Source organism: Macrobrachium nipponense, chromosome 4 (assembly GCF_015104395.2).
Source record: "Macrobrachium nipponense isolate FS-2020 chromosome 4, ASM1510439v2, whole genome shotgun sequence".
In the NCBI taxonomy this organism is placed as follows: domain Eukaryota; kingdom Metazoa; phylum Arthropoda; class Malacostraca; order Decapoda; family Palaemonidae; genus Macrobrachium; species Macrobrachium nipponense.
In genome coordinates, this window is record NC_061100.1 from 94,915,375 (window position 1) to 95,059,553 (window position 144,179).

General features: G+C 36.0%; 1 protein-coding gene across 1 annotated transcript; it reads right to left on the minus strand.

The window, feature by feature from the left end:
* Nucleotides 1-38,211: 38,211 nt before the first annotated feature.
* Nucleotides 38,212-105,220, minus strand: LOC135211445 (uncharacterized G-patch domain protein DDB_G0278987-like). The gene is made up of 3 exons (XM_064244753.1): nucleotides 105,112-105,220; nucleotides 73,111-73,347; nucleotides 38,212-38,354 (listed from the first exon to the last, which is right to left on the minus strand). Exons 1-3 carry the CDS (start codon nucleotides 105,218-105,220, stop codon nucleotides 38,212-38,214), a joined length of 489 nt encoding a protein of 162 aa, XP_064100823.1.
* Nucleotides 105,221-144,179: the final 38,959 nt, after the last annotated feature.

Here is a 144,179-nt window from a genome sequence, read left to right on the forward strand (position 1 = left end):
GCTTGCTGAAGAAAGCAAGATGCAATATCAATATATTGTGGCTAAATTTAGATTCGAAATGCCGATACGTAAGCTCAAACTCCAGAAACAATGCAGCGCGGTTAGATGTTAACCATACTATCACATGAAGTAGTCGGTGAGCGACACGAAATTCATCAAGAATCTTTTGAAAATATAAAAATAACCAGCGATTCAGTTATTGCAAAGCATCATTGAGAAGGCAATCTGGATGACTGCTAAATTCACACACAAATCATAAATCAGATCACCAACCAGTCAGGCGCACTGAAAACTATATAAACAAATGAAAACAGCGAAACAGACTATGCAATAAGAGAACTGGCAAACAATTAGCCAAAATGACCAGACTATGTAAAAATAGGCATTGTAATTATGCTTTGTGTCTTCCTGGAATGAATCCTTACAGCACTGAGACCCGATGTTTCCAGGTAATTTCTCCTATTAAGAGATATTAGTCCCTGCATTTCTCAGCGACCCTTTGTGTCCTGCTGCGTCATTGCGCCTAATCCTTCTTCTTCTTCTTGGGATTGTTGACGAACGGAAGCGAGTCAGTCATTGATGGATAACTTCTCTCGTTAATAAGGCGATTTCTTAAAAATTACTGACAACCTCCACGATCGCTTCGTACTTAGTCGAATGAGAAAAGTGAGATGTTGTTGACTACTTTGAAGAGAGAGAGAGAGAGAGAGAGAGAGAGATCGTCATATTGTCCACAAGAATGGTGATTTATTCTACTTTTAAATTCTAGTGTTCTAGTATCAATATATTAATAATAATAATAATAATAATAATAATAATAATAATAATAATAATATTAATTATTATTATTATTATTATTATTATTATTATTATTATTATTAATTGTAAATATATTTTCCACATCAAAACAATTTATCAGGAAAATTGCGACAAGACAAACAATCAGAATATTTCAGCAATGAATGACTTTCCACGTAGATAAACAAGGTATCAGCTCTTTCAAACACTTATTCTATTTTTCTTTAGGTTACGGAGGACAGACTAAAACCCATCACCCAGTTAGTAAAGCTGTAATCAGTAGTCGGTGGCAAGTGAGGGAGACAGAGACACATTTGCCAAAATTTCACTGTAGCTCGTGGACTTTCTATTCTAATAATGTGTTTTTTTTTTTTAACTCCTACTTCCAGTTTAAGGACATACCTTGTACAAAAGATCAAGCAAGAACTGATCGTATCTGATTATACTATTGAAGGTGGAATTTTGATTTCTGTTCTGAAAAAGATAAAAATGGAGTGGTTGAGTTTTCCACTAGATTAAAATGGTACGGAAATCGCTATGCACTTTTGCTCTTGCCGCAAACGTAGTTTATGGGTTGCCAACTCAGTTCACTTCACGAAACGAAAGCAAAAAGCGCAGCAGATAACATACTTACTAATAACTTTTCTCAAAGTTTTCTAGGAGGAATGAAACAGGTATGAACTCTACGACAAGCGAGAAACTTTACATTATTCGTGTAATACAGGTATGTGATTTCATCAAGTTGCCGCGACTATAATTAATAACGAAATTTGGTCAAAAACATATCCATCCCTCACTATGAAGTTTCAACAAACCTTTTTATCACCTTCACTACGATGCTGTATTCATATGACCATATATATATATATATATATATATATATATATATATATATATATATATATATATGTGGAAGCTCTGCGTATCTAATAATCAAATGCATGCTATGATCCACTTCAGATGTAGTGTTCCGATCTTAGAATAAGAGAGAGACAAGGTTTTGCTGAAATAAGGGAGAAAGAGAAGTCTCCCAGTGACAAGTTCATATTAAATTAGGATATTAAACCCATCCACATATTTGCATAATGGCCACAGAAGTTCCAATAATGACGTCCAAAGGAATATTATATAACTTATGTTAAAGTAATTGTTTCAAAAGAGGACAGGATGATATACGAAGCCATAGAATAAAATCGTGAATTTCGAGATAATGTAGAAGTATAATTCCCACAATTTCAAATGATGTGCTCTGAAGAAAGCACGGATTTTATCATCCCATTATTCATTGACCTATATATCTGAAGGATCTTTGAAGTTATATGCAACACTGGTTCACAAAAATGAGCTCCACGAGAAAAATGGAATGTCGTCAGCTTAGTTTCAACGTAGGAGCTCCAAAGAATCTATGGAATGACGTGAGTTCTTCAGGTATGTGAAACTTGAGTCTGGAGAGACGGTACAATAAAATCTAAGATGTATACTTTTCTGTTAGATACATTTTTCAGGAAAGAGTAGGCAGAGTCTTACACATGAGTTTTTTAACTGACACAGTACTACTTAGGGGTTTGTTTAGCTTAAATGTGTTATGACAATCTACCCCTTTTGTCAAAAGGCATAACGCATTTCCTTAATTATGATCCCTGATTATGATCCATTTGTCTAATTACGTCGTCTTCATCTCAAGTGATGCTAAATCCTCACAAAATTCGCGACACATCTTTTTCTAGTGCAGCTTCCATGTTAACACAGTTGTCATAATTATGAGCTCACTGAATATTGTACTCAACCAGGTTTGCTTTTGTATACAAAGCCCCTTTTAGTTTTCTGTAAAACAAAATATTGAGATGGCTTTGCCCTTGCTGTCCGTCCGCGCCTTTTCTGTCTGCCCTCAGACCTTAAAAACTACTTAGGCTAGAGGGCTGCAAATTCGTATGCTGATCATCCACCCTCAAATCATCAAACGTGCCAAATTGCATCCCTCTAACCTCAGTAGTTTTGAGTTCATTTAATGTTAAAGTTAGTCATGATCGTACGTCTGGCACTGCTATAGGCGCCAACGACACAGGCCACCACCAGGTCATGGCTGGAAGTTTCATTGCCCGTAGCTGAGAGTTTCATTGGCCGTGGCTGAGAGTTTCGTGGGTCGTGGCTGAGAGTTTCATACATCATTAAACGCTGTACAGAAAACTCGATTGCCCCTAAGAAACTTCGCTGCTTTTCTTGTTTTTTTCTGATAAATCGAGTTGGGGGCGTCCGCTATCAAAGACCATTTTGGAAACCTTCGATAAGATGAAAATAACTTTATCTTTTATTTCATTCTCCCTAAAATACCGATAAGAAATCAGTGAAGATTCAATCCCTAAGGAAATGGCTGATTTGTATGTTCGTAGGCATAAGCTTTTTCACTTGTATTTTTGGTGTTCACAAAAAAGAAAAAAAATGCAGCTTTTAAAAAATGGAAGGCTAACTTTATTGTAACATTTTGTCAATGTTCTTAATTAAATGTGACTGGCATAAAAGCAAAATCTTCAAAAATGTTGTGCAATGGATGGAGCACTCCTGATGAAATAAATTAATCTAAGAAATTTCCGCCTTTGGCAGATGGTGAGTCATCAATCTTACCTGCAGTTCATATAGCTCTTCATATACATACTTGAACTTTTAAGATTGTCGCCATGTTGATGCAATGGAGAATGTAAGAGGAACCATAAACTTGACCCCAAAACACTATCTAACTAAATATAATGAAAAAATTCTCGACCCATTGCCTTACGAAGTTATGACTTAACGAAGTTCTACCTGTTTATCGATTCAACAGAAAAATCCTCTTCCAAGTATCGCGTTCTAAATCTGGTATGATCGTTATTAGTATCAGGAGAAATATTTCCACTATGGACGCTGAGCACTCGCAAAACTGTCAAAGTTCAGTGGTGCGTAGCTCTTAGCTACTTACCCTGCTCTTATGTAGCTACTCAGGCTACTCTTGTTTAGCTACTCAAACTGTTCTTATTTATCTATGTAAGTTATTAGATTTTCATCGAGTGCATCCCATATTCTATTTATTGATCTAATACTATTTAATATTCAACAAATTCCGTCCTGTCACCGACGGAATCCAATTTAAAGTCTGTGCGTCGAGATTCGCAGAGCACTCTGAAGGGGAAATGCCTTACTTGATGAAGAGGTCGTGTCCCTTCCTCCAACGGCATAACTCACCATTTTGTTCCTGGTTCCAATATACTCCTTTCTGTAAGTATCTGGATATGTAAACCATTAGGTATTCTGCCCCTTCAGCCTTTTCATAAGAAACTCAAATAGAATTATTCAATCTTTACGGACAATGGCTTTTACTGGAGTAAGCTATTCCACACACGTCCGTTGCGTCCTCGACGTTTGCTGAAACTTCCAAACTTCACTGTTTTTTCTCTCTTTTTTTACCTGGCATTACAGACTCCCGTACTGCCATATTCCGGATACAATTATGGGCTGTGATGTGTCCTTGGAAATATTTAATTGGGTTTATGCAGTTTTCATGATCACGAGAAACAAGAATTTCACTGTATCCTTTCGTAAAAAGAGAGAACCAGTCTTGCCCAGCCTGACTACAACATTGTGAGTGTGACGAACATTTCAACGCTTTGTTAATTTTGCATGATGATTATGAAGCGGGATCAATGCTTCAGAATTTAGAATTTAACAGGTATGAAAAAGGCCAAAACTTTCAAATGACCGATCAATTTTGGCAAACACTTAAATAGTTGAATAACGTGGAAATTTCTTTCGCTCTCTTATTAGGCAAAGGATCTAATGTATATCAAATTGCCAATTAAGTATCTCATTTACCTTGGAAAATTATTCGCAGTACAAATCTGGACTTAATCATATCAAATGACTTACAAGGAATATGGTCAATTGCCAAGGGAAGAGCTTCCATAAACGAAGACAAAAACGTCACTCTCTCTCTCTCTCTCTCTCTCTCTCTCTCTCTCTCTCTCTCTCTCTCTCTCTCTCTCTCAGGGGTTTCATAGTGCAGGAAAGAAAAACCCTGTTCTCCCCAATCTCTCTCTCTCTCTCTCTCTCTCTCTCTCTCTCTCTCTCTCTCTCCAAAAGATAAGTAAGAAGAATCGCTCCATTCACCCAGTCACTTCGGCAGCCTCTTACGCGCCAGTCTCATCTTTCAAGCTGTCATGTATTCATTCATTCATTCACGTTCCTAGATCTTCCAGTCATTGATACAAAGAATACTTTTAGAGTTTCTGTCTTTTTATGAGCTTCGATCATTACTTCGCAGGGTTTTATACCGACTGAGGTAACCTATGCAGAATATTTGGTTTGAAAATATTAAAAATATCATTTGATTTACAAGATTTTGCTGTTGACGATGGGACTGTCAGTAAGGAGTTTTATGTTAATATGTTCAGACCCCATCTTCACATCGGAAAGCAAATGCAGATATATATATATATTATATATATATCTATATATATATATATATATATATATATATATATATATCATATATATATATATATATATATATATAATATATATATATATATATATATATATATATATATATATATAAACAGTTTAGTATGTATAGTTTTTAACTCTGTAGATAAAAAAGAAGGAACGAATTTTTACCACTTTCTCTTTTTAAATAATGATGTCAGTACTTAACGCAAGAAGTTCGAAAACCTTGTTCAGCCACCATCCAAAGCACCTACTATACTCAAGAATAATGCAAAATTGTGCTTGCGAATCTTACAGTTGCCTTCGACATCGCTTTAGCTTTGGCCAAGGAACTTACAACTCTGTGCCCTAAGTGGATAGGCTCCCGATATTAAGAAAAAGGAAAGAAAGAAAGAAAGAAAAAGAATAACAATTACTATCATGACGGAGGGACCCAAAGCATTTCGTATAAGAGGGAAGGTTATAGGCATCAAGGACCTCGTAAGTAGGTAGACGATCCTATATGGTGGCTGTGTATAGATTTACTCTACACACTAACTGGGATTCTGGGCTCCTACGATGATCACAGGGAGTTCGCTTTATTTGCCAGAAACTGCTATATAGCTTTTGACTAAATCTGACGTGTAAGATTGCCTAAGCAGATCCATATAAGAATCAATCAAGGGAAGAATAACGCCTTTGGGACTTCTTCAAGTAAAGTAAAGATTACGTAAACGCAGACGCTTCACTTAATTAACTATAATGAAATAAAACAAATAGATCAGAAGAAATGGAATTACTGGATCATACACAGAATAAATATTCTACGCTGATGGAGTCTTCACAAAAGGAACATCGCAGAGGGATAGAAGGGGGTGGCATTAGGCCACTGTACATGTGATAGGGCCGAAGAGGATGTTCCACAGCCACGGTCGATCTGCAACGATTTGCAAGACAGCTACTTGCAAGAAACACTAACGCCAGCAAAGGAAACTGAGAAAGTACATAGAACACGCCGAGGCAACTCAGTTCTACAGCATATAATTACACAATTACGTTAACACTCAATGATTCAATACAAATTCACTGTGGGTATTCGCACAATGGAAATGAAAATGAATCAGGCAGAGGAGTAACAGGATCGTGACTGACTAAAAGGAAATTTATTCCGGTATACGGCACAGATAAGGTCTTCATAATAAAAAAAATACTTGTTATATAAAATCAAAAGCTAAGAAAAAAGTAGAGAACATTTGACAACAATATTAATGTGTTTTAGTTGTCTGTAACTGAAATCTACTGAGATGGGTATTTGCCTCTCCGTCCGCACTTTTCTGTTCGCCCTCAGACATTCCAAGCTACTGAGGCCAGAGGGCTGCAAAATGGCACGTTGATCATCCACCCTCCAATCATCAAACATACTAAATTGCAGCCCTTTAGCCTCAGTACTTTTTATTTGATTTAAGATTAAAGTTAGTCATGATCGTGAGTCTGGCAACACATGCAACCACCGAGGAAATTTCAGCCCATTTTTTATTCATTCAATTTTTTTGTGAACAGCCTTAAACAGCCAGCGCATGGAAGATCCCTGTGCAAGAAGCTTCCACTACATCTGGCGTCACATATACCCTCAAATGAGGCTCCATCTTGGTTATTAATAGCTTTTACAAATAGTGGACACATATAACCGGAAAATAAAGTTTGGAAATAATGCATATGGGAGGGACGCCATTAGAATATTGACGACAGTGATATTTCACTTATTCTTTTCCATTTTGATGTGTTATGAATATATGGACATCGCTTCAAACGTGAATGAAACTGAACTTGCTAGCTAGTCCTCCAATGGCCACATGGCTGTCTGTCCGCTGGTTCTGTTCCTGGCTTCGGGCTCTTTCGGTACTCAAGCTCTGTACTTTACTTTTCCTGGCAACTGGCTCACTTCTGCCTCACGTAGGGAGCGGTTGGAGCCAAATCTCGAATTAAATGTTGAATGTTCATTTTTGCCATTTAAATCCCATCATTCAGAAGTTTGATATTCAATGATATTTCAGTAAAGCGACAGTGATATAGATATATTAATGTGGATTGATATCATCAGAGAGTTCGCGTAATCTGAGTGATTCATCAGGTATCTGATGATCAGTAACACGGTTTTCCCGTCAAAACATGGTTGAATTTAATGCGACATTGCTCTAATCATCTGAGTGGCATTGGCAAATCTATCCGTCTATCTATCTCTCTACTTATGTATCTGGTTTTCGTAATGTGGGTTGGAAAAGCTTCCTTTAAACGATCAGTATTCTCTGGGTCTGTCTGCCTGTCTCTCCTCTCACTCTCTAGTCTCTTGGCGCTCTGGAAGGCTCATGCTACTCGCAAAATGAAGGACCCGCGTTCGATCCTCGAACTGGATAAGGAGGGTCGAATGGGTGCGTTCTCCAAGCTCCATTATGCCTCAGCTGACCAAGTAATAAATTATGTAGCGTATTAGTCGAGTGCTGTAGACCACAGCAAGAGCAGACAGAGATGGAAATGACTGTGGTGAGTGGTTATTGCTCCGTCAAAATGTATTCCATTAAATCGGGAGGTCTCGACGAAGCAGCCCTAATCTCAGTGAGGGGAAACTGTCTTTAGAAATTCATAAGACAGATTCTGGCATACTGTCCTTTCTCCTTTCTTTCTTTTTCTCTCCCCCTCATTCCTTCCTTCCATTCTTCCTTCATTTATCAATAAGATGACTTTTTTATTCTAATGATATTGCTCTTGCTCTTTACACTCTTGGGTGTAACAGTGATGGAAAACAAAGAAGCTGTACTGATTTTCTTGTGCTAAAATTACGAAACTCTGACTTTTGTAACGAGACTTTGGTTCTCACAATAAAGGCCCCAACCTCTCTCTCTCTCTCTCTCTCTCTCTCTCTCTCTCTCTCTCTCTCTCTCTCTCTCTCACCGTAAAAGCTATGCAGACGAAGCTAAAGTAGCATTTCATGTTTCCGCAACTTCCATTTCCTGGAAGTAGCAAAAGACTGTAAATCTTTGCTGTCGATGATGTTATAAACAGGCGAGGGAGAGCCACAGACCTAGATTAAGGAAAAACTTGATGGAGCACATTACCTGTAGCCTCTACTTCTCTTCCGTTCAGAGACTGTCTTTTACCTTGGATCCCAATGGGGGTGTTCGAGTGTTCTTGGAGAATGACGGAAATTGCTAGATTAATTTCAGGCTTAGAGAAGAGGACCTGCAAAAAAGATATGAAATTTTATGCTATTGAAAAAGTACCGGCAGTATTAATTTATTTCTTAACAAGAATACTGTATTTAGTGCCAGCCACGCAAGACCAGCATATAAGACTGAATTTGTCATGGTGTGCAGTCATTCACTCTCAGCCGTCATTTTTTTATATCCTTCAAAACGCCCAATTAACCTTACAACGATTCCTGTTATGATTATGCTATGAAAGATCAGCTTCTTCTCCCTAGACATATTATATGGTTTGAACGAACCACCGCCTGATCATTAGTCTTTAGCTCTCAAATCTTTCTCCACTTAACTGGCTCAACAGCCCTTTTATTCTTCCTTTGCCCTTTTAGTCAACATGAACAGCACTCTTCTCCCCTTCCCTTCAAATTCTTGTTATGGCGACAATTTACGAAAGAAAACAATCGGTCGATCAATCCTGTCGAGCTCAGCGCTGTTGGTAATGCGATCCTCCAGTCCCACTTCTACTTCAGCAGTCAATCCACTCCCAACCGCCGTTCCAAGAGGCTTTGGTGTCTAATAGTAGATTGTTCCCTTCGCTGGCTATGTCTTGCAGGTCATGGAAAGTCTTATTCCTCTTGAAAGTTTCAAGTACCTTCTCTAACCCTGAACTGGAATCCTTTCACATTACTATATCTTCTGTAGAGCCTTTGCGTCATTTGTCCTGTCATGATTAATCAAACGAGTCTGGTGGTAACCTGGAAAGTCAGTCTGAACTGGACAAACTAAAAAACTGATTAACTAAAAACATCAAGTAGTAAATAAAATCTAATGGATTCATATTGTTATCAACTTTCATTTCTCGCTTCCTCTAGCCCTCCTTACCTTTCCACAATGGAAGGGAGCTGGGGCTTCTCCCAATCCCTTTCCTTCTGATATCTGTCTCACTCCATTAGCCTTCGGTTGTCTTTTTGTGCCAAGTTTCTCATCTGCAGGTCTGGGCTTATAACCATGAAACGAACAAAAGCAATTCCTGAAGTAACAAAGTCACATTTGAATTTGATTAAAAATGGAAAGTTTAATGGCAGAGTCAGAGAGAGAAAATATCACAGCTGAACTGCCTTTGATCAATTTGATTAGAATGTGTTAGAACACTTTCTTTGGAGCTTTTCCAGAGCATGTTTTGGAACTCCAAGAGAAGGGCCAGATCTAGCAATGTTACTTTGATACATAACAGCTTTTTCTCTCGACTGAAATCCGCCGCGTCCCGAATACGAATCATGAAGAAAGCTGGCGGCAGCGGTGATGGTCCATCCTCTTATGTCTGATGAATTTGTGCAAGGTCTAGAGAATATAAGGTCTTGTCACGCGCAGCTTAAACTGGGGTTAAGGATTAAACGGCTAGGTGCGTGACATCACAATAACCACAGTCAGGCCCCTTAACCTATAGCAATCCTGCCTTTACTTTCTCTTTTTTTTTATTTTTCTAAATACTCTAAGCTATTCGATAATTAAATTAATAGTCAGATGAAGGTTCTCCATTCTACGATGTTAAAAAGAATAATCATAAGAGAGATCATTAGAACATTTTCGCCAAATAACATTGAAATTATAGATAACCTACCTTTGCTTTCTTCTTTTTTTCCCGTTATTAAAAAATATCTGTTTCTGAAGGAAACTAATAGTCAGAATAAAAACTATATTTTAATATATGAGATAATCATGAGCGAGTTCTAAAGAACATTCTAAACAATAATACAAATATACTTCTAAATTATGCACATTTAACAGATCTCCATAAAATCACATTTCGCACATATATAGCTATGTCGCTAACTTTTTCAATCTATTCACCGCTTTTCTGGAACTGCTAATGAGTCTGTTCAAATCTCGTATTCTAAAAACTACGGCATGGAACAAAATATTTCGACTTCTGAAGTTATTTGCATGTGACTACTAATTAGTATATCCGCTAATTTAATTATCGTTCCTTTTAAGGCTGTTAAAACATTTTTCCCCCTTGGTGAAAATGAAACATCTTATCCATACATTTCAAATAATCAAGAAACACTATGTTTCATTAGTTTGCCCTCACTGAAGCTTATGACACCAATCTTCGTGTCGTCTTTCTTTGTTACCTTTGCTCCTAAATGTTCCAGTTGTGGAAACTTGCGAACAATGAACCCGCCAACATATCGGAAACCCTATTCTTCTTCTTCTTCTTCTTCTTCTTCTTCTTCTTCTTCTTCTTCTTCTTCTTCTTCTTCTTCTTCAATGGCATCCTCCCATGTTTATTCTTCAACTTCCTGTTCTTTGAAGTCATCAATTTTATCATCCTTATTAAATTCTGGCAAGCAAAATAAAATTGCTAATAAAGAGGGACGTCGTGGGAAAATGAGGAGGATGTTACATTTCCACTGTTGCAGTTTTCAATGTTGCTCTTTGAGCTTCCAAGTGTGCTATCTTTTCCTAAAAGGTGGGCTCTGAGACGATGTTTAAATTCAACTGGTGATGGGTTCTGATCGTACGCTCCCATTGGACTTTTGCAAACAAAAAAGTGCCCCAACCTAACCTGATTTAGTCTGGAATTAAGAGTATACGTCATGCTAAGCTTTTATTTTGCCACTTTCAGCACGTTAGACAAAGGATAGAGCACTGTACTTTTCATCACTTTCATTTCTCTAGCGGTTCTATTCTTGTCTTGAAAGGTTTTGTCTTGCATTTACAGGTTTAGTCACGTAAGCATTTCTTGATGATTTTCTATCTGTTGGCAGTCGAGAATAAAACGGATCAAACTATCTATCAACAAGCCGAATGAAATGGCTTGTAATTTTCCAGCCCTCCTTTTCAAATATCCTTGGTTGCCGAAGTGATCAAAAGATTTATTAGTACTACTTTTGGACAGCAGTTGCACGGCAAGTTTAACTTTCATTCGTTGCATACCTACACTAACGTTGATATGTTTTTCGTAAAGTTTATAAGTTGTCCGAAGATAATTTTATTCCTCTTTATTAGCTCTCTAACTGGACCATTGTGAGCTTACGTACTAAGAACAGTTGCCTTAGAGTGTTCCTTTACCCATTCCCTTATGTTTCACGAAAATGGTCTGGTAACACCGCAATCAAGCCTGCTTGTCTTGTAACGACAAACGTGGATGGTCGAGCTATTGATGCAAATGCTCATATTTTCTAATCACCTACTGTAGACAATGTGTTAATGATATCATATCTAAGTCCTGAATTTATCGGTGTGCAACCATATCTATCACTGATATAAAGACCATCAAGGTCGTTAAGGTGTGTTGTTACTCGGATGACTCGAGAAATTTTCATCTACGGTAGGCAACTCGGGTGAGAAGTGGCTAGAATAAAAAAGATATGAATGATACATTGGATATATTGGTTCCTTTATACATGTGGTTATCAGTAAATTTTTCCCCAAAGCCTTCCGTCTCATAGCCTGTCAATGGCTATCACAATTGCCTTTATGAAATTATATTTATTGGTCTTGAAATTTGCAGTTTATAATCTCATTACTTTATAAATAGACGGACTGGGTAAATCCAAAGCGTATTTCTATTCAAATAACGTTCTGCAATTGGTACTAAATAATGATCTACCATGAACAAAAGTAGGACCGCAGCAAACGCCTACAGCAGCCACACCTGAAGGAACAAAGGTTGACGATTATGGTTAATAAGGACTGAATATGATTTTTACCATTGCTATTTTTATTGCTCTTTTACTATACTATTTTTCTGTTTGTTTAACAGGGACTCATTTCACTGGTAATGTGAACTATTATTTGTATATCATTAACACATTGTCTACAGTAGTGATTAGAAAATATGAACATTGGCATCAATAGCTCGAAGATTCACATCCGTCGTTACAAGGCAAACAGGCTTCACGCTACCAGACCATTATCATGAAACAGAAGGGGACGGGGAAAAGGAACACTTTGAGGCAACTGTACCATCCGGCAATATGAATCCATGGTCAAGATAATTATTTCTAAAAAGCTTAACTAGATGTAGAGCATCCACAAACACGTATATTTCTGCTGTTGTCCATTGGATTAATAAAGGACCCTCCTAGCGGTAGCCTAAGGCGAGGTTGAGTTGACGTCACGCTCTCGACCTGCTCAGAAGCTTATTTTGGGTCAGCGCTGACAAGACCTATACTTTTTGGACCTTGTATTTGTGTATACTTTTGAGTCTGCTATTCGACAGTCTTGGGAAATTCTTTCATTTTTGTTTTATCATATGATTTGTATTGAAACTGCCACATCAACGGATGATTGAATGGAACTTGAATTCGAAAAAAAATGCATAACTGGTTCCCCAGACCCCAGGTAGCGTCCCTGGCCGAAAGACGCTCCCTACCCCTTCCGAGAACCCTTAAAAGTAAGATTTTGTTGAGCTCTTTTTTTGATTCATTAGGTTAGTGTTCAAAATTCATTAGACTGCGTTTGCTGAAGCTGTTGATCAGTCATTATTTACTTAGTGTACCGTTCCCCGACTCGTGTCGTTCATTTCAGTCACTTTTTTTTATGTGATTTATAGCTAATTGAGGTAGCCGGACCACTGAACCATAAGGACCACGTGGTCGTCGACTTGGCGATAGCGCAGCCCTTAAGAATCAGTGAAATGGATATTTGATTAATTTTTTAACAGCAGTCATGGGATGTTCATTTCTGTAATGAAATTGTATAAAATTTTGGCCCCATCTCCATTGTCCTGTGAGCAGGGACCGAAGTCTGTGCTATAGGCTAGGCCATCCTGCCAACTCCATCAGTAAAAACCCAGTTGAAAGGGTATATTCCGCAACACACACACACAGAGAGAGAGAGAGAGAGAGAGAGAGAGAGAGAGAGAGAGAGAGAGAGGCAAAATCTAAATGAGTTTCATAATGATGCAAATATGGATTTGATTCGGAAACTGACCTAGCCCCAAATCAGTTTGCTCCAGCACACGCATTCGCCGAAGACAATCTATTTCAAGTTAATTTCAGACACTGATAGGAAGTACGTTGCTGATAATTTCATACAAACGTTCTGTAAAAGATATATTTTTTTTTACTCAAAGGGATTCTGGCATTGCCTCATTTAGGCGACAGAATTTTTGGAAATCTAATAAATTTAGTTGGTATAGCTGTATTCGTTAGATTCTGGGAATGAACCTCCATTTTTCATTTGCAAGCATTCATTAGAGTGAAAAACAATGCGTTTGATAGAAGTCGATTTTTGTAATAATTTCGTTTAATGCCTCTTGTATTTTTCAAACAATGTTCCCTTCCTCTTAATGTCTTATCCTGATGTATTAAGAGTCCTTCTGCAGGAAAACGAGAAAAATTGAGACTCAACATATATTTTTTTTTACTCAAAGGGATTCTGGCATTGCCTCATTTAGGCGACAGAATTTTTGGAAATCTAATAAATTTAGCTGGTATAGCTGTATTCGTTAGATTCTGGGAATGAACCTCCATTTTTCATTTGCAAGCATTCATTAGAGTGAAAAACAATGCGTTTGATAGAAGTCGATTTTTGTAATAATTTCGTTTAATGCCTCTTGTATTTTTCAAACAATGTTCCCTTCCTCTTAATGTCTTATCCTGATGTATTAAGAGTCCTTCTGCAGGAAAACGAGAAAAATTGAGACTCAACAATGTGGATTATTCTTTTTCTGTTTTTTTATATAGTCTTTCTTTTGACATAGATTTAGTTAGTGAAGTTGTATTAGATTTATTTAGGGAATTAAAATTGAGTGGTTTATTCTAACTGAAGAAAAATAACGCCTATGTGTTTCGAAGTGAGCCTATCTTTTCTCTAACCCTTTGATCTAACACGATTCCTTGCATTTTTCAAATAATGTTCCTTTAGTCTCAAAGTCTTCTCTTCGTGTATCAAGACTCCCTCTCCCGGGAGAAAAGAAGAAATAAAATGCAACAATAACGATGATTTTCCTGTTTTTATTTTATTCTGTTTTTCTTATGACTTGAGCGACTTGAAAATCTGAGACTTATCATCAACCCTGAAATTCAAAAGATACTTTCCGTATTTTGAACCATTGTTGTAATAAAAAAGATATGAAAGTTTATCCACGATTTTAGAGTGATCTTATTATCCTTGGAATCCTCAACGAAAGCCCATTGATACGAAGATCATGAACTAATTATTTTTTGCTCATTATCAGACACTCTTCCAAGGTCAGCCTCGACGGAGGGTCGAGTGCACTAATTATCTCCACGATCCAGCTGCCTGTTATAAAACTCACCTGCATATTTAAAAAAAAAAAGAAGATAAAAGAAAACAGTACTAAAAATTCAATTTTCTGTTAATTAAAAATCCCTTTACAAGTGAAAAATCGCGCCTTTATTCATCGAGTCAGGCATTTCACTCTACTCATTGTGGTTCAATTTCACTCCATCGCGCTGTCTATGAACTGATGCTGAAATCTCTTGCAAGTCTTTGTATTCGCTCTTTAAAGGAGGTTCAGTAATAAGACAGATTTTCTTGGAATAGATAAGGATTACTATGTATATACATACATTATATATACACACTACATATATGTATGTATATACATTATATATATATTATATATATATATATATATTATATATATATATATATATCTATCTATATATATATTATATATCTATATATATAAAATATATATATATATCTATATATATATATACATATATATATATATATATATATATATATATATATATATATGTGTGTGTGTGTGTGTATATATAAGAGAAGCATTCGAGAACTCAAGAGAGTAATGTGTTTCATATGATGACTTACGTATCTGGGTTAAAATCTACCATTAAATTCTCTTCTCTCTCTCTCTCTCTCTCTCTCTCTCTACACGCGTACACACGCACACAAACACACAAACACGCGCACACACACACATATACATGCATTCATGCACACACACAATATATATATATATATATATACATATATATATATATATATATATATATATATATATATATATATATATATATATTATTATACAAATAGGAGGACGAATAGGAGGTGATGCATATTTCATCTTTATTTCCAGCCAACGTTTCAAAGCATGATTTCATCATCCGAGCTAAAATAATCAATTTAAATTTTTGTTATTTTTGTAACTTAGCCTGATGATGAAGCCATGATTTGAAACGTTGGTTGGAAATAAAGTTGAAATATGCATCACCTCCTTTTCGTTCTCCTATTTGTACTAAACTCACACACACACACACACACACACATATATATACATAAATATATAATCTATATATATAGATATACACAATATGATTCAAGTGCGGTATGCCATCCAAAACTGGCAACAGATAAGTGAACTTTTTACTCATAAGATCTTAATATAGCAATACTTCACCAGTGAATCATTCAGTATTATAGTGAAAACTTCTGGGATTTACCATTGAGCGTAATTATTTGCCTACAAATAACTAATATTAAGCCATTTAATGCTGCTGAGGTGAACGTCATGACAAGTTGGTGAATTTGAGATGATTGCTGGTTTGTTATCACGTGACCTGTAAGAAGTTATTTGAATCTATATCCTTCAATTTAAGAAATTATTTCCTATTTCCTGGTTTGATTAATTGTACATACCTCATATTGACTGAATAGATAAGATTAAAATCGTTTTTGTGTTGCAAAGGAAGTATTCAGTACGGGAGTCAGAAGTATCCACATGTTTAAAAGATTCTCTCTCTCTCTCTCTCTCTCTCCTCTCTCTCTCTCTCTCTCTCTCTCACTGATGTTAAAGAAATCACAGTGTTAATGCGTTTTTTTCCTCTCGCTTTCTCATATCAGGTCGCAAAAAAGAAAAATAGAGTAAAAGGTCTAAATGAAACCTGGCTGAACTTCGCCGCCGTATTTTCTCCTCTGACCTATTTCCTTCGCACTGCATCAAAACCAAACCTTTCACCTGTCTTACGGCCGTAAGGATGAGAAGCAACACCAAAACACGCGATCAGCGGAGGAACCGATCCATTAAAAGGCCGAATCAAGGATCATAAAGACTACTGAAAGGTTTTCCTTTTATAGAGAATCGTTGGCTTTCAAAGCGAAGTGAGTCTTGCATTATTTCCGAGCAGCTTAATGTTTTCGTGTCGAAAAGCGAGATACTAAGAAGGAGAAATAAGTGACTGGAAAAGTATGTTTATGTAAGGCTAATAAATAAATTTACGAGGAAATAACTTATTTTGGTTAACTGAATGACAAGTAAGCGCCATGGAAAATAAACATGAATTATTTGAAAAGCAATATCTTCGAGTGAGATATACAATACTGACAGAGAAGCAATGTGATAGATGACTTATAATTTTGACCGACTTTAAGAAGTGACACAAAAAGTAATATAATCAATGGAAAATGAATACGTAATGAAGTCCTTCTTACGTCGCGAAAAAATTCCATTCAAAAGGGAATCTATAGAACTCGGGCTCTTCTTTTCAGTGCGCCTTTTTCTCCAAGAACTTCAGATGTTGAAATATGGGTCTTTTGGAGTAGAAGGAAAGTGGAACACTTCCTGTCAGCGGAAAACGATAATATTATGCTTTCTTGATTCTGCTGCACCTAAAATGTGGAAGAGTTCTGCTGCTGCTGTTATGGGATCTCTGATCTTTCAATATTTAAGCGAGGAGAAACTCATTCCTGTTCTCTGATAACGTCCTCACATTTTTTTTCCATTTATCACCTTTTCTAGAACTTTCCTCTCTCTGTCTCTGTCTCTGTTTCTCCCTCTGTCTCTCTATCCCTCCCTCCCTCTCTCTCTCTCTCTCTCTCTCTCTCTCTCTCTCTCTCTCTCTCTCTCTCTCTCTCTCTCTCTCCCTCTCTCCCTCCCCTCGCTCTCTCTCTCTCTCTCTCTCTCTCTCTCTCTCTCTCTCTCTCTCTCTCTCTCTCTCTCTCCCTCTGCAGGCTGATTTCCTTTTGGATCCCACTTGGGTTTAGGATTTGTTGGCTTTTTCCAAAAGGTTTCCAGCTGAAGATTGAAAGAGGGAAGGAAAACTGTACCTGATGTTTAAGTTCCTATGTGATTTATTGACTCGTAATACACCAGGAATAAAAGACAATATTACTACAAAGAACAGATTAACTTTTGATCTTGAAAGACCTTGAAATTTGAAATTTTACTCTATGAATATGATGTCCGTTCCGTGCTCTTAGTAATTTCTGCAACAAATAGATCTCATTGCCTCGCCAGATAATGAAAGATCCAAAGCAGGTACACTCTTCAGAAATAGAGTATTCCCTTAAAGATTCCCATATTCTGGCCGAAACCCTGGTCGGGATTTCTCATTGTTCTGCGGTTTATCAGACTTTTACCAGGCTTATCTTCTCCATTTGACTGCATTGTCTGAAACTTGACTTAAGTTTAGTTGCGTAGATGTTGAGATTCATCTGCCATTCTCTTGATGACGATGTATATATATATATATATATATATATATATATATATATATATATATATATATATATAATACCACTTCTCACACACCCTCCTCCCCCCATCCCCCCCGCCCCATTGGGGCTGGACGTGAATTCAAATGGTATCGGAAGTGTCACTTTTCATCTCAGCGACCTCAAAAACTATGGATTAGACACTAATATCTGTTGTTTTCGGTTATTTTTATAAGTCACCGCCTTCCCAACCCCAGCCTCTTTGGTACCAGTGAACGTTTACACCCACAGTATTCTTTTCCAGATAGTAAATTATATGTATACCGAAATAAGGTATGGTAAACCCATTGGGTTTATCTAGTTGCTACATCTATGGCAGAACCATCCCCGTTTCAGGAAAGCCTTTCCCACACCCACCCCGTTTTGTGCCCTTTGTTACTGATGCTGTCTTATCCCCACAGTAGTCTTTCCTAGATAGTAAGTCATCTGTCTACCAAGTTTGGTTAAAATTGCTCAGTGCATTTGAGAGTTATGCTATAACATACACACACATACACACACACATGCATAAGTACATACAAACATACAACTATATATATATATATATATATATATATATATACATATATATATATATGTGCGTGTGTGTATGTTATGCTATAACATACACACACTCTCACACATTCATATGTACATACAAACATATATTATATATATTATATATATATATATATATATATATATATATATATATATATATAGATGTATGTTTGTATGTACTTATGCATGTGTGTGTGTGTATGTTATAGCATAACTCTCAAATGCACTGAGCAATTTTAACCAAACTAGGTAGACAGATGACTTACTATCTAGGAAAGACTACAGTGGGTATAAGACAGCATCTTTACCAAAGGGCACAAAACGGGGTGGGTGTGGGAAAGGCTTTCCTGAAACAGGGAATGGTTCTGCCATAGATGTAGCAACTAGATAAACCCAATGGGTTTACCATACCTTATTTCGGTATACATATAATTTACTATCTGGAAAAGAATACTGTGGGTGTAAACGTTCACTGGTACCAAAGAGGCTTGGGTTGGGAAGGCAGTGACTTATAAAAATAACCGAAAACAACAGATATTAGTGTCTAATCCATAGTTTTTGAGGTCGCTGAGATGAAAAGTGACACTTCCGATACCATTTACATTCACGTCCAGCCCCAATGGGGGGGAGGGGAGGTCGCGTGAGAAGGTGTGAAAAAAAATAATGTAAAAAATGGTAGATATTAGTGTGTCCAACATATATTGTAATGATATGCACTGTATATCATTACAATAATATATATTGTTTTGCTTAATTTCTAACACATTGAAATCACTTTATCAGCATGAAATATTTCATATTTCAATCAACAAAGAACCTAATATACCTTTTCTGATTAAAATTACGGAGGGAAATATGTATTCTTTTAAATATTTTAGAGAGATATATCGGGTTTATTAATGAAACAGAAAAGCATCATATTCGAAAGGGATTATTCATAGTAATTTAAGAATATAATTTCCACTCTCAATAGAATGTATAGTGGCCATCTCCGTTCATGTGATCATTCCACACTTCCAGCTGAAAAAGGCATAATAACAAAAGAAAATGCCACCTTCTGCCGTCTCACTGAAATATCCTCAAACTTTTCTGGCTTCGTCCACTTTCATTTCCTCTCAGCAGCAAAAAAGCTGTAATGCTCTGTTGTACTTTATGTCATAAGACACGGGGAAAGAAATGTGAAAACTATGAAGAAGTCCGCAGGTTCTGATGGATTAATGTGATGGAGCACTTTGCCTAGAACGTGTTCTTCTTTTTTTTCCCGTTCAGAGATTAAGGGCCTTTTGTCTTAGATCACAAAGGTGTTTGAGGAAACACATGGAAAGGTCAGGTTCAGTTTTAAATTTTTCTCGCGTTAACCATTCGATGAGTTTTTTTTTTTTTTTTTTTTTTTTTTTTTTTTGGGGGGGGGGGGGGGTGGGGGGGGGGGGGCGTGGGGCGGCGGTTTTGTATTCGTTCATTGGTCCCCCAAAACCGTCATAAAAAGATACACTCCTGACTGAGCGTTTTAAACCTCTATTGAAACGACAAATATAGTTCGTCTTGCTCCGATAAAACTGATCTCTTATAAGGATGTGTCGTTCTGAATATGCCACATTTTCTGCTGCAAAAGATTTCATTTGATAATGTCATAGAAACTTTACAGTAATTTTCCAGCTATATCTCAGAAGAGTTCATTGTCTCTAACTGTGTTCATCCACCTCTTCTATCTTATAAAGCTTTCCTTCTTTTTCAGGACTGCTCTGAAATATTAAATAAGGTGCGGAAGCTGTCTCGTCAAAGGCGCTCTATCAAAAGCATTTTTGAAGATGTTGGGTTTCAAAGATACCAAAATGACCAGTATCAGAGTCTCATTTCATCAATTATTGAGCAACTGGGCAGGTTAGGATGCCGTAGACTCAGGCTTTCAAGGAAGCTTCCACGGCACTTTATTTAAAGGACCTTCTCTGACTTTCCCTGCATTGTTTCTCAAACAGTGCTCCAGAGACTGTATTTATCCGTTTGTTGGTTTCCTTCAACAGTTACAGTTAGAATGATGATGTTGGTTATGATAACTATACTCGGTTTTTTTTCCTTGTGTCCATCCGCCTGTAGTGGTCGCACATGGTAACACTGCGTCCCGGTCATTAAATAGTTACACTATGAGTAAGTTTTAGGTAAATAATAGGATATCTTGGTGTACATTTTCAACTGAGAAGTGTTTTAATAATTTACTGTATGCGAATTACACCGTTAATATTCGAAATAGGATGTCATTTAAAGCCTGCGACGCAGTGTTACCATGCGCTAACACCACAGGCGGATGGACAGATGGAAAAAAACAGAGTATAGCCACCTCTTCTCTAACTTTTTTTCGCATAAACACATACTGAGAAATCTTATCATATAAAATAATGACATTGTAATTTTGTTAAGTATGTGTCATTAAACATAATAATAATAATAATAATTCACGTATAATAAACAGGCAATATCGCCAGGAAACAGAAAATGTGAATCGCTGACCAACGAGACAGTAGGCCATTACTACAATCATTCAGCCACGTCACGATGAAGACTCCGACATTCATCGTCGTCGTAAATGTTCGTTCATGCGACACATCTTAGTCGTTCCCTTTCCTAGTGGCCACGATCTTTTCCTTATTTCCATCCATCCTTTTTCCTGTTCTCCTTCAATTTTAATCTTTCGTGATCAAGTCTTAAGTCATTTACCTCTGGCAACGTCCCCCTCCAATCTGCAGCCTTTACCAAAACGTCGTCACCAGTTGCCTCTCTTCAATCGCGCCTCCTCTGTTCAGTTAGTCTGTTGTGCGACAATTTACTTCAGGTGCCTCTACGTCTGTAACGTCGTTTTTTCTTCGGCGATTCATAATAGGAAGTCATAGTTCGTCATATTCCCATCCAAAGATTAATCTCTAAACCTCAGATGAAAAATCCGTTTAATAATTGTCCTCTTTCGTCAATTCGGAAGTCTTCTGTCTCGAATGTGCACATCTGCAATACAGTTCATGCAGCTATTTGCTCTGCTCGGTTCTTACAAGAAAATATAGCGTATTTCCCGCTTGCTAGCGCCATTTTCTTTTCTGGTTAGGGTTGTGGTTGCATTGTCATACGTTTTCATCATTTCCTTTTCATTATCGTAATTACTCTCTGAGGCTGATCTGCCAAAACTTAGCTTCTTAACAGACTGACTCACATCTTTCACTTGACCCTGTGCCAAATGGCATTCCTTATTCTATTTGACGTTTACAGAAAGGAAAACAATATTACGAAATTATTTTTCCACAAGCAGGCTCAGTCATGTAACTTAGTTACAACTAATTCATTTAGAAGATACACACTCAACTCCTAATCCTTGAAGAGCTGCCATTGTCTGGTTCTTATTTAATAAACTTGTTCTCAAAGCATTAACAAAAGATAAATTTTTTCTTTCGTGGAAGGATTTATCTTCAGCCTTCTAATACTAGATCCTTAAAGGCTGGTAATTAGGTATTAGTGAACTGCTGATCAGATTTTTTTTTTATCCTTCCTCGTGGTCTAATTAGCTACACTTTTATTCTCTAAGAAAATAAAGTAACTCTTCTATAGATGTACTAAATCATGATTCAGCTTCTGATAACCATACGCATTACTAATGAAGGCAATTATGAACCCCCAGTTTGTTAGATAAAAGGGAATTTTCTTTAACGCTATCTCTGTTTCTTCTTTTCTTTCTTTCTCTAAATCTTAATCTGAAAACCTTTTTAAACAGTCAAAAGACTATAAACCCAAGAGGGTTCAGAGTGGAAATCAGGCTGCAGAGAGAGAGAGAGAGAGAGAGAGAGAGAGAGAGAGAGAGAGAGAGGTGATGAATAGATAATCAAGGAATGGAAAATAAAGAGTTAACACCTGAATTCAGAAGACTTCACCAGAAAGCTAGCGTGAACTTGCACATCCATCTGGAGGGGAAGTACTAAGTTTTCCATTAGCCCTGAGTAGACTCATTGTTTGGTTGTCGAAAAGGCAAAAGCAAAACAATAAGAAGTAATAAGAAAAGAAGTACGATAAGATCGATGAATGAAACTTGAAGGGATACTTTTGAGGTAGCTGATGGGAGAGACATAAGTTTTAATACACAACTAAACTGAACAGATAAAATTGTTAACGATAGACATCAGAACTGGAATGATTATGAAAGTACCAATATATATATATATATATATTATATATATATATATATATATATATATATATATTATATATATATAAATATATATATTTGATAAAACAGGTGTATTAAATAAATTTTTCATTTTGTTTAAATGTTTTTCGCAGTTCAAAGTACTACAATTCCAAGTTCTTTTGGCGTGAAAACAAGAGGGTCTAAAGAGAGAGAGAGAGAGAGAGAGAGAGAGAGAGAGAGAGAGAGAGAGAGAGAGAGAGGGAGGGAATGAATTATTTGGCAATCATATTTTGTAAGTTTTTTTTTTTGCATGTGATGGTGTCCCTATATTTCAGCCTATCAAACTGGGGTTTCATAATTACAAAAAATAACGGGATTCTAAAAATAACGGATTTCGATAATTGGTATAAATTCAACAAATCAGCCAATATGGTGGGTTGATTGCATATAACATAGGGGATTAACTTACCTTTCATCTTTTTTATTTTCATTTAAATATTTTGTACAAAGGGGTTGGAATCAAATATTCGTCCATTCAGATGTTTGCCCGAGCTAAACTCATTTTCATTCAACGATGGCTCTACATTTGGTTTATTTCTGTCTCCGGGTATCCAAGAGTCCTCACTATCTTATCATTTACCACAACAGGCAATGACATACATTTTACAGTGAATATGATACCCACAGTGGCAAGTTTACTTTGATATGAATCATGTTGTAACAGTCAGTTATTTTGATGAGAAATTCTATTTATACAGTGTTATTAAAATATCTAACTGATTTACGGACTTGGTTACATTCTCCAGTGTTGTTAATGTGACAAGGATCATCATGAATGTAGTAATATACTATCAATTTATCTATTTTTAGTTTATAAAAGAAAAAGAACTTGATTCTTTTTAGGTTTTCCAAACTCTTAATGCTGTGATCGTTGATTTCTTCTCTATTGATCATTAGTAAGTATACGGATCGAGATCCGATGCTGGAACTGGTTTTCTGTAAGAACTCTAACCAGTTTTACTTTCCATGTCAGCATATCTACTGAAACAAGAAGTTTAGTCGAATTAGTAACAGTATTGACGTTTCTAGAGAGAGAGAGAGAGAGAGAGAGAGAGAGAGAGAGAATCAAATATTTTCTCATGAGAAAATATCACTCAGCGTTTGATTGCGCTATAAGTCAAAATGTACTACAAAGGTCATGAAGGAGACCTCCAAAGGAAAGACCTTCTCTCCAGCATCCCTGTGATTGAAAATTCAACTGGTTCTTTCAATAGTGGGATTGCTCCTGTTAATCCAGAGGATAATACGTAGATGAGAGAAGTGTGTTATTTTACAAGATCACACTGCAGTAAATACTCTAATTACTCATATATATATATATATATATTAATATATATAGTATACATATATATATATATATATATATATATTATATATATATATATATCTATATTCTATATATATATATATATCATATATATATATATATCTATATATATATATATATATATAGATATATATATATATCTATATATATATATAATATATATCTATATATATATACTATATATATATCATATATATATATATAAAATATATATCATATATTTATATTAAAATATATATTATATATATTATATATTTAAATAATATATAAATAATATATATATATAATAATATTATATTTATATAATAATATAATATATATATATATATATATATATTATATATATATATTATATCTATATATATATATATATATATATATATACACGTACATTATAATATATATATATATATATATATATATATATAGACAGATAGATAGATAGATAGATAGGCTCAGTAGGGTTATTGAAATTCAAAAGATCAATAAGTATTTATTAAGAAACGTTTCGTGCTATCCTGTCACATCATCAGTCTGTAATATAAAAATATTTCACATTTGTAAAATAGAAAATAAAAATTTCCCTGCTAATTCAAAAAAGGAATATACAAAAAACTAAAGTTACTCATAAAAACTAGTTATTAAGTACTAAAAAACTAAAATTATTTACAAGCTGACATTAAAATTGACGAAAGTTAAGATTAAGCTGGAATATTAACCTTTACAAGGTGAAGGCAAATGCGAACTATTTTTATACCACAGACTGATGATGTGTCCGGATGGCACGAAACGTTTCTTAATAAACTCTTATTGATCTTCTGAGTTTCCTAACCCTACTGCTGACTATATATTCGCACCTTTTGGTATAGAAGATAGATAGATATATATCTACCTATATATCTATATACTTAGATAAATATATAGCTATAGTATATGGATAGCTATATTCGCTCTGCCTCGGAATTAATATATTTTCATAAATGTTAACTGAAAGGGAATTTTTTAGTTGATAAGAAATTCGTCGGCTCATGGACTCGAACCACGGAACCCACGAATTCAGGACGTACAGTGATGGTCCCGTGGACTATAAAGCGTCATTGTTCGTCCTGAATTCTTGGTTTCCGTGATTCGAGTCCATGAGCAGACGAATTTCGTATCAACTAAAAAATTTCCCTTCGGTAAAACATATATGAAAATATATGAATTCCGAGGTAGAGCGAACAGGTATCTTTTTGAGCTGAGCTTTCTGAAATTTGAGTGCAATTGAACTTGAAGAAACAGCAATTTAGTCCACAATGGGTTTCTCAGTCTCTTGTCTTCCCTCTCATTCTTCAGGATGACTGGCTCTATTCTGTTCTACTTAGGCTGTTATTTGTATTCGGCCTTCTATTCTTGAATACTAAATGTTAGTTTCATCCGAAAGAAGCATTTTTCCCCTTGAGTATTGTTAACCGATAACCCACCTACAAGGACGCCAAGGAAATGTATTACATGCTTTATCTGGACTGATGTCATCAGAGTTAAGCACAGGTTCGGTATTATACTTGGTTTCTGATTACATAAATACGTACATTCCAGTATGCTGAGGCATTTTTCCGCTGAAATTTTGGATAATTCTGGCATGTTTCTGCTTTAATCAGCGGGAGGGCAGTGGAATCTCTCTCTCTCTCTCTCTCTCTCTCTCTCTCTCTCTCTCTCTCTCTTTCTCGTGAGCATAATCTTCTATTTTCTACAAACTTTTACCACTCCTGCAGCTTCCATATACTTGCAGCAGTTAAAGGCTGCTAACCTTTATTACAGATGACGTCATAAACCAAAGGAGAGTTATGTGACACGCTAAAGAAAGCCGCAGAATCTGACGAACTAATAACATGATGGAGCCCATTAGCTGGGTCATCGTCTTCTTCCTCCTTTCGTTCGGATTTCAAAGCTTTTGGCTTTGGACGCGATTTGGTGTTACCAGAGTTCTGAGAAGAGCAATGGAAAGGGCTACGTTCGGTCTAGATTTTTCTTGTGGTCTGTAACATATGTTGGCTGTTACAACGGTAGAGACTTTGCTTGTGGTAAAAGATGTCGGCTGTAACAAAGGTCTAGATTTTTCTCGTGGTCTGTAACAGATGTTGGCTGTTACAGTTTATGTTCGAAGAAAAGTCATGTTGATCTCGTATGAAGTGGGATACTGCCGATTAAAATAAACCTTTTCCCCAGGGAAGAGGAATGTACTTAACCAAAGATCAATAATACTTGTGTTTAAGACTGATCTTGATGTGATGTGTCGCTCTCTATTTCGCGGAAGAACGGCCTTAATATCTTCTGAGGTATAAGGCGCCCTCATATAACTTCCAGCCAGTTCGGGATTTGAAAGAGATTTGGAGGAATCGCCTTTTTTCAAGGCAATGATTTATTATTTTTATTGACTTGCGATTGCACAACAGACCACCGGATTTCTGAGGAAATGACAATGGTTTTTCGATTCGCTGATTCATGTCCCAAGTGTTGCTTATCGGTATTCATATCTGTCTGCTTGCTGATTTGTTCTTTTCTTGAGACTATTGAACTCTTCTCCTTTTTAATCTTTTTCCCTCTTTTTCATGTCATAATAATAATAATAATAATAATAATAATAATAATAATAATAATAATAATAATAATAATAATAATAATTCAAGTAATGTTAAGTATAAAAGTCTGAGTAATGATAATAATAATAATATAATGATAATAATAATAATATATAACAATCTCGTAAATGTTTGAGTCGCTAAAATGACCAAAAAATCCTTTCAATCGAATAGATTCTCGAAAGCTCTTGCTCTACCGCGTTGTCTATATATATATATATATATATATATATATATATATATATATAGAACAACGTAGAGCAAGAGCTTTCGAGAACTTGTTCGATTCGAACAGATTCTCGAAAGCTCTTGTTCGTTTCTTCTACGTTATTCTAATATATATATATATATATATATATATATATATATATATATATATATAGAACAACGTAGAGCAGAGCTTTCGAGAACCTGTTCGATTTGAACAGATTTCTCGAAAGCGTCTTGCTCTACGTTGTTCTGATATATATATATATTATATATATATTATATATATATATATAATATTATACATATATATATATATATATTATATATATATACATTATTATATATACATATATATATACTATATTACAATATATATACATATATATATGGTATATATATATATATATATATATATATATATATATATATATATATATATATACACTAGAACAACGTAGAGCAAGAGCTTTCGAGAATCTGTTCGAATCGAACAGGTTCTCGAAAGCTCTTGCTCTACGTTGTTCTATATATATATATATATATATATATATATATATATATATATATATATATATATATATATATAGAACAACGTAGAGCAAGAGCTTTCGAGAATCTATTCGATTGAAAGGACTTTTTTGTCATTTATAGTGCTGCGTTCTGCTCTGTTCATAGTCCAACCAACCCACTTTGTTTTTACAGATCACCCAAACGCCATACCCTGTGCCTTTGCAATGGGAGACCATATTTTTTTTCCTTCAATGATTAGTTCTTGCAAGTCACAGAGAGTCTTTCTTCGCAAGTGCCAGAAAGTCCCATTTCCCGTCAAAGTCTCGAGCGTCTTCTTCTGTGATGCGAGACAGAAACTCCTGATTACATCGGAAGATTATTCTGCAGGAGGTCTTTTCTTGTTCATTCTTTCCCAACTGTTTGAGTTATTTCATTACTTTTTTTTTCACGTTTTGTTTGCCTTTTAACATCATGCAGTGCATTCGTTACTACTTGTCACTCTATGACAGATCTGAAAACCATCAATCCTTTTACATATGTCTGTTGGCAAGCAATAATTCTTATCCCAATACAAGGTTGTCCTCTATTATATATATATATATATATATATATATATATATATATTTACATATGTATATATATATATATATAATATATATATATATATATATATATATATATGTATATATATATTATATATATATATATATATATATATATATATATATATATAATATATATTTAAAGAGAAATCTGTACTGAAGCTTCCGGGAATCTGTTCGATTCCCCTGTTCAATCGAACAGTTTCCCGAAAGATTTCTGTACAGATGTATCTTTAAATATATGTACTACATATACATAATAGTGGATTTTTTTTGCCCCATTTAGGAACTGTTAATGAAAAGCATCAAAATGTCACGAATTTACGTTTGTCTCCGAACATTTCTCCCATTCGATTCAACTCTATATTTCATAAAAGAAATCCGTAACGTGTCTAAGCGAAAACGTTACCAACCAGCCCATCATCTAAAACAGATTTCCCTCGCCACCGCTCAAGACGTACTACGTCGTCTCACCTTATGTTTTGGGACGTAAAGGTGAGAAGCAACACGAGAACACGCGATCAGCGGCGCAAACGTTCCATTAAAACCAGAATCAAGGATCATAAAGACGACTGAAGAGTTTCCTTCCAATAAGGAGGAGAGCTCTTGAAAAGGAGATCTGGCGTTCCATTGTTCCGGTCAGACCTGTTTGGGTGCATAGAAGCCAGAAACTGTAAAGCAGGACAGCATAATTGCTTAGTAAATCACTGACGTAAAAGAATAAATGTTAAATGGGAGTCAATGGTATAAAGCAATTAGCAGGTAGATGGGCTATGTTGAAACCTATTTAAACCTACACACAAGAGAGCAAAATAATCGAGGTTTATTTTCTAATCGACAGATAAATGAGGACACTGGATATTCAAGTAAACATACAATGAATGAATAGGAAATATAAGAAATGAGACATGAAAATGATAACTCGAGATTTTTAATAAATTCTTCAAATAGATAACAAAAGTGATACAGACAATGATGAAATTAGAGACAAAATTATATTTCAGTGAAACAACAAGCAAGGAAGTGTGGAATAAAAAAAAAAACGATAAAAGTCCGGCGGACTTTCATGTCCGAAGCTAAAAAGTCACATCTCGTTCAAAGAAATCTATCGAATTATTTTCACCTTTTCCTTTCCATGCCTATTTTTACTTTCGGTTTCAAGAATTTTATGGGTAAAAACACGGACCCCATGTCAAAAGAAGAAGAAAAAAAAAGATTTTCGTATTGATTTATGTATGTAACCTTGTATCGATACTCAGTTGGAGAGTTACCGTGTTAAAAAAATAAAGTTTATAAAAAGGTTTTCCATATTTTGAAATAAGTTGCTCAAACTTAGCTAACTTGCAATATGGCGTACATTTTACAACAGGGACAAAATCATATTCTAGTCTGGAAGTACCATTCGACTACGATTCATTTTGTTTAAAACACTTTTGTTCTGCGGGTGGGTGATCTTATATCTACGGAAATGCGAGGTCTAAAATGGTCGTTGTTATATACACAATTTTCGTCTCGTCAGATAACGTCTAGATTTCTATGTATGATTTTCAACACGAGGTCGTTGGCCCGTGTTACGCGGGCTGGAACTCGGCGCTGCAATCTCCCCTACCTATCCCGCTCCACCCGGGGCCGACAAACAGGTTTGCAGGAGTAGGGTGTATGTCTCCCCTACACTTCCGTTCCCCTACCTACCCCGTCCCACCCAGGGCTGACAAACCGGTTTGCAGGGGGAGGGTGGCTGTCTCCCCTTATTGTCACCCGGGGGAGGACAAGCAAATCAGATCCACTCAGATTTTATCATAAAAGGTTACAGTTTGCATAATATATGCTCTTGCTACCAGTTTGAAAATGTTAGTTCGTTTACTAGTCAGACTTGAAAGACTTCATTATTGGTTAACAGCTATATGTATATTTCATCAGTTCAACCTTACGCTAAACTTTACCGGCTTTTTTTTGTTTTTGTTTTTAGATTTACCAGCCTCATATCTTCTTGATCTATCTCTTATAACGTTAGTTTTCTGTTGGCCATCTTTTCTTTTGGCGATCTTTCTATAGAGATTTTGTTGTCTGTTTATGCTCACTTCTCAAAGTGCACAATTTCATGGATTTTGATAAGGGCTTCAATTTCAATTTTTCAATGTGTTACATTCTCAATTTTGATCCGTCCATGTCACATAATTTCTTTTTCTGGAACTGGGAATACCTTAGATTTCATTTTTGCTTCACCTTCTTCTTACATTCTATTTTCCTTGATAGTTACTTCTGGCGACAGAGAACACTTCATGTTTTCTGTCCGCTTGTCTGTCAGTCAATTAAAGACTGTTATTCAGTTATTAACTCTTGACAATCATACTTACTCTTTGCATTGTTGAGCAGCTCGAGCACAATATTTAGCATATGCTAAGAAATATTCTCCCTCTATGTTATTAGGTGACGCCCCTCATTGGTAGCTTGGCGTCTGTGTCGAATAAGAAAACCAGTGGAATACTAGTCATGCTTCGCGTGAAGAACTGTATTATAGAGAATGGTGTTCAACATTATATCTTTACTTGGGGAATAAGGAAATCATGAGACGACAGTAAAAACTTTTGGAGTTAACACTCCAGCTGAAGCAAAAGCTCCTTAAAAGTTGAGAAAGTCTGTTAAATGACTCCCCTCTAGTTTCGCTGTTTCATTTCCCCTTTCCCGGTGACTTTTATTCTTCCTCCTTAAAGACATGAAGTCATTTTCGTTTGCATTTTACACAAACGCTGCTTTCTATACATAAGATTCTTCAAGATGTTGATAAATAGATGACAATAAACGCTCTGTAAGGTCTGTGGATGGGTATATATATGTATATACACACAGACTATATATAATTAATATATATATATATATGATATATATATATATATATATTATATACATATATATATATATATATTATATATATATATATATATATATATATATAATATATATATATATATCCTTTACGTGAAAAACGAAAATGAAAACCAGGTGTAATGAAATGTGTAATTATTGAATAACTGCGTTCGCGCCCAAGTACAGGTATATTATTATCGAGAAAAATTCCTTCGGTTAAGCATATATGAAAATATAATTCCGAGGTAGAGCGAATTAGATATTAAAGGACATGGTTAGCTCGATATATGTATATGAATCACGGTAAATGTGATATGACTTATATATATATTAATATATATATAATATATATATATATATATATATATATATATATATATATATATATATATATATATATATATAATCTTTACGTGAAAACGAAATGAAAACCAGGTGTAATGAAATGTGTAATTATTGAATAACTGTTGTACTGAGATGAAAGAGTCCTATAGGAACAAATAATTCAATACAGAAACGTTTGAAATCATGATATCACCAGCTCGCACGACAAGAGTGCATTTGAAAAAAAAATCCAAGTCATGTCTTTCATCAGTCAGCAAAAAAGAAAGAAAAAAAACATCCATAGGACTACGAAAATCTAATGCCACCTTCTAGTCTATGCCTATAGGCGGGCTTTTACCCCATCTTAAGACGTGATATTTTTCTTATTTTCAGTTAGGCCTACCATGCTCATCGATAATCTTTCTTATTAAGGCCCCAAGTTACCATTCGAAGATTAACAGCCTTTCTTAACTTCATAAAAAAAAATATTCCCGAAAATTAGGTGGAGTTCTGTAGCCAGATTGAAATGAAATATATTAAGGAAATATATACTTTTGTTGGCACAACTGAATATTAGTTTCATAGCTGTGAAAAATATTGACCGCAATAGAATTACACATAGTTTTTTTCTCATATGAATGTTTTTCTATATACGCTATTTGCATACCAATTTAATTTTCTAGTAGAGTGATTCCACACTAAGTTAGCCAAGGAAAAACAGCAAAATACAAGAAACCTCTCTCTCTCTCTCTCTCTCTCTCTCTCTCTCTCTCTCTCTCTCTCTCGAACACCCTCTTCCTTGAAGTAAAAGACTACATGTATCATACATAAGTCACATTCTATAACAGAAGCGAAATCGAAAACCTTAGTTAAATGATTTTTCTCATAATGTGTAGCCGACGGGAGTAGCACAGAAAAACACCACTTATTCTACGAACTGTGCTCGAGGAACTCTGCGCTAATAAATTAGGGCAAGTAAGCCCGCTAGCATATATACGTATAGCTGGTGGCCAAGGAAGCCCAGCTTTCTATAAGCGATCACTCTTGATGGAGCACATTCGACCTTCAACAGGAACAAATGGGCAAGATATTTGTTTTAGTTCTCTTCCTCCCAAATATTCTTTCAGCCATAGGGTTTCTTGACTAGTGAATATATGTAGGTCGAGAGACTATAGTTTTTGTGAAGGATATTTCTGTCTTTCAATAACCCAAACGAAAATATGTTTGGAGTGGTTGAGCCCTCCTGGTCTCGCAATGAAAACGGAAACTTTCTATGGACTGGGGAGGTTCTGTCAGAGGTCTCATTTTGTTACTGGTGATGGTTTGTGAAATTGCTCACCGATATGAAGAATTCTTTTTTAGATATTCCGTACTTATTATGAGGGAAATAACGGAGTAAACCTACAACCTAATGGAATTATGCACATAAAAGACTTAAACTATAAGAATAACTTCATTCTTCGCAAAAAAAAAATGATTGTAAATATCGATCATTATTGCTACTTTATTTAAATGGCGGAAAAAATAGTCAATTTTGAAGTTATATGAAAGATATTTCGAATCCTAATTTCTTACATTTCACCTGGAAATGTAATCCTTTGGAAATGAAATGAAAAACTTAATGCCACGTCGATCAAAGTTACAAGGACAAAGGAAATGAGATAGTTCTTCGAAGTTGAAAACACAGCTCCAGTTTGTTCGGGGACGAAAATCACAAAGCACCGCCATTTTCGCTGCATCGTTCTCGTGAGTAAAATCTTTCAGTTCCAGCAAAGGTCAATAATTCTGTTGATTTTAATTTATCTAAGTTCTTGTGCACCTGCGTCAGTACGCAGTTTTATGTCTAACACTAGAATTATTATGAATAATTCACTTGTAATAAAAAAAAAAACTTCACATCCGTCAAAGGACTATGAGAAAGGCTTTAATATATTAAAAACGAGCTTGGTCGCTCGCGCTATACTGCACTGGAACCCGGCGTTGCCCGTCATATCTCCCCTACCCTCCTGATCCCATACCTATCCCGCCCCCAACCCGGTTTGGACAAACAGGTTTGCAGGATGAGGGTGGATGTGTCATGTCTCCCTTACCTTCCTGATCCGGTACTAACTCCGCCCCCACCCGGGGTGGACAAACAAAAACCACTCCATTTTAATTAGTAGACAAAGATAAGTACGATATTTAATTTTTGATATGAAAGTTTACTGATACCTCTGCAGTGGAGATACCCCTAATCAAACGACAGTATCGTTACTCATTGGATGTTTCAAACTTCAGAGGAAGCACTAATTTAATGGATCAGTCACATAACTGTCTCTTCAAACTGTACAGTGCATTAAAGTATTACTATATACTTTTTTTAGATATCTGCATTTGAGATCTACTGAATTTTTGCTGTTTGAAAATCATTATTGAAATGATTGATTATTTTCCTTTTTCTTTTTCTTAATATGTCGGTGATATGTAAAGAAGGAGAGCATTTATTCAGCTCCCAATGCATTTCTCAAAGTGTTCTCAAGAACAGAAATTATAACTCGATAAAAGGAGGAGTAATTTTCCTCATAATGATAAGAATTTGATTTTTGAATTTCCTTTTTATTTCTGTTTCCGTTTACATAATACAAAGGAGCAGAAACTAGCAATGGTTTGAGAGACGAAAACAAACGAAAAAGTAAGAAAAAAAATCAACGATGAAGATCAGGAGGACCCAGAAGAGAGCATACAAACTATTCTGGGCCCTGTAAGAGAGAGGAGGGACGAGGCAGAGAACAATAAAGACAGGTTTTATGCTGAGAAACATCACTTCGATCAGCAAGGGTGACTATTCCTGACGCTGAAAAGCCGGAGGATAAGTCGACGACAGGAGGGCGGGTAGATGTTGAAAGCCTTCTTTCTCACATCTTATTTACGGCCTCCTTATTTTTTGGCTTCGGCAGGCATGTTGGGTAGGCCAAGACTGCTGCTATGTCCAGAAAGCAATGTTTAAATGACCGTAAACACTGTTATATTTTTTCCTAAAATGAGATGTCGCTTACAAAGTACCGCTTCTGGGTGGAAGAATGGAAGAATCCGAGGGAGTATTCTCTGCTTCTCTTAATTAGTTATCTAATCCCAGGTATTTCTGAGCCTGTCATATGGTTCTTTTCTATCATTACTAAGCTAACATTATATGGATAGAAGGGCTGCAAGCTGGAATTTACATGGTTACAAACTACGAAAATCGCCTAATTCATACAAAGCGAAACCAAATCTTAATTCAAGTATCAGAGGAGAATGAGGCAGTGACCCTCCATCCTCTTGCTGTATCTTTAGTGAGAGATGCTCAGCTGATTAACTTATTATGTAAATGCACAGCATATTGAAAATGATATTTACAAGGTGCCCCTCAATTCTGTGATATATTTGAGCAATCCCGCTTACGTCACACAATGCTATAGCTAATGCTGCTGATACAAACTTTTTCTAATGCTGCTTTAAGCAGCTGAAAGCGCTGCTGTGCTATGGAATCTAGTACTAAAGGAGCTGAAAATGATGCTAAAGCAAGTGCTGCTGACGCGGATAAACCTCGAACCGGGATTTCTCTAGAAAATTCTTCCGCTGGCCACAGCAAGGAGCATTGCACGACTTCTGGTATCCGATGAAAGCAGCTGCTTAGCTGTTGCTGCTTGTTGGGCTGCATTTGCTAATGATGTCAATGGCTACTAAGGCTGATGCACCAAAATTGGGCTGCTGCTGATGGCACAAATGCTGATGCCGGTGCTCATACAGCATTTGCAGCTGATTGTACTGCTAATAATACTATTTCTCTGCTAAATCCTAATGCTAAAGATGCTGATACATATGTTGCTTCTGGTGGTGCTAATATTAATGATGGCACATATAGTGCTGCAGTGCTGCTTCTAATTCTGTTACTGTTCTAGTTAGTAGTGATGCTTCTGATAACACTACTAATTCTGCTGCTGCAACCGCTAATAATAATTAATGCTGCTGCTAGATGTAATTTTTCTCTCCTAACGCTGCTAAATCTGTTGTAATTAGCCTACTACTGACACTCATGATGCTCGTACCACCACTTTAATCCCGTTATTACTGCTGGTACTGGTAATACTGCTTGCCCTGGCTTCTTGTTGCTAAAGCTAATGCTGCTACTGGTAGATCTGGCTCCTTTTCCTGGTGGTCTTGCTTATCTCCTGATCAAGTTGCTGCTGTAAAGATGATAGCCTCTAAGTTAAAGATGATGCTTTCAATGTTGTTGCTGCTGCAAATGTTGTGGTGACATACAAAGCTCCTGCTCATGTTCGTTGTTTATATTGCTGTTGCCTCTGCTTCTTATTAGGGCTTCTGCTTATGCGGTGCTGATGTTGCTCATATTGTTGTTAATGCTCTTCTAAGCTATTAAAAGCTCTAATGTAGTTTCAGTTTCGCATTTCTCTTTCAATATATTTTTAGCATGGAAAAGGATTTTACTCTAAAGACATCAGAATTCATGCAAAGACCCTTAATCTTCTCAGTTTCCTTTAGGAAGGGACAGATCGTCATCATTTTAGAATGTCTGTGATTGAAAACACAGCTGGATATCTCCTCCATTTTTAGAGTCACTTCAGAAGTCGCGATACGAATCCTCCCTTTCACTTGATCTCCGCGCATCGTTCATTATTCTGAAACCTCAGCTCTCCCACTTTCATTTCATCTCCTGAATATTCAGCTCCATTTTACCCACTGCATATTCAGCAGGGCACATACATGCGATAAGAAAGCCATGAGAATTCTAACCTCGAAATTCATCACTGATACAGATTACTTCTCCCAGGACTTCCTGTCCGTGGGATTCCCTGCAGAGCAAATAGCAATTTTGTTCGGGGAACTTTGGTCACAAGGAGATCATTCAGGAGCTGGCAATATCTCTGGAGCCAGAGAGGAAAAATAGGACGACTCCGATGATCATTTCAGCTCTTTTATAAGCCAAGAGTTGTTAGTTGACGCTGAGATGTCACTTAACGCTTTTCTTGTTCTTTTTTCTTTGTTTATTGTATTAATAACGGAATATACTTTATTCGATTTGCCACTGTTTCTACTGTAAATACTGCTGCTGCTTAAGCTGCTAATGATTTAATTTTGCTGCTAATGCTCCTACTGAAAATGATGCCAATGCTGTTTGTGGCTCTGCTATATGCTGCTGCTGCTAATGAAGATGCAGCTGCTTCTAATGTTGAATATGCTATTATTACTATTATTATTATTATTATTATTATTATTATTATTATTATTATTATTATTATCTGGAAAAAACTCTCTATCACGAGAGTATATATAATATTCTAAGGGGTCCACAATAATAAAAAATGTTGCGAGTGCGTGTATAATTTTTAAAGCTCGTTACAAAAAGCTTTCGAACCCTTCCCTGGGTTCATCTTCAGTCCAAATGAACAATTACATACACTATGTACTGAGGTGAATTTAAAAAACAAACAAGAATCGTTGGAGATTGTTGACATAAACGAGCTAACGACCGGTGTCAACAGTCTCCAACGACTCTTGTTTGTTTTTTAAATTCACCTCAGTACATAGTGTATCTAATTGTTCATTTGGACTGAAGATGAACCCAGGGAAGGGTTCGAAAGCTTTTTGTAACGAGCTATAAAAATTATACACTGATTCGCAACTTTTTTTATTATTGTGGACTCCTTAGAAAATTATTATTATTATTATTATTATTATTATTATTATTATTATTATTATTATTATTATTATTATTATTATTACTATCCAAAAGATGAACTCTATTCATATGGAACAAGCCCAGATGGACCATTGACGTGAAATTCAAACTTCCAAAGAATAAGGTGTTCTTGAGAAAGAAATAACAGAATGCAATGGGAAATACAGAAAGAAAGAAGAGATCACTTATTAAGAGAATAATATTGTTATAAATGAATAAAAATTAAAATGTACCTAAATGAGTAAAATAGAAGGAGAAATGTATTAGGTTAGTAATGCATTGCATCTGCTCTTGAACTTCTGAAGAAGTTCCAATTGCACGGCATCCTCAGGGAGGCTGTTCCACAGTGCAACGGTGAGGGGAACAAAGGACCTCTGGAACTGAAAAGTTCGACAGTGATGTACATTCACCACATATTGGTGCTGCTGCTGCTCAGCAAATCTGGTCGTCTTGGCAGGAAGAGGGGATGAGCGATCAGTTGTGAATGCGAAAGACCTCTGTCAAAATGAAGCAGGAAAAACTGAGAAATACTGCTGATAACGCTGTTGCTTCTCCTGCTGCCTCTGCTATTGCTTCTGCTAATGCTAGTAATGCTATCAGTAATGTTGTTGATTATACTGCTGTTGTTTCACATGTTACTCCTGCTAATGGTGCTGCTCATTCTGATGGTTTAGTTTTGTTATTCATATCTGCTCTGAAGTGAAGTATGATGAAATGACATTATTTGAAAGATGATTCATTTTTGCGAATTATTATACTAGTCTGTCGTCCTTCATTTGGACCATTTAACGACTGTCATTTTCTTTTGTCTCCTAATTCATTGAAAAATGAGCATTTACATGATGTTGATATGTAATGTTAAAGTACCTGAATGAAATGTATTTCGAGCTTAATAATGTTCACAAGCATTTCCATGGTGAAGCAGAACCAGAAGTGTTATTAATTTCTTTATTATGACACTTATCGCGAATACGCCCGTGTGTATTGCCTACCCAACTGCAATGTTCTGTGATAATTATTCGATGCTTATTATGTCAGTGATCCCAGTAATTATATCATTTACAATCATTCCAGTAAGGTAAATAATGCGGTATCTCAAAATGTCGTCCGGAATGATTTGATTAAACCCCATTTATAATTATCATTATGGCTATTAATTGTGTAAAATATGAAAAGAATAAATCCAGACATTTTCTTTGTTCGTCATATTCCTCATGAAGTCGTTGCCTTCTCTTACGACCATTCTATTCTTTAATGACCTCTTTCGGACATCCTTTTACCAAACTATTTTCTATATCTTCCTCTCCTTTTATTTATATTCTTCTATAGAGTGCTTTCTTTATTCTCTTTCTCTGGTTTCCTAGCATGCCATTTGCTTAAATATACAGCAGCCTTCTTCTTCTTCTTCTTCTTCTTCTTCTTCTTCTTCTTCTTCTTCTTCTTCTTCTTCTGTTTACTCAGAATCTCTGGCGTTATAAATCACAACACGACATAAATCTAATATATTCTCCCTCTCCATCTTCCGTTTTTGCACGAGGGCAAATCCCGAGAGGAAAACTTCATTGATTTTTTCTTGAATAGTAATTTTTATCCCATCAAGGGGAAGATAATACGAGTAATTATCATAATTAACCACTCTGGAAGAAAAAGAACTCATTTTTCCTTGTGACAAGAAAATGGTCTAAATTAATTACGAGATGAATTTTTGGGGATAAATTATTCATTAAAAAGACAATGTTGTAAAACAACATCCCTTCTTTTTATTCGCAAAGGAAATAATGTTTCTGTGACGTAGTAGTCAGGAAATGGAGGGTTTTCATTTTTATTTATACATAATTTGTATTTACGGGGCAAAGGAAGACAGATCCAACGAATTCTGAGGTACAGTAAAACGTATGAAAAGCTTTCTTGTCTGTACAAGTAACTCTGTAAACATATATTGAGAAATATGACAAACATATTATATGTATAATTATACATATTTGTATTTTTCAAGTATTTCAACATTAAGTTCTATTTCTAGAAGAGGGTGTCCACAAAGAGAAAACACAAGCGGTTGCTGTATTATTCACACGTTTGTGGCTAAATCTTGGATGATCCACAGCTGCAGAAAACGTCTAAAACACGTACAGACAAAGTAATGGGGACACCCTATTTAAATATATATATATATATATATATATATATATATATATATATATATATAATATATACATATGTATAGTTTGCATTTGAAGTAATAAAAGTCCACACTTATGAAAGAAGTATATTAAAAAATTCTTAAAAGACGGGAGCTGTCGTCTACTTGATCAGTAGACCTCTTCATCGTTATGGTGATATATATATATATATATATATATATATATATATAATATATATACGTATATATTATATATATATATCTATATATATCTATATATCTATATGTATATATATACATATATATATATATATATATATATATATATGTATGCATTTGAAGTAATAAAAGTCCACACTTATGAAAGAAGTATATTAAAAAATTCTTAAAAGACGGGAGCTGTCGTCTACTTGATCTGTAAGACCTCTTCATCGTTATGGTGATTTTTTATTATTATATATATATATATATATATATATATATATATATACGTTATATTATTTATTTTTATATATATATATATATATATATATATATCTATACATATATATCTATATGTATATATATACACACATATATAATATATATATATATATATATATATATATATATAATATAATGTATATGTATGCATTTGAAGTAATAAAAGTCCACACTTATGAAAAAAGTTTATTAAAAAATTCTTAAAAGACGGGAGCTTTCGTCTACTTGATCAGTAGACCTCTTCATCGTTATGGTGATTTTTTTTATTTATATATATATTATAATATATATATTATATACATATATATATATATAATATAATATATATATATATATATTTTATATATATATATATTAAACTATATATATAAATATAAATATTTATATATAGATATATACATATATATTTATGTATATATAATATATAATATATATATATATATATATATAATATATATATATATATAATATATATATAGTATATATATATATATTATATATATATATATATATATATATAACAGCATTATTTGCTGTACAGAAAACTCCGTTACGCCGAAGAAACTTCGGCGCATCTTTTAGTTAAAGTTTTCTTCATAATTAAGTTTTCTTTTCCGTGACGTCCCCTACTTCGGCTGCGATGCATAACAGAATGTGAGGCAGCGGAGAAAAGGCAGCTATCAGTTTTTAGCTTCAAGCCTTTGCTAGTTGGAGAGACAGCGTCTCCTTCTTAGGCCTGGAACATTAGAGGCATTAACGATTTTTATGAAAATAGTTCTTGATTAGTAACAGAGAGAGAGAGAGAGAGAGAGAGAGAGAGAGAGAGAGAGAGAGAGAGAGAGAGAGAGGTAGGGGGACTTAATGTTAGAAAGAGGAAACGAAGATTTTAAATATCTGTGAACATTTAAGAAAAATAGCGCAACAAATGAATATTTAAGAAAAATAGTGCAATAAATGGTATATACTGGTATTTATGGAAACTTGAATGCTCGATGTTTCTTCTTGAATGTTTAAAAGCTATAGAGAACAAATGCATGAGGGCACATGCTCAGTTTAAAGATCACTTATCACTCGACCTTTTGCAAAACTGGTTTATTTCTGTATATTCATTGGCTTCTAGAGCAAGTCTTGTCGGAATTACAAACATGATTCGTTCTCTGAATACCCATTGCTATAGTGATGAACCAAAATTCTGTCTCAATGTGTCAAGTTTACGAAGTCCCAGGACGGCAGCTAAACCTTTTAGTAAAGTATGATTCTTGGAGCATTTATATGAAACTTAAAAATTATCACCAACAACATCAGTGCAGTACTGAATTGTCATTCCAAAACAACAGTATTCTGAATGTCCTAATTAATGTAGCAACCAAATGTTGAAATATCACTAGAAGTAACGAGACGCCTCTTTTGTTTATCTGTCAGGAACCTCTTGCGTTAAGAAAAGCCGATTAAAATACTCAAGTGGAACCCAGTCGCCATTATGATTCTTCTAAATAAACGAAAAATAAACAAGCAAATAGTTATTAATATTTCAGGTAAACTATTTAGCTGTGAATCCTCTTTGATAATAAATTCACTGATCATTATGCCACTGGACTCGTTAATTTCTTCAACTATACTTTTAAATTTCCTTGACGTTGACATATTCGCAGGAAGGAATCAGTGTGGTGATATCTTTTGGTCCCGAATGGAATAGCAGTGAATCCTAGAATAACAAATGCACATTCTCCAGTTCCAGTTCAGTAGGAAATAAACTGATACCTGATAATGAAATACTAGATATCTTGTGGGTTTGAGTATTTGGTATAATGTCACACAAAAGACAGGACATTTGTCAAGATATAACGCCCACAAAAAAATAAGACAAAAAAAAAAAATGCTACACCATTGATTTAAACATCCTACATCTTGTGCAAAGCTTCACTTGACTTGACAAGCTTCCCAAACAATTAGCAAAAATGTATTTGTGATAAAATAGACAAATTAATTTTCTTTGTTACACCGCATAACCGACAAAGATTATAAATTTTGTCTTTAAACTCCATATTTGGAGAATAATCTGCTAGTACCGATAAAATCTTTAATACAACTGCTCGCCCTCCCTCTCTTTGCTGGATATTATATACTATTTTTACTTTAATAACTTTCATAACCATATCCATAATCATATGTTAGCAGAATTTCACAGGCTTCCACCATATTATTATGACGTTCATTGCAAATAAACAGAGGCACATTCCCAATACAGCTGTAATGATCCCTGGTAATAGTATGTATAATATCCTTAATAACATATTTAAATACGCAATTTATAGTCCCTACGTCTGGCACATGATGTGTCATCCAAAATTAACCATAAAATAATTAATTTAATCCCTAATTTTGTCGTCAGTGTCATTACTGCTGTCATTATTTTTACGACTCTCATCATTATCATATTATTATTATTATTATCATAACTATAATTATTATTATAATGCTTAAGGTCTGAGGGGAAAAAAGTCCGAGCAATTCTTTGCCTCTCTAGATTCCCCTCCAAGTCCCTTCTTCTGCTGAGAACATTCTGCGCCTGAATTATCTTCCTGGTTCTGAGAGAAATGATTTTCACGGTTGCGTATTTTAGTTCTCGGTCCTCGCCGCCTTTTGAAAATAGCCATTCAGACCTCTCTCTCTCTCTCTCTCTCTCTCTCTTTTTCCTCCTATCTCTACTTTTGGTGCATTTTTTACATTTTTGTTTTTGTTCATTCTTTCCACTCTCTTGACTACTGGGAAAGACTACAATTTTTTAAATTATATAGTCTAGAAAGGAGAAGAGAACGCTACATGATAATACAGGCATGGAAACAGATAGAAGGAATTGCCGAAAACATCGTGGAGCTAAAAATATCAGAAAGAGCAATAAGCAGAGGCAGATTAATAGTGCCCAAAACTATACCAGGAAAACTAAGGGAAGCGCACAGGACATTAATCCACTACGCACCAGCATCGACAATGCAGCGTCTATTCAATGCGTTGCCAGCTCATCTGAGGAATATATCAGGAGTGAGCGGAGATTTGTCTAAGAATAAGCTCGACAAATATCTAAGCTGCATCCCAGACCATCCAAGATTGGAAGATGAAAAATATACCGGAAGATGCATTAGCAATTCTTAGGTAGACATTAGAGGTGCCTCACACTGAGGGACCTGGGGCAATCCGAACAAGATGTAAGGTCTGTAAGGTAAGGTAAGTTATTCATTCATTTTATCACATTCTTCATTTGATCTCGCTTTTGTGAAGTTTTTATCTTCGACTGTTTTTTCCATCATCTTTCGGTTACGTAACAATACAAACACATAAGGACAGATTTAAGATTCTGACTGAAAATTCGCTGTTCTTGAGTGGCTTCAGTCGAGATCAGTATAAGATATTACAACAATTACAAGCTCTGGGAGAATGAAAATGCCTTTACTTTGTGAAAATGAAAACCGTGAAAATTCAATGAGTTTCTTCTGGACAATGAAAAGTGTTCTCTCCTAAATGAAACAATTATGAGGCATCTTTTCTCTTTCTCTTCAAAGGAGCAGACAGAGCGACTACAAATAGTTGAAGTATCAGCCTTCATTCAGATTCAATTTATATTTATATAGTGGAGGCAAATGAATAACCGAAAAATATCCGAAGATATCATGATTGTGTATATTTATGCTTACGCACACACGCACGCACATACATAGATACATACACACACACACACACACACACACACACACATATATATATATATATATATATATATATATTGTATATATATATCCATACATATAATACTACATGCAGACATAAATATAGACATATATACATGTATTATATATATATATATATATATATATATATATATATATATAATATATATATATTTGGACCCTATGCACAAACCAGAATTCATATATTGGTAATCCCCTGAAAACTATTACATTTATCTTTACAATCATTGATATGCCTTAGTAATACATTATTTGATTTCTTCTGCACCATTTGCTATCAATCTGTTTATTTTCTTCTTAATTAAGTTGATAGTTATTAAAACACGATACTAAAATTAAAGACAATAAATTTTAAACTATTTTACGTTTTGAAATTAAGTATAGAAATTTAGCAAGTCTAAAATATATTTAAAAATGGGTATTATTCTTTTACAAATACAAGGCATACAATGTATTCTCCTCAAGGTCACGTATTTCACACATATCTTTTTCATTTTTTCAAAATGTAAAAGCAGCATGCAAGTACTGAAAAGCAATTTTAATTTATACTTACGTTGTTGTATTCTAAGTGACTGCTTAACATATCCCCCCACAATTGTTTATCTTGTATCACAAGAGAAAAATTCAAAGAAGAAGAGTTCAAGGCTCCCGCTTCACTGTATCACCATGGCAACAACCATTAGGCTGGATAGCGCCAAATAACAAACAACACCAAACACCACGAAATTATTTCACCAATTTCTTTCTGAAGAGTTCCCAGGAATCTATCTTGCGTACAGGTAGAGAGAGAGAGAGAGAGAGAGAGAGAGAGAGAGAGAGAGAGAGAGAGAGCTGTGGAAATAGAAGTTAAATGTGTCAGATGAAAGAAGGAAGAATTATTCTGTTAAAACTCCAGAAAAGTGTCTACACAAAACAATGATTATTTGGTAAAATGTGGAAATAGTGAAAAGGAAAGTAATATGTAGGACTACTTTGTCACCTTGAGAAAGTGCACTTAGAATCCGTGAGCCTTTCTTTGAAAAGCGAAGTTTACATTGGGTAACATTTTAGCAATTAAAATCCATATTTTGTTTTTCCATCTTTCATGTCTTTTTTTTTTTATTTTGTTTCTGTTTTCTTTTCTTTGCACCAGAATTTCCAGAAAAAATTCTTTATTCAAATTCGTTGTCTGTGTTCGAGTAATTCGAGAAGAGGGAGTCCTTAAGTGAGGTTATCTCGGGAATGTCAGGCTTTGAAATGTACTGCTATCACACGAAAAGTTCCTGCGACTTGCAGAGAGCACCGTCATACAATTGAGTGACTTGAAGACGACTTGTTATATCAAGGTTATTTACAAAATATCAATTAAAAACATCACATCAATCACTTTCTCACTGAAAACGTTCAGTTTAGATGATAAGACGTTAAATATTTAAATAGACCCTTTGGATGAGATTGTTGGATACTCGCCGAGACAGCTGGAGGATGAGTGGGACAATATGAACAAAGAAAACCAGGGACACAGGAGACACCAGAAGAAGACCCTGTGGCAAACAAAATAAGATTTCGGGTTTGGGACCGCGAAGGAGGTCTGCTGAAGTAGTTACCAGCTCCATTTAGATAAAATTACAGTTCCTACATGTCTCATTCGTTATCGTTATGTGAATGATTGTATTGAGAACGGATAGCGGAAAAGATAACATTGTCACCTGCAATTTAGATTCATCTAATTAGAAGAGTCGCAGCACAGCCAGTTAAGTTTCTGTAAATGGTTTGTACCGATGCAAAGCGTTGGTGGATTGTTGGTTAATATACTCTGTCTTTCTCCCTGAACTACTGATTGACTACATTTGGCTCCGTGACGTCCGTTTTACTGGGGAGGTCAATAAGAACTGCTTCGTACTCGTCTGTGGAGACAGAAGCAGATGAAGATGGCGAAGTGGGTCACTTCCCCGACTTCCGAAGTGAGACTTGTGAAGAAGTAGTTTACAATGACGAAAAAGTTAAGTATACCATAGTTTCATCAGACCACTGAGCTGATGAACAGCTCTCCTAGGGCTGGCCCGAAGGATTAGATATTTTGACGTGGCTAGGAACCAATTGGTCACCTAGCAACGGGACCTACAGCTTATTGTGGGTTCCGAACCACATTATATCGAGAAATGAATTTCTATCACCAGAAATAAATTCCTCTGATTCCGCGTTGGCCCAGCCGAGAATCGAACTTCGGACCACCGGATTGGCAACCTGAAGTCGCCGCATCAGTCTGTCACTTCCAAATTTCCTGTCTGTTTTTCGGGAGAGCCAACCTAATTGTAGTTCAGCTATCAGCTGACTACGACCACAGAGGAGTTTGCACAATTACAGAAGACGGTTAATTCACTCTTCTTGAAAGATACCAAACATCTGAAAATCCGAGGAGCTACAACTTACTTCTGTCAGTGGCTATCGGAATAACTAGACTGAATAAGGCACTGCAGTAGAAATAAATAACAGAAATAATATAAAACAAAAATGTTAGCAGTCTTCACAAAGGCAGTTCTACCTACGCTTTGACAGACAGATGAAATAGAACCCTATTTTTTCCAATATTCCCAGAGTCAGCACAACATTCCAGCAAGTCCTAGTTTTTCTTTACACTGACTGCATAATGCTTTCAGCTGTATATCTAGATCGTGTTTCTCTCAAGTGAACTGAGATATTCCTGTCTAACAAAGAATGTCATAAATCTCATTATTTTTCATAAGCTACTGCACAAATTTGAAAAATATGTGTATGCCTTGCATATATTTAAAAATAATCTTTCCTGCCTAAGACAATTTAAACATACTAAAAAAGTAAAAAAAAAATTTTCCCAGCAGGCAATATTTATCAGACATTTTCAGGTTATACTGAGGTTTTATTCTTTTTTGTCTGTTCTGTATTATAAAAGAATGTTCTTTGGTTGGAGATGAGTCACAGACATTCACTTACTCAGGAGGCCCTGAGTATTATTTTAACCCCACGAATCCATATTATTTGTTTCATATCAACAATATATCCTGTAACTTACCATTATTGAGAGAATGAGAAAGTTCAGATATCTCAACTGAAAAAAAGGTGTTAGGAAAGGGTCCGCTCGAAACAAAAATTTAGGAAAAGAGGAATAAAAAGTCCAAAGAACTTTTGGTACGGTTAATTTAGTATGGACGTAGCGCCGGCATGTTTCGGTGACTCTAGTCTAGGGTTTAACCGATGACTTTTGCTCAAGTATTTTCCGTTTACGGTTTTACAGAGGCAGGCTTTCATACATTCGGCTCACAGGGAAAATTTCATGGAAAATCCATAGAAAAGGATACATAACTGTCTGACTTACATCGGCCACCAAGATCTACTCCTGAATCCTAAAATAAAGCATTTTTGCCATTTGAAGAGAATTTTCCAATTGAAATAAATTTCAAATCATACAAAAGATCTCACTCTGCCTAATCAGTTCTCTTTGTCTGTCGAAGCCCATTTTCCCTTTTAAAATATTCTTAAAAAATCAGTCACTTTGGATTTTTGTTTTCATTTTCAAACTGATGTCATCGCGAGGAGTTCGAAAAATTCAGATTTTTTTTAGTAGACTTGCATAATAGGAATGCGCCTCTCCCACATGTGTTTCATTCCTTTTTTTCAGTGTCTGGAATTTTCATTTCTTCTGAATGTGTCTTTTCCTTTTCCATATCACCAACAGATTATTCGGATTTATTTGACCGCGCGGCTCTTCAGCGAAGGCACTGGAAGCCAAAGAATTTCGTGAGTGAGTGTGAAATTTCCCCCCAGCAAGGGGGAAGGCCTTAGTGCTGGTTACATTAATCGCCATCTTTACACATAGATTGTAAACATTGACGAAGAAGATTCAGTCAATCTGAAGAGAAGAGCTGTCTCCTTTTGCTGAAGTTTGACTTCTGCTCCAAATATTGGTTTCTGTTGTTTTGTTTTTTTTTTTTTTTTTTTTTTATCTGATTCTCGACCCTACTCAGTCAGAAAAGGCGTTCTGCAGGGCCGCAGCGCATAGACTAATGCATGTTAGTTTGTTCTGTAAGCAGTACTACGCTTGTTATCGCTGGTGTAGTAGTCACAATATCGGTATCGGAATCTTTCATATATCTTTTTGTAACAATCTTGGCGCAAATCTCTTGAGGTTCGAAACGTCCCTAAGCCTACTAGAATTCGCATTTTTACTATAATGCAACCTGCACTCCAGTCTTCGTTTCATTTCATCTGCTTCATTTCCATTCAAATGCGTAAAGTCGTATTTTATTTAAAGCTACTCAGATTCTTTGGTCAATTCTGTTTCTAATCCTCTCAGTTTCTTGCTCTGATGTTTTAAAGCATCCCTCATTCACCTCATAAATATTCACGTTAGGCTTATAAAATCTCCAGCATTTTTTCATCTTTGTTAACCAGAGTTACATTATATGTCCCCCACTCCAGTTTTACATATCTCATGCCAAGAGTCTTGCGTAATCTATTTCTCAACATCGGATTGCATTCCATAGGTAATGCCTAGTAGTCTCAGCAGCTAGCTATTAAGAGAAAGACTTGAAATCTTGCTCTCAGTATTCATGGCAGTTTACAAATATGAATTTCTTACAGTGAGGTTGCCCTGAGATCTCCCTTTGACTCTTCACTCGAGATATTACAAATCGTAATTTTTTTTTTGAAAGCTTCTTCACGTACTTTTCATAGTTAGGTTGTCATCATCATCAATAAAACGAGCGACATTATTCCCATGTTCACCGGCTGTCAGCAATTTGAATTCCTCTATGGCTCATTATCTGCGGACTCAAACACCAGAGGATTCCCCATATCACTTACTTGCTCTTCTTGACCACATCACAGCGCTGCCGAAACGTGGAACTGTGGCCTCCGGTGCGGAAGTCCTGATGCACAACATAATCGTGGGAGGAAGTGCCATCTTCATTTTATGGTCTGCCACACCAAGTTTTTCCACACATTTTTCAGAGGTTTATCTTGGTCAGATATCATGTTACCTTTTATATTATATGATTCATGGGCCTATATTCTCGGTCAAATGCATATTCATATATCTGTTTACATATTACTGACTAAATAAAGAATGGTTGTTAACGCCGAATCACGAAGCAGGAGACGTCGAATGCAAAAGCCAACAGAGTGACAGCTTTAGGTTTCTAATTAAGGTAACTTCAATCTATCTAAAATCGTTTTAATCAATGTAAAAAGAGATAGTGATTAACTTGATAAGGGAAGTTTATAAGAGATGATCTTTAGACTGAAGGAAAGCATACATCATTTTATACACGTTAGGTGAGTTTGGAAGTCAGTGATGTGGACATGTGGCAGCACTGTCACATCAGCATAGGGAACATTCCATGCCGATATCAACACTGAATGTCTTTCCTATTTTACGGATGACTTCTTTCACTGCATCCATCTCTACAGAAATATGATCGATTATCTGATATGACGTCTGACTCAGGCGTCTTTTCGGAGATTCCAACTGATCCAAATGAGCTCTCGGCACTTTCCAGTCATCAATACACACATCACAGGTCCAATGTAGTTTTTGTAGGTTTTCACTTTACACCCCAGCAAGTCCGGCAAAATACTTTTTTGCCCATATAGCTACTACAAATTATATCTCTCCTTTCCCAGCCTCCACCGCCCACCTCCCCCCAACACTCATTTATTCATGCTCGTGTGGGGATAAGAGTGGTTTCACGGGTCGCCTGCTGCGAACACATTTGAAATATGGGAAGTCATCATTTGTTTCTCCTGAGTCTATACCAACAAAGGAAACTAAGAGTTCAGGCTCTTTTTACTTTAAGGCGTATTTTTCTCTATTTGTATTGATGATGTAAAATGTCTTTAATAAAGTTTAAGATATGGTATCATTAATATACTGTGGCGTGTATGAGAGAGAGAGAGAGAGAGAGAGAGAGAGAGAGAGAGAGAGAGCGGGGGGTGGGGAGGGGATGTACTGGAAGTTGGTGAGACAGAACTTTCCTCACGAATGCTCAAGTTCAAGTAGCTTCTGGATGGAGTACTGACTGAATATCGTTATAGATCATGTTTAATAAGCTTAAAATGACAATAAGAAGATTGAACATTATGATGAAGTGGAGAAGTTAATCTAGGTGTATGATATTTGGTTCATTTGCTGTGCTGTTATTCTAAGGTAAGTTGAACAGGTCTATAAGATATCCTAATCTTATAACCTAACTATTAACAACAGGAAGATTTGCTGAGTTGTAGCATCTCAATAATTTAAGATGACCGAGTCGACAGCAACAGAACAATTCAAGATTGCCTAAATGTTCTTATACTGTACATTGTTGCAATAATGTGGCTTGAAATGTACATTTGTCTAAGTCAAGAGTCGATTTCCTACTATGATCTCTTGTGCTTCGGGACTGTTATTTATATTGATACTAGCTGTGACGAAATATTCCCTCACCATCGGCGCCCTTAAGGAACACAAACTCCAATTTCCGATAAGGTAATGTGCAAGTTCAGGTTACAGCATCAGCCATCTTGATATCTGACTTATCTTCCTTTTCATTTCCCTCAGCGATTCCTGTATTGTGTTATAATTGCTTTGTGTTATAATCGTATTGTTATTTCATCATATTGTGCTATTATTGTATTGTGTTTTAATGGCATTGTGTTGTTTTATCTGTGCTGTGTTATAATTGCATTGTTATCGGCTATCAGCCAAGAATTATACCATTGTTGAGTAAGGTAAATGTTTTCGATTCAATAACCAGCAACGTAACTTCTTCCATTAACGGCTTGCTTACGTAAGTGGTCAGTAACGTAACTGTTCCCTTTTTAAGTGATTCTTAACATAAGTCATCCTTATGTGATAGAGTTCTTGGTACATTACGTATTCACTCCTCGATGCGTGTATTACATAACCTTGCTCAGATCAAAATCGCTCTCGTTGCCGGCTGCAGTTGAGCCGCTGTGGATTCTGGGTTCTCGCCTTGTGTTGTTGCTCTGGAATCCTTCCCCTCCTTTGTTTGTGACGCCAGATAACTCACAATCAATCACTCAATCAATCCCCTCCTTGTGTCTCCTACGTGACATGTTCCCGGGAACACCGGCCACCAGTTCATCCACTTCAAGATCTATTCTATTATTGATTATTATTTGTTACGGAGTCCTTACATCTTCTTTAATTAAATCCATAGGATGTTTTCAATTCTCTTCAAGATCTAATCCATTACTGATTATTATTTTTGTTACGGGTCCCTTACATCCTCTTTGCTATCTAATATGATTTGTGTGTGTACACATAAGTAATTTAGCTAACTTTAGAGTTTACATAATCCTTACCTATGCTGAAATAGGCCCTCAGCCTCATTTTTGATCATGTGAATGCACCTCCTGGTCTAGGTCATTTGCAATGAGATTTAGGCTATCCCCCAACAGTTGCGCACTCCCCAGGTAAATCATAATACACACACATATACATACATATATATATATATATATATATATATATATATATATATATATATATATATATATATATATATATATATATATATATATAGCATGTAGTATGCTCTATATACATTATAATATCTGCACTACACAGTATTCAAAGTTCTTGGAACAGACTTTATCTGGTCACGTGATCATTATGTTACAATGCAATGGCTGCATGTCTCTAATCTAAATTAGAATATTTCCCACAGGAAACATTTCCCTTCCCGGGAAGGGGCAATTCCATGATCATACTCATAATATGTACACAAATCTGAAAAAAAGGCCAAGTGTCACCATTTATGAAAAAAAAGGAGATTAGGAGTATTGCTGACATTTAATGAATATCATATTACGTACAATATAAATTGCCGAAGCATTTCTGATAAATCCGAACTTTTTACCAAATGTTCTACAAAATTCCACTCATTTTCTGGTTATATACGGCGGGAATGTCAGTGATAATTACAAAAACAAGCAATGAATAAATATAAAGATGAACGGGACACAAGGTGACGAGTTGCTCTTAAGATTCTCGATTTGATATCGATAAGAATCTCCCGATTCAGCTTCATAGATCCTACCGACTTCGTGGTGTTCTTGTTCTCATAGTTTCTCGACTTCATCCTCGAAGAAATGGCCGATGTTATTCAACATAGTCATAATCATAGCTTTTGGGCTGGTGAACATCTCCTGACCTGCTTCCTTTACTGTGCCAGACACTTTGATAAGTAATTTGAAAGGAAATCTAAATTTCCTTCTCTCATCAAGGTCCAGTTGCCTTCGTAATGCAAAACGTCTGTCTCCGAAAATGTCGAAGTTATACAGTTCTAAATTTGAGAGCAGAATAACAATAAGATTAAGACTAAGCAATAATATCATAACGACGAAATGTGGAGTTATGGGGAGGAAAGGAAGTCTTGACATCAGATAGGTCTAATAATGTGACTGCAATCATGAGCTATACATATATACATTCTGTCACCTTGTCTGCAAATCGCCTTTCTTGATCGTAAGCACATTTTCGCTTCTCCTTTTCAGGTAATTTCTCTTCTATCTTCCATTCACTGCCATTTCTCTCTCTCTCTCTCTCTCTCTCTCTCTCTCTCTCTCTCTCTCTCTCTCAATAATTTAATGCCATTATTATATTCTATAAATATATTCACACCGATTCTCAATAGATTACTATTAACTGAGAAAGATTAACTTTTAACCAATAGCCCTAACTCTCTCTGTATAACTCATATTTTAACTAGTTTTATTTTTGATACATCTACTTGTCGCATTTTTTAGTTGTCTGTAAAATAAAACTATTGAGATGGCTTTGTCTTCCCGTCTCCTCTTCAGATCTTAAAAATGACTGATGCTAGCGAGCTCCAAATTGGTAAGTTGATCATCCACCTTTCAACCATCAAACGTACTAAATTGCAGCCCTCTAGCATCGGTAGTTTTTTTTGTTAAAATTTAAGGTTAAAGTTAGCCATGTTCGTGCTTTTCGCCACGTAGGACAGGCCACCAACGGGCCGTGATTAAAGTTTCATAGGCTGCGACTCATAGAGCATTATACCGAGACCACCAAAAGATAGAACTGTTTTCGGTGGTCTTGATTATACACTATACAGAAAACTCGATTGCGCCGAAGAAACTTCGGCGCCCTTTTTACTTGTTTGTAGTGAAATCACTTTACTAAAATGTGTTCAGGTTTAATGATGCTTAATCAGTCCTCTAAGAGAATAGTATAGCTGCCTTCCTCAGCTTTTCCTAAGGTCATTTAAAAAGCTTCTCTTTAAGAGAAAGGAAGTCCAGACCCCTATTTGTATCTCAGTATTTTACCAGTCTCATCTTTAAAAGAAAAAAGAAAAGAAAATAAAAACGAATTGCCTCAGTACCTGTACTGTATTGATGCTTTGTTGGAAGTGACGGCTCAGACTTTTCCCGAGAATATTTCCATAACGATCTTGTCTTTCCTTCTTTATTCGTTTCCAGGATAGACGCTCCAGACAAAGAAGATTAAGTCTCCTTATCATCATGTTGACTTTATCATGCCCTGTCTTCAGTATGTCGAGAAAATCCTTTATGGAATGACATGTAGTTCCGTAAAATATTTAATCTGGTAACTCTCCCCACCCCCTTCTAACGGTTTTTTTTATTATTTTTTATCAGCTCTAGTAGTTTTAGACTGAGATATAGCATTTGGATCATGTCAGAGGAAAACTTATCAAATAACTCGAACAAATTCAATTAAAAAAGATAGACATATAAATGTACCACGCGATCACACACCATCATTGAATTTACAACTCTGTATTTCTATTATATCTTTAAACTTTTGGATGAAATGGTAGTAAGTACTGCAGAAGGGATTGGACACTTGGAGTAATCTGTCCGTAAACGAGCATCATAAAGGATAATTAACTGATTGATTAATTAATTAATTAATTAAGAGACCTGGAGATGCACGTAAGGTTCAGCTGAAGGTTTTCTGTTTCAGGAGGCAGGTAATACTTTTCTATTTAAGTAATCAGCATCTCGAGTAGGATCTTCTGTGTGTGGCCCGCTGCTGGAGGCCGGATAGTAGAGAAATTACTTGTGATGAAGATAGGAACCGCTCTACAAAGAGACCTTAACAAAGTATTATGATTGGGCAGAGGTAAATAGGATGGTATTTAACTCTGATATAAATTTGAATCAATAAATTATGGAGAACAGAGAAGGAAAGCTATATGCATTAGGGGACCTAATAATGAGACAATCACAAAATAAGGAAGCAGTTAAAGACCTTGGTGTGATGATGTTATAGGAACATGTTATGCAATGATCAAATAGCCATTCTGTTGGCAAAATGTAAAGCAAAAATGGGAATGTTGTTACGGCACTTCAAAACAAGAAAAGCTGAACACCTGTTTATGCTTTATAAAACATAGGTTCGTAGTCCACTTGTAATATGCAATATGATATGGTACCCACACTATCAAAAGGATATTGCACAAATAGAGAGTGTACAAAGGTCATTTACAGCTAGAATAGAAGAAGTTAAGGACCTAGACTACTGGGGAAAGACTACAATCCTTAAAATTATATATCTAGAAAGGAGAAGAGAACGCTACATGATAATTCAGGCATGGAAACAGATAGAAGGAATAACAGAAAATATCATGGAACTAAAATATCAGAAAGAGCAAGCAGAGGTAGATAATAGTGCCCAAAAAACTATACCAGGAAAAAGAAGGAATTTTTGCAGCACAGACATTAATCCACTACGCAACCAGCATCGATAATGCAGGGTCTATCAATGCGTTGCCAGCTCATCTGAGGATATATCAGGAGTGAGCGTAGATGTGTTTAAGAATAGCTCGACAAATATCTAAAACAAACTGCATCCGAGACCATCCAAGATTGGAAGATGCAAAATATACCGGAAGATGTACTAGCAACTCTCCTGGTAGACATTAAGGAGGCGTCCTCCCCACTGAGGGGACCTGGGGCAACCCGAACGAACTGTAAGGTCTGTAAGGTAAGGTAAGGTCCTCTCTCTTTCTGGTAAATTTTACGTATGTTATAATATTAGTGGAATGCTCTCTCTCTCTCTCTCTCTCTCTCTCTCTCTCTCTCTCTCTCTCTCTCTCTCTCTGTCTTTTATAGGTATTTGAAAGGGTATCTTAAAAGGGGTATAATATTACTAGCTGAAAGCTCTCTCTCTTTCTCTCGAATTTCTCCACCAGTGCGTTGACAAACCAACTAAAGGAAACAATATCTCGACATCGTCCTATCAACAGAAGATAACATAGTGTCTGACCTTTCATTAGGTACAAATCTAGGCAAAAAGTGACCATAAAATTATTACATTGCAAATTAAGATTCAACAGAAAAGAGAGAAAAAGATATTAACGAGATTAGACTGCCGTCGGCAAGACCTAAAAAAGCGAAAGGAGTAGGTTAAAAGCCTTAAGTACGACGATAAAAACAGGCATAGATAAGTACTGGGAAGCCTTTCTAGAGGAATACACAGACAGACGTTCTAGATATATACCATTAAAGCAAATAGTAACAATCCTCAGCCTAAGTGGTTCAGCAGAGAAATTAAAAATGAAATAAGGGAAAGAGACGGATTGCACAAATCAATGAAACCACACTTAACACCAGAATGGTGGACAAATTAGTAAGAAATGCAAAGATAAATGAGGATAAGAGAGTTGCACCAGTTTGTAAAGAAAACTCAAAAGAATTCTTTACGCATGTTAATAGTAGGAAATCAATAAAAAATAGCATAGGTCCCCTGAGGGACAATAGAGGAAACATGGTGAACTCAGACTTAGAAAAAGCAGAGTTACTGAATACATTTTTTACTGGCGTTTTCACTATGGAAGACACTACCTCAATACCGAAACCTTCTATTAAATATGAAGGGGCAGAACCGTTGCACGAAAGAATATTTACAGAAGAGGACATTAAAAATAAAATAGACAAATTCAACAAGTTCAAATCTCCTGGCCCGGATGGGATTCATAGAAAAGAAATGAAAGAGCTAAAAGAGAAGATATTTCCTCACCTACGTAAACTCTGCAGAAAAAGTGCAGAACAAAGAAAGGCACCAAAAGGATGGAAACTAGGTAAGGTGCTCCCTGTTTGCAAAAAAGATCAAAAAGAAGAGCCGGGGAATTATAGACTATCTGTCTATCGTCGGTCGTTTATAAGATTTGAATCCATAATTGCAGCTCAAATTGTGAATCACATTGATAGAAACAACTTGTTGTTAAACAGCCTTCACGGTTTCAGACAAAACAGATCATGCCTATCAAACCTCGTGGAGCTTTTTCATAACATCCTTGGTATTTACGACAGTAGTAGAGCTATAGATATACTCCACTTAGATTTCCAAAAGGCCTTTGACAAAGTTCGACACAAGAAAATAATCACAAAAGTTAGAGCTTTAGGAATTGTACGAGAAATAGCAGACTGGATCGAAGACTGGCTAACTTATAGAAAAACAGAGTCGTAATAAATGATGAGGAATCAGAATGGGCAGATGTGACAGGCGGAGGTCCTCAGGGCTCTGTTTTTGGCCCTCTCTAGTCTTTTATTTACATAATGACACTGAGTAGGTTTAACTAACAGGATAGCCAAATTTGCAGATGACACCAAATTAGGTGTAAATGCAGCAGACCCAGATACAGTGGAAAGTATAAGAAATGATTTAAAGAAAATAGGAGAGTGGTAAAAAAGATGGCAAACGCCTTTGAACTTGGATAAATGTAAAGTGTTACAAATAGGAACAAACAACCCCCATGCTAACTACATGCTGCTTGGGAATGGCATAAATAGTGTAGAACAAGAAGAGGACCTTGGAGCCATTATTACCAAGAACTTAAAATCCACAAAACAGTGGATTAAAGCTTAAAAGAAGGCACAGAAACTTGTGGGATACATAAAGAGGCAGTTCAAATACAGAAACTAGGAAACAGTGCTGCAGCTCTACAAATCATTAGTTAGACCTCATCTTGAATTTGCAGTAGAGTTTTGGTCACCAACACTAAGAAAAGCCATAAATAGATTAGAGCCACAAAGTTAATTCCATCCATCGGGAAAATAGGTTAACGAAGACGACTAGAGAGCCTGAACATGTATGGCTTAGAAACACGGTGATTGCGAGGGCAACTAATAGAAACATTCAAAATACTGAAAGGCATAACAAAAGTAGACAGTAACCTATTTACATCAAACGAAAACCAGACAGAAATAATGGATGGAACTGAAGAGATACAACACATCCCATTGTTGGAACTTCTTTACATATACGATATGTGACACATGGAATAAACTGCCACCAGAAGTTGCAAACAGCAACAGTGTGGAAGAGTTTAAAAGAAAGCTAGACAAAATCATTAGGACACTGTGAATGAACAGTAAAACCTGCCCCAAGAGATAAGTGAGCCCACGATGTCTCCCCGGATGGACTAATAAGACTTTGAGACATTCTAATCCTTGTAACTCATTGTAACTCTTTCTCTCCCCCTCCTCTCTCTCATTGCTCTGTTTTTAGAGGGTATTTTACATGTTTTGTAACTAATAGATCTCTCTCTCTCTCTCTCTCTCTCTCTCTCGTAGCGTAAGACGTAGCATGTTCAGATCACAAATTGCACGATCAACATTCGATCCTCAGAGGGGTAAGTTCCTAAAAAATGCAGCATGTCTCCGAGAGAGAGAGAGAGAGAGAGAGAGAGAGAGAGAGAGAGCAATCGTGAGTGATCATTACACTGTTAAAATGTATTCCACGATACAATTGCAAACGGTTGTGCTTCAAAGAGATAATCCTTTATAAGATATTCATCCTCTTCGTCCTTCTGCCTGTCTGTCCGTCTCTCGTTATACATATATTCGTTACACATATATAATATTCAAATTATGAGAATGACGTTAGATAAACATTTGAAATGTCATTCATTTCATAATAAAAGATTGAATTTCTTAGCAAGACCGTCGTTACGGAAGAGCCAATTAAATCAATTCCCATGAAGAGGAAACATTTTCAATTAGCAGTTACATACATAACTGAAAGGCAAATTTGTCATTTACTTAAAAAAGGATACTCCAAGTCGTAATTCACTTAGTAAAATACCCTTGGTTTCATTTCTTCAGACAATAAGATTCAGAAGTCAGAGTCAGGCCAAAGAGATATTAAGAGAGTTTACACCACATTACATTTATTTAACCTTTCACGAAAATAGATTGCTCTGATAATTATACCTTTTAATAATTTTGCTCGTGAATTAGGAATTGCTTGATTGGCTTTTATGAAATTCAGACTGTCAAGCCAAGCGGCGGGGGACTTTCAGGCCCCCAATTCAAAGATGGAGTTGGAGTGGTTGGACAGCAAGACAAAAAGATCCAGAAAACAAAGGAGGTTGAGTACCTACAAGATGGGAATGGGAGAAAACCCCGCATTTAACACAAAGAGGTTTGAAAGCCAGAATAAGGAAAGGAAGCGGGAATCTAGGTAAAGCATAAGGTTCGAAGACGGGGTGAGCTGAGGGCGGAGGGGCCGATGGAAACTTCTTATAGAGGGCGATCGAAAAGACCCTTTTGCACCTCATGTTTTATGATACGACACTTGAGTGGCATCATAACCCTCAATTAAGATCTGTTTTATTATTTTACTGTCTGATTCCTAACAAAAACACTATAAGTATTAATAAATTACATTTTATTTTATTTCAGTTCTTAATGAAGGGTTATGCTGCCATTCAAGTGTCGGATCACAAAACATGAGGTGCACAGTGACTTTTTGATCCCCCTTTAGTAATGCCGACAGTGCACTTTAGAGGTGCACTGACGACATTTCATCCCTACTGCGAATGATGAATTACGAATGAAAAGACTCGTTCACGAGATCATTCACCGAGACCATATCATTCCTGAATCTTTCCCTTGTTACTGATATCAGGGGATGGCGTCGCAGGGCTGACAGGGTTATAGACTGCAGAAGCAGTATTACCGCTACCACTCGGTGACCACTACCGCCCATCCAACCCCTCAACCCCCATCACCCGCCTCTCATCTTTGAGAGAAAGAGAACAAAGGCCATTTTCCTCTCCCTTTTTCTCTACCTTCTCCACTCCATGTCGTCTTCGGTCTCCGTCACTATTAACCTTCTATCTGAATTTCAATTAGCAGTTATATTGTGAAGACAGTTGGCCATTGCCACAAGACAGCAGATGGAAATCCACACCAATTCTCATTAGTCCTAAGAATACATCTCATTTTCAGGTTACGATCTCTGTCAGTCGTGAAGATAACTCGACAGTATTTCTATTTAAAAGAAAAAATAAAGAGAGAGAGAGAGAGAGAGAGAGAGAGAGAGAGAGAGAGAGAGAGAGAGAGAAGACGGCACGTGAAACAAATGTATTTTTGTTTTATCATATGAGAATTGGAAATATATAATTAAAGGATGTACAACTCTCAGAGTTAATTGGATACGTTTCATTTGTATTGCACACAATGTCAATACGTGGAGTTGCTTACATTTATATCTATAGCAGCATAAATACTCCGGAGAAATGAAGGCAAAACTGATATTCCTCCGCTGCTACGCTTACTAAAGGACAAACAATCAAAATGTCCTCATTTTCGAGGCAATATTTCAAATATGCCTTTGATTCGTTGCTAACAGAAAAGCTAAAAGAAAAAGCCTTCGGGATTAACAGTCCAATAATAGATTTTTGTTAAATTTGGAAAGGTTATTTTAACCAACGTATGTTTCAAAAGGAAGACCTTAAATACAAACTACCTCTTGTCATAATATAGGAGAGATCTAAGTTTTCCTTCGCCACTGTGCTTGTGTATTCTGTATTGCATAGAGGGAATTCATCTTCTTCTCGAGTCCGAAATCTGATTTCTCATTCCACTATACCAAATATAGTATTCTCAAAGCAAACAGACCAAGAGCCACTCAACGTACTTTAGTCAACATCCAATCGAATATTTTTAAGCCGAAATACTATTACTGGCAACGAATTCATTAAATAGTACGCAGCACTTGGACTTAAGAATATCAGGTTAGTACCGTCGATAATCGAGGGAGAAATGTTAAGCACATCGAATGTTGGATTAAGGCAGCTGCTTGAAATAGCTCCTGCAAATACAGTCAGGAACAGCTCTAGAAATCGTCTTCATTACAGTTGCCTCGGTTCGATTCCATCAAGAGGGAAACAAACAGGAAGAATAACGAAATCAAATTTAACAAGGGATTGAGAGTAAACAGGTTCTACAACATTTATTCCTTTCATGGACTGAAGTTCAGGAGGAGACATCGACCAAAATTCGCACTGCCCCCAAGAGTTAAAAGAAATCATATATAAGCTTGATGAAACTTGTCTGCCGATAGAAATCCTTGGAAAGAGGCAACTGAATCATGAGACAACTGGAAAGAGCAGAAGGTTCAACGTTCTTGCATAAGGTATTTTCAAGAAACGGAAAGAAGTTGGGACAGCAAATAGATTTGCCTGAAATGATCAAAACCAAAGTTAACTCGGATATACTGACTTTAAAGGAAAAACTGTGACATCTAAGATCATTAAACTCATTCTCTCAGGGCAGCGAATTGGAAATACATGACGTAACTTCCTCTTGAAGGTATCATAGGTCTTTACCCAACAGCTTAAGTGTCGATTTGACAGAAATTGCATTTGGTGATAAAAGCAGAAAAATCCTTTACTGATACGATTGAAAGTAATTATGGAATTCACAGAAAACATATGGGAAATTTTACTCATTGTATAAACTACACAAGGATAAAAACGAAATTAGGCGGAAATCAGTAGTAATCAGTCAAATGCTTAACATAAATGTTAAGCATTTGACTAAATGGAAGTGCCATTGTTATTATAAAAAGTTCTTTTAGTTACAAAAGTTTTGATAACTTTAACGGTGCGACAAGTTGGTGAGAAAATACTTTAAAATGTATTGTTGAAAAGTGATGGGCTCTATTGCACGTGACGTAAGCCACATAAGGTCATGATGAATCGGCAAATAGATGTTGAAAAGTCAATGATCACAGGTTATAAATGGCATAATCTTTTTTGTGAGAATCAAAAGAAATGTATTTTAGGCATTTAAAGAAGAGCTGAGGCAATGAAAGATTGAAATTAAATTGAAGGTATTTCAAAATGGCGACAATGTGGTAATCATGGCTTTTGTAGTTGGTGAGACTGGTTTCATACCCAGAGATTATATCTATACAATACCAAAACTCTGAAACATTTGTTTGCTTGTGCGTTTGTTCGCAGACTGGAACACCACACGATCAAGTGTTAATTCAGCTTTGTCCTCTTCCTCCCTCTCCTCTCTTCCAGCCCCCTCCCCCTTCTACCTCCCCTCCCCTCCTAACCTCCTCCCTTCTCTTCTCCCTCCTCTTCCCTTCACCCACCCATCCCCCTCTCCCTGTCCCTCCCCTCCCCTCACCTTCCTCCCCCCCTCTCCTCTCTCGCTCCCCTTTCTCCCCCTTCCCCCCCTCCCCTCTTTCCCTTCCCTCCCTCCCCTCCCTTCCTCCTTTCCTTTCCTCCCTCCCCTTCCCTCCCCTCAATTCCTTCATCTTTTCCCTCTCTCCCTCTCCACCCTCATTCCCCCTCATTTCCCGCCCCTCTCCTCCCCCCTACCCCTCTTCCCTCCTTCCTCCCTAACTCTGGGAAAATGAATGAGAAGGCGAGTGAGAGGAACTGAAGAAGCTTTGAATTCTGAAGAGTCGATGGAGTCGGCGAGATGAGATCTGCAGTCGTAGTACCATTGATGGAGGCACTGAAGGTGAGGGAAGTTAGACCTGTGAAAAAACACCGCTTTGTCGTAAGATCTTAATTTTTGAAAATATAAACTGGAAATAATCAGACGCTTCAATTAACATATACAATTTGGAAGCACTGGAATGAAAGTGATGGTTATAATTATAAGCATAACTTTCATGATACTCCATTTTCAATTATAATTGAAAATGGGGTATCAGGGTAAATGAACGGATCGGTGGTCAAACAACGAGCAAGGCTGGTTTGAATATGAGCCGGGGTAGCCTTTGACTTACAGAATTACGGATAACCTTACAGATAGATAAAGGTTGGCGATATTAACGCAAGACATAAGAGGATGTTTATGTACCGTCAGATGTCAGTGATATGATCTGAAGGGATCATATCACCAACAGATAGGAAAAGCGAAGGAGTTTCTCGGAATGAATTATTCATCGTCTTTTTTGGCGGTTTATTCGACCTTATGAGATCTGCCTCACCGTATAATAGAAAAAAAATCTGAGCAACTGAAGAGTCGGATCATTACTAGACAGTGACCCCCACCGGTTTTAAGCCTGTATGTAGCCACCTTTGCGGCGTGTTTATAGTTCAAGCCCGTTGGGGATGACCGTAAAAGCATAAACAAAAGACTGTCAATATCATAAATATAATGACCTAAAAGAAATATTAGTCCTAGATAACGACCCCAGAAAACCCTTAGGGGTCACTTTCCGGAAAGATCCGAAGTTTCAGTTGCGAAAATGAATCGGTAACCACCTTCCATGCTACACGTTGTTTTGGTGGTACGCATTTGTTTCACATAGTACGATGACGATTGCGATTCAAGTTATTAGAAACCGAATGGAATATTGATTATTTATGATATGCACAAAGAAAAGGAAGGCAGGTAGTACAGAGTGATCAAACCTAACGCGATGCAGGGCATTGCCCTTCTTGTTTCATTCCTGCAAAAACGTACATGACTAATCACGGCGAGTTTTCAGCAAGCTAACACATGCAAATTATATATCATAATATTATATATATATATATATATATATATATATATATATACATATATATAGTATATATGTATGTATACATACATGCCTACATATATTGAATATATATACACATACATACACATATGTATATATATATATATATTATATATATATATATATACTATATATATATATATAGTATACTATATATATATATATATATTATATATATATATATTTACATATGTATGTATACATACATGCCTACATATATTGAATATATATACACATACATACACTATGTGTGATATATATATATATTTTTTTTCTTTTTTTTTCTTTTTATTTATACTTATATATCATATACATATATATATATATATATATAGTATATATACTATATATATATATATATATATATATATATATATATATATATATATATACTTGGGTCTTCCCAAAGCATGGGAAAGCCAGGCCCAGGTGGGGGGTGGGGGGCAGCGGCGTCTGGTAAGGGGCCAAGGTCTGACCTCGCTGAGGTCTGGTCTTCTTCTGAGAGCTCCTCTCCTGGGTTCAAAGCCTTTTGAAGCTTTCTCCTGGTAAGCTCCTCCTACGGTGGGGGTTAATTCCAACAACGAATGGGAGAAGAGATAGCTTTTCAAAAGAAAAAGGAGAATGGATTCCTCCAAAGTCGAAGGGGCAACTAGTATAGATGCTTTAAACTTGGGTAAAAGAGTATTTCTTTCCTTGGTTCTGGCTTAAATCTTGAACAATATATATGTACATATGTGTGCAATTGTAATAGCCAGAATGCTCTCTGAATGTCTCAAATTCTTTACTCTTTTTTGGATATGCTTATTATTACAAAGCCTTGAGCTCCATCTTCAAAGAAATTTGATGAAATCATGATGTCCTGTAGCGGGAAACGAACCCGCGATACCGAAATCACGACGAGGTCACCTTGCCGAGCTGACCACGAGAAGGACTAAAGGTCTAGTCTCTCTCGCTTTTAGATATATATTTATTAGAGCTGGAATAGACCCATTCTCACCATCGCAGTCAAGTGGGCAATTTACATATATATATATATATATATATATATATATATATATATATATATATATATATATATACATACATACATACGTATGTAGTATGTATGTATGTATATGTATGTATTGTTTCAAGGCGCTCGTAATGTTAACAGTGCCAAATACGCTAATCTTAAGAGAGCCGTATCGGATAGTAAAGGCTATTCTCCGGGGGTTCTAGAGAGAACCTCTGGTCCCTGGTATTTCCGGGGACCCTCTGGTGATGAAGAGATTTTATGTTAAAAAAATGAAAAAGGAAATTGCTTTGTTAGAATCTCACCTCTCATGAACCATCTGCTTACAACAGTACAATCCGCCGATTGCATATCCTCCAATATACATCTCGAGAAGATTCCATTCAAATTCCGCTACGCTCCTAAAAGAACATAAAAATGTCATTAAAAGGAACAATAATATCCTCTTATTTTAACCAGAGAGAGAGAGAGAGAGAGAGAGAGAGAGAGAGAGAGAGAGAGGAGAGAGAGATTGACAATTTCGAAATTGGCAACCAATTTTGATAATTGTAAATAATTACGGCATTAAATCTCAGACAGACAGTCAGAAGAAGAGTAAGCGGGGAGGAAGCTGATGAAGTGAGAGAGAGAGAGAGAGAGAGAGAGAGAGAGAGAGGGGGTGGGGGAGGTGGAGGAAACAATGGTCATAACGCAAAAAAGTTCAACTGGCCTCAGAAATAAAATTGACCAAATTATTGTCCCGATGTGCTCTTCAGGTTTGGATGAATGATTTTTGAAATTCCGGAAGTAGGCCCAATTTTACCCTTATAGAGCAGTTTTAATACCGGGAACCAAAATCAGCCTTTAAATAATATAATCATTCAAATAATTTAAACATATGCAAGAATGTTATTAGAAAAGGCAATATAAAAAATAACAAAGACAAATGTCCCATTTGGAAAGGGTAGAGAGCTCATTGTCCAGAAGGGGGACCCTGTCTCTCTCAGGCTTTTTCGGGACACCCTGCACTACCAGGGTTACTACGACGCCCACTTTATACAACGAGTCCTTTGGGGATTTCCTGGGAAGCACCAGAGACCAAAGATTCAGTCTGGAGGTAGCCCATATTGATCAGACTGATACGACTTAGTTTTCGAAAACTACCCAAAACACAGTTCCTGCTTTTGAAAGCTCCTGAAGACACGGAATCAATTCAGTAGCCAACCGTAAGCCTCCGGAATCAAGAAAGGATTTCCTGCCTTCAAGGAACTTCAAAAAGCAGGAACTGTTTTGAGTGTCTATCCAAGAGATTAATTTGACGAACAGAATATTTACGTAAATTCATTGCAAATGTGAAAACCATTTATAACTGACATCGATAACCCAACATAAACTTACAATGAGACTTATTAGGAAAGTTTATTTTAGTAGTGATTAGGAAGCAACAAGAAACTGAGTTCAATGAGATGTCATGGAATATTCAACAAGCCCTCCCCTCCTCTCGTATACTGTCTTTCTAGGTTACTGGTCAAAGTTTGTCTTCAGTTTTGCCCAGGAAACCCTGGTATTCTCTCTCTCTCTCTCTCTCTCTCTCTCTCTCTCTCTCTCTCTCTATTATCTTTTATTTTTCTACCTTATTTTCATTCATACGGCATACCAGCCTAACCACTGTCAGTCCCTCCTCTCCCTTCTTGTATCAGGTTTTTGTGTCGCGTTTTCAGTGTGTCCTTAGGTTTATTGCTAACACTCTCATACTAATCCCCGTAAAAGTAAAATGTTTACGAGTCATTGATTCGCGAACTTACGTACCTTTCAGAGTTCATAAAAATTTAGTATCAAGGTTACTATAATCTTAAATGGGTTTCCCTGTAGGGCCACCTGCCGTCTCACAGATATATAGAACCGTTATTCTATTCTTCGCTTTCTTCTTGTTACTGTACTTGCACTTCTGCACATTCATATATAATGCCTCACTTCTCTGAATGAGTAATAGCGGTTTGACTGGAATAAGAGCCAATGTATTTCCGGTTGCATTACCTCTAACAACTAATCAAAAGTACTTGTTTAAAGAAATTTATTTCTCTTTAATAACATGCAAAGGGTGCGCTGGACGTCTTCGTTCTTTTAACACAAAGGGGCACTGGAATATATTCAGGCCAGCTATGGCAGACAATTAAAAAAATCAATCTGCAACGTCCGGACATAACAAGAGGGGCCGATATGACTTCTTAATTGCGCAAAAGTAATAGCTTTTATGAACCCTTTGCCTTCGGCGTTCTCGTTAGAATAAAGTCATACAAATTACCAGCCATTCAATCAACACAAGAGCTACACTTGAATTTCCAGGATTCTATTCATTGCATATGTAAGAAAATCAGAAATAAACTATATGTCAAACGTTGAAGGCTAATGGCTCGCAACCCTTTGAAGAAGGATTATTGTTGTACTTGGGTCGTAAGTTTCTGATTGGCTGCCTGAATCTCCAAATTCAAATGGTAACCGGTTGGCATTCGTACAAACAAGTAAAAAATGCGCAGAAGTTTCTTCGGCGCAGTCGAGTTTTCTGTACATCGTATAATCAAGGCGACCGAAAATAGAGTTATCTTTTGGTGGTCTAGGTATAATGCTGGATAAGCCACTGCCCATGAAACTTTAATCACCGCCCAGTGGTGGTGGCCTGGCTTATATCCTGGCAGGACTCACGATTATGGCTATTTCAACATGAAATAAAATAAAAACTACTGAGGCTAGAGGGCTGCAATTTGGTATGTTTGATGATTGTAAGGTGGATGGTCAACATACCAATGTGCAGCTCTCTAACCTTAGTAGTTTTTGAGATCTGAGGGCGGACAGAAATAGTGCCGACAGAAAAACCGGCACAGTGTTTTCTTTTCAAAAAACAAAAAATTGCCGTCACAGCAGCATTGCTCTGTTCAAAGAAGCGTCTGATTTCCTTTCATTACACATCGAATTAAATGCAATAATAATTTTATTGGACTCGTTGTAGTTTCTCTTGTTTGGGTGTTTTGTGAGACTTTCGACTTCGATATTTGCAATGGATAATTAAATTTATTTTGCTTTTAATTTTTGTATGTGCTATTGATGACACAATAACGCTTGCTGTGCTTTGATGTAGGGTGGATATTAAAATGGTAGAAACAATGTTAAGGTTTTACAGAACCGCATTTACTTTCCTGCTACTTAAATATATCACAAGGTTTTAAATATAAGTATCCTTTTGGCTGTTATTTGTATTTTGGACGTCTTAAAAAGGGAGAAGGAAGACGTTATCAGTGTGGAAAGGTTTTGACCTTTGAAACTGACAAAAATTTATTTAAATAGGTGGTAATAAATGTGAGGAAATCAGAGTATCCATTGCATCTTAAATCCAAGTTCTGTCATTATAATCGACTTTGGATTTAAGATGCGACGGATGTGCTGATTCCCTCATATCTTTTACCACATGTGTAAATGGCTTTCCGTCAGTGTCCAAGGCCCAAGCTCCCTGCATTGATCTCGTCTGCTTTCTTCGTTTCTAAAACATCAGAGATAAAAGAAACAAGCAACAGGAGATTTATCCGTAACAGCGTGTGATAAATTAAAAGTTACAGGATAGCAAATACAGTTTTTGTAAAACCTTAGCATATTTTTGAATTGTTGTAGTAGCGCATGTATTTGAAGGGAAAGATTATTTAGTCATCAATAGCAGATAAAAAACAAATATTATCGTTTTTTATTAGTCATAATAGTTTTAGCAATATAATGCTAAAACGTATGTGAGATGATTTTTGCAACATTCAGATGGCATGGTGTATTATTTAAAAGGCGCAACATAAGTCAGTAAAATCCAGTCATAATAATCTGCCATATGAATCTTTGGATGGTATTCAATCAGGCCTTTTTAAATATGGCAATGAAATCATTTTCCCCAAAGTTCGCTATGAATGTCTTCCTGATCATTTATGAGTCCTCCCGATGCAATCTTCAAAGAAGTTAGATAAAAAAAAAATCAATTAAGAAATTTCTGATACACTGAAAATGAGCTGTCCAGTTCAAGAGGATATTCACCATTAGTGAATGGAAGTAAGCAGCAACAGAAGCTATACATCTGCATGATACTTTGGTAGCATCAAATTTTTGATAGTTGCCTTGAATAATAGACTCAATTTCAAAAGTGCTCACTGGGAAATCCCGTTTCACGTTGGTTCATGAGAAGGTCTATTGATAATCTCTCACATATGTGATTTGGTTTTCTGACAATGGGATGTCAGAGCAGGATTGGTGGATGACCCCGGGTCACGGAACAAAGGAGACATTCAGCTTGAAAATTATTCTAATACTTAGATCGCTCATTGTTACTTCTTCCATATTTAATTTCTCTTGTGAACACACGTAAAATATAACTCGATGTAAATGAGAATATACCGTGATTCCATCGGGCCTGGACCAATTTCGGTCTCTTGACTCCTTGACTCCTAATTTGATCCTGTAAATACAATTCTCTCTCTCTCTCTCTCTCTCTCTCTCTCTCTCTCTCTCTCTCTCTCTCTCTCTCTCTCTCTCTCTCTCTCTTTCTCTCATGTTACCTCTTTACGAATACATATATAAACTCACATGGTCATTTCTACATTCATGAACAAAACGGGAGTGAGTCTTCGTGCTGTGTTATTGCACTTTTATTATTAGGCGCGAAAGCAATTTTTTTACTTTCTAAAATATTTCCAGGTCCATTAAGGGGACACGGCCAGTTTAGTCTACCGTTGCACAAAGGTAAATCATCATTATTGCATCACGAAAATACATGCACAAAATTGAATGTTTTAAACTTAAATTTAAACTTTGGTTTAATAGTTCAATATGAGTTTTCATAATTATTATACAATAATCAGTTATAAGTCTAAAATAAAACATTTATCATGACTCATTGCAACGAGATTATTTTAGATTAGAAAGAATGCGTAGAAAAATCATGAATTATTTCTTTTCTAGCGTGATGCCTCTTCCTTGACTGATAACATTACAAATCCTATAACGTTTCTTCTCCTGTCCGTTCTTGACAATAGGCTGAGAATCTTCGCCAGAGCAAAATGAATTTTCTCTTACAAAAACGCTCGGTCATTTGAGGAGTTGCAAAATTCTTGCAATACTGTATTCGAAAAGGGAAACCTTTTTAAACTCTTGCTTCTGCCATGACAACAAATCAGTATCGACCTTTGAAATTTGGAAAAAGCCAAAAATTGGAAAACGAATATATTGAAAAGCACATGCAGTTGCTATGAGATTCAGGGCCAATGTAACACGGTTTTTTGGACTTTGCTCCTTATCAAAGCATCGGATGTAGCTGAAAATTGAAATATGTATATTTTACAACCACAGATAAATTTTGTCAGCTTTATCAATAACCTAAACCCGATGGTTTTAATTTTTATAGAGTAAAAATTATCTAGCCGACGCCATGGCCAATGATTACGAGCCAAGAGTCAAAAAACATTCAATACGTAAGCAAGGTAAACACCTTTTGACGAAATGTTGCCCCGCCCATCCACCAGGCAGAAACTCATTCACCTTGTTCCATCGGGTCTGAAACCCAAAGAATTTATGAATGGCGGAACGATACTTAGATATGGGTGGGGTATCTGTGCTAGCATAGTAATACTACTGTAGCAGTAGTGCCGCAACAGTATAGCAGTAATATACATGAATTAAACGTTAAGGCCAACTGCTGGGAACCTTGAGGAGCATTTAGCACTTCTTACAACTACTCGAGAAATGAGTTTTTATAGCCAGAAGTTGAATTTTCTGATCCAACAATGCCCATGATAGCCTTCAGTGTTATCCTGAATTATAACGAGGCCAAAGTGGGTGGAGCCTCATGAAGTCATCATTCTGACGATCATTATTGGTGAAGGTTTAAAGCCAAAATACGGTACCGGCTATTTTTTTTTCAGTAAATAGGTAGATAGCCAATAAATAAAAATTGCTTGACATTGGATACAGCAGTTATCAAATCAAGCTTGTCTACTATGTTTTTGAAAATTACCAACTATTCCCTACATCTTGTCAATCTGATTGTGACCTATAAAGTAGACTGTAATTTCTTAGGAAACTTATTTTGAGAGTTAGACTAAAAATCGAAGTGTTTTTATATTTATTAACATATTTTGTTGGTTTGTTCATTATGCCAATTATCAGTGGGGAGGTTTCAGGGTTCATAAAGGTGTGCTGCTTTGCTTGTATTTAAATTTGTATGTCATTGTTGCCAGAGGCATAGCCTTCATTACGTATAGCCAATCATCCATCGAGAAAGAGGGAAGGAATGCTGTCATAAGTTACGTTACGAGTGCGTTCGAAACCTTTTCTCTGAGTAAGTTGGCCCGTCTTCAAAAAAAGTCACTTTTACATTATAAGTACCAAATTTATTCAACCTACGTAATGCAGAATATAGTCAAAATTTATGTGTAGATATAATGCGTATTCTGAATAAGCGTTATATTTATGAACTGCATAGATAAAAAGTTATTGCGAAAAAACCGTGTTACAGAGGCCCTGAATCTCATAGTAGTTGGTTCTTATGTCTCCACACTGAAGAGGGAGCGTGACGCTCAAAAACTTTGTTTTTCTAAAATACTTGGTCTCAAATTTGTGGATTTTTCAACTTTTGCATCTATATTATCATATACTCGTTTGAACTCGGAACTCTGAAACCCTTGTTAGTTTGTTCAAACCCCAGACTCGTAGATCAAACTTATAAGTTCTTTCACATTCCTAGCGGGAAAAAATACTGGAATCCAAAGCGAAAACGAATAAGAACCATCCATCCATAATATGTCAACGAATATCCTTCCCAACATTTTATAACAAACTGAGAAGTGATGGTGTGTGAACCCTTGGGAATTAAGAATATCTGACTGCTCATCAGAGCGAAGCTGGAAAAATGAGGAAGATTATCAGAGGGGTTACTGCGATATCTGAGGATATTTCATTCCAAAGCTTTCAGATATTGGGTCAGTTCTATCGTGTTTATGTCGAGAAAGAAACGAAGCAGAAAGAGATGGAAGAGGCGGAAGCACGAAATGCAGAGTATGACATTTCTTCAGGTTAGCAATATCTTTGAAGGCTCTGTCTCGTGTGGGTCCTTCTAAGGACAGCGTTACTTTACTATTTAAATAAGTGAATAAATAAACAAATGAATAAATAAAAAGTCGTTATCAAATAAATAGAAAATACAGAAGTAAATTAGTAATTACATAATAAATTGAATAGGTAGATAGAAAATTAAATAAATCAAATGAATAAATGAATAAATAACTTAATAAATTAATTAATAACTAAATAAACTGAAGGTAAGATGGATTTTTTTTCAGATAGATAAAGATGTTCGGCAACCTACAATAGTGTGTTGAAGAAATGTTCTGGGAAAAGTTTAAGCTAAAATAAAAGGAAATACGATTATAGAAGGTTAACGTCTCCGATCGAGCAGAATTCTCACTTGAAAAGCGCCACTACAAGTCTTTGATATCCAACGAGAGCCATTGCATATATTGACGTAGCACGTGAAATATTCAAGTTCTTGTAATACGCTTTTGTAATTCGACTTTGATGCAAAAGCTGGACGATGAGTAACTGATATACAAGGTTAATGATCATTGTTGTCTCGGAAAACAAAATGGATAAATATCAAATCATTCCTTTTCACCTCCACTCACAGGTCGGCTTTCAGCCTGTCAGTGGGGTCAGTCGCCTTCTCCAATCTCCTCTGTCTTCAACTATTCCATCTTTTCTAAGCTCTTCCACTGTCGGCATAATATGCTTTGTCAGGATCTCCTCCTCCACCCCTTCTGTTCCTTCCTTCCAGCACTTACGAGGTCTACCTCCCGATCTCCTTCCTTCAGGTATCCAGATCCCTCTTCTCTTTGCAATTCTAAGAACAGCAAACGACACAGCACTCCAATGCAATGGGTAGAACAATGGTGCGATAAGATATGATGATTTGCAATTCTATTTTCAACCATTCTCATTAGACGACCCAGCCATCTCAGCTGCCCTTTCTCAATCTCGTTCATCACAGATGCCACTCTCACTATTCTCCTAACATTCTCATTTCTCATTCTATATCTTCTTGCTTTCTTGTTTTGTTTCATATTGTTCTCAGGCTTTGCGTCTCTGAGGCTTGGACCCTACTTCTGTCTTTACTTGTCACTGTCCAACTCTCCGATCCGTATTTCATTATTGGCGTTAACAATCCCTCGAACGTAGCTTTCTTTACTTCTCTCGGTACATATGCATCTCTCACTATTGGATAGAGAGCTCCAGAACATCGGTTATATTTCTTAATTCTTTCTGTGATTTCCTCTATGTTCATATCGTCCTTATCTATAAACACACATCCTAGATATTTCAATGAGTCGGTGTTCTTTATCACTGTGTTCCTTATCATGATGTTTGTTGGTGCTTGAGGTTCTTTGTAGACTGTTGATATTTCTGTTTTTTCTATAGTCCTTCTCAGTCCGGCTTATGTTAAACAATGATTTAAGCATACCAGTGCTCCTTCTAATTCCTCTTGACCATGTCCGAAAAGCTATACCATCTGCAAATAGTATAATGTCTCCTGTAATGTTAATCTTTTAAAAAGTCCTTTATAACTTAGTCACTGTCAGCGATGAACAAGAGTGGAGAAAGTACACATTCTTGTTTGACACCCGTTGTTAAACTAAACCATTTATCATTTTTGTATCCGGTCCCTACATTTTTAGGCATGGTTTGCAGTCCTCAACCTACTATAAAGTCCAGACACCCTCCCAAACATGTCCATAATTTGTTCCTAGATACTGAGTGAAATGCTTTTTCTACGCCACTAAAAGCTTTTATATGCAGTGCCCTACCTTATCCTCATGACCCTGTGACAAGTCTCAGGGTGAATGTGAGACCTGAAATGCATCTGTTCTCTCTATATCCATGTTGTTCTTCACCTGAGGCTCAATGAGACGACGCGCTCTTTTCTAAAATTCTCCCATAAAGTTTTGCTGGGTGACGTATGAGCGTTAGACCTCAATAAATTTCACACTTGCTTGATGCACCTTTACCTTTATAAAGGGGCACAGAAATATGTCTTCCCTCATCTTCTGTAGCTGTACTCTCTAGCCAGAATGATAGAATAAAGTCAAATAGTATCTGCTTTGTCTGGTCCTCTTCCTTTTTAAACAAGTCAATTGGTATATTATCATACCCAGGGCTTTTTCCATTTTTCATGTCTCTCGTGGCATTGTCAAACTCTTGATATGTAATCACACCTTCCCTTTTTTCCATCAAATTGAAAGATATATTCTTCATTTCTCTCTTTCAATGTTATATTCCGTAAAGTTACTGAAATAGCTGGTCTATTTTTCGTTAAGGCCTTGAGCAATGCCAGTGATGTTTCCATATTCGTCTTTTATATTATATTGTTTTGTTTTATCTTCCCTCTACGATTTTGTGAGTGCACATACCTTTTTCTTACTGTCCTTCAAATCATCCATGAATTCACATCCTAGTTCTATTCATGCTTTTACCTGTTATCTTCTCTGAATTTCTTCTGTTTGATTTTTAGAGGATACACATTCTTCTTTAGTGTGCTGGCTTCTTTGTTTCACCCACTTCCCGTGGTTTTTATTTTTCATTTTCACTGTTCCCTTTACATCTTCGTTCCACCAAACTGTTCACCTTTTCCTAGTGCCTCCCACATACCTACAGTCGAGTTCTTCCTCTCCAACTTCCGAGGCGCTCTCTTGTGGAGTTGCCCATTCTGGTTGTTCCAACTGCTGCAGTTTCTCAGTAAAATTGCTCTGATATCTCATCTATCGGGACCTTTTAGGGTTTCTGTTTTTATGACGTTTCTTTTCTCTGTTTTCTGAGCTCTTACTGAAGGTATGTTCATTTTTCCTATCACCAATCTATGATCAGAGTCAAAGGAAACTCCTGGCAACGCTTTTACACTTTGTATGAGTCTTTCATTTGATGTGACTACGTAGTCAATTACTGATCTCTGATCAAAGTGCCCGTTGTTTGATTCCATCGATACCTTGTATATCCTGGTGCTCGAAGAACCCATTCATGATTTGTGAATTATTTCTCATGCAGAAATCTATCAGGTTTTCACCTTCATTGTCTCTTGTTTCTTCTCCGAACGGACCCACCACATTTTCTATTCCCCTTCTGGCATTAAAATCCCCCGGCATTAAATGGATGCCCTCTGAGTGTTCCTCCAGATGCAAATCCAAAAGCTCCACGAAGCTGTCTTTCTCTTCTTGTGTGTGGCCTTGTTGTGGGGTACAGTATGATGTACATTATAGTTTTTATTGTTCTAAAGGGTCCACAATAATACAAAGTGTTAAGAGTCCGTGTATAATTTTTAAGACTTTACAGAAAGCTTTCGAACCCTTCCCTGAGTTCATCTTCAGTCCAAATGAACCCAGGGAACCCAGGGAAGGGTTCGAAAGCTTTCTATAAAGTCTTAAAAATTATACACGGACTCTTAACACTGTATTATAGTGGAGCCTTTATAGCTTTATATATACTCTCGCGATAGAGAGTTTCTCCCTAATAGTTTTTATTCTTTATCCTAATTGTGCAACTCAGAAGTCTTTCAGTCACAAGTGTAGGGCCTACAGTCACGGCAACATCATGTTTTCTAATTCCAGCATCCACTCCACAATTGCTCAGTGGGTATCCGTCTCCCAAGTCTTGAGCAGCGCTTTTACCTCATGGGTTGGTTTCAGCCATTCCTAATTAATCCACTTTTCTCTCTTCCATCATATCTAGTCTTTCATCTTCCTTACTATTAAGTGTCTCGAGCGATGAAGCTTCAGTTAGCGGCTCGCTAGGCCTCGCCTCACCTTTCACTGAATATGCTGTCAGTGACTTGGTCGTTTCGTCCACGGCCCCTTATTTGATATGTTCGGAGTCGCCCTACGAGAGTTTATTTCATAGGGGTTCCCCCATCCGCCATCCAGGGGACGCGTCTGCTACCTATGAAATCAAAATGACGTCATAGGATGAAACAAGCCAGAATAGTTGATATTAAAGTATACAAGTCTTTAAAGTCTATTAAGGTTGATACTGGTGAAACTGCTAATTCCGAATACAAAAGCGACACGAATGAAAAGAATGAAGTGGAAAATGTAGTTTTTAGGTCATCTTCAGATTCTTGCTTCTTTTTAAATACAAACAATACATATTGTTAATAGAGCAAGAAGTAATTCATCAGTTAAAGGCCGAACGCAGGATTTGGTGATAGATTATATAACAAAACTTAAACTAAAGTGTTTTGAAGTGATGCCAAAGGTTAAATGATTTCTTAAGATTCAAAGCATCTATAAGATTTGCTGTGATGTGGTATTGATGTCTGGTGAAACTTTTATGGGAAATCCTTCTATCAACTTTTATTCAAGACTTTGTAACTGACAGACTCTAATGTAGCGCAACTGATGCAACTTTCAAGGATCATCACCAGATTCCAGGAATTCGATGCCTTGAAAAAGATGTGAGAACTCAAAGGTGATGCAACTGTCAAGTACAGAGTTTGACGTTCAGAGGAAGTGTAGGAATTGAGAGGCTACAGAAAATACTTCCAAGGTTGAATACAAAAGACAAATGAAGTCAAACGAGGATATCGCTCAAGATCGAGGTAAAACATGGTGGCTATTAAAAATGACTAACATTTAATTTATATTAAAAAAAGTTCCATCTTTTTTTTGTTCGACATAATACAACATTTAAGGAATAAAATAATACTTTGTATGAACAATTCTTTTGAAGTCTGTCTTGAATAGGGTCGAAACATCTTGCAACGTTACATTCATAATTTACACCAAAATAAAAAATGGACCACCTCTCTTACGCTGCTGTCTTGAAAGAATACGTTCACAAATTTACTGTTTTAATGATGAAACTCTGGTTTCACACGCAATTACGACGGTAGCGATTTTAATTAAACAATACGATAGGAGTGGAAGTAACCTAACGACACCGAGCCTTACAGTAATATCAAAATGATACGATTCTTATTTGTGAGATGACAGGAAATACGTATCCTGGCCTCAGGGGCTAATATATAAACTATTATTATTATTGATGTTGTTAGCGTAACCTCTGGGTGTTACTCTTCGCAAAGTCACTTGAATTTTCTTTCTTGTTAAAAAAATAAATCCATATTCATATCATCAAAGTAGTTATATACGAGGATTTACGCATGCTTATATAACTTCAAATAGACGATAATGATGGAAGCCATCAATGTTTGATAGTGTTGATAAATGTCATCTTTCTTAAAGTGTGAAACAAATGTGATTATTATCCAGTTTGTGTTATTCATTCCTCATAAATTTATCAATTTTCATTATTATGGCCTGTCGTCCACTAAATGACTAATGAACAATGACTTATGGTGACTTTTTAATGTAATTTTAGAAGTTTTTCCTTTACTCATAGAAGCACAACCACCATACAGAGTACTGAAACAAAGGACATACGATATTTGACCAACAAAGGTACTCTTTAATTTTCCCATACTTTGATAGTGAAAACTTTGGGAACGACTTCGTAATTTAGCACAACATGTAACAGTTTATGTCAAAACTCGAAACCGAATATTCGAAACCAAATGTTAACTTTTATTTTTCTATTTATTATTTTTTTTAGCAACACAGCCATGGAACCATTGACATGAATTTCCCATCGCCGCTCACTAGGCGTCTGTCTTCTTGTTTCTCCGCAGTGAAAAGAAATGGAGTAAACTCTTATACTATTCAAAATATATAACCGTCTCTCCGCTTAGGTTACCAGCATGAACCTCCCATGTTCTCTAACTCTGCTATCACAATAGAGTCTTGTATTCGATCGAAGATAGATTCCGGTCTCACAATCTGGCTCTCTCTTGCGTCAGCACCACCTTCTGACGCATTCGATGTTTTCCGACAGACGATTTCTTTTCACGTTGAATGTAGGAGGATCATTAATCAGTCACAATGCTGCTTATGAAAGTTACGTTAAGTGACGTTGGTGAAGAGAAGAGGCAAGAAAAAGTGGAAATAGCAGCTTAACATCATTTCACTCGTGGCTCTAAGAAGTATTAGGATTGTCTTTGAAACAGGTCAGAGATTAGACTGATTCAGTGGAAGCTTCCTTCGATAATTGGGATTTTACTTCCTCCTTTCTGTTATAATTATAATTTTTTTGTGACCTTTGAATGTGCCAAATGGCCGGCGAGATTGGCTTTTATTTTTGAGTCAAGCAACGTCCTTTCTAGTCCAGCCATTAACTTCCTTTTGTCATATTTTGAAATAGATAAGAACCTGGTTTCATTGTTAATACGCCCAAGAAACGTGACCAAAATAAAGCTTGCGGTTGTGCAACCCCTGATTGAAGTTTATGGCGCTAGATGTTAGCTTCTTCATGTAAAAGCAAAACTCTTTAGGATTCCAAGATTCGGAAAGGAAAAGTAGTAAAAGCGTGATGGTATCAGAATAGAAACGATGGAAACTTACTTTATGTGACTGGTGAATCACTGAAGAGAGGAGACGATGAGATAATGTCGATGACCATCAATTGCTCAGACCAGCACTTGACAGCCTATGTCTGTTTGTTAGTGTGCTTGTTTGTTTGTATGAATGCTATCATATCCACATTTCTTGACTGATTTTGATGATATTTTAAACATAAATCAATATATAACAAAGAAAGGTCGTGGTGAAAACAGTTAAAATCGGACAATTGATTGGGTAAGAGCAGGGTGTGGGATGGGGGTGAAATGTAAACGTTACTGAAAACAACAGATATTAGGGACTAAGTAGGGTAGTTTTCGAGGTCGCTGAGAAGAATAGTGACACTCCTGATGCCCTTTAAGTCCAAATTCAGCTCAGATAGGAGCGGGGTGAGAAAAGGGTGGGAAGGGGGTGATATGAAAAAAATAACTAAAAACAACAGATACTAGTGTCTTGTCCATGGTTTTCGAAATTGTGAGATGGATAGTGTGATTCCCAAAGCTGTTGAAATCCAAATTCAGCCCCAAGAAAGGATGGTTTGTGGGAAGGTAGTGACATGTGACGATTATAAAAAAATACAGATATTAGTGTCTAATCCATAGCTTTCAAGGCCACTGGGATGAAAAGAGACACTGAAGCAACTATTTTCATCAGGGGAGAGAGAGAGAGAGAGAGAGAGAGAGAGAGAGAGAGAGAGAGAGAGAGAGAGAGAGAGAGAGAGAGAGAGAGAGAGAGAGAGAGAGTTTATCGGTTGTCATTCAGAGATTAAGCGGGCAACGCCGGATTAGCTGTTATCACCTTTGTTGCAGGAATCTGTGGCTAAGACAGTTAGAGATTGTGCCACGACCCAACCAACAAGATGAGAGTTTTTGGATTGAGCTTTAGGAAAACGTCAGCTCAGGTGGACGCAAGTTGGAACGATAAGGGCATCCAAATGATAGTTAGCCTTTATGCCCCATTGCTATAAAGGTGATTTATATCTTCTGCCTTATTTGGATCTCGAAAGAGGAACTGAAAGCCTTGATTAACTTTCCTCAAGATTTATTGTAGTGTAGAATGACTCTATTTCCTGTCCTCTTTGATATTTGTGATGTAATTAATTTTGGAAATATTAACAGAACATACTTTATTCAAAAAGCCCTTTTTCAAATGCGCAAACCTTCAAGTTGACACGGAGTGCATTATGCCTTCAAAACTTTATGGCAATGTTTCTAATACTTAAGTAATTAAAACTGAGCTTATAATTTCATATTCTTGACTTCAGATGGTGTGTACTAAGAATACAAGTCTCCGACAAGCAATTTAAGAAATTCCTAGACACAGCGGCAACTTCAGACTTTGGAAATAAGCTCTTGGCCTCCTCTGGAATCAAATCTGATATCGAATTTTCTTCCATTAATACGTATGAAGGTTTTTCTGTTCCGTGAAATGAAAAATTAAGAGAACGAAAGAGAGTGATAGTAGCAGGAAGAGAACTAATCAGTTCAAGAGCACATAACGACGCAAAGGTGGACAAAAATAATTAAACGTTAACCTTTACAAATGATCAACTTAGTTTAAACTAGAACGAACTTTCGGAAGCGTCTTAGGGCGATATTTCATTTCTCAACTGGGCAGGATTCAATCTGTTGGATGTCGCCAAAGGACGAGGGACTTCAACTTGAGGTTACATTAAAAGCAACACGTATTGATTTCAACCGACATTCACGTTACAGACGTACTATTTGAAATTCCTCCCTTCAGTTGAATAGCAACGATCCAAGGCGCTGGAATGTTCTATGCATATGAAAAATTCAAAGTAAACAAATTCAGATGCTTTGGTCGGTTCCAACAAGACATTTAAAAGGGTTACACGAATTGAGAATTAAATAAAAAATTAATGAAGGGGAAAGGTTAAGGAATAAAACAATTTGCAAGCGACGCAAGACCCAATATATGATTTAGAAAACTACACTTTCTGAATGATTTATGGTGAACTTAACGATGAAGGGTATGATTAGGAAAGGATGTGAAAGGTTAAACCGCGATAAAAAAAGAGAGAGAGAGAGAGAGAGAGAGAGAGAGAAAGGCTTAAGGGGCTGCGTTATTCATGCCAGGTTTAATAAACTAGAGAAGAGCTATGTATCCTTCTTGGAAGGTTTAGCAAAGATTTTAATTTTGATAAATGATTCAGATGTGACATCGAGTTGGTACCATCTATAAAAGTATGAATGACTGAAGAATAGGTTTTGCACACACACACACACACACTTTGCACATGACTCGATTGATTGACTGAATAGAAGTTGTCTGGCGTTACAGGTACACGATTCAAAGTGACTGATAGATTATGAGTGAATGTAGATTTCAGAGGTGTAAAATAATAATGAAGGAGACATACGGTGATTTTTACAATATGTTTTGGCTAAAGAAACGAACCAGCTACTTCCTTTAATTAAAATATATAATGCTCAGATTATTCATTTGATTTTATCACTGAGTGAAGGGCAGGTTATCATATTGTAAAAATAACGCTGGTGTCTTCCGTGAAAATTATCACTTAAAATCACCTACATTCGCTTAAAAGTTGTTCTGGGATGTTGCATTTCCACGCTTATATTGCAAAAAATATTTCTAGCCTTTAGTGTCTTCCCAAAAGACTGAGAGAGAACCCCTATGTAGCAGAATGGACAGGTTTCTGTCCGAGCGGGTAATTAATTCATCTGAATTATTCCATTCTTCCTCAGTCTGGCGGTAATTTCATCTGTCTGTGGTCTATCTTCCACCACATATTGGAAACTATTCCACACAATTTATTCTTTAGTTGAAAAGATCACCGTAATTCTCAACCTTACATCTCCATTTAACGTTATATTGGCCTGGAAAATTCTTAGAATTTTGCATTCTTTTTCATATTTAATCCCCGCATCACTTCCATCTCTTTCATTATTATTTTACACCTCTGAAATATGTATTATATATATATATATATATAAATGTATATATGTATATATACATGTGTATATACATGTTTGGGGAAAATATGTTTTATTACAATTATCGATTGTGATTTAACTTTTCATTTTTAGCACGCGCAGACGTTGAATATGACTCTCTACACTGAGTGAGTGTGAATGTGTGTTTGTATGTGCGTGCGTGCGTTTATGCATGCATTCAAATTTGAGTATGTGAGTATGTGTGTGTGTGTGTGTGTGTGTGCATCATCCTTTCACTTGTTTCCACCTAGATGTGTCTTAATGGCTCGAGTTACAAAGGAAATTCCTTGGTTTCAGCTTTTCTCCTTTCTCTAGCAAGAGGGGTCGCTCTTGTGCGCTGAATCACCTTTCATCTCACGTATGTAAAAGCAAGGTTCTAAGCATAGATATAGTGGAGTGGGGAGAGATTGGACAGACAACCGACGATCGCGTGCACGTAAGCCGCCATTGCTATGCGATCGTTGTCAGAGATGGCATCGGCATCAACTGCGGGGACCACTTCTGGTACCCAATGCTGGGTCACCAACTGCGTCAATTACAGGTACAAGTTCACACAGGGGATCACATTTCACAAGTAAGAGATCTTTTTTTCATTCATGAAGATCTTTATGACCGTTGAAATAACCTCAAGTAAACGTGTGTCAGATCTCAGTCAACTTCACCCCTGCTTTTATATTATCTAATAAAATGCGCGAGGAATGTTGTAATAAGCTTGTTATTAAAGCAGGGATGTCGATTATCCGTGGTACGTACCTACAGCTCGTAAAATATTATTTCGTTGTATAGAATAAAAATTGTTCAGTGTGCTGAAATCTACCTGAAAAGTCACTGTCATGTAGGGTTACCATCAGTCCATAAAAATCATGGTTATACCTGACCATTTTTCCTACTGCTTGTACTACAACAATGTACATAGGCTTGTATCATGAGGCCTAGATCCAGGCCTGCTGTAGTTTTAAGTGTTAATGAAATGTTATGGCAGTGTTATTTACATGTTATCAATAGGTTATCAAACCTGGCATGGAGTTGACTCTGCTGAATTTGATCTGCCAGAAAAACTTAAAAGGTTGTATATTCTTCAATTTTACCATTATAATTTTTTCTTAAAAGGAAACTTCAAATTCATACCACGTTATAGCTTGAAAAATCGGGCTCAGACTGGACACCCTAATTGTGACCTTACCCAAGATGAGCTTGTTCCACTTATCCCAGCCAAAGTATACACTTTTGAATATTGACTGATAGGTATCAGGCTATTGAACCTAGGCTATTATCAATATTACATATATTATATGCCTATAGCTGAAGCTTATATGGAATGACAGCATTGAAGATGGCAATTTATTTTACCATGGTGTGTCAGTTTGACCCACGAATAAAGAACAATAATTAGTTCTGCCTCTAGAGTAAAACAGGACTGTAGATTTATGGTGGAAAGAAAGGCACATAACGTTGACAAAATGGTCAACTATAATGCTCAAGTGTATACAAACTACAGAAGACAGAATTAAAATGTCTATTTCTACATGTAGTACATATTATCCTTGGTAAATGCTGCAAAGATAATTTATCAGTCATTAAAGACTACTGCGAAAATAACCGTAATGTAGTTGCCATATCTACAAAACTTTATGGCTTAACCGTAGAAGAAATATACCAGCAAAATTAAATATTCTTATTTCTGCATACAGTACATCTTGTATACAGTAAATGATGCATAAATCATTTGACAGTCTTGACGGACATCCGAGAAAACACGTTTTAAAGAGTACAAGGTTTCCCATAAGATTGTATAAACTTGCGCCATTGTTTAGTATACATAAGAACGATCGCCTAGCAATGGCGCCAGGCAGTGCACGTCACAGACTGCTTTGGCTACTATGCGCTGTCCAATCTCTCCTCTCTATATCTATGGTTCTAATAGGTAATGAGTAAGTAATGATTCTCAGGTGATTAGCACTGAATAATATTAAGCCAGTTGTTCTCTGCTGCAAACCCACCTGAATTACATCACGCACCTGTCAAAGGGATTTTTTTTTATTATTGTGTTAGTCTCAGTACTGGAATGAAAGGTCGAATTGGGAATCGAAATTTATAGTCACTGTTGACGCTGGGAACAAATTACTTTTAGCATCAGTTCAGTATTAAAGGAGAGAGAGAGAGAGAGAGAGAGAGAGAGAGAGAGAGAGAGAGAGAGAGAGAGAGAGAGAGTACTTCCTTTTAGTTAGATTAGAAAATATTTGAGCAGATGATAACAGATAATCTGAATATTGTATGGCAGTAAATGGGGATATGTTGGCAAGCAAAAGCAAAGGGTGAGTTGATGGAGAGTTGAGACTCGGCCTGACCAGACTTCGAGCGTCTTAGCCTCAGGAAAAACTTTAATAAACTACTAATCTTTTAAGTACATACAAGTTATTACTTTGATGGTACTTTGGACTTTGGAGGGGATCGTCGGTGGATGTGAGGTTAAGAACGCTTAATGAGAGTAATGAGAAAATGTTACTCATTTTCACAAATCCACAAAGTCACCGTTCCCACTTGATACTGAGATTAGACCAAAACTCGTCCATGATAAGTACTATTCCTTAGCGCATCTTTGAATGTGTTTTAAAATGAACTAAATGAAGTATCAAACAGATGAAATTTACATTGAACGGACATTAAGGTTCAATTTGAGGTAAAGCAAAGCTTCCCAAAAGAATCACGCGCTCTCAATCTTTCTACTGCTCAGGCCTCTGTCCTTCCCAGTCCTGAAACAAAATGAAAGAGGAAAGAATGGATTTTAGATAATAGGGTTTAATTAAGTGCAACGGATTTACAGTAACGTAATACCTGCTCTCATCTTTCAAATTGGTTGCTCTGATTTAGATATTTAAGTGATGACAGGTAAAATGTTACCAATATAGTTACGTAGAATTCATCAAGCGAATTATATCAGAAACAACGAGATGGGTTTAAACAATTCCCTAGTGTGGAATAGATTATCAAGGATTTGACGTCATTTCCTTGGGCTCTACAAAAAAGTGCCGGTATTCGTACCTGACCCTTGACAGATTCTCTGGCTTGGAACATCTCTTCAGGGATAACAAAACTTTATCATTCTCTCAAAGTTGATTTCATAAAGGAAACGAAAAGGATATGACTAAAATGATGACACTAACTGTAATTTTGAAACGCAACGGTACGAAATGATTTCTAGTGATGATTTACATAGTTTTATAATACAATATAAGAAAAGTCATACATTTCCTAACTCTTTTTCTCAACACCAAAATGAAGCATTTCTTAAAATCTGCCAATTGCACAATGCTTTGAGAGACAAAGATTACAAAACTGAAAACGAGTAAAGTTCAGTTACTATCATGCCGTGTCTGAAAGCTCCGGAAAAGCATCAGATACTTACATTATGTTTGTCTATTTTACAGGCAAATGAGTGCATTGACAATAAACTATATATTTCTTGATAGCATTCCTATGGCTTCGTTTTTTTAATACTTTGGTATCAACTTCCTTCTCCTTGACTAACATGAAGGTCTTTCTGTTTAAGTCCTGAAGAAATGAATTAGTTATCGGTGAATATGTTTCGCAATTGGATGCAATTTAGCGATATACAAATGAGTATAAATTGCATTGATAAAAATTCATCAGTTTATGTCGACCTCAGTGTAACACGTTCTTTATCTCTGATTGCATTGAATCCACAAAAAGTGCTAATTAGGACGCCGCATTGTCCACCAGTTCATTAGTAAATTAATATGTGCTCACTCATGAATAACATTGCAGCATTGCATTACTGACCCACTGTCACAACGGAGTGGGGATCTTCCATCATCACGAAACTTCGATAAATCTCCTGAAAGTGGCGCCATTTCGCTCAAATCTTAATCGAGTTTCAGTGCCTCTTATATTCTCATTGGCTTTATAAATACTCACTCAAAAGCACCAACAGAAATATCCGTTCCTTTTGCAACTGACGGGTAACTCGCACAAATCTAAAATTTTGCCCTTTACAATATCCTTTTGTAGCAAATCCTCTCATTAGCTTCTTTCATAATACCAAAATCCAATTTTTTTTATACGATTCCCTCAAGAACTAAATTTGAATAACGCAAACTTCAGTATTTCTCCACTCTACTGAATCATAACTACTAAAAGAAGTATTCTGAAAATATTCTTCACATTTATATCAGTCAGTTCTTCTTAATTTTAATTAATTACATCTTTTTAATGCAGAGAACATAGAAGCAGGCAGGAACCATCTATCCACAGTGAATTAGTCAATATTGCTCTAAATGTTTTTGAGGAGAAATGTTGATTTGATAATGAACGCGGGAAGCTAATGTTAACAAACTTCGTAGTACTGAGAAAACTAGATTGGCTGGGAGATCACCAGAAAGGGTAAAGAGCGAACTTATAGGGACGAATCAGCTTCTTGTAATGGTTCCTTGAAGCGCAATCGGAGATTTTCCGAGTCCTCATCTTCGAGACCCTTCAACGCGTTGACGTCCCGAGAAAAAGAGCGGGAATAAACATGAGAGCAAAAATCAGACATCACATTTAGAGGAGGTTTCACAAAAGGGTTAGTTTAGCTCGAAGTCAAGTCATATTCATACTGTATCGTAGTTTTAAAATTGATAAAAACAAAATGAATCAAAATTATCTTTGAAAAGTTTCTGCAAACTCTTTGAACAGTTTCAAAAGATGCTTATTCATCTCAACTAATTATGCCGAGGAAATATAGTTAAGAAAGGGATGAAAAGAAACGAAATTTCAGGGCAGTTTTCGATCCGAGAGAATTATAGATGCAATTACTGTTAACGATAAGTCAGGCATCCGAGGTAATTAACATTCTGGAAGGGTTAATCATGTCTACAGGCTTTTGAAGATTACTAGAGTAAAGCAAGAATCATTTTTCCCGCTTTCATGGACTGTTATCAGGTCCATTTAGCGAATAGATAAAATATGGAAATGTCATTTAGTCATAAAAGAAGATAGCAATGTCCTTATAAGATTGTAGATAACAACACCTGCTTGCTCAGGAAATAACGGTAAAGAGGGTATATATGCTTTAGAGGCTTAATAATGAAATGATAATAAAGATAGAAAAATTGCTCAATATGCAAACTCTAAAGTCTGTAGAAATTCCACAGACAAAAATACGAACTGACATCTGCAAAGTTCATGAACGTTTTCGTGAGGGCAGAGGGCTTGTAATTAAAAAGAACCAGACGCGTCAAATAATGTCAGGATCAGACTTGTTGAATGATTTGAAAGTGTCTGAAATATCAACAGTAAGTTTAGTAAGCGGGGTTTTAAGTTCAGACTATATTCAAGTTCGAAGGGAGTCAATGATCAACGGTGATGTATTATTCAGGTTTCTCCTACGGAGTCAAAGAACACGTATGGAAAAAAGCTTAGCAAGACTTCAGAGGTTTTGAAATATTCAGCCGCAACGCAATGCTACTGCAATTTTAAATAAGATGACTGAGTTACTGGCATTTCAATTATTCATAGTTAGCACGAGATTTGAAGTGAATGTATAAACTTACTGGTAATGTAATGGTTTACTGTCAATGTTTGCATTAAAAGTTCCTGAAAACATCAAAAGTGAGTTGAGGCTAAATTTAAGATCCGTCAATAATTTATAGCTCAGAGACATTACTATATTCCAGAGGATACAAAGGATATGAGAGCATGGAAGCCTCAAACAAAGCTCAACTATTTAAAACGACGCTGGATTCTAGCTGTTTTATGCCAGATGATGGATTCTAAACTGTTGTGATATTTGAAAAGAGCGAATGTAATGGGAGGTTTAAGATATAGACTATTCAGGCACCGATTCCTTGAATGATTAGTGAGGTATTATCTGAGAACAAGTCTTTTAGGGTGATTATTAAGAAACTTCTCGAAATTTGTTATTCATTAACAAAAGTGTTTATCCACTAAATAAAAGGGAAAACATGAGCTTGGGAAAATGAGCCGGCTACAATTCGTTATTATATAGACAGGGAATCTTCATTTCAGCAAATAGTATTGCGTTGCAATTTCCACACAGAAACGGTACGAAATGCGTATCTTTTAAGTTGCACTGAAATAAAAGGAAGATACTTGGCCACAAAAGCTCTCGTTCCGACCCTGACCCTGCTTATGGCGCACAGTTTAACTGTAGTGAGTCTAATTTAGAGCATATGGCTGCAACTGCCGAAGTAAATGATGGCTTGATATGTGCCATAGCTACTCCAGAGGGCTTTCATCAGGAAGAGGCAAAATTGGTCAGTGCAATTGATGTATGTTTTGACAGTTGTTTTTTGTGAGACTTTGAAATTATACCTTAATTTCCGAGCGGCTGTATACGTTCATGCAAGAGTTTTATGGCGTGCGAGTATGGCACTTAATACATTCCCCGTAGCAATATTGCAAAACCATACCCTCCACTAGTGACAGGAAAATGTCTTTACCTCGATGAGTTCCCTGAATCAGTAAAGAAAATGAGTGACAAATTTGCAGTAAAAAAGCTTTACCTTTTTTTATTAAGCGTATGTGCGTGTGTGTGGGACGGGTGTGTGTGTGCGTGTGTGTGTGGGGATGTGCGTTTCAGTGCGTTGTGAATGTCTGTAATAATCAAGCACTGTTGTGCTCCATAAGTGCTGCATGAAATGTTCATAATTTGTAAATGTATGATGAAGAAGAGCATCAGGTAAATCGCGGCTCTGAATTTCATAAGAGATAAGCAGTGATACTGAAATACTAAAAAATGAATGTGCATAAAAGCAACGGCTATTTTGTTCAGCTGTTGGCATCCTCTTACGCAAACAGTTGATTACTTTCGCCTTCATTTGGGAGACAGATTTGAACCACCTTCTAAATAATAGCCTACTTTGGAAATTGGTTATTTTTACATATCACCCCCTTCCCAAAATAATATCGTCAATATTGTTGTTTGATTCTTATTCTAAATTTCTCTAACGTGAAATGCTTGAATCACAATAGAAAACGTGGATCAGCTAACTACTTATGGATCATGAAAGTAGATTACAATTCTGTAGAGCATTAAGAGCTAATGTCGGATCCTCTGTAAATCTTAGTAAAGAACATGTAATAAATAGTCAAGAGACTACATTCAAGATAGTTTCAAGAGTTCCTATCAAGTCACACCGTTCTATGAATTAAAGACGACAGGTTTATTATATTTGTTTCTTATCTGTTCCTCAGTACATTCATGGATTGTCGCTTTCCATCAGTTTCCCCTCATTCATACATCACGTCACCTTTCCAAGTTAAAGCTCACTCGCCCCTTTCCCTTTTCCCTGTTATTATTCCTTGCTTTGTTGTTCAGTGTGGAAGAGACGCAAACAAAATAAATTATTTTGAGCTTTCGATCAGAGAACTACGTGTTGTAAAGCACCCTTTAGAAATTAAATTAGTTGCAAAGTACGTTGTTCTTTTATTGCATTTTTAGAATCACACCTGACACTACATGAATACCAAAAGGATATATGGAACTCTCTCTCCCTCTCTCTCTCTCTCTCTCTCTCTCTCTCTGTTTGCGTATAATCATCTGTTTCTATGTAAGACCGAATGACCTGTTGCAATATTGATCAGTGTCTTCCCGGTTACGCTGGATGTTGATATTAAAAAAAAAAAAAAATTTTTTTACAGTTGTCTGTCTCATTGAATTGAGTTGAATATGGAATTTTGGCCAAAGGCCAAGCACTGGGACCTATGAGGTCATTCTGCTCTGAAACGGACATTGACGGTAATAGGGTTGAAAGGCGTAACAGTAGGAAAACGTCGCAGTTGCACGATGAGTCAATTGTTAGGAGAGGGTGGAAAGTAAGATGGAAGAAACCGAATATGAAAGTTGGTACAATAAAAGAACGAAAGGGCTTGCAGGTAGGGGGCCGAAGGCACGCTGCAAAGAATCTAAGTAATGTCTACAGTGCACCGCATGAGTTGCACTGACAGGAATACCCCTTCCTACAGGGATAATTTGTTTCATACTAACTGTCTCAGCAATGATTGTAAAGAAAGGTTCCAAGAATAACAATGAATATTTTACCTTTGAAATTGACTATGCACCTGTCTGCCATTATCTCCTGATATAAATCAAATAACCCTGAATTTCGCTTTCAGTTTGGGAAGCGTTTGTCTTGGAATAAACAATTTTTTTGTTGCGAGTCAAAGTCCTTCGCAATTGGCATCGCTTGGCGCGAAGTTATTTCAGCATCCTGATTTAAAAGTAAATCAAGATAACGAGGAAGAGAGAGAGAGAGAGAGAGAGAGAGAGAGAGAGAGAGAGAGAGAGAGAGAGAGAGAGAGAGAGTTTAAGAAAAGTGAAAAAGCCTTACATGTCATCAGAAAACACGTCAGATTTGAATGGGTATTCCTTAAATTATTATTAATTTGCCATTGAGGGGATTCTCTATATCACGTCATCAAGCTCAACAATCATTCACTCAGACAGACGATGCAGACATCGACTTTCTTGTGCCGGTGCAAGATGAAGAGGAAAGACGGGTTCGAATACGGAGGACTAATAATAATGATGAAACCCCTTCAAAGTGAGACTGATGTCATAAATGGATCGCAGGCTTCTGATTGGCTGCCTGAATTTCGAAATTCTATGGTAACCGATCATCGTGGCCATCTTCTCTAACTGGCATTTCAGGAGGAATTCATATCACAGGTGGAATGGAATGAGTACAAAAAGAGTCTGGCCTCTTTCCTCAGATATCGCGTCATTCGTCGCATTGATGTAACTCCACATGGAGTGAATTCTCTGAATTTAGGCATCGTTTCATTTGTGGATTTCGAATACTTAAAAGGGACGCTGAATTGTTGTATTTGCGTAACAATTGTCTTTTCATGGGGAAATGATGTCAAGACACAACTTTCCTCATTTCATTTTCGCATGTTTGAGTGATTTCGAGTAAATCGCGAAACAATGTTACCGCGATATTTATCCTTAGATGCTTTTGACTTCCAGCAATGTCGGTTTATTAAGTCTGTTAAATATGTGAAGTTTCAGTTGTTGAATTGGTGTTTTGTAAAGCTTTTTAAATATATTGCCAGCGTTTATGATATTGATTAATATCCATTCAGATACTTGGAGAAAAATCTAATATTTTAAACTTTATTTGACATTCAAAATTAAACTAAATTTTCCCTAGGTTATTCAAGTGCTTTTGTTGATATAGCGTTGAAAAACTGAGAAGTATATTACAGCAATTATAGATGTAAAAACTGCACAGAGATCAAGTTCAGTAGTTAACAATGCTATTGCTTAAACTCCAATACAGACAAATATATCATCTCTGCAATTCGCTCAATTATTATAATGGCAAGAAGCCTTTCTTATTGTCTGCACCGTAATAAGATTTCTCATTCTGATTTGAAATTCGGTATCGCTTTTTGTTATATTTTAGCATATAGGAAGAATTTGCTTTTCAATGACTTGGCTGAGATAATGAAAAAAAGATCATCAACAAATTAAGTGCTAAAGAAAGTGTGCTACTTTATAGAAGGTTGTCCTTCCTGTGCAATAGTAATTTAAGGTTTCATCAGTAATTGATTGTCAGCATAAGTGAATTTTACTAATTTTATTCAAAGTCATTTTGGCTGCTTGAAATAGCGCTGAATCCGGCAATGAGCTCAACGGCATAAAGCTTCTCACACTTGTCCATTGATGTCCATTGATACCCTTCTGTAGGGGCAATTTAGTGCCTGATAATTGAACGTGTTGTAGGATTGGCTAAATGATCAATGTTGCAGAACATATTGGATATTCATCATATTTCATTAATGGGATTGAAGCGATTATTTTCGTGTCATATCAAAGGGTTTCATTGGTTCTGCTGTTTTCTCATTTTTTCTTGTCTCAATCATTAGTTTCCTTTGAGGGCCCCGGAGTTCATCCTATTCTCAAATTAACTCAAGATTTATGAAAATCTCGTGACTGGATTTCCCGAGACAACATCAACCACCGCCATTTGGAAATCCTTAATGGATTTCAAGAACTGCCGGTGCATTGTCTCGTACAGCCATATAATGCAGTACTGAACAGAAATGCAGATTTCCTTCTGCCTTCAAAAATTTTGATTGAAGTACGATAACGGCCAGGAACTTCATAGAAATCCTTTTCGCAATGATTATAAAAATCTAACAAATCAGCTTCTCAAATCTATTCATATATTATGTTTTAAACAAAAAAGGTTAACGTGTTTATGAAGACTCATTACTGGCAATATCAAATAGACTTTTAATAATAGAGGCTGCCTCTTAAGATTTTCTGTGTATTTCCCATAGCACCAAATGGGACTAAACTACCCTTTGGCTCAATAAACTCCTGTTAGAGGGATAATTTCGCTTTTTACTTCCTTCTTCACAGAATCGAATGGACACATATCTTTTTTTAATTTATTTTATTTATTTATTTTTTTTACTCGAAGCCTGCTCTTTTCACAACATCAGGTCCGCGTCACCAATAACTTCCAGTGTAATCATACAGACTGTGGGAAAGCGCCATATTTTTTGTTGAAAATTAGCATCCGTTCCTGAATTCTTCGGTACTTTCTGATTTGAAACGTTTCCAACTTTATAAATGTTTCGAAAAATCTTCATAAGTGAGAAGAATTTTCTTTCCAAGGCTGAGTTTTGAAGAAGGGAAAAATCTTTGGTGTTTTCTTTCTATTAAAATTAGAAATGAACTGAGAGCTTCGGGAGATGCTCAGCCCTCTCTATCAACTTTAGCCTCCTTTGTCATTTTCATGTACCTTAACACAAAAATTGTCCCTTCATTTCAGAACCAATATGACCGCGTGAAATGAAAGCCCCATTTTTCACTGTAATCTGGCAGGATACGAATATGTCATCGAATTAATTACTCTTCTCTTGTGTGAAGTGACTGACCAGCTCATTCTTTCATCATCCTTTTTGCCGAGCAATGTGGTCCGATGCCAACTGAGAGCCCCCTAGATTACGACTGTAAATATTGCTTTGATGATGAATGCTACCCGTTGATTTTTAAGCAACAACTTAGAATTGCAAACATCAGCCATATCCTGCGAGAATTATGGGACACTGTCAGGCCTGCACCGAGGGTCGGGTTGGGGGGGTGGGGGGTGGGGGGGGGCGGTGGGGCGGGCAGTCGGGGGCCTCGAACAACCCCCCAAAATTTCTGGAAGTCCATATTTTCTGTGACTATCCTTTTCATTGAACTGTACTTACGAAGTAATAGATAATTATTGTTTTTTGGTAAGTCAAAGTATATATAACATAGCAACAAATAAAGTAATATGCATGTTATTCTTAATATAATAAATGAATTAATCAATAAAACTGAAGAAATAATCTTGAATTTCAGTGCAAACTTTCAACATTATAAGTAAGATTCTGTCAACCAAAGCCAGCACTTTGAATAACATCTAATCGGGTATAGAAGGGCATTGACCGCATACCCAATTTTTCTTCTTAATATAACTAAAATAACATTTTCAAGTATTTCATCTTGTATATGCTACCTTTATATGCTGTAACATTTGTAGAAGAAAAGGTCCAGTTTTGGAAAAAATGACCCCCCCTAAAAAAACTCCGGGTACGGGTCAGGCCTGACTGTGATGTAGCAAGACGTTTTGAAATATGCCTTTACGAGCAATAATATATGACAGTCACCACTGTAGAGAGACCGGTCTATCTTCTATGTCGAGAGGCTGGGCTACGGAGAAGCTTCAAGAACTATTCTTACTGGAATGTGGTTTCAAATTGAATCTAAGGTTTTATTGACAAACAATGCTTTCAGCGGGAAACGTTTTATACACACACACACACACACGCTGACATATATATATATAATGTGTGTGTGCGTGTATGTGATTCCCCTATTGAGATGCACAGTGGGCAACACACACACAAACACACACACCCACACACACACAGACACACACACACACACACACACACACACACACACATAATATAATATATATATATATAGATATAGATATATATATATATATGATATATATATGTATGTATGTCTGTATGTAAGTATGAATGTATGTATGTATGTATGCTTAGAAGACTGAGCTGCTGCTGACCGTGCATCTCATCAGGGAAATCATGGGGAAAGGTATCGTGCTCGGGTACATTTATTTTGCCAACGTGCCACGACTCATGGGTAAGGTGACCAGACGTCCCTCTTTGCGGGGGACAGTCCCTCATTTCGAATCTCTGTCCCCGAAAATCACTACCTTCGGGGGACGTAGTACTAATGTCCCCAGGGCATTACGGAGTTTGCCCGTCATGTGTCCAACATTGAATACCCAAATTGTAATAAATGACTAATTGTGTTTTTTTACTATTCATAGCATTATGCCTATAAGTTTCCTTTTTATACTATCAAAGCATATATTTCACTATTGAAAGTAGCACTTGCTCTCAATAAATGCTGACATAATCATACTCTTTCATTTATTCAGATGTTTGTATATGTATATATATATATATATAGATATATATATATATATATATATATATCATATATATTGTTTATACATACATACACACACACACACACACACACACACACACAATAATATATATATATATATATATATATATGATATATATATATATATATACTATATATATATATATATATGATGTAATTTTTCGAAAAATAAATCTCATATGTCAGGAATCAGGATGAAAAGATCAAGCAGCTGTGATCTCTTCTCTCTCTCTCTCGTCTCTCTCCTCTCTCTCATCTCTCGCTCCTCTCTCTCTCTCTCTATAATAATATATATATATATATTACATAATGTATATATATGTTAATATTATATATATATATATATATATATATATATATATATATATATACGTATATGTTAGGGTTTTGCTTATACATAGCATATGTATACGTCCTTGTAATTCATGCGGGTGAAAACTTTACACACATACACACACACACACACACACACACACACACACACACACACACACACATCATATATATATATATATTATATATATAATATATATATATATATATATATATACGTATATATACAAGTGATTCGTCGACGGCAGGATCGAACAGTTTCCTGGCTGAGCAACGACGATTCACAGTGACTTTGACCACTTGGGAGTAAGTTGCTCCCGAGTTGTAGTAAACTGGATCTTAAGTTGGTATTTCTGGCTTAATATTTTCACTTATGTGTAAATAAGGCGCTTGCTATAAAGTAGCAGTGAAGACCGGGCGGGAATATACATTCAGTTATAACCTTACACAGATAAGATGGCTATTATCATTATTATCATTATTATTATAATATTACATTACTATATACAGAAGGTGAATCCTATACATGTGATAGAAGGCTACAGAGACCATTGACCTGAAATTCAAGCTTCCAAAGAGTATGGTGTTCATTAGAAAGAAGTAACAGAAGGTAATAGGAAATACAGAAGAAGAGATAAGTTATAAGAAAAAATATGTTAACAAATTGATAACTAGATATATTAAAATATAAGTAAATTGTAATAAGTAGACAAACGTGTAAGTAGATTCTAATAAATAGCTAGATAAAAATGTAAGACATTTCTCATAACTAGGTAGGTAGAAATGTAAGTAAATTCTAGAATACAAATAAAGAAAAAGATCATTCATGGTATGGTATTGATATTTGTTGTTCGAAGGAGACCAAAATACTAATAATGGTTTAAGACGGCCCCCACAAGAAAATGCTAATCATTGACCGTGTATTGACAAATTTGCAATTTGAAACAATTTTTCTAGAAAGGAAGAATTCTTAACAAATTATGTCCAGTGACTATTTAAGTGAGCTATGACATTGGGCTATTTTCATTCAGTCCTTGTTTACTTTTCATTTCTGGGAACGATGAAAATTGCTTGTCGGTCCTAATGGCCTTCACGGAAAAAAAATTGGTCAAATATTTATATTTAGAAGTGTTGGAGTAGCGAGGGCTCATTTCTGAATTGCATTTCATTTGGCTGACCTGATGGTACGTAAAACACAAATGGAAAAATTGGCAATTTGAACGGGCAGTAAATATAATTCTGTGTGTGTGCATGTGTGTGTGTGTAAGAAGTAACTAATCCGTAAACAGGAAAATGTACAGGCATTTATCGTATAGTATACCTTAAATAAGGCAGACCTATTATGTATCAAAATATAACTTAGATATGATCTTAAATCAGCGAAATTTGTCTTTTGGGAGGAATGAGTCTGTGATGTGAGTTAATCTTCGTTTCATCGTTCACATCCTGATACTCCAACTTGTCATAAGTACTAGGTGTTTCTGTTTATAAATGCTCTACGAGATAGATAGATAGACAGACAGACAGATAGATAGATAGATTGGATTTAAGTAGGTACTAGAAAACGCTGTGAGAAGATACTGACTAACATATGGCAACAACTCAAAAGACGAAGAGGTCACAGTTGAGGCTAAACTAAATTTTTGTAAGGCCATATCACAGGTTGTTTACAAGATATGAAAGTGGTTGGTGACAACAATGTGAAGTAACTACTGATTTGATTCATTGTATGAGTTAGAATTATACATAATAACATTCCAGTCTGGCGCGTATGTAATTAAATCATAAATGACTTTTGTCATCAAGTCTCACCCGATGTTCTGAATTTCTTACCTAAAAAAGTGAAGTTCGTCTGACGTCCAATCATATAAATATGCACTTTTATCTCTTCCATCGTAAAAGGTAAAACTGTTGACCTCTTCTGTTGCCGAAAGCTTTTCTGAAAGCGATAATTTTCTTTCTGGTTTGCCTGACGTCTGACTTGTATCGAGTGCTTCTCATTCATTGGCTGCCTGAATTTCGAAATTCAATTGGCAACCGTCGGAAATTTTCCGTTATCAGTAACTGTATTCATAATAGACATAAGAACATATCTCAGGGGTGAGGCCAGCTGAAAGAACCCGCTCGGATGGCCTGATAAATAGTGTAATGAACCTTTCCTAAGACTTCGCTCAAAATAATGACTTGAACTTCTATGCATTCGCTGACTCGGAATGTTCTTTTCTTGAGATTTCAATGGAAAGCTTTGGTTCCTTTCTTCTTCTCAGACTCAGCTGTAACAGATACGAACATATGTTTTAGGATTTATTGCAGTGTGAAATTGTTCCAATTTCCCGTTCCTTTTTGAGGTCGTTAATCTAATTTAATCCAATCTATTCGAAATACTCATGAATGAGGGAGTCTTTGAATATTGCCCAATACTGTGCCTTCAATAGATTTCGACATCCAAAAAGGTTTCTACGAAAGAATTATTCTTTAGCACTAAAATTCACGAAATTGCGGGATAGCCAAATGTCCTTCACAAATATTCCAGTACTTTTGTAATTTCATAAGTGAAATACGAATAGCATATTCAAAATTTAGTCAAATGTCTTCATTCATAGGAGTGTGGAAGTTTTGTTTTTATTTCATTTATAGACAACGAAATTCACAAAGAAATATATGAATCTTTTCACAAAAACTAATTAGGCAAAATTACTATGATGTGTTATCAGCTGAATTAGTTTTTTAGATAAATCACTTTACTGTGAATAAATTTGGATCATACAGTTATCAATAATATGCCTTTGGCAAATTGTTGTCCTACAAGTAGTCATCCAATATTTGTGAAGATATGCGGCCTCCATATTCAGCAAATAGAATGAATAATGCAAATATAAAAAGGGAAGTAACAGGAATCGGAAAAAAAAGAGTTATATAAATTAAGTTAATGTTGAGAGCCTAAGCGGACTTGGCTGCACTAGAACGCTTACTATATATTTCAGGTCTTATAAGTTTTTGTTTGTTTTTGTTTTACATATATATTTATATACATATATGAATATATTATCAAAAAGTGTGATTTTTTTTTATTTCATTATCATTAATGCTTCGAAAAGCGTTCTTTGGTCAATTTTCTTTATTAAAAAAAAAAAAGAAAAAACACATACACACGCAAGGGAAAGCTACTTCTTCGAATAATCAAACTGAGGATAAGAATAAATCGTTGGAGAGAGAGAGAGAGGAGAGAGAGAGAGAGAGAGAGAGAGAGAGAGAGAGAGAAAGTTCACAATAATTCGAGATTTGCCCAGACAGAAACTGGCGAGGTTTCAAATCTTAGTAAGGAAATTGCTTTTGATGTGAGGTATCTATATTTTTATGTTCTCTTAAAACACCTTTTCCTTGCGTGAGATACTTTTCAGAATTTAATTAAAATATGCTTTGATTTCCCCTTCTGTTCCGATTTGAATATGCATACTCTTCTCATTGCTGTGAGTGATAGATTTGATATACTCATTAATTCCCGTAACGGTAATCATTTTTTTGGATCTGGATGATGAAGTCGCTTATTAATCTCAAAGACTTTCATTCGAACTCATTTTCTCTTACGATATTAATTCCACATCAGTCATTTTTCTGGAGTCTCCTTTATGTCCCCTTTTGGACTGATGAATGAAGGAAACTTTTACGCACGGAAATCTTTTAGACGCCGTAATTCACTTAATCGTTAAATCAGGAATGATGAAGTATCATTAGAATTCCATTTACAGAAATCTTTCATTGAACTACATTGTTCCTAATTGTTTCTTCTTCTATGATTGCAATGTTATTACCACAATGGAAAATTGCTAAATACTCAACCATCGGTAAATTTAGGCAGATGTAAACAAAACCAGATGAAATATTTCGCCATTTATTCACGTACTATAACAACAACGAGAGAGAATGCGCAATTCCTCGTTAAAGTAGTACATCCTCTCGACTTTCATCCAATTAAAATCGCTACTGTTCTCAGCTGACTTCTCTTGTTTTCAGTGATTATGGCTACAAAATATATTTGAAGCGATTTAAAATATTTTCAAACGATTGCAATATCTGAAAATAACATTTGCACAAATGATTTTATTATGATTATAATTATTATCGTTACTGATAAAAATAAAACGAAAATAGTACGAATAACAATCAATTACTTTAATTGTATAACCTTTTTTTATATAAATGCTGAAACGGTCTCGATAACTTCATGCGGTTATACATATAGACAATGAGGCGTCATTTTGAATGTCATTGTTATTTTGCGACAGAGGGAAAAGAAGAAAAAATTTCAAGGGAAAATTACCTCCTGTTTTGTTTTCACCTAAAATCTAATGATGATGATAATAATAAAAAAAGTCTAGATAGCTGAAGCTATTCTTTTAAAAGAACGTTAAGTTTCAGGAAAAGCACGGTTGGATATATCCATCTCCACAGCAGGGGCTCTTCATAATTTATCTTTAAGCAAAAAAAAAAAAAAAAAAAAAAAAAAAGAAATGAATTGACAGTTCAGCGAGAGGCATTTTGCCAAAAAGGAAAATAATCGAAACCAAGGCAGCCTGGGTATTATTAGCTCAGCCAAGTTTATTTTTAGATTCATTTAGCTCTCTTGTGGGAGTGAGCGGTGAGTGGTTCCTGTGACCTAGAAGTGTCACATTGCAAATTTTCTTTCAGGAGATTTGAAAAACATTCGTATTGTGTGACAGCTGCACCAGCGAACACAATGTTAGGGATGCTTACGGAATAAACTAGCGGGAATTCTCTTTGGAAGCGTTGGGGGACCGAGAATGAAAAAAGACCGGCAATCAGTCCTGTGCACCCAGGTTCGCCTGATGGTCTAATGTCCATCGGATTAGATTACATTGACAAGACATAACAACCTTTTTCATGCAGACGAATTTCCTTCTAAGAAGAACCTTAACAAATAAAATGTCCAACTTATTACTTTTATTACGCTTCGCAATATGACATCTTTCCGTTACTGATAGGTCACTGATTCCTGGCAACACATTGAAGCAAAAATTTGTTTCGGGAAATCAAAATTTAGTAAATCATTATCGTCGATGAATTTTCACCGCTAACGTTATAATTGATAAGAGGTTCAAAATTCCTACGCTTTCTCCCAAATAGAACAACTCACAGGACTCAGTCTTCAAACTTTACCCTTTGATTTTAGCCATCTTTCTCAGTGGCGTAGAGAGTTAGTTCTCTTCGACTCATGAGGACCGAGAAACTGCGTGTCAAGGGAACTCCATTCTTATCTTCGCTCTCAACACTTATCTTCATTATAGTTCGCCGTGATGTATTCATAAATAAGTAAATAATAAATAAATAAGTAAATAAATAAAATGACAACGAATTAACCCTCCCCCCAACAGGAATAAAACCCTGTTTTGCTTTCGTCTATTGTATAGAGCTAATGTAATTAGCTATTCACGTCCGTCCTAACGACTTCCACTTAATTACCAGCGCTTTTGAGCGAAGCTTAATATGTAAAATTTTTCTAGGGGCTTAATTCAAACAAAAGCGATACGTAAAGCATTAAAAAAAATTTGTTTTACATCTGACAATACTACTGCTACTACTAGCCAATGGTGGAAGCTATAAATATGCAAGTAGCAGTAGCAGGAGTGCCAGCATTAGTAGCAGTGCAGGTAGATACCCTGGTAAGCCATTTGGTTACAAATACGTTAAGCAAAATAGTTCATCTCTATCAGCATTCACATTTACCTTTCATACGTCTTCTAGAAATAAGGCAAGAAAGGATCATTTGAAATCGTATGAATTGTTTCAGTTAGGTATAACATAATGTAAAAAAAAAAAAAAAAAAAAAAAAAAAACTGGGAGAGAAATATACTTCTTTTGAAGGTGTTATTAACACGATCCCAAAACGAGAATACAGGACAAAAGAATTAGACTGCTTTTGAGTTCTCAGCCTACACATAACATCTCTGACAGTTTGAAACTTACGCGTACAAAGCATCCGAGGAAGAAATAACGACCAGCTCAGAAGGCAAAACACACAAGAAAGTAGAAACATTGTGGAATTTGGGGTGCACAGTCTATGCACTGCCCTATGTATTCTGCGAAAATGAATAATTATAAAAGATAATGTTAAGGCGAATGTAATGTGACAACTACTTGAGGTAAAAATGAGATATTTACTTTCTCAACTCTGTTCAGGAAAGCCCCAAGAACAATGATCCATATAAGGACAAAGAGGTGACAAGAAAGTCAGATGAGCAGTGTGCTTGGCATAAAAAACAGAGGACGCGTAAATTGCACAACCATGTTGTTTTTGATTATGCTGACCTTGTGTCAGCACGGGCTCTTGCTCACATAGCAGCCTGTAATTGCAAAACCATTGCTATAAATCTTCAGAAATATCCAACTTGTGTAGATAATGGCTGAACTCTCAAATTCTCCTTTCCCATAATGATTCCTATTTCCGAATTTCCAGTGAATTTCTTTTTATTACCACTTCTGAAGAAATTTTTTTTATTTTTTTATTTTTTTAAGGAAAGACCAAACAGAGCATACTGGGTTTTCACCTCCACACAATATTATCAAGGTTTCTAATATTAAAGATCGTTTTGAAATTCACCCAGAATTTCCAGATGACAGCAGTTAATGTTCCCTCGTGAAACAGTCACTTAAGATCCTGAATAATGAGATAATTTGCGATGAGGAGAAAGTCTGGAGCAGTCAAGGGGTTTCCATACTTCTTGATGGATGCAGCATTCAGCTATACTGTAAATTAAAATAGTTTTTGCATTGACTGCTCTATCACGAAGACTTTTGTGATGCCTTAGAATTTTTATACATTTTTTGTGCTTACTTCTTGCCACTTGATGTACTTATGTGAATGCTTCTGCAGAAGACAGTATCAAAGATGATGAAGGTTATCATTAATAATGAAATATTTTTAATATTCTGTTTAGTTAACGAAAGAATAAAATAATGAGTTCAAATTGAAGTAGCGTGGGTGGTCCTGGGGAAAACAGAACGAAACGAGTCTCAAAATGAAAATAAAGGACATAACAAACAGCCTTGATGTTGAGTTACTCATCTGCTCTCAACATTTGTGGCAGAAGGAGGAAACAACGACGCATTAAAAGTCAAATCACTGAAAAAACTGACTAAGAATAAAAGGTAACGAGTCAGAATAAAAGATAATGTTAAGACGAATTAAATGTGACAAAGTTGAATTTCCAAGAACAATGATCCACATAAAGATAAAGAGGTGACAAGAAAGTGTGATGGAAGAGCTCAGAAGAGCAGTGGACGGACGGGAAGCGGTGTTTTCAACGCGGTATGGCCGTCAGAAGAGCAGTGTTCTTGTCATAAAAGAAAAGAAAAGAAAAGAAAAGAAAAGAGGACGCGAAAATTGCGAAACCTTTGCTATGAATTCTTCAGAAATATACAACTAGCCTAGTTAATAATGACTGATTTCCTAAATTCTCCCTTCACATGACAAATTTATCTCCAAATTTACTGTTAAATTTCTCTCATTGTTATCACTTTTGAAAAAGCGTGCAATTAATAAGAAAGATTAAACAAATAATGAGTCCTCATCTTCATACGACATTATCAAACTTTGCAATACATCAAGATTCAAGATCATATTGAAATTCACCGAAAATTTCCAGATGACAGAAGCTAATGTTCCCTCATGAAACAGTCACTTAACCCCCATAAATCATGAGTTAATTTGCGATGAGGAGGAAGTCTGTAGTGACAAGGTGTTCAACACAATTCTTGATGGATGAGAAGTACTCATGCTAAAAGAACCCCTTTCAGTCTTAATTATTCAGCAAAGGTGAAATTAGATCAATAATTACTTTTGCAACGAGCCTCATAAATTACCTTGAAATTGCTACCAAAATCCGACGCTCCAATCGTAAGTTAACCCAAGAGGTCATCTGTCTTCAGACTGTTCCCGTCAACTCCACGTTTGGATGGCTGGATTTTTATTTTATCTTGAAGAGTCCATGAAGGTATCTTCAAGCTTCACTTAGTGCTTACCTTTTATTTTATAGATGACTTTGAATGTTCGTGGCTCAAATTTCATGCAGCTAGACTATGTTATACATAACGAAAAAAAAGTCACAACGTGGCCGTATGAAATATATATCTGCTTTTCAGGTTCTATATACTTGAAATGGCAGCAGGTAGAAACATGATTTAAATCAACGTAAGAAGGGAATAATCATACCATTAGAATCACAAAAAACCGAACGCGCTCAAATTTCCACTTCTCTAACTCCAGTTTCCATACTTCATTGGCGTAGCATTTATAGCTTACTGGTGCTTTCACAACCGGTGCCGTTAAATCTTGCAGTCACAAGAATCCCATCTTGCTAACGAGTTGCGCTTCATTCACGCTCTACGTATACTCATGATTATTCTAAAGCGCTATGCATTTAGCCTTTACTTATTCAAATAATTTGCTATATAAATGTATTGTGATTCCCCACTCCATTGTCCTTGCAGGGCAAAGGTAAGCTAGACATTATTCGGTGCGATTGCACACCAGAACGCTTCCATTGAAGCCTGAAAACGCTAGCTCCTCTTTCTAAGCATATTCTTGGAGCATGAAAGCATTAGAGTGATTGTCTTCACTACTTTCATCTCAACGGTATGAGCGAACGGACACCAGGATAGAAATCCTGAAGCAAGCCACTCTAACAATTCTGTTTAATACATTATTCAAAGGACGTCAATAAAATTCAAATTACTTGGTGCATGATGTGCAGTACAAGAAATGACATCCAAAATGTTAATGAAGGATTCTGTCTATCCCTTTTGCTGACTTCTATGCTTCAATCATCATCTCCCTAATATCGAGTTGAAATAGGTTGATCAAACGTTGTGTACAGGTGATTTCTCTGCTCTAATTCTGTCTTCAGTAAATTTTTTTCTTTATCTAGCTGCATTTCCACTTCACTGAAGACTATTTACCTTTTTCTTATTTGCATCAATTCTCTCCCGCCAAGTTTCAGATATGATCCAGCACTATTCTCTTATACGTGTTTATATTCTTTTTTTTTATTGGTCTTCAAATGCATAAGTTTTTTTTGTTACGCGCTTCTTACGGTTTGTTGCCTGTCCTAAAAATTTACCTTTATTTTCATAAGGTAAATACATCTTACGTATTATATGTATATATTTATTCATGTATGTAATTTGACACCAAGCACACATCCTGAGAATTCATATAAGTCTGTAATACAACATCAACAACCGAAGTAGCCGGCCAACGCTTTATTCACTCAATTGCAGCGGGCAATGTGAACGTCACCTCAGGCTCTTTGGGGAAGAGGATTAAATGCACCCACTTCCGGTCAGTAGAGCGGGTAATGGGTGGTACCCGCTATGATACCACGCAGATGTAGTTTCATATCTCGTCCCCCAAACCCCAACCCCTTCAACCTTTCTCTCTCTCTCTCTCTCTCTCTCTCTCTCTCTCTCTCTCTCTCTCTTTGTAGTTGAGTGGATAAAGCGCTGGGTTGCTCCTCGAATGGATGGTGGTTCAGATCCCAAAAGAGGAGGGAATGTTTTATATCTTCAAAAAAGATGTATAATTTCATTTGAATATCGTGATTATAATGTAATACCTTCGGTATTTCCTACGAACTTCACAAAGGATAAGTTTATTATTTCAGCGATGGATGGTAAATTTGACATTAAACCGCTGCATGACCCCAGACATTTCAAGGAGGAGGTTATTGTTAGCATCTAATATTTGCAAGCGATCTCATTTGCTGCATACGTGACCTTACTGATGAGTTGCGACTAAGAGTAATTACAATGCATCTGGAGCCCATGCAGACCAAACCTTTGAAGTGGCCAGGAAATAGTACGTAATTCCTTTGATAGTCTGAATCTAATTCACTTATGTCCAGTCTGACAGGGACTGAAAATGTTGGCGTTTGTCGTCCGTTACTATAGGCTTGATTCCTTTGAATGATTAAGGTATTACGCAACTATTCTATTTTTATATAATTAGTCAGAAAAACCTTTACAGCCAGTCATAAGAAAGAATGTGCAAATCACGTTTTATCGCAAAACAGTGTGCAAATATATTCCGTCAATATAACACGGTGAGGAACCACTTCACTCGCCTCAATAAAACTTACGCAACTTAGCATACTTTTCTTTACTGATATGCATAAATCTTTTGTAAACTTGGTCACTTCCATTATTCGCCAACAGTTTCTCTCGCCTGTTACATAGGCATTTCGAAGCCTTTCCTTGGTTTCATTACCTTCCACACTGAAAAGTCTCTGGCTCTGGTAACGACGATGATCACGGGTCCTTCCTTTCCAGATCTGATAATGATTTCCTCATCTGACTGCTTTAGCCCATTGTGGCCTTCCCGCCCGCCCCCACCCCCCACCCCCCCAACTCCACCTCCTCGCCACCAATCAAAATGTCAACAGTTATCTTATGCACAATTGTGCGGCACTTTGAAATTTCACAAGAGTTCTGTTTATTGCTTCTCTACCTAGTATAATTTCTGTCTCTGTCTCGAATTGTGCATTTTGGAATCTTGATTACCGAATCAGTTAATTAAGAGCAAATACATTGTCTTGAAAAGTACTTCATCTTAGCCTTTTTAATTTTCGAATGACTCGTTTATCCAAAAAATCATTCTGCTTGCCTAAGTATTATTAATCACGTATCATTTTCGATTGTATTACTTACAAAAAAAATCTCTCGTTGCTTTACCGCCTTACAGACAATATCGATTACTTTCAAGTCTGACACTTGGATTCAGGCTAAATCTTTCATCTGCTTCGAATCTTGCATCCTTTGTAAACTTTTCAACAATTTACAATCAACAATTAATTTATCCATTGCTACTCATGGTATTTCTAGACTTAAGTATTTCATTGTACTGAGTATGATGATATTTGCCGGTTTCTGATTCCATTTCATTTCATTATATGGTTGGTAATTCGTGGAAATTTCCCTATTTTTTTTAACAACCAATTATTCCAGGTAACTGAACACTTTTTAACCGATTTTTTACCGGATGGCATTACTATTATTCCTAATTTTTACCCGTTTAGTAATTATTTGAGATTACCCCCTCTTCTAGGAATCTTCTCAGATGACTGCCTTTATTTTTTCAGTGCAAGTTATTTCATCTACATTTTGTTAGTTCTGAACTTTTCAGGAAAGCGAGTTTCTAGTACAGTTTTATTCTTCTACAACATAGGAAAATATGGATTTCAATAAGTTCCTTTTTTACAGTTTTTAAGTCTTCATCATTATTTGTTTGGGAGCTATACGTAAATGTGAGAACTAATAATGGTTTTTAGAAGCTACGTTATGTTAAGAGAATAATTGTCAACGTTTCACTTTGGGGTTTTCTCCATTGACCTTCACATCCCTTACAGCTCATCTGCGCTTCCGATATAAACGGGGCGTTGAGTCTCTAAGATGAAATTTAATATTACGCTTCCTTTTGAGGAAACTATTTGGGAAAAAAATAGTAACCAATCTTATGCTTTTTATTTTTTCATTCATTACTGATGCACTGGAGATTTACTGATATAGAAGTTAGATGGAGGATTCTTGTTGAGTTGACATTCGGACTGCAATGTTTGGGTATTGCAATTTTGACAGCAGGGCCTTGGCCACTTTACACTACGGAAGTGACCCTGGGTCCGGAGTGAAGAACTGGCAAGTCAATGGGTGAAGGACCAATTTTGGTCTCGTTTACCCATGTGAGTGTTGCATGTGACGTCAGGTGCAGCTCCAAAATATACTATTTAACACTGAAGTAACTTTGGTACAAAATCTGTTTATATTAGGCTTTCCACATAATTATAAACAGACATAAAAGGATTTATGTTAGTATTCCCTTTGTCAGATCTGGTATAGAAGGGAATTGAAAATATCTTTAAAATAACAAGGGGTGAGTTGGAGAGAAAAATTGAAGTTTTCCACTCAGTCTTTATCAAAAGACCAAATGAAAAATAAGAAAGATCCTGAACTCTTCTTCATTGGTAAATGCAGCGTTTTTAATATTGCGAGGGACAAGAATATTGGGAGATATTAGTTACAATGATCCAGTTCTCTTTTATTCCGCATTCCGCTAATTGATAGTAAGAGAAACTTCCTTCGTGCTCACGCGGTTATTGACCCCAAAAGAACACAGCCTCCAAAACGGCTTCCCCTTCTCCTCCCTTACCCTTCCCCGCAGTTCCTTGTTGGACGAGTGGGTTACGTGTTCGCCTACTAATTCGGTGCTCGTGAGTTCGATTCTCAGCAGCTCTGCCAACGTGGAATCAGAGGATTTTATTTCTGGTGATTAGAAATTCATTTCTCGATATAATGTGGTTCGGATCCCACAATAAGCTGTAGGTCCCTTTGTTAGGTAACCAATTGGATCCTACCCACGTAAAAAAAAATCTAATCCTTCGGGCCAGCCCCAGGAGAGCTGAGAACCAGCTCAGTGGTCTGGTTAAATTAAGATATACTCAACTTTTCCCCCTTCCCCGCTCCAGACAAATAGAAATCTACCTAAAGAGTCGACGTAGTACTTGTCGAGGCAAATGACCAAAGGTAAAGCTCTTCTTTTATCATCGATTGAACGTTGCCGTAAATTTTGTAATCCACTTTATTATTATTATTATTATTATTATTATTATTATTCTTATTATTATTATTATTATTATTATTATTATTATTATTACTACTACTACTACTACTACTACTACTACTACTACTACTACTACTACTACTACTACTACTACTACTACTGTAAGAACAGGAACTGTCGATAAAGATACGAGACTGCCCCATTAGAACAGAGAAATTCTTAAGACTATAAAGCCTGGTTTTCATTTTCATTCATTCGCACTTTTCGAAAATAAAGCTAAAGATACAAAAATATTTAGCTTGACAGAAACGTTTATATATAATGTAACCCTGCCTTATAAAAAAGCTACGCACACTCGTTATCAAATTACGTAATTCAGAGAAATCCATATATGTTATCATTTCTCTTCTTTTCAGGGGGGAAATTAAAAAGATTGAAATCTACATTTATCTACTTATAAAAATCTCTGGGGGTTAAACCGGTAAATGTTCATTTGTTAATATTTTGTCATGGAAGTGGCCAAGAATCTTTCCTTTCCGCTTTGGTTGTCGGTGACCAAAATCTAGTTAAGATTTCTTCCAACACAACAAATGAAAATCGAGGAAGGATAGATCAAATTCCATCCCATTCTAGAATTGGTAAAGGTCGGCTTTTACATTCCCCGACGCCAAAAGTTTGTGATCCCAAGGGAGGCTGAACGAGAACCATCCGAACTACTTCATCAATATCCCTTCATTCTTTTCCAAAGAGAAGAATTAGCACTGATGATGAGTGAGGGGAATTGAATGTAATCCAACACCTTAAAATTAGCTGCATTAGAATTACTTAGTATATCAACGAGGGAGAAATTTGAATAAAAAAAATGGCTAAAGATAGTTAATAAGACTCCTTGAAATGGGTCCTGAAAAAAAAAACAGATATTGCATTTGAGATTACGTAAAGGATCGTTCTATTTCCATTATATCAAGAGAGAAACGAGATGGAAAGAAATATAAATATAAAAATGAACAAAGACCAAGGCAATTTCACGCGATTTTTCAGTTCCAAAACAACCTACAGATTAAGTTGACAAAATCTCTTATCAGAGAAAATCTCTTTATAGGGAATCAAACTGATCGTGAAGATAATAAAGAAAAGTATGTTCAACGCGAAATATTCTGTCATCTCAAGAAGACGAAAGGAAGAGCTCCAGGAAACGTATTTCCGCCGAAAGCCTTTAATCCCAATAAATGTGGATATAATCACTTCCAGCGAAAAACTCAGATGTCTGGGATAATTAACTGTGTTGTCAGAGTAGGACGGTTGAATAACACGTTTGTACGCACAGCTTTGAAGAGTTTCTGCCTAGAGGAAATCAGGAATGTATCAACCCCTGAAATCGTCAAGAGACATTTCACTTGCATTTACTAAATCAAATATGGAAGTAATAACAAAAACGCTCGCTTTTAAAAGGATAATTTTCCGAGAATATGAAAAACAATGACATATTTCATAGAAAATTGTTCGGTGAAAACTCCATTCTAATCTAAATTAGAAAGTAATGTAGTGTTAGACATAAACCAAGGCAACTAACTCATACAGTTTCTAAAGATGATGGACTTCTTATTTGTAAATCTTACATTATCAGTTTATATTTTCACGAAAAGATTGGAATCCAGGTCAATTCAGATATGATAATGTTCACCGAAAAAGAATTCCCTTTAGATTTTAAGTTTTATAATCAAAGTTCATAAAAGAACAAAAGCTGGTTGAGACCCAGTACAAAATGCTCTTACTGCTCAAAGGATCAAAGCTACTCTGGTCATTAAATGGGGTTTAGAAAGGCCAGGCCATGATTTGTGAAAGGTTCTAGAAACTTTTATTCTGACTCTTATTTTTGTAGTGAAAGTCACTTGCGGCTTTTATGATATGGATATCAAATAGCATGTAAGAACTTCTCATAATGTACCATTTTTGCTCTTGAGTGTTTTTACCATGGTGAAACGTTGCTTTTTATTATAAGAAAGAAAATAACGTTAAGTGTTAAAAAGATTTCTGCTTTGGTGAAAGGAAACATTTATCTATTTTTTCTAGTTTAACAAATTATTGCACACCCTATTACAACGGTTGAGATTTTCGTAATAAAAGAAATACGTAATAAAAGGAGTACGTACATATTGTAATGTTTTGAATAGAAATAAAGGCAGATAACTACGAGCCATCGAACTAAATGTCATAGAGGAACTTTTCCTTCTTGTTCCGACCCTGTCAAAATGTATAATAATAATTATGCATCTAGAGATTACAACAAAAGAGTGTGTGTACTCATAGATATATATATATACTTATATATATATATATATTAATATATATCATATATATTATATATATATTATATATATATATATATATATCTATATATATATATATATATATATATATATATATATATATATATATATATATATATATACTATATACATACTATATGTGTGTGTATTAGTACGTGTGTGTGTTTGCTAATCTCCAAATACTATATGCATTTAGAAACTTTTGTAAAACTGGGAATGCTGCTTGCCAGACAGAGGAAGCTCTTAGATATTTCTTATGTGTGGTTTCTCTTGACATGTTTATCATTATATACTCATTCGGTAATTCAGCAGCCTGATTGCGAAGTAATACCTTAAGAAAAGGTTGATGTCGCAAAAGAAATGAAGAAATCCCTCTGAATCTCTTGATCCGGAGCACGAGGGGTCGACATGAAGAGGAATAAATTGACCGAGTACAGTGAAATGCAATTAGAGCTCACTGAATATGTGATGTGCAATTACATCCTACGTAGGAAAAACTAAGACATCTGGGATAATCAACTTTGGAAGAGGGATTTCTATACAAGAAATCTATCTCTGAATCTCTTGTACTTGGGAGAAGAAGCAGGTAAAATTCGAAGGGAGAATGGTACTCGAAACTGAAGGGAGGAATCAAGGTTTTTGGAGAACAAATTGGATTGAATTCTCCAATGTTCTTAGAATATCATTTCCTTTACGACTAAAGGCATCACATCTTCATGAATATTATCCTTTGACTCTATCGAATATCGCCTTAAACATTTCAGAGGGATTCGCTCTTGGGGTAATTTTCTATCGGTCATTTCGTCTCGGCTACTTTCACTCACAAAGAATTAACCTGAGACAAGTGGCTTGGCTAAATAGCACCGAACAAAGGGAGAAATGTTTCAAAACTCCAAATAAAGGCTCTTTGAAATAGCGGAATGGTGTATCAGTCACAGAGAGAGAAGACCAAAAGTCATGCGGTGAATGAGACATACATGAAATATAAAAAACTATAGGAATGGATAGTAACTGGGCGAAATGAGCAAGAATGGAGGCCCACTAAAATGTACAGGCAAAAGACAAAATCTTACCCAGGAAAATAGCATCATAAAACAAGCCTCGCCGCTACGGAAAAGTGTACAAATTAGCACGTGTATACTAATGAATAATAGATGCTTAAAGTAGGAGGTACCGGGGAAGGTAACTGACATATATACTAGATTGTTTTTGAACGAGTGTGATGTTTTCCCTTCGTCTTAAGATGACTCACGTGTGACTCATGGACATTTCCTAATGTCACTTTTACGATGCGATGTTGTGCTTTTTATCGCCTCCTTCGACAGGGAGCGCGGCAATGAGCATGAAATAGGGCCATAAGATCAAAATTCGTGAAATCTCTTGGCATGCAATACCCCGAGAGAAAGGGCAGGCCTGTAGCAACTGTAAGAATAATAAGATTTTCGGAAATTTACCAATAGGGAAATCAGTTTGTTAGGAATATGAAAATTATTATGAAAAGTTTCCCTCATCATAAATTTCAGGTCATCTTTTTCCCATTTTAAATGACGAATAGTATAACACTTTTTCGGAAAAAAGGTTCCTCATTTTGACAGCCGTTCTATTTCCTTTCCTCGTTGAGGTTTTGCGTCACAAGCTAAGGTTCGCAAGAACTTTCATCGTTTTCAATATTCCCAAGCTAGTGAAAAATGACTGCGCTACCAGAAACGCCATATTTTATGAAGTAACTGCTCGCCTCTGCTATAGTAGATGCTAAACCGTTCATAATCACTTAATTTCTGAGAATGGCAGCTCTAAATTCGGGGATAATCCTTGTCAACATCCTTTCATGTTGCGTTTTGCCTAGTGCGGGTCGTTATAAAACTGCGCTGGAACTATGAACTTATCATTAGCATTGTTGTACAGTAAACTAAGCGCGTGAGTAAACATCTTGAATACTCCAGAAAATAGTGAGCACAAGTAAGTTGTTTTTCCTCTTTGCTTTTCAAATATCCCAGTCTTATAATCTTATCCTAACTCTCGTTTCATAATGGTTGCGATAATCCCTAATTAGTCGCAAAATAGGTGCATCAAGTCTGGAATTCTTTAATGAAAAAATAAAACTATCAAGGGCGCTCATCCCATCGCTTATACAAATAATATATCGCTAAATGAATATATAAATGAATACATATATATGTATATGTATATTATAATATATATAATATATATATATATATATATATATATATATGAACGTATATTTGACAAAGATTTAATATAATATATTAAATGATATATATATATATATATATATATATAGATATATATATATATATATATATTATAGATATACACACACACACACACACACACACACACATATATATATATATATATATATATATATAATAGTGTATTTCTGTGTATTTGAAGCACACTTTATGCTTGACTGTTTGCCTTCATAGGCTGTTAGCCTTACGATCACCTTCGAGTCATCAAAACGAGGTTGCTATCCACAGGATCTCCACTACCTTGGTTTCATTGATTGATTGATTTGTTAGTTTTTAATGGCGTCGCAACGACGAGGTCATTGACGCCGTATCATTAAAAGGAATAACAAAGGAAAAAGTCCATTAAAAATCTATAAATATGTTTATATAAAAATCTGTCTGAGAACTACAGAGAACCCAAGAACACACGAAATACCCATCCCACCTAGACACCTATTTCAAATTAATTGTAAACAAAAGTACAAGCAACACAGGCACCCCGCATACTTCCAGATTCTACACAATTCTGTGAAATAAACAGATATTAAAAGTACTAAAACTTTATATATGGTAATAAATATTATATCAACTGAAGGTAAACTATGTACATAAAAATTTAACGAAGTAAAAGACTTAAAAGCAAATGATATACACTAACACATACTAACACATATACATAATCTCAAACGTCATGGCCAAACTAACCTAAATTTTTTCAAGAAGGCCTGCTTCTTGAAGGTAACTAAAAAGGCTATCCTCATTAAAATTTCTTCCTATAATGGCATCCAGTTCAAAATCCGTTCCTCAAAATATGTCGAAATGACGGTTCCTTACCGACATTAAGCTGGGACATTCTACTATTAAATGTTTTACAGTGAGGGGAACAAGACAATCTTCACAAAATGGTTCAGGGTCATTGTTCATTAAAAAACCATGAATAATCCGTGTGTGGCCGATCCGTTACCTACATAATGCAGTCTCTTTCCTACGGTCTTTTAACATATAAAGCCAGGGGTTGATTACATCAGTAAGTTCTCTCATTTTATTATTGCTCTCTATTGTCCAATAAAATTGCCAAACTGATTCTACCGCCTTTTTAATTTTAGGAATGTAGTCTGAGCAAGGAATTGCTATACTTCTTGGATTTTTTGATGTACCTGACTTAGCCAGTTTATCAGCTCGTTCATTTCCAACAATGCCAACATGTGAAGGAACCCAGCAGAAGTTAACTGCCTTCTGCTTTTGTTTTAATAAAAACAGCCACTGCGTTATTTTCAATACCAAAGCTTCCAAGGCACTCTTGGAATCACTGGAAATAGTAAAAGTATCTCCTTCTAAAGTTAAAATTTTCTTTAGCGCTGTTAAAATGCTAAAAAGTTCAGCAGTAAAAATAGAAGCAGAACTTGGTAGTGCACCATAAACACTACTATCAGGGTATACCACTCCAAACCCAACGCCTGCACTGGATTTGGAGCCATCGGTAAAGATTTGCCTTGAGTTATCATGCTTTTCAGCATGGCAAAGGAATATTTGTTTCAGAATATCATCTGAACAACCTGCCTTGCACCCAGGAAACCATTTACAATATTTCACAGAGGGCAACTTCCATGGAGGGAATCTTGAAAATTTTGCTGGAATTACTTTTCCTTTTATTACATTGAACTCCCCTAAGGCACATTTTACCCTGTATCCAAAAGGCTTTGGATATGAAGCATATCTTTTATGAATACATAAATTGCCTTTAAAAACAGTATTGTAAGCTAAGGACTCAGGAGTTTTCTGTATGCAGTACCAATATTTCAACAGGGCAAATTTCCTTATCAAAACTTGGGGCAGTTCACCTGCATCTACTGATAAACTATATATTGGGGAGGATCTAAAAGCTCCTGTTGCAATTCTAAATTCCCATGGTGAACTGCGTTCAAAGTATCTAATCTTCTTGTAGTTGCTGATGAGTAGATTTCTGACCCATACGCCAATTTTGAAGCAACCATTGCTTTATAAACATGCAACAAGTGCTTTCTATCAGCCCGCCAATTTGTATGACTTAAGACTTTTAAAACATCTAATGCCTTCATGCATTTGAGTTTGAGGCTCCTGAGATGAGCTTCCCATGTTAACCTGCTATCAAAGATGAGGCCTAAAAACTGTTTCCTGTATGCATGCAAATCTCTGTCCATTTAGAAACAGATCTGGGTCTGGATGAACCCCTCTGTTACGGCAGAAATATATAACAACAGTTTTGGTAGAGGAAAATCTAAAATCATGCTCAGCTGCCCAACTGTAAACTTTATTTATTACCAACTGAAGTTTTCGTTCTGCAACAGACATTTTAGATGCAGCACACGAAATAGATAGATCATCAACGAACATTGTTGACATTACATCTTTTGGAATTTTTGAGGCTATCCTATTTATGGCTAAGGCAAACAGAGTGACACTTAACACACTTCCCTGTGGTGCTCCTTCCTCTTGTTCTTTCAAATTAGACTGAGTACTACCTACTCTGACTTTAAAATAACGGGTTTTAGAAACAAAAAAACTTTAATAAAAAGTGGCAGTTCTCCACGCAGACCAATTTCATGCAAGACTTTCATAATTCCATGCCTCCAGGCAGTATCATAAGCCTTTTCTAGGTCAAAGAAAACCGCCACATAATGCTGCTTGGAAGCAAATGCCTAACAAACTGCATTCTCCAAACGTATCAATACATCTGTGCAAGAGTGCATACGGTGAAAGCCACACTGAGATGATGATATAACCTACTTTGATTCTAAAAACCATACCAACCTAAAATTTACCATTTTTCCATAAGTTTACATAAACAGGATGTTAAAGCTATTGGTCTATAGCTTGTACGGACAGATGAATCTTTCCCAGGCTTGACAAAGTGTAAAACTGTCGCTATTTCCCAAAAACTTGGGTAATCACTCTCCTTAAAAATTCTATTAATAATACTTAGAATGGAAAATTTAGTTTCCTTTGAGGTATTCTTGACCATTTCATATAAAATTTCATCAGGTCCAGGTGCAGTGTTTTTACTGTTACTAAGAGCAAATAAAAATTTCTCCATGGTAAAAGGCATATTATATAATTCAGATTTAAATGAAGTAAAATCAAGTGTTTCCGACTTTGCTAACACTATCTCCCTGTAGAATGGAGAATTTTCATCCCTGCTTGATATCATTGCAAAATGTTCAGAAAGTCACCATTGACTTTTAAAACAGGGAGGGGACTAGGATTATACTTTCCTGCTATTTTCTTAATAACTGTCCATATTTTGGTCATAGGTGTTTTCCAGGTAATTGTTGACATAAAAAGTACCCATGATTTTTGTCTCGCATGTTTTATTTGCCATCTGAATTTGGCTCGAGCCTTTTTAAAGGAGATCGAGTAGCATTCACATCGATGTCTTCTGTACCTAGTAAAAGCTGCTCTCATGGCTTCTTTATGTCTTATTTTGCATTGAATGTTCCACCATGGACTAGGCTTCCGATGCAATTTTCCACTGGTTTTTGGGATTGCTTTTTCTGCTGCTTCTCCTACTGTTGGCATATCCTTTGCATCTAGTTCAATATAACTAAGTTCTTGGAAAAAGGGGCCAATTTGCTTTATTGGTACACCACCTAGGCATTCTGTATACTGGCTCATATTTCTCAGTTCTGATGACAATTGGGAAATGATCACTACCCTATAGATCATCCAACACTTCCCAGTTGAAGTCTATGAATGTATTAAAACTGGTGATAGATAAGTCAATGCATGAAAATGTAGCAGTCTGAATGTGAAAATGGGTGAGGTTTTCAGTATTCAAAAGGGTCATATCTGAATTTTCAATAGATGATAAGATAAGGTTGCCTCTTTGATTTGTTAAAATGTTACCCCAAAACTCATGTCGACCAATAAAGTCTCCCAATATAAGAAAAGGTCGAGGTAGCTGTTCATACAAGTGTGTTAACTGTCGTTCACGTATTGGGTTATTAGGAGGGAGATACAATGAACAAATTGTGTATATCTTTTTCAAGTGAATTTTAACAGCTACAGCTTGTAATTGAGTTTGTAACTGTATTTTTGAGTGAGCAATATCTCGTCTTATAAGAAGAGCACTTCCACCTGAATTTCCCTGTAAAGGGAACTGGGAGTGGAATGCAAAAAACTTTTAAGGTTAAGCATTTTGTTGTTACTTAGCGTTGTCTCTTGTAGCGCTAAGCATACTGGGTTATAGGTATTAATCAAACATAATAGTTCTTCATATTTAGCGCGAAGTCCCTGGCAGTTCCATTGTAATATAGCAGAGAAAGTACCTATTTTCTAGAGGATGATCCTCTGTCCATGATCGTTCTATTATGTTTTTTCTTTGTAGATGACATCTGGGTTTTGTGATGGACTTTCGGTACAGTTCCAGATGTCGAACATAGACCCCTTAAATAGAAGGACTAGTATCTTGCACTCTCGGGTTGCGAAACTTGGGTCCCACTATTTTATGACGTGATATGTTCACTGTATGTAAACAATGATTTGTATGTATGTAAACAATTATTTGAATGTATGTAAACAATGATTTGAATGTATGTAAACATTTTTTACATTTATTCACTTTTAGTGCCGTATGTTAGTCATAAAATGGGCCTATTTAAGGAGTTTATGTTTTAGTCGAAAAAGGAATGTAATCTAGCAACATATTGATAAACTAATTGCCAAAACTGTCTTAGACCATAATTGATATAATTTATTTAATTTTGTTTTAGGGGTTTCTACTAACAACGCACAATGCCTAAGAAGTGTAATGTCTACGGATGTCGAGGAAATTACAGGGATGAACCATACACCAAAGTAGTATCATTTCCAACTGATGAAGTGGAGCGAAACCGTTGGATCGATGCTATGCCAAATGAGCGTTCCAGTTTGCTACAGCTGAAGCAGATCTATGCCTGTGCTCATCATTTTGACTGTGAATGGATTACAGTTAAAGGAGGGAAAAGACCAAGTCATCCACCATCCATTTTCCCTGGAGTTTCAAAGTCATGCTTAAAGCAGGTCCCCTCAGCACCCAGAATTACAACTGCTTCAGCAGAGACCCGAGCTGAAAACTAAAGACTCCGAAATGAAGTTGTGGATAAGATCGGCGACTTTTATTCATTTTGTAATGACATCCAGGAGCATATCTCAAAGGATTATCGTATTGTTTGTGATAGTGATGATATTTACATTTCTAAAACTGATGCAAAGGGCCGTTCCGTTATCCAATTTCTCCATTTGCAACATGTGAAATCGTCATTTGGGTTTTTGTATCTTAAATGCGTTGAGAAAAATGGAAAGGAAATACCTAAGACATATTTTTCTAAAGCTGGTTGTCTGCAAAAGAATAGCCTTCTCAGTAAATGGTCCCAGTTTGATAAAATTATGTCATGCATAACAGAGTATGAGTTCAAAGATGCAGACTATCTGAAAAGTGCAGTACAGGAATTGAGCCATATGAGTTGTTCTGATTCGCCTCATTTTCAGTTTCTTCATTCTCAGTTACAGTTACTACTCACTCATCCAGAAGGCCGTCGCTTTGACAGAAATCTTTATGTTCTTGGTGCCGAACTCCATAACATTTCACCAGCTGCATATAAAATGCTACGAAAGTCTGGTTCAGTTGTTTTACCTAAAGTGGAACTGTTGAAAAAACTTCTCTCCTGTAGTCTACATGATAAAAACTTGGAGCAACTTTTTCAAAAACTTAAACCTCAGCAGCGTCTTGTCAACATTCTTTTTGATGAAGTGAAGCTCACAGAAACACTTAGGTACTCAGGTGGTCGTGTTGTTGGTTACGCTCAAAATGGTTCTTGTGATACCGAAGTTCTCGCAACACATGCTTTAGTAATTGAAGTTGTCTGCCATTTTGGTGGCCCTAAATATATACTACGCATTTACCCTGTTGCAAAACTTAATTCAGATCAACTCAAGGAAATTCTGGTAGAAGCTCTAGTAGCGGTTAGCGATGCTGGTGGTACTATAATTTCTTGTGTAGGTGATAATTGCAACACAAACGTTGCAGTTTATGGTAAATTAGGTGGTCCTGGTAAAGCTTTCATAAATGCCATAAATTCTCATGCTTTCCTTGTTTTTGACTATGTTCATTCTTTCAAAAATGTAAGAAATAACTGGATAACCGTTCAGGATAAGGAACTTTCTTTCATAAAAGATGGAAAAACATATGTTGCACGATGGAAGGACATAGAAGCACTGTACGATGAAGACAGGAGAAACAGCATCCGTCTAACCAAGATCATATACACAGCTGTGTACCCAAAGCCTTTGCAGAGACAAAGCGTGCCTTTTGTTTGTCAAATCTTCAATGACAAAACTGTTGCTGCCCTTTCAACTCTAAAGGATAAACTTGGCATTAGCGAGGGCACCATCATTTTTGTTAAGCTGATCACTGATTGGTTCCACATGATGAATGTGAAAGATCGGTATTCCGGTATTAACATGCGTGATGATTGTCGTCAACCATGGACCAATAATTGCACTACTTTCAAGAAACTTAATGAAACTTGTGATGTTATATCCTCTTGTGCATGGTCAGGTGGTCGAGGTCGGACGCAAAAGCTCACAAAGCAAACTGCAGAGGCATTGGTGCTGTCTACAAGAGCCAACATTGAGGCTGCAGAGTGGCTATTGACTCAGTACAAGTTCACCTATGTGCTACCTGGTGTGTTTGCTGATGAGGCCCTTGAAAAGTTCTTTGGCCAAGCCAGACAACGCAATGGGGGTAATTTCTACATTGACATTGTAGATATCAAGGCAGCTGCAGCAACCAAGAACCTCCATGCACTTTTGAAATACGAGTCTACGCCGCACCAGTCTAATGATGTGCCTTGTACCTCTAACATTTGCATTGATGATTATCACTTTGACATCACTATTGCTGACACTGAAGACCTAGTTCAATCTAATGACAGTATCAAACATAAAATTATTTTTCTAGCTGGATATCTGGAACACAAATTTCGAGGTAATATTTTGAGTGTCGAAACTGAAGATAACGACGACCATCATATTAATTCAGAGTTTCTCACAAACTTAAGCAGAGGTGGACTAACTGTACCTCTACTCTCAACAGTGCATTTTGTACACTCAGCCTATAAACTTTTTGATGAGTGCAACTTGCATTGCTGCCGAGCTCATCTCAGCCAAACTTTATCTTGTATCGATAGTCCAATGGTTGCAATTCAAGGAGCATGCCTTACTCTGTCAAACATTTTTTTGAAAGCATTTGTGCTAGACAACAGTGATAAAGAAAGACACCTTGGCTGCATGAGAAGAAAAGAAAAACTATCTGCTAAAAACTAAACATGTACCTAATGTTATTTATATTATGGAATGTTTTTTCAATGATTTTGTTTCTAGAATAACTATATTGTTTGCCTTAGACATGTTCCTGTTGTTTCTCCAGGCTTAACTGTTTATATATGGATTTTAATTCAGTGACAGGGTAACTTAAGGTGTGTTTTCCATTGCTTTAATTGAGAGAATATACAATATTCTGTATGATTTTGTGTTTTTTATGAGATTTGACCTTTAAATGACCTAGATTTGACCTTTAAATGACCTTCAGATGACATCGTAGGAGGTTAAAAGTATGACAAATGAACTCTTCGCCCTTCAAAACCCCGTAAGACACCAGAATGAAGGTTCTATCATGTATTTGACACAAATTGTGGGTGGGACCCAAGTTCCAACTTGGGACCCAAGTTCCAGATACCGAGCATAGAGTATACCAGTCCTTCTATTTAAGGGGTCTATGATGTCGAAGGAGTACTTAGAGGGTAATTTGAATGTAACAAGTGATCACTTAATGATGGTATTTGAAACAGCGGTATCTTTAGTAGTATCTTCGACCCTTGTAGTATCTGGTTTATCATTTTCATCTATAGTCGATTTCTTTAAACCTGGCAAACTTGCACTTAACTTGCACTTAGCTGCTTGTCGCTGATTGGATGAATGGCGTGTTGTCCGAATCTCTCTGTTTTGTTTTCACACTGTTTCAGAATTGTGATTATACGGCCATAGATTGAGATAAGAGCCAAATAATGTAATGTTATGTATATACCAGTTGTAATAAACTTAAGTATTAAGAACTTACGTACCAAATTATTATATAATAGTTAACAGTTATGAAACAACACTCTCCGAAGCTGTAGACTTGAAATATGTTTCAAACGCATGAACTTTAATGTTTAAATTTCTAGCTAGATTTTTAGTGCAATCGTGCCATTGGTGGTTTGGAAAAAAGCAAAACGTATTTATTGTACATTGCTGAAGGTTGTATAACGCCTAAGAACAAAATGCTATCGTAGAAAATGTAAGCTTGCCGAACATTTGGGGTGGAGGAGTTGAGAAAGGAACAGACGGTGAGTTGTCGTCTGCTGCACAAACCGCCATAATCAATCAGCTTAGAATCGGCTATCGAGCAGTTGGCTCACTGTCGTCGATTTCACCTATTTCAGCCATGGCTACAAGAGACGATATGGAACAAAGCAAAGATGAAGGCACTTCAAACACCAGGCATATACACACTGTAATACAATAATGAATGTTTTCAATGTTTCACTTCACAGGGCCCTAGCAAGAAAATGAAAGAAATCATTAAGGCGACAGCAACAGCAACTCAAGTTTTGAAATGCAAAAAATGAACATTATGATATATAAATATCTTTATTATTTTATGAAGACAAGAACACCACAACCCGCATTTGAACCTCCCGCTGAGAGTACGTCAACTTTCTGTCAACCCCGAGGCTGTTCCTCCCACAACTCCTCCACCCCAAATTTTCTGACAAACTTACATTTCTACGATAGTATTTCGTTCTTAGGCGTTATACAATATCAGCAATGTACAATGAATATGTTTTTTTTTTTTCAAACAACCAATGGCATGACTGCACTAAAAATCTAGCTAGGAATTTAAACATTTAAGTTCATGTGTTTGAAACATATTTCAAGTCTACAGCTTTGGAAGTGTTGTTTCATAACTGTTGACTATTATATAATAATTTGTTATGTAAGTTCTTAATACTTAAGTTTATTACAGCTGGCATTTACATAACATTACATAATTTGGCTCTTATCTCAATCTATGGCCGTATAATCACAATTCTGAAACAGTGTGAAAACAAAACAGAGAGATTCGGACAACACGACATTCATCCAATCAGCCACAAGCAGCTAAGTGCAAGTTAAGTGCAAGTTTGCCAGGTTTAAAAAAATCGACTATAGTTTTATTGTCTAAACCAAGCTGATCTGAGTGTAACATTTTGTTTTCCTTAGATCTTACATTTATTGCGGCTGTGTTGCAAGATAAGACAGTGGGATGTGACTCATTATTTTCCATTAATTCAGATGTTCTATGAGGGTCAGCTTAACCATAGGATGATGAAGGTTTACTAATTTTTTGTTTTGACTCGTTAACTTTTTCTGCGGATGTATGTCCTTTCTCAAGGTGCTTGACTTTTGATTCAGGCATTTTTTACAGACTCTTCACTTAAAGTCCTCTTGTTGACAATTGTCCCAGCATCCGTTTTTTCTTCTTTATCTTCATTGGACTTTTTCAGATTCAATTTCTTTTGTCTTTGCCCATTTCCTTTTATTGCATCTACAAATGACTTCTGGGTGTTGAATTTCTGCAAAGTCTTTTGTCTTGCCTCTTTAAAGGTAGTGCGCTCTTGAGTCTTGATACAAAGTGTTTCTTTTTCAATGAGATATTTGATACATGATGTATGTGCTGCATTATGGTCTCCCCCACAATTAGGGCAGCATGGAGTAAGCTCACAATTCCCATGCTCTTTTCTTCCACAGTTAAAGCATATAGCTGGTTCATTCCTTTCTTTTTTCCTGCATGGCGTAATCAAATGGCCAAACATTTGGCAATGGAAACATCTTCTGGGAGCGGGAATATACTGTCTAACTGGCAGGTGAGGCCATGCAGCTTTCAGAAATTTAGGGAGTCTCAAACAATCAAAGGTGAGTATCAAAGTAGGTGTTGGATGTAATATTCCCAATACTTTTTTCTTGATTCGTCTCACATCAACCACCTTTTGATCAGCAAATTCTTTTCGGAGAGTGTTCTCAGAATAATGTAGGAGTTCAGTGCTATACACTACTCCTTTAGACTGATTCATTGTTTTGTGAGGAGTGCATTTTGCTGTGCTTCCTTCTACAGCATTAATGGATAGTAATTTTCTACTTTCATCTGGTGATGAAACTCCTACAACCAAGCTTCCTTCACCTTGAGAGGCTATCTTTGGTTCTCTGCCAATGCATTTTACAATATCTCTATGGACATCAAATATATTCACTTCTTTTATGTTTTTCTCGAGGTCAAGAGAGAGATATTTGTTATAGGTCTCAGGTTCTTGAGATCCAAGTAAAATTCCAATATCAGGATTAGCATTCTTATTTCTATTATTAAATCTGCCATTCTTTCCTCTGTTCTGAACTACATAAGGACTCGTAGTAACAATCAAAGAATCTTTTATGTTTTCATTGGAGGAGGTTGGGGATGGCAATGGGAGGTCCTTATCCAAGCCAAAGGTTGTCAACGGTGCCAAAGAGTCGGGGGGTCCAGGGGACAGTGTACTAGACAGATTATTCATGGGAATTTGAAGTAAAAAGAGATGGGGACACACACACACACACACACACACACAACTGCTGCTTGGGAAGACCAGCAAGGTATCGCGGACTAAACAGGGTTCGACATTCTCCACCAATGGCACACGTAGAAGTTGTTTCCCCACGGTCTTCCCCATACCCTACCCTTTCGGGATAGTTCCAATAAGCTATAGGCCAATCTGCCTGCTGGGAGTTCTGTCCCCACTAATGGAGACCGACTCCCCACTCCAAACATAATGGTGAGCTTCCGGACAAAAGCCAGGAGTCCCATCCCAAAAACCAGGCCCCCCTGGATTCCGATAGGCTGATCCCTGGAGATGGTTCCGCCCACAAGATAGCAATGGGAAAATCTCATCACCATCTCTTGGGTCCAAACTGTATTGGGTGGCGACTCACCACCACAACTCCCACAATTAGCTTCGAATGCAAACCACCTCCAAACCACGAACCCCTCCCAGACACACTCAAGCAGTAAAATTTGTTGAAACTGGAAATGTCCACGTAAGTTAATGCCAAAAGTTTTGTAGGCATTCCGTCAGGATCCAGCCTTCGCAAACTTGATTGCAGAATCCCTTACCCCCTCACCACGTGAAGGAACCTACTCGAGGGGACCTTGGTTAGAACGCATCACAGGATACCTGCTCTCAAATGGTTCTATAAAGGGTATTATTTTAAGGATATACCGGCTTATTATCTGCTTCCTCTTCTACCCTTTTTTCTGATTCATACAACAGACCACCTTGTCCCGTGATCAGAATAACTCGCCTTCCTTTGTTACTTCACTGTTCGACTTCTCTGTATTCCGAGGTATCTGACTTACGTTTCGTCAGCCACAACAGAAGATATGTAAAACAAAGTGCAGTTACGAGCTTCTGATCAGTGCCATTATGCACTGAGAAACCTTTTCTAAAAATATATTTAGTACCAAAGTTACTCTAATGTTGGATAATATTTTTGGAGCAGCATCTGACATCGCAAGAGATACGCAGATGGGTAAATTTAACTGCCATACATTTCATTCCTCCGTTAAAATCAAATAATTCAGTCAGCAATGACACATCAAGACGTCATTCACAAGGTTGTTTATTCACTGGCCGGATACAGGGAGTTGTTTCTTGCGTATTAATTGAACTTAGCCCAGAGTCAAAGTATATAGGGTCTGCTCACGAGGCGGTACTAAAACCTATTCCCGCCCCTTGTGAAACGTCATCAGTTACAAAAGGACCATATCTTTACGAAACTATATTTACGATAACATTTTTATATAACTATTTTTGCGATGGCGTTTTTTTTATATAAATTTTCCTGTTATTATATGTTGCCATATACTACGTTAAAGTACAAAGAATGCTCTGTCAAATGATATATGGCACATTACAATTACGATTACTTTCAAATCCACAAGCGCGCACATAAAATATTATCTACGTACACAAAAATGTGCAATTACTTCATCTGTCAACCTACATACATTAACGTTTCGTAGCGTACCTGACTAAGGGATGGTGATCGAAAGAAACTGAAAAATGGATTAGCAAGCTGATAAAATTGTCTATATAATGCACAAATAAAATTGATAGGTGTTCTCAGAAATTTTCGAGGAATTCTAAGCCAAAGACGAACCAAACTTTTTAAATTTTTTTGTAAATATTTACCACATTTTTCTTACATAGTTTTTCATCTTATTACATTTTGCCATATACCACGTAAAAGTACAAAGAATGCCCTTTCAATTGGTATATGATACATTACAATTACAAATCCTTTTAAACCCATAATCGCTCACAGAAAAAGTTATCTACGCACGCAAAAAAAAAAAAAAAAAAAAATAAGCGTTCGTGGGAGATCTGAAATCTAGCCCCGCCCCTTGTGAAACGTCATCAGTTACATCCAGCCAGGCTGACGAATACCTTTTTGTACTTTTTTCCGAATATATTATAATCGTTTGAGGCATGCATAATTAATACCTTTATGTATACAGTTTTTGTTATATGTAAACTTATGTGTTCGGAAGTATATTTATGTGATATGAAGCGCTAATGAGAAATTTACTGGAGATGTATTCCCTTTATCATTTTCTTCATCATTTATTCCTTTGATACGTTATATCGTATATGATGTAATTCTTATACTTTTGATATTGTTTTCTTTTTGTGGTCGTCGTGCAAATGCAACTGCCATATTTTACACTGCCTGTATCCACATTTTCTTTGTATTTATTGCATCACAATTAGTATTCATAATAAGATTTGGAAAATGTAATTAATCTATCATTCTAACCTTTAGCATAAATAGAAAAAATTGCTTCTCAAAGTGAGGTATGAACACAATGACAGAACTAAACACATTTCTTAAGAATTATTTATAATCTTGATAATATTACCTACTACCATGAGAGAGAGAGAGAGTGAGAGAGAGAGAGAGAGAGAGAGAGAGAGAGAGAGAGAGAGAGAGAGAGAGAGTTTTCATGTTATAAAAAATGGACTTGAAGAGAATACAGTAAACCAGTATATAGGTAAGTAAATAAATAAATAAAGAATAAACATATGAAGAAAGCTGGAGTAGCTGTGTGTTGAAACTGGTATATTTTATGTGAAATAAAACAAGGCTTGGTGACTAAATGAGAGAATGGATTTTAAAAAACATAAAACGTGTGACCTATTTACAGATTCTATCAAGATATGGATTAAATGTATAAAAACTAAAGGTTCTTTACGTAATTCAATGGATAAGCATGGGAAGTGTTACTCTTGTGACGTCACAGTATTAGCTCCGTCCCCACTGCCGAGATGAGCAGACCCTATATACTTTGAATGGGTATTAAAAAAAATCGAGCATGTGACCTCTTTACAGATTTTATCCAGATTTTATAAAAAAACCATGCGATATGGATTAAATGCATAAAAACTAAAGGCTATTTAAGTAATTCATTGGAGAAGCACGGGACGTGTTACTCGTGGTACTCTAAAGAAATTCAGAGCGTAGTTAAAACGCAATCATATGCCACACTAGTCGGTTAACAAAAAATGTATATATAACTGCTTTTACGAGTATTTCCTCATCATAATGAGAAGCATAATCGTCATTTTCCCTGACATCTCTTCCCAAGACTTAATGAACATTTGTCCATCGCTCGTCACCAAAGCTCTTGCAAAGATACAGATCTCTTAAATAGACGTAAATGAACGTCACCGCCTTAACACAGTTTTATTTCCCAATAAATCCGTGAACTCGAGACTTTAGATTATTTCAGCCAAATGACATTGTCTAAGGATAGTTCGTACCCAATTCCCTCTTGATCTTACGATTACAGATTAGTAACCAAATCAACAACTTGGGTCAAGCTAACAAGGTCAGGGCAGCAATAGAACCATATTCAGGTGAACCCCCTCCCCCTACAGAGCTATCATTCGAAAAAGGCATCGTACCGAAGGCAAGTTTCTTTTTTACGGTTTTTTTCCCTTTGTAGTTGCTCCTTCGCTGTATGCTGCCTCCAACTTTTGTGCTCAACTTTTAATTACTCTCTGCATCCATTCGGATCCAAACTGAGTTGCAACAGGCAACTGTATTCACGAGATCATTTTTCGTTTCCTCCGGGAAACTGGACTTTTAGGAAAAGATTTGAAACAGTCGTCATTAGTGAAGGAACAAGAAAAGTCCAATGTCTCCGAGGTTGCGTCATATTCCTTGAGTGGTAAAGATGCGGTTATGTTAGTGCCTGGAGACTCATTTCCGTTCCAAAAGCGAAGCAATTAGGTCACTGGTTCAAAGGCACACACAGCCTTAATTTAAAAAAAAATTATAAAACCAATAATACGCATTCATAAACAATTACCGCAATAAATCATCTGTATGTGATAAATACTGGAAAGGATTTTGATGGAACGTCTGCTTCTTGCTTCACCAAAAATACAAAGTTTGAATGATTATTTACCACAATACCAATCACAAGAATCTGAAAATTTATTATTATTATTATTATTATTATTATTATTATTATTTATTATTATTAATTATTATTATGATTATTATTATTATTATTAATTATTTTTAATTATTATTATTATTAGTATTATAATTATTATTATTATTATTATTATTATTATTATTATTATTATTATTAAAAGCCAACCTACAATTCAGTCAGAGAAACATAGCCACAAGCCCAAGTGGCAATGCGGAAAATAACAACGGGAGAATAGAATGGATCATATGAACGAAATATAGAAAAATAAAGCAAGGCCAAGAAAACAAAACAAAACTAATAAATTAAGAAATGAGACAAAGGCGAGTATATCCTACACACACACACAAAAACAAGGCACTTTAGCAATGGCTGTTAAGGGATTAACGGTATCCCGGTTATTTGAAAACTATAATTGCATCTGGGACTGAAATCCATTTCATGTTGATTTAAAATGACTAAAATGACTAAATATCGTCTTATTACTATCAATGGATATAGTACAATGATAACTAAGTAATATGGTGGTACTTCATATTGACAGTTACGCAAGACAAAGTCGTTGCTTAGAGATGGAGACTTAATTTAGATGCAAGGTACGTTTCCTTCGCAGCGTCAAATATATTCTTCATGTGATTCAGAGAGAGAGAGAGAGAGAGAGAGAGTTTACTCAGAGTTAATATTATGTCTTTGAGATAAGGCTATTTTCCTTAAGGTGGAAAAACATGAGAGAGAGAGAGAGAGAGAGAGAGAGAGAGAGAGAGAGAGAGAGAGAGAGAGAGAGAGAGAGAGAGTTTACTCAGACACAGAGTTGATATTATGTTTTTGAAATAAAGATATTTTGATTAATGAGGAAAAACGTATTAAAAGCAAGCTCTACTTTCTCATTGTACCTATATTCATTAATTAGCGGTTCACTCATAGACCTTAGTCTAGCGGATCCATTTCTATTCCCAAATAGGATCTATTCCAATATTAATAATGTCATATCTATCGAAAGTTTAAACTCAGAATGTCTGAACGCTGTAACAGAGCCAGTGCTGCTAAACTCTCTCTCTCTCTCTCTCTCTCTCTCTCTCTCTCTCTCTCATGATATTTGAGAGTATCTAGCTCTTAGTCCACCTATTTGCTAAAGCCTACAATAACGGCCAATCACAACGGTTGTTCAAACAGCAGGTCGTTAAGGTGATCCATATTTCTTCTCAATAGGAGATAAATAATTTTTTATGGCGTTCTCTGACTCTTTCCTTCTTTTAATATGAAAAAGATCTCAGGGGAAGTAAATGAAACGATGTTTTCAGTATCTTTCTCTACCAACAGAGCTCTTGCGTAGCGAATCGAAAATTATACCTTTATTTATGAGCCGTCTAAAATTCTAAAGATTATGACTTAACTTCGTTTTATTTGCAGGAAATACAGGTAAATGGATGACACCTGTATCCCAGCCATCTTTTCCGAGACATTTTTTTTTTCTATTGATTCATGACTTATTTAAAGCATGTAAAGGCCGACCTTGACGATTTACCCAAAAGAAGTGCAATGTGTTTGGTAACTCATTTGACCTAAAATATAGTATAAATGATTGGTATGGAAAGGTTTTCCGTGATCAAGTTTGGTTTGGAATGGAGTCTTAGAATCATGTCAATATTAGCGAACCCACTGTTTTTCTAGACAATATTATGTCACTGTGTTTTATATATAAATATATATATATATATATATCATATAATATATATATATATATATATATATAATGTATAATGTATTTATATCTTTAAATCAAACTGATATGATATTTTCTTGAAAAATAGTGGGTTCGCTAATCTTGACACGATCCGAGGTTTATTTCGATGTCTCTGTTGTCAGGACAGAACATTTTGATGGTCACCTTTTGTTCTTCGAGAACCTATTCGACGAAGGAGATTGTCAGCTATTGTACAAGAAAGGTATCGTCGCACAGACTATATAATTTTTTTTTTTTTTATATTGGAACGGATTGCGGTAACCGCAAGAGTAGGAACAGGAAAAAAGTTCACTTGGACTTGAAAGTATTACACTAAACTGATAAAAGCTTATAACTATTGAAGTGCAAAATGCTTTACGAGGGCATGACCTCAATTAAAAGTAATAAGTCGATTTCAGTGACAGAACTTCAAACGGAAATAAAAAAGTCTCATTGCCTTGAAATGCGATATTATATATATATATATATATATATATATATATATATATATATATATATATATATATATATATATATATATTAGGCTTGTGCCTTGTATGATAAGGCGCCCTATGAGGTAATGTTAGACTAGCGATAATCTATACGCTAAGTCGGTTGGTATTGCACTTCCATCTTCAATGGAGTGTCTGGGGTTTTGTAGATCACTTACGAAGTCGGTATTATCTTTACGACGATGTGTTAAACTCATGGTTCGGTGAGGTTCTTGTAGAAAACACAAGGTATAAAAATAGTATAATCTTCTGAAGTTTTACATGATGAAGATCAGGTATGATCGTACAAGTCTTCTATGACGATAGCTTGATCGCTTCTGCCAATGATGATGGCTAATCCTATTCCTCTACATGATAAAGCTTAGGTAAAGAGGTACAGGTCTTCTAATGACGATAGCTAACTCTGTTCTGCCTGTCTACCATCTCTGTTACAAGTTATGAAGGAACAGACAGTAGTTCGAACATATGAACATACTATCAGATGACATAGTTTCATACGAACACACAATCGAATGAGACACGCTACAGATCACGTAGGCCGTTTGAATAATAGGTCGGGGTAGTTGTCTCAAGCAAGGGAGCTAGGACTAATGTTTATAAACAATTGAATGACTACAGGTGACGGCATGTTATCTTAGCTTACATACTTATTGTATACGTCATCTTTAGCGTCTCTAGTCTGATCACATTCCTGCAAGCAATCTGGTTGACCTCTTTAGTTTTAGATTTTTATATATATGGACTAACATTCCATATTTTTATTATGTAAACACTTACATATATATATATGAATAAGATATATATATATATATATATCGAGCTACAATGTCCTTTTTAATATCTAATTCGCTCTACCTCGGAATAATATATTTTCATATATGCTTAACCGAAGGGGAATTTTTTCTCGATAATAGATTTGCCTGGACCAGGGCGCGAACCTATGGATCCTTTCAAACCCAGGAACGTCAGTGAAGCTTTTCCTACTACACCACCGCAAGAGGAAAAGCTTCACTGACGTTCCTGGGTTTGAAAGGATCCATAGGTTCGCGCCCTGGTCCAGGCAAATCTATTATCGAGAAAAAATTCCCCTTCGGTTAAGCATATATGAAAATATATTAATTCCGAGGTAGAGCGAATTAGATATTAAAAAGGACATTGTAGCTCGATATATGTATATGAATCACGGAAATGTGATATGACTTATATATATAGTTAATATATATATGATAATATATATATATATATATATAATCTATATATATATATATATATATATATATATATATATATATTCTGAAATTCTTTCGAGCATATTTTTTACCTATTTATCACAGTATACAATGAGGATCGTTTTCGACCTTTTCCCAATATTCCACCAGTTCTTGGAGCTCAGAGTCACTATTGAAACGGAATGGAGGCAAAGTGCAATTAAAAGTTTGAGAGGAAAGTTGACGGTCATGTACAGTGGAAGAGAGAAGGAAAGAGACAGACAAGCAAACAGATTCTACGAAAGCGATTCATATGTGGAGGAGGGGGGGGGGGGGGGGGGGGGGGGGGGGGGGGGGGGGGGGGGGGGGGGGGAGGTGAGAAGTGAAGGTGGGAGTAGGTCTTTAGAAGTGAAAAGTCTGGTAACCTTTAGTAGAAGTCATTGTCTTCTGTCATTAGCCAGTAGGGTAGAACGAAGAAATGTATGGAAGTTCTTGTGAAAGTCGCCAGTTTGAGAGGTTAAACCTTAAGTAATCACTGCCTTCTCCGAAAACATGAACGTAACTTGACATCAGATTTCAATACTGCAGATTTAGGTATTCTATATTCTTGGGTAGAATCACTAGGAAGATAGTGCTGTAATATTATATGCCCGGAAGACAATTGATAACATATTTACAATATTACAGTGTGACTGTATTTTGCATGTTTTCAGCAACGCAATAGAATTGGGAGCTGGAACTCCTCTGTCCTCTTTAACTGAATGACAAATAAGCCTCCCGAAATGCAATTGCCGGTGGGAAATTATTTCGTCTTCGAGGGAATAAAATCTGAACACCTTACAATGGCGAAAGCTAATGTTTCTGCATTTTGATTTGAATCATGAATTTCATTTGAAATGTTGCTCAAACTTCATCCTCGTCACAAAAATTCTAAATTGATTTGAGAGAGTGAGAGAGAGAGAGAGAGAGAGAGAGAGAGAGAGAGAGAGAGAGAGAGAGAGAGAGAGAGGAAGCAAGTAAATTCAACATATTCCAGAGGGCTCATCAGTATTCGTGTAGCACTGGGAAACAGAGCAAGTTCGAGCTAAATCTGTAAGCATGAGGTTGAAGCAAAAAGATCTGAAATGCTAACCTCGAAAAGAGGCTTTCGAGGTTGGAGTGGAGTTTTGTGAGGGTTTCAGCCTCATTTGAGTGACTTTCTTTTTTGTGTGTTAGTGTGTCAGGTAGCTAGATTGCTTGAGAGAGAGAGAGAGAGAGAGAGAGAGAGAGAGAGAGAGAGAGAATAAGGAAAGTAACTCCTCTGGGGAATATCTTATTTTGATCTCTTATGGACAACCGGTCTTTCTACTACAATTTTCTCAGCGCTACATATTTGCAATTGTGAAGCGTGATCCCCAAACATATTTGGGCATCTCCAAGATATTCTGAAATAGGAGGGACTAAAATAATCTTTACAAGAGGAACCACGACCTGAAAAAAAACAATGTAGTATATTTAGTTTTTTTAATCACGTTTGGGAAAATATATTCTCGTCCCTTTTTGAAACAACCATCTTTCCTTTCCATAGCATCTGATGATACAGAACACATAACATGGCGAATTGATTAAGATTGCATTGGCCCTCAGTTCTGTTGTTGAATGATTAACATTTTGGAAAGATACGAAAGGGAAGATTGTCCGATTAAACGTGCGCCAACAAAGTCAGTGTCATTCTGGTGTTCCAGCATTCCATGAATATGACGAGGCTATAATTCTACTGACTTTAGAGTCAGGCTGGCGCTTGCATTCAATTATGGTTCTCGTTTTTGATAAGAAGACCGAGGTAGAAATAATGACCAAGTGAGATCACTGCAAGAAAATGATGACGATATGATTCACTCTGCACAGATGATAAATGCCCGGCTTTGGCAACAATACAAAAGCTCTTTATATCTGAAATGTAAGCAGAACAGATCCACTTAGGGTGTTGGGGATAAAGCAGAATAATTTTTAAACTGATGTTTCAGTTTAGACTGAATTTAAAGCGACTTTCTTACCTTCTTATTCAAATCTTTAGCTGAAAACCCTTATGGATAGAGCCAACAAACTGTAAACGCCAGATGACTCCAAAGGGAAACCACCATTAGAGAGAAACAAGTTACATGAAAAGTGAGAGATGAATAAACACGAGGGAATAGAAAGTAAAACCGTGACACCTGAATTCAGGAAATGGCAGCTAAAATGCATGGTAGAATCGATCGTCGCGCACCACTTGATTATTTAATAACAGACCAGCGCCTGGTTCTGAATATGAAAGCCGCCATCGTCGTACCGAATCTTTTGCCAAAGCTTTCGTTACTTGAAATTAATTCTCCGAAACCCAAAAGACACTCATGTTTTCTTCACTGAATTTCCAAATACTTTTCTTCCTCGCGTCAGCACTTAATAAATTTTTATGACGCAAAGGTTGTTATAGGTTTCCTTTAAAGAAACACTTCTTTTTCCTTAGGGATAGAAGAGCAGATTTATTAAACGGAAAAGTGATAAATAACGGGGGAAAACATATTTGAGGCTTCAACGTTCAAAAAGCTCTGGTTTTTAAAAGTGAGATTTTATGAAGTAAAATACAGTAGCTTTTGTTTGTGAGGGAACGAGGTGCAAGGAGTGAAGTTGAATAGTTTCATGTATTCACTTCATATTACTACATACTAGAAATCATATTACCTACAGATATCACCTCTTTTTACAGATATAACTAGAACGGCTTCTCCCCATCATACCTACGAAGACATAGAAAGGTCGCTTGAGGATAATTACGTCACGGGAAAAACTGATCATTATATGACGTCGAAGACGTCCATGAACTGAGGATCTCAGAGAGTCTAAAAGAGGAAGCGCAAATATCTGTAAAATTATTGGTAGAGGATGAAATAAAATATCTTATGAATGGTTTCACCCCAGTGGGTATATATATATATATATATATATATATATATATAAACATAGATATAGATATTATAAATATATAATTATATAGATATATATATATATATATATATATCTATATCTATATATATCATATTAAATATATATTATATATACTATATATAATATATCATTATATATATCTATATCATATCTATATCATAGAGATATATATAGATATAGATATAGATAGATATATAAGATATATGTATTATAATTCTATATCTATAACATATAATATATATATATATATATAGATATATATATATATCATCGATATCAATATCTATATTATATATAGATATAGTATAGATAAGATATGAGATATATATACTATATATATATATATATAATACATATATATATATGTATATATCGATTCATTCTAAAATGCGAAGGGTATGATACGATACAAAAACACAAAATTGTCCAAGATTACAATATGAAGCATAGAAATAGTGAAGTCAACTTATAATATTTGCAATAAGTTTCCGGAAACTTCCGTCAGTAAAGTAGATGTAAGCGCTAATAATTCAAAATACAAAAGACCTATTCATCATGATGCTGTGATTGCACGAATGGCTGAGGGCGTTATGGAAAAAGTTAAGTTAGTTTCACCAGACCGCTGAGCTGATAAACAGCTTTCTTAGGGCTGGCCCGAAGGATTAGATATTTTTACGTGGCTGGGAACCTATTGGTTACCTAGCAACGGAACCTACAGCTTATTGTGGGATCCGAACCACATTATATCGAGAAATGAATTTCTATCATCTGAAATAAACACCTCTGGTTCCACGTTGGCCGAGCCGAGAATCGAACTTCGAACCACCGGATTGGTAGCCGAGTGCGAAATCCACTCGTCCAACGAGGAACTGGGGGGCGTTATCGAAGCCTCAGTAATCATCAAGGCAGCGAATTACCCTTATGTAAGATAATGAACTGATTTGCTGATGATGCATAACAGGGGAGTGGATTATCGGCACTTGCACTCCAATCGTTTTGTGTTTTTGCTTCTGTTTTCTTCGTTCACTCGAGTTCTGGAACAAAAAGGCTTCCATGTACGTGAATGAAGAGTCCTTCGAAGTGAATTTCAAAGGGAGGGAATATCTTGTCTCGATCACATGACATCCCGAAAGATTGAGGAAAATATTTGACACTGATGTTTTTCTTTTGGCAATAAAAACGTTGGTGATTGGGCCTGAAGTCTTACTTCCTTCGTTAGCCTCTAGCCATAATGCATTTTCTGATAGTAACAAAAATCCTCTAAGAGGTCCACAATAATAAAAACGTTATAAAGTCGTGTACAATTTATATATACTTTATAAAAGCTTTCGAACTCTTCCCTGGGCTCATCTTCAGGGAAGGGTTCGAAAGCTTTTACTAAGTGTTTATAAATTATACACGAACTTTTAACATTTTTAATACTCTTCCCTGGGCTCATCTTCAGGGAAGGGTTCGAAAGCTTTTAAAAAGTGTTTATAAATTATACACGAACTTTTAACATTTTTAATATTGTGGACCCCTTAGAACATTGTATATAGTATTGTGACAGAGGGTTTTGCTCAAAGAAAAATCTTTCTAGAAACTACAGCGTTATTCAATGTTACTTGATTGTCATAACAGGGTATTCACTATAGGACTGTATAGTTAAAGATTAGATACGAGTCTTTTAGGAAGAGAATATTCAGCTCTGAGAATGTTATATGTGATTGAATAAATGTCTTTATCAAGTTTCTTGAATTGAATTGAATTGAATTGAAAAGATATATAATACAGAGTGATTAAAGGGATTAGTAAGCATCGAAATTACGGCATGAAAGCAATATCGACCATGAGAGCATTGATGCAGACCGAAAATGATACCTACTACCTGCGAACTAAATTCCCTGACAAATTTGTATTAACTAGAAACTGACTTCCCCTCACGGGTAATACAAGGTCATACCTTTCTCATCGTTTGATTGTATTGATTCCAAATTGTGATAAATTCCACCATTGCTGTAATAAATATCTTTTAGTATCAAATCAAGCTTATGTACATCCAAAATGAAAGTGATTTGTCTTTATGTCTGTCTGTAAACAATATTTGTTGATAGAAAGAGACTCTTCTTACCTTTTAAATCAAAATTGTGAGTTGAAATTACACCAATATCCTTGATTGTACCATCCTTCGATTCACAGTGTTACAATATTCCGTGATATTATTTAAAAATGAAAAGGTCTTAAGGCAAGAATTTGTAATTCAATGCAAAAAAGACATGCAAGAAAGACATTAGTTGTTAATTTTTTGTAAAGGGAAATGGAAGAGCAGTATCTGTACTGTAACAGTTAGAATCGCACAGAAAAAAACAAAAGGCAGCAATTTGAAAAGTGCAATACGTACACACGCATATATATATATATATATATATATATATATATATATATATGTATACTATATATACTATATATATATATATATATATATATATATATATCATATATATATATATATACATATATATATATATATATATATATATATATATATATATATATATATATATATATATATATATATATATATATATATATATATATATATATATATATATATATATATATATATATATATATATATATATATATATCATATATTCTAATTATGTTATAAAACTTATATATATATTTATATTATAATATATATATATATATATATATTATATATATATATATATATATATATATATATATATATATATAAGCATAAGCGCTCACACAAACACACTCACTCTGAGAGAGAGAGAGAGAGAGAGAGAGAGAGAGAGAGAGAGAAGTTTAAGGTCTGCATAACACTTCCATTTATCAAACAGTGTGTCGTACGTGGCGTCAGGTGCAGGTCATGATAGTGCACTTTAAAATTAAAGTAACTCAGCTACTTCGTAATTTTTTCCAGATAAAAATATCAGACAGAAATAAATATATTGATGAAACTTTTATAGATATTGCTTATCTTATGTTCACCAGCGTCGGTCATCAATACTTGCAGACACGCATCATTGAAATAGGAATTGAAAAACTAACGGAATGGAAATCAATAATAATTGGATCAACGAAGATGAAAGACAGAAGTCTAATCGACAAGTGCGACTATCCTAAAAAGCAGGGAGAGGAGAAGTAAAAGGAGAAAAGGGAACACGCAATAAGCTGCTCATTCCAGAAACTGCTACCCTTAAGTGTCATCTCTTAAATTTTCCCTGCTATACTCTGTTTTTTTCCATCTGTCCACCCGCCTGTGGTGTTTGCGTATGGTAGCACTGCGTCCCGGGCTTTAGATAGTTACGCTATGTGTAAATTTTAGGTAAATAAAAGGATATGTGGGTGTACATTTGCAACTGAAAAGTGTTTTAATAATTTACTGTATGCGAATTACACCGTTAATATACGAAATAAGATATTGTTATCATTGTTGAATGCAAGCTGAATGTAACTATCTAAAGCCCGGGACGCAGTGTTACCATACGCAAACACCACAGGTGGGTGGACAGATGGAAAAAAACCGAGTATAATTAATAAGTAGTTCTCTAAGTTTCTCCATGGAAAAATCTCCCGAACAAAGAGTGATTTACCGAAACAAAATTATCTTTATTACCGATTTAAAGCCAGAAAATTTAGCGCCGTAAACGCAACCCAGACGAGACGAACGAAGCGAGATGCGACACTACTCAGACCCAGCCACGCGTTGTGTTAGAAGCAGCATCAGACTACAGTGTGTGCATTCAAAATACTTCAAACGTAGGGATTTTCCGCAGTACAGAGTGCGAAACAAAATAAAATTTTGAGTTTCTGAGCATCCTTTGACTTTTTTCCATATTATATTTCATGCTCATTTGTTGGGGGTGTGGATATGGTGGAGGTGGATATGTGGGTGAAAGGTGGATGCTGGAGGCGTGGATATGTGTGTGAGTCTCCACATGCAATAGGGTGAAGATATGTGAGTGAGGGTAGATGTGGTGGGTGTGGATAAATGGGTGACGGTCTACATAAGAGAGCGTGGTGTGTGGGTGACGGTTTGGATACGTTGGTGTGGACATGTGGGTGAGGGATGTTAATGTTAGCTGGAGGATGTGAACTTTAGTGCGGCAACCTCACATCCTCCGCCACACATCCACAGCCTCACCCATTTATCTACACCCTCTCGTGTATGTGGTGAGGGTGTAGATGTTGTGGGTGTGGGTATGCCTCATACGAGGGGCTGTAGATATATGGGTGATGGTGTGGATGTGGCGGATGTGGATCAGTCTCATACGAGAGGGTGTGTATATGTGCCCTGTTTACCCTTAATTGCTTTGGCCTAAATGCAAATGTAATGATTGATTTCATTACTGAAATCAATCATTACGTTTACATAATTTTGATAATTTTGACACAACAGGCTATAAGAACTTTTCGGGCCCAATAGTATTAGTCCTTTATAGTTTTCAAATAGCTCTGTTAATATCTTAATAAATAAAAGTCTAATGGTTTTCTTTTTTATAATCCAGCTATAGCTACTTGAGTTATGGATGTTCCCTTTAAGTAGCGGATATAATTATGTCAAAGATAGTACTTAAAGTTAGTCACTTATATTTGTCACGAATACCAATGGTAAGTATCACATGCCTTTAAATTAAAAATCTGACCATTTGACATCACCCTGTCAGTGCGACACGAAATAAAATGTAAACATAGAAATGTGCTATCCAGGAGCACAGATGATGTTTGAATAAGAAAAGAATAGCAGATCTTTTCGAAAGTTTCTATGGATTTCAAACATTAACACCACTACGTCCGCCTCCTCTCCAGCAAACCCACCTGCCCCACTGGTCCAGATTTTTAGCATAATACAGAAAGCCAAATCAAGTTGAAGTTAAAGGGCCATTAGATTATTATTATAGCTCCAGGACTATGGAAATAAGAGACTCGAGGAATAAAACCGCAGAGAGAGAGAGAGAGAGAGAGAGAGAGAGAGAGAGAGAGAGAGAGAGATGCGGATATTCAGTTTTCCGTCAAAAGTATACCGCTGAAACTGTAGGCACTCGAAGAATTATTCCCTTACCCGACAAAGGGTGAAACCCTACTATATTTTGTGTGCTTGTGTGTGGGTGTTTAAGCCCTACTACACTGGCCTCACCGTGGTTAAGAGACGTTCGAGTTCGACCTCTGAAAAAGACGAAACACTTCTCTCAAGAACCTTTTCTATTATCTCACTGGAAAATTATGCAACAGTGCTACTGACGGTTAGAATCGTGAAGATTCTGAGAATCTAACTCTTTCGCTTCTTAAGTATAGTTATGACTCATTTCTGTTCCAGATGAAAAAGACCCAGACCTGACAAGGAAGCAGAGTCGGGCAGAAAACAGGGCAAAAAGTAGGAATCAAGTGAGGCAGCAGCAGCAGAAACTGAATTGTCAGTGTCCTTATTATGTAGTTTCATGATAAAAAGTCTAGTAGTGCATGTCGCGTGGTTGAAAGTGCCCGGACATCCAGAGCCCGTGGCTCGTAAAATCAGGATGCCTTTGACAGATGAGCCCCGGTTTATGGTCGTTTTGGTTAGATGATCAATTCAATTTCAGCATTATCCAGAAAATCCCAGCACAGCCTATTTATCATTAATGGCTTCATTGCACACATTCGTTAAGCCCTCCGCTGGGACAGGGTAAGACGAAAATGCCCAAACCGAATGAAATTACCCAGTACTTTAGTAAAAAAAAAAAAAAATAAATAAATAATCAAGGCATATTAGGAATTATTTCTTCGTTTTTTAAATCTTCAGATGAAAGTTCTTATATGCCCAAGAGGTCTGCAAAGGAAGATCATCCTGCAAAGAGGACAGGTTATAGGAAAAGCGATGACTTATTGGTAAATCCTACATATGGTCACCGCTGCTGGAGAACAGGATCTCATTCACACCCTCATTGTAAGATCGCTCAGTTCTCTGAGCTTTGCGAAATGACACCACAAGAAGTCCGATCGATTGTTCCTCCGTGAATGATGAGCTTATTTTAGCATGGTAGGCGACCTTAGATGCAGCATTCAACCACGGATTATCTTTAAGACGAATTTGAGGATTTCAGAAGGTAGTGTCTTCTCGATAACAGTGCTTAGATGATGATTTAATCACTCAGCAATATTCGGAATTCTATGAATATCACTCCATTGACGTCAATAAGATCACGGTGATTCCAGATGGCCTTGGATTTCAAGTAGACCTATCTTAAAATGGTAATATTTGGAACTACCCGATTTGTCTCTACATTATCTCAATCAAACTATGTTTAGATTAGTCCACCGGCGAACCTAATCCCTAAGATACAATCCCTGCAACATTTGTGACAACCAGGTCAAGACGGTTTCTTGATTGTTGTGTGAGTTCATCTTATGTTCACAACCAGAAATGGTCGACAAATCTAAAGTAGCAACACCAAGATTTTCTATGGCAGGAAGTGAGTGGGCTCAAACATCTGAAATATGTTGTAGACAAAATCTCTGATTCCCATTTCTGCTCTTGAATTTTGGCTTCGTTAAGAAATAAAATGAATCAGAAAAGAAATACATTTCATAAACAACTACAAAACTAGGGCGAGTTATTGAAAGTACATAGAGATGATTCTTTTGATGGTGCGAGAGAAGCAGTCGGAAGTATCGAACGTCTTAGCCTTTCTTTCTATACGTGGGATGCTCCCATAATGGAACCAGGATCTCCAATTTTCGATAAATGTTTTATAATGTGCTTTTCAGAGCGAGGACAAAGCTCCATATTGGAGGCATTTGCGATGAAGTGAATAGCGCTCTCATCAAATATTTCTTTACAAAACCTTCAGAAACGTTTTCTATAAAAAGGTGTTATTATGATCCTATATTTTGAATCCGGTATTTTCAGATAGTCTGTCATGCTCCCCTACTTGGGGAATGTGATAGACAAGAACAAGGGTCTCTACATGAATGAATACCTCAAAAGAACAAACCATTAACTCAAGGTGTGATGTCATCTCTTATGAATTTTGACTATCATAGAATTATGCTACGTGAATTTCTAATCGCTGAAAATAACTAGAGCAAATTAAACAGGGAGAAAGCGGAGGTTTAGGACGAACAGTCAAAATGAAACGTAAGTTTGTTAACACCCGTGAAAAAATGCATATTCCTGTTCAAAGTTCTTGGAATATTAGAATTACCTCACTAAGGCGAATTTTTGTAACTTTCGCCAATCTTCAGAAACTTCATTTTCCTTATTATTGCTGTTTTTGGAGTCGTCACAGATGTAGCCACCAAGTGTCCCTGCTTTTCTTATATGAAAAACTTGTAAAACCAATTCTAAATTTTCCTAGAAAATAGAAATAATGAAGAGGCATTTTACTGCAGGAAAAGATGTTATGTAGATTTAACACTTGAGAAATAAAGAGGTGGTATATATATACATACATATATATATATATATATATATATATATATATATATATATATATATATATATATATATATATATATACACACGCACACACACACACATATATATATATATATATATATATATATGTATATATATATATATATATATATTATATATATATATATATATAATAAAGAGTAAGGCCAGCAGAAACTTCAGCATTTTTTCGTTAAAACTTTATTTTCATCGAACGCCTACGTTTCGGGATACAAATCCCATCTTCAGGGCTAAAAACAAGGAAAAAAATAAAATTCTATACATTAAATCAGACTAAAATGGGGCACAGTAATAAATTATGCTATTTAAAAAAAAATATATATATAGATTAATTAACATTCAGTACAATGATTTTGAAATCTTATCCCAAGCAATAGATAACCGGTCATTACCCATTCTCGAGTCCCTCTTCATTAAACAATTGTCACCAACCCTCAACAACCATTCAACTGCTGTACAACTGAACATTACTTAATAGACCATTCGCCCTTTCTACCTTCTCGCCTTTGTATTTGTCTCTCCCCTTTAGTCAAAAATAAATAATAATTCAGTCTTATCTATACATCTGTACCGGTGAGTTCTCGTTTCGCTATTTTTTGCTTTGTGTCCGCCTTTATATATATATTTTTTTTCTTTAATTTTTCTCCTTTTGTAATCATAAACAGAAATTTTTTGCCTGTTACGATTCAATGTTTCTCTCCTGTTTTTAGTAATAACGTAATTTTCTTAGTTGTTCACGTGTGGTTTGTGTTTTTTAAGTGTTTTGTTTGTTTATTTATTTTGAAGTGTCATTGTACTTAGTAGCTTTGCTTTTTACTGTCGATCTCTTATTCAATTAGTTACCGTCTTACTTTTATATAAAATTCGAATTTCACTGATATATTGTTAATTAATCTATATATATATATATATATTTTTTAAAAATAGCATAATTTATTACTGTGCCCCATTTTAGTCTGATTTAATGTATAGAATTTTAATTTTTTCCTTGTTTTTAGCCCTGAAGATGGGATTTGTATCCCGAAACGTAGGCGTTCGATGAAAATAAAGTTTTAACGAAAAAATGCTGAAGTTTCTGCTGGCCATACTCTTTTTATTAAAGATCCGACTTTCTAGAAGCGACAATGCCATTCATTATATATTATATATATATATATATATATATATATATTATGTATATATATATATATATAGTATATATATATATATATATATATATATATATATATATATGTATATCACCTCTTTATTTCTCAAGTGTTAAATCTACATACCATCTTTTCCTGCAGTAAAATGCCTCTTCATTATTTCCATTTTCTAGGAAAATTTAGAATTGGTTCTACAATGGTCAAACTGACCAACGCTGAAATTCTGCAACTTTCCCTTCATAGCAATTGATGTTTGAAGGGTCTTAGCTAATCAGAAAATTTTGTTTAGGAGCAAAAATTTTTAAGCGAAAGTGTTAAAAATTTAACGTCATTTTTTTTTCTGAACGAACATAAAAGCAAGATAAAAAAAAAACTAAGGTCATCGAGTGACCTTTCGTTTCAGGTTTTATCTGCTCTGCGATCTGGTGCAGCTGCTGGAGTTGGTCATTCTGTCAGAGGTGACACTCGAAGGACGCCAAGACAACTTTCGAATTAACGGTGCATGTAGTCCATGTCAGTCATGCTCTAAACTCTCTTCTTTAATTATAAATAGCTTTGACTCTCCTTTCAAGGGTGAATGCGAGGCGAATCTGCGTTTTTTAGAATTCACATGGTTTGCCTCACTTTAGTGATTATTAAGTTCGTTCGATGAACTAGAAAACTTTTAAATGTTTCTCCTATAAAACTCTCTTTTTATTTAATTATGAGGTTCAATCATTTTAAGGCTTATGTGAGTATGTGCGTGTTTTTTTATTCATGTCATTCCCTCGAAAACTCGTACAAATCTCATTTTAACACAATGTCTCTTTATGCAATTACGGTGAAGAACCGATTTGTTTTTCATATTCCGTTGGTGCTTTACAAAGTTTGTCACCTTAAGTGTGGTTGCAGTAAGATATAGATTTATAAACGTTCACAACGCAATCGCTATCCAGTAAACTTTTATCATTGAAGCTGGAGGAGATATAAAAAAATGAATCAGGTTTAAGTCTTTCTTTGAAATACGTTTGCACTTACATATGTCTTTGTAATATCTCGATAGATCTACTGCAAAATAGAGCGTGTGGGAATTTTTTTTTATCAAATTCAGCGGTGAATATGAACATTTTCAAAGCTATCCCATAAAGTGAAATTTGATCACAGATTCACCCTAATGTTTCATTTAATTTTTAAATATAAAAGCAGTGTGATGATAAAGAGAATCTCTACCCCATTTATGTTTTCCTTAAATAAACCTTTAACGAATTGATACTAACCCATGTGGCCTAGTCATCGAAATATAAGAAGGTATATTAGTTGAACATGTTTGGACTATTCTTGTTTCTGTTAGATGTGGCGTTGCTATGCTTGTCTCCAAAGCAAGTCAGATATTTTGATAACTTCTTCGAAGTATTTGTATTGTCAGAGACAAGCGTGTATTAAAACTGTTCTGTTAATAAAGAATAAAGACTTATTTCTATAAAGGTCAAGTCTTTGCATGTAAATCGAATTTGAGTCTTCTGAGCAGAAATAACTATTCTCCCCTAGTATATCTTTGTTTTATTACGGATAATATCATCTTGAAGATATTGAACGTTTCAGCTACTTGCATTAAATAATTTTTTCGTAGCATGACCTCTAACCACCGTTTCCAAGGGAGACTGACAGTAACCTTAGATTTAATGGCCCAAAATTCAATTGAGAGTTTAATGGGGACAGGGAGCAATCAAAATTCATGCAGAAAAGATGGACGCAACATAAAATGGAAAAGGGAAAAAATCACGAAAACTATAGGTTTGGCACTCGCCTCTCAAAGTGCTGTAACGACCGTTGAAGATTATCGTTTCCAAGTGCAGGGCCAGAGAACTCGGGTGAGTAGTGCCATGGGGATAAGGTGATGGAAGTTCTCATCTCGTTCTCTTGATCGTTCTCTTCTGAGTCACAGTAATTGGGGAATGTGTCCGTTGTATTAATATCACCAGACTGAAATGAGTTTCAAACAAAATACTGATTGGTCAAATCGGGTAACGCATGAAAGTTAAACTGTGCTGTTTAAGAATATTAGATGAAAAGCTACAATGAACATTGTTATTGAGAAGGATACGTCGTTTTGAGTTCAAAATCTTCTGTAGCGTGTGATTCTTAACCTGGCAACTAACGACAGCCCAGCGCTGTCACTGGGAGATGAAATAGCAGATCCACTTGAATGATATTGATAAATCTTGGTTAATGTAAGACTGAACAGAAAACCTTTCCTCTTTAACAGACCCAATTACATCGTGATGAGGTACAAACGAATAATATAAATCACAGATATATCTATGTTAGGTGAAATATGAAGTACCTGCAAAAAAAAAAAAAAAAAAAAAAAAGACTTACTGTCAGTCAGACGGCCTTTCGTTACACTCGAAATCCGGGACACTATATAACCATATTTCATCTAGTATTAGATCTTTTTGCTACCAGCGAAAGTCACTGATGCGATTCTTAATCTCCAAATCATGATAACTAAATGCATGTAAAATGTGAGTGTGTGTGTGTGTGTGTGTGAGAGAGAGATTTCAACTATTATTATATTTTTTCAAACAAAGTTACTTATACAATTCTAATCCACTAACCGAGATAAGAAGCTGCGCGCGCGTGCGTTTGTGTGAGAGAGAGAGAGAGAGAGAGAGAGAGAGAGAGAGAGAGAGAGAGAGAGAGAGAGAGACTGGTCAGCAATGATACGTAGGATACAACACATTTTTTTCTTTGACTTTTTGGGATTCCACACAAAAAAGAAATCAAATCTAAACGATCAAGAATAATCTACTTCAGAAGAATGTCTTGTCGACTCTCCTTTCATTTTGTAAAATATTTCCTTCAACTGGAAAGGGAGTCTCTGTAGTTTTAAGTTTTTTTTATTATAGCAGATATTTTACTTATTCTCTATTCCAGCGGTATGGGGGAGTTTTCCTCCAGTGTCTGTGCAAGATATCGCTCAAGATAGAATAAGCCCTCATATATATAATATAATATAATATATAATATAATATAATATAATATAACATAATATTTTGTAATTAAAATTTTTAAAGGAAAAAATGTTCTGCTTCCGCTAGAAATATCTCGTAATATTTTCTATGCCGTATTAATATATAACATTTCGTTATAGTAGCTTTATCATTTACATAAAGAGACAAAGACGCGCCCGAGGTCAAACTAAAGATTACCTGACATCAAAGTCATCATTCTCACATTTATATAATAATGATACCCTGACTAACGAATATTTAGAAAGTTTTATTTCCTTCGGCGTAACATGTTTGCTAACTTTAAGTTTTCAAGCAAATAAGAGGTGATGTTCCTCTCAACTTCGTCAGAATGCAGATCACCAAAGTACGCCAAAGAGAATTTCTGTAACTGCTGATGTGTCTGCAAAGATCTGAGTTCTTTTATTGTATTTACTTTTCATACCTTCTACCTCAAATGCTATAGGAAAAGGCAATAAAATAACTGGCTCCATATTCATTGCTCGAGTCATAAATCAAACGACCTAGCTCAATAATCACTCAATTATGTTTTAGGTGAAATCTCCGGAACCTCTAATGGCAAGAGCTCCTTTAAAATGTTTACTCTCCCTCACCGATAATTGACGGGCACTGATATAACGAACACTGATTAACACAAAGCCTCAACATTTCTTTCTTATTTACACAGAGATCGACTGAGACCTCTATGTCGAGAATTTCCATCAGATTAAATATTGTATACTTAGTAGAAATGTGACATTTATTGAAGACAGAGTGATTTTTACTTCGTGAAATTATCTAGTGTGAGTTTCATCATAGTAAATACTCTGAAAAGGAAGATAATGCAGAGATAACTTTGAGTTAATTAATGTCAAAGAACGTAATTAAAGAGTGGCAGTTATTTGTAACTTAAATCATTCTTACACTTTATTTAAGGCAAATAATATATACTTTCCGCTTTCCAAATGTTAACTCTTAAATTGCGGAAAATATATTTTGTGTTTTGTAATATGTAGTACTAGTTTCCTCACCTCAAAAGATCTTCTCACTTTTGGTTAGTTGACTGTAGGTTCGAACCTATTATTCATCAGCACTTCCCCACTTCAGCACGTCTATTTAACCTATGACTACTATCGCAACTTCTTTTGCTTCATGTCAGTACACAGAAGCACTTTTGGCATCCACTCTCGTCTCACGAGTTTATTCTTTCACTGCTTTTGTCCTAAATTGCTTATTTAATACACAACCACCTTTGTCAACCAAGTACAAGAACATGGCCTACCTAACTTATAGGTGGAGATGCTAAGTGTACTAACTTAGTGAATTAATGTAGTCTAGCCTAAGTGAGAACTACTGGTTGTCTGTGATGACAGACTACTCTACCCCTATGTAAGGTTACTTTGAAAATTCTACTTGCTACATCCCTAATGCCCTGTTACTAAATTATCAGCCTAACCTACTCATTACAATTAATTAGAGAAGCAATCATTCCAGAGTGTGGTACGCACAGAAGAGGTTTATCGACCTGAATTGTTAAAAAACATAAGATGAGGTAATGATGCGAGAGGGTGATGAGGGATTAGTAGTGTACCTGGATGGAAATTTAATGAGGTAATTATGACATTTAAGTGAGGGTTAGTAATACAAGTTCTAGGGGGTTAGAGAGCTAGTCTACTGGCAGAGATCAGGCTGGCTACCTTCTCTGGGTAGGTGCTAGGATCATTCTGCAAATTAAGGTGACACTGTACCTAGGGCACAGGTGCCAAGGAGAGCATGTGGCTCTTTGCTTAATGTGTGAATTTGCGTCCCTTATTCTTCTTCTTATTCCTCCAGGGCCTGGCTACACCAGTCCTAGGAGGTGACGGAGGCACTGACTCTGGGGAAAGGCCAGAAACACTGTCAGGAGCAGAGGCAGTGGTAGCCCTAGGGATTACAGGCGAA

What these genes read in the sequence shown, in the direction of transcription:
- LOC135211445 (XM_064244753.1), bottom strand. Translation starts at nt 105,220, where the DNA reads ATGGGGCAGTCTCGTATCTTTATCGACAGTTCCTGTTCTTACAGTAGT. An exon ending in TAGTAGTAGTAGTAGTAGTA is followed by an intron (nt 73,348 to 105,111) that starts GTAATAATAATA and finishes CCCCACAACAAG; the next exon opens with GCCACACACAAGAAGAGAAA. An exon ending in CGAGCACCAGGATATACAAG is followed by an intron (nt 38,355 to 73,110) that starts GTATCGATGGAA and finishes TTATAACGCCAG; the next exon opens with AGATTCTGAGTAAACAGAAG.